General features: G+C 41.5%; 5 protein-coding genes across 13 annotated transcripts; 4 read left to right on the top strand and 1 right to left on the bottom strand.

The window, feature by feature from the left end:
- Positions 1-7,088: 7,088 nt before the first annotated feature.
- On the top strand, positions 7,089-33,532 carry LOC124139599. Of its 7 annotated transcripts, XM_048388090.1 has the most exons (17): positions 7,091-7,318; positions 9,898-10,045; positions 12,261-12,409; positions 13,242-13,397; positions 14,406-14,561; positions 15,157-15,197; positions 15,556-15,648; positions 17,338-17,442; positions 19,042-19,077; positions 21,016-21,051; positions 22,479-22,514; positions 22,640-22,684; positions 23,674-23,792; positions 26,988-27,115; positions 27,624-27,882; positions 29,490-29,736; positions 32,779-33,532. In XM_048388090.1, the coding sequence occupies exons 1-17, from the start codon at positions 7,265-7,267 to the stop codon at positions 32,897-32,899; spliced, it is 1,929 nt and encodes a 642-aa protein (XP_048244047.1). In that variant the 5' UTR covers positions 7,091-7,264; the 3' UTR covers positions 32,900-33,532. The 7 variants fall into 7 exon arrangements, with proteins under 7 accessions (XP_048244051.1, XP_048244050.1, XP_048244053.1 ...); XM_048388094.1 differs by lacking the exon at positions 22,640-22,684 and having other exon boundaries at positions 7,089-7,318; XM_048388093.1 differs by lacking the exon at positions 22,479-22,514 and having other exon boundaries at positions 7,090-7,318.
- On the top strand, positions 17,449-21,054 carry LOC125376180. Its single transcript, XM_048388101.1, has 2 exons — positions 17,449-19,013; positions 20,988-21,054. The coding sequence occupies exon 1, from the start codon at positions 17,819-17,821 to the stop codon at positions 18,821-18,823; it is 1,005 nt and encodes a 334-aa protein (XP_048244058.1). The 5' UTR covers positions 17,449-17,818; the 3' UTR covers positions 18,824-19,013; positions 20,988-21,054.
- Positions 33,533-35,618: 2,086 nt separating the features above from the next.
- Positions 35,619-99,268, bottom strand: LOC124139654. 2 transcript variants are annotated; one of them, XM_046506915.2, is made up of 16 exons: positions 98,859-99,268; positions 57,225-57,357; positions 56,205-56,338; positions 55,453-55,614; positions 54,627-54,782; positions 53,817-53,857; positions 52,585-52,647; positions 51,438-51,500; positions 50,299-50,352; positions 49,153-49,215; positions 48,019-48,069; positions 46,283-46,374; positions 45,155-45,285; positions 42,751-43,003; positions 40,804-41,050; positions 35,619-39,867 (listed from the first exon to the last, which is right to left on the bottom strand). In XM_046506915.2, exons 1-16 carry the CDS (start codon positions 98,910-98,912, stop codon positions 39,747-39,749), a joined length of 1,818 nt encoding a protein of 605 aa, XP_046362871.2. In that variant the 5' UTR covers positions 98,913-99,268; the 3' UTR covers positions 35,619-39,746. The 2 variants fall into 2 exon arrangements, with proteins under 2 accessions (XP_046362871.2, XP_048244055.1); XM_048388098.1 differs by lacking the exons at positions 51,438-51,500; positions 52,585-52,647 and having other exon boundaries at positions 98,859-99,267.
- LOC124145416 lies at positions 70,927-83,429 on the top strand. The gene is made up of 10 exons (XM_046515176.2): positions 70,927-73,438; positions 74,894-75,014; positions 75,498-75,545; positions 75,803-75,847; positions 76,362-76,534; positions 76,769-76,867; positions 77,696-77,763; positions 78,615-78,706; positions 79,018-79,127; positions 82,410-83,429. The coding sequence occupies exons 2-10, from the start codon at positions 74,990-74,992 to the stop codon at positions 82,761-82,763; spliced, it is 1,014 nt and encodes a 337-aa protein (XP_046371132.2). The 5' UTR covers positions 70,927-73,438; positions 74,894-74,989; the 3' UTR covers positions 82,764-83,429.
- A 9,141-nt stretch (positions 99,269-108,409) lies between the features above and the next one.
- On the top strand, positions 108,410-140,241 carry LOC124139601. Of its 2 annotated transcripts, XM_048388088.1 has the most exons (19): positions 108,410-108,834; positions 111,004-111,136; positions 111,891-112,039; positions 112,713-112,868; positions 113,555-113,710; positions 114,571-114,611; positions 114,973-115,065; positions 116,347-116,454; positions 118,541-118,576; positions 120,616-120,651; positions 122,234-122,269; positions 124,072-124,107; positions 125,534-125,569; positions 125,695-125,739; positions 126,729-126,847; positions 130,889-131,016; positions 131,525-131,783; positions 135,412-135,658; positions 138,723-140,241. In XM_048388088.1, exons 1-19 carry the CDS (start codon positions 108,781-108,783, stop codon positions 138,841-138,843), a joined length of 1,989 nt encoding a protein of 662 aa, XP_048244045.1. In that variant the 5' UTR covers positions 108,410-108,780; the 3' UTR covers positions 138,844-140,241. The 2 variants fall into 2 exon arrangements, with proteins under 2 accessions (XP_048244045.1, XP_048244046.1); XM_048388089.1 differs by lacking the exon at positions 108,410-108,834 and having other exon boundaries at positions 111,891-112,043.
- The last annotated feature ends 3,938 nt before the right edge of the window (positions 140,242-144,179 follow it).

Raw genomic sequence — 144,179 nt, 5'->3', positions numbered from 1 at the left:
CAATGCTAGGATCTTGCCAGCACTGGTTTAAGTAATTGAAACGGCTGAACTATTTGTTATCAAGCCTATCTTTTGGATTGTATAAAATTTGAACTGTACCATATGTTTGTATTTGAGCTACTTACATGTTTGTTGCTATCTGAGAATTTGAGACACCCTGTGATTGCCTCATCTGTACACAGTTGTGTTGTAGTGGTACCTTCCAATATAATCTGTGTCAGATAGTTATGGGTTGAATGAGACACGGATGAGTGATGGTGACTTACACTTTTCAGGAAGCTTTAATAATCAATTATGAATAAGTTTTGTACATCTCATGTCGAATTACAGTTAGTATTCGAGGAGGGCCCAATCTGGCACTGAAATGATTCTTGTACAATGTAATGTCTGTACAGCTGTCATACCAACAGAAATGGATCTTTGTCTACCTTCAACGTCTTGATGTGAAGGCAAGTAATTTTAACTCGAGCAGTGGTGCAATTTGACTACCATGTACATTCCATTCATGACAAAATGATTTTAAGAATTTTATGTACCCCTTCTAATGATTTTTGGATTGCCTGACCATTGTCATAGTTGTCATCTCTGAGAATGTTGTCTCATGTGTCCTCACTGCTCACCCATGTCGTGGACTAAGGCAGCTAACATCTCACCAGCACATTTAGACTCAGACATTTCAACCCTGCAGCATCATGTGATTTAGTCCCTCATACTACAGTAGTAGAGCAAATAGTAACACTCGAATCTACTTTTAGCATGCATTTGCAGCCATCTGATGTAGGTATTTGTCATGTGCATTCTTCTTTGAGAATACGCACAAGCAGTGGAACTTTTAATGTCGGCAGGTTATGTTCAGGCATATAAAATTTGTGTAAAAGTGATTTGAAGCATATGCTCATGTACCTTCTTCGGATGACTGTGAACCAGTCTTATTTTAACTGCGTCAATCTTGTGAAGTGCCAATATTGTTTGATTTTACCTGTCTGTCTCTGTTGATCTGCGAGAGTGCCATCTTGTATGTCAGCTCGGCGTATGTATAGGACACATAGGATCAGAACAGTCATAAGATTCTAGTTGTCTTCCAGAACGATGATATCATTTCCTTTCATGGATATTTTTACTTTTGTAAATTGCAAATTAATTTCTCCTTGAATTTCTTAAGGGATCGCACTGTCTGCTTTAAAATGGAAAGCCGATACGTCTATTGTTAAGCTCTATACAGTGATGACTGTCTTGGATCCTGTGTGACCTCTCTGGGTACCCAGACAAGCACTTCCTCAACAGTTCGAGTGTTTGTATCTGTGGCAGAGCTCATAACTTTGGGAGATGGCTGTTCTTGTCTTTTATCCTATTCTGTAAATAAAACAGACATGTCCTTTTGTTTATTTCCTATGAGCATAACAAAGTGTTTTTCTTTTCATTTTACATCATTCAACATGACTGGGTTGTTTCCTGTTCAAATGGTTATGTCGTGGGTTTGACGAAGGTGTCAGCGAATATTCCTGCAATAATACAGGTGCCTGTGAAATGTCGTGATGAATCAGGCGAACCGATGAATTAAAGTATGAGCAAAGATCCACTCCATCCGGATACAATGCCACAGAATGAGACAAATCAGAACCTGACCCCTCAATTTCCTCATGAGTCGCCTCTGAACAGGAATATGATGCTGAACACCTTTCCTAACCCAGAATCACCACACTGTTGAACACCCAAGAAGGATAGCAGGTGATGAATTAAAAATCGCTGAACGAAGCTTTTCAGAATTTTGGAGACCTGCAACTGCTTCTTGTGAGCAGTGGGGGCACGGGTGGCCCAGTGCCCCGCCGCGATTCGCTGTGCAGAGTTGCGTCCCTTGGGCACGCCAGAAACCTTTGATTGTGGGTTCGAATCCCGGTTTGCCCCAATTATATTTATAGGTTTGTCAGCCCCCATACCCGTGCTCGTGGGTTTCACCGAAGTGGTAAACCCAAATCACTCACTCTTGTGAACAGTAGTTAATGCAGTTTTGAAAAGTGTGTTCGTTTGCGGCGTGTCAGATGGATGGAGGAAGGTCCGTAATGCTGACACCTTCACTTACCCTGTTCATTGAAGATCAACATATATCATAATGGCATGGAGATACACTGGATAGTCGAGGATGATGTGCTGCATTAGTTTATCGTCACCTTTTGTATACAAATTAATTAAGGACCCTGCCCTGGTGTTGTGATCATATCTGTCCAATAATATGGTATCGTTCACGTCAAGCCTGAGCTAAAACACAGATGATTATGCAAATGTTCAATATTTTAGTTGCAGTAACAACACAGTTGCGACAGTACTGTACAAGAGCAAAATTGATAACCACGGAAACTATGGATCTGGGGAGTTTAATGATCAGGTATGAATGACCATTCCTGTCCAAAAAGTTTATTGTTACCATACAAGGATAATCACAATCCTGAAAATCAGTAGCTGTGTCTCGATGACAGATTCTGCCGTTCTCATTCCTCCAGTGAGACTCCTGATGCAATGCAGCCTCAAAAGCTGTCCCATTCTGTACTGGTGGATCCATTGCCTGCAGGCAACGTCCAAGAATGTTATCTTCCACTGGATTAAAATCTGGACTCGTGGCGGGCAAAGGCAAAGTGTCAATGAATGCACTTTCAGAAATGCAGCCACAGCACGATAACGATAAACACAGGTCGAGTGGCAAGTGCATGATTGTCAACATGTGGCACAACAACAGGATTGAGGACGTCCTTGATTTAATGATCGCCGTTGAGATTGCCTCATACTGTTGCCATGTCCAATTTACATTCATGGGGTATTGCTCCCCACAACGTGATGGGGCCTCCACCAAACGGGACTCTTGGTACAATAGTCCTGGGGCATACGCAGTGTTTCTGTGTCCCCTAACCCGCATTTGCCCATCTGTGACGTGCAACAAAAATCTGCTTTCATACACCAAGCCAATCGAAGTCTTTAATGATAAGCAGTTAACAAGGGACGTCTGATGACACTTCAGGAATTCAACCAAAATTATTTAGCTGGTTTCGGACAGATGTCTATTGAGAAGCCATTGTGCTTTCAGAGCTTTTACTCATGGCAAAGCGTTGTCGCCTCACAAGAGGTGTTAGAGTCCTTCTCCCCGCCCTGGTCGTGGACGGACCTTAACTTCGTGGTAGGTGTTCGCTGATGACAGTATGGTCATGGCCAAGTTGACTTCCAAAGGCTCTGAATGGCATACCTGCATGCCAATAATTTGCCAACGGAGTGCCTAACAGGCCCCTGCGTGTCATGGTCACATGTACTGACTAAACAATCGGATAATTGCCACTTTACATACCTTTACTTGCATCCAGATCAAGGTGTTTTCCTTAAACGCGAGGGTATCATGCTTTACGTTCATATGTCTGTGTTTGGGCTACACAGTCAGTTGTCATGACTATGCTCGCGATCGACAGCCATTCTATGTACGGGTGGCCCAGTCGTCTAAGGCGCCGCGATTCGCTGTGCAGAGTTGCGTCCCTTGGGCACGCCAGAAACCTATGATTGTGGGTTCGAATCCCGGTTCGCCCCGATTATGTTTCAAGGTTTGTCAGCACCATACCCGTGCTCCTGGGTTTCACCGAAGTGGTAAACGTCTGAGACCTGCATCACTTCGGGCTTTCCTCCAACATTAAGCTGACACGCCGCGATATAACGGGAATACTGTTAAAAGCGGCGTTAAACCCAACTCACTCACTCACTCACTCGTCGACCGGATCGGGGAAGGTCCCGTGTTGTCCCGTGTGTCTGATAACGGTTCCACAGTCGTGTAATGGTGCTTGGAGCTACGTGGAAATACCTGACTACCGACAAAGATGAATCTCCTATTAACAGTCGGCCGATGGCGTTGTTGCGTCGGGCTTCCGTCAGTCGTGGCATATTTTCGCTGTTCACTTGCTGTAAGATTGTGATGGCATGCAACGAAAACCCAACGTTAATATAGCCCAACAAGTGATGTTGCACCTGCCTGTCATGTTAGCGTGTTTTAGGCGCCAGTCTCTCACAAGGTTGTGTTTTTGCTTTTTTTCATCATTTCACAAAAATTCTGCAGTACCTTATTCTTTCCACCCAAATCAATCCCAATCCATGCAGATATGACCAATTCATGTGTGGTATTAAGTATGTGTGGATGTCCGAACACTCTGTGAGATATTCCGATTTTACTGCTTTTGCGTTTTATTTTGTTTTTGCAGAGAATATTAATTTAAAACATTAAGGCTAGAAAAATTACATTCCTTGGTTTTCAGATGTTAAAGTCACAATTGTTTTCACCATAACACGTCTCCAACGGGTAATTAATTCAGTAGCCATATATAGCTGCATTGATTGTCTGGTGTCTCCCGACCGCTCCAGCAAGACTTCTAATGAAGCGAAAGGATAGTGTTTACCCAAACACTCAACCACAAAAGGTAGTTGTGCGTAACACAAGATATAGCGCACGCAATTCAGTTATAAAATTTATTGATTTTTAGCTAGCCCGACTGAAAGAGAAGTGTGTTTACATCGTGGATAGCTGCGGCTTCGTTTACGTTCACCTTTTCGACATGTCTGAAAATACAAGGCCCATGAAGCTCAAGATCCCAGCAGGGGGCAGGGCTGGCCCAGTCGTCTAAGGCGCCGCGATTCGCTGTTCAGAGTTGCCTCCCTTGGGCACGCCAGAAACCTATGATTGTGGGTCCGAATCCCGGTTCGCTCCGATTATGTTTCAAGGTTTGTCAGCACCATACCCGTGCTCGTGGGTTTCACCGAAGTGGTAAACGTCTGAGACATGCATCACTTCGGGCTTTCCTCCCACATTAAGCTGACACGCCATGATGTAACTGGAATACTGTAAAAAGCGGCGTTAAACCCAACTCACACTCACTCATGATCCCAGCTGTGGTGTCTCTAAGAAGTGCATTCCTATCCCATTTTAACACTGCCGCCACTATAGCCATGCTGAAATGTGATCCTTTCCCTTTACTCAGGCGGGGCGGTTGGGTAGCCTAGTGGTTAAAGCGTTCGCTCGACACGCCCAAAACCCGGGTTCGATTCCCGACATGGGTACAATGTGTGAAGCCCATATCTGGTGTCCCCCGCCGTGATGTTGCTGGAATATTGCTAACAACGGCGTAAAACCATACTCACTCATTTCTGCATGTCATGTCATTTGATCTGCAGCAAGTATGCGGAATAACAATAAGAGTTTCGGCATACTTTGATTATTGTATCAAGTTACATTTAACCATCACACCACGTAATGCATAATTGATTCAGCTTTACTGCATTTTCGACATCTGAAACCTCGAGCTTTACAACTTCCACCTTGACCTCTCTGAAAACAAATACCCTGAAACTGATCGGAATCTTTCATTTGTTACGCACCTGATAATATCGATCACAGGACAAACTACGTGTTCTGGAAAACCGTGAAGATCCGGGTTAAAATAGGTCTTCAGCAACCTATATATGCTTACCGCAAAAGGCAATTATGCTTGTCGTTAGAGGCGACTAACGGGATCAGGTCGTCAGGCTCGTTGACTTGGTTGATGCATGTGGTTGTATCCCAATTACTTAGATCGATGCTCCTGATATCAATCAATGCATTGTCTAGTCCAGACTCGATCATTGACAGACCGCCGTCACAAGGCTAGAATATTGCTGAGTGCCGCTTTAAATAACAAACAAACAAACATGTTCTATGAAATTATATTGCTCCTCCTTTCAGAGAAATAAAATTGTATGCCTTCAAGCCCTGACTTAAACAACATTCTGTCTCAAACACACAGATAGTAGACCCCGTTACTTCACGTACATTACAGGCGGCGCGACGTTTATTCGCCTATGCTGAAAGAGATGAAAAAATCATGCAAAAGCTGACTACCGACTGACGACATGTTTAGACGGGTTGATTGTGTTGAAACCTGACAAGCAACTTCAGTGCAGCAGATTGTACTTGTTCAATCAATAGTGTCACATGCAATACAACGAGCTGATAACCCTTCTTCCTGCGTCTTATTGTGAATGCGTGGCCCCACATAGTCAGTTTTGTCAACAAGAAAATACAGTATTTCCTCTTAATAGACGCATGGACTTCTAATAATTTCGCGCAAGCCGTTCACCCAACGTCTTTTCTGTTTAATGCCATCTTCCCGAGGCAAGGGCATTTTTTAACTGACTATGTAAGTCCAGTTTCCACCCTTGCCGAACAAGGCTGGAATTTCGTGGCTCGATCATAGCGCCACCAGTGGCTATTATGAGTTATGTCCCTTCTATGTTCCTCCTTTTGACCAATCAGATTCCACCTCTCACATCACTTGCATTTGCTTCGAACAAAATGGCGGCGCCCAGTGAAGACGATCTGATCTTTAATCAAGATCTATATTGTAATCAAATGGGCCTTACCCCGCGAAGTGCAACAAATCACAATAGCACCTTGGTTTAAAGCATACAGAGATTTGGAAAATATCTGTCGACGCCGACTTGACTGTACAATTGGTTGAAATTAATGTGATAGGGATCATTAATTTCATCAAGATATGGTCCCGGCGTCTCACAGGGGACATGGGTGTCCCAGTCGTCGAAGGCGCCGCGATCCGCTGGGCACGCCAGAAACCTATGATTGTGGGTTCGAATCCCGCTTCGCCCCGATTATTTTTCTAGGTTTATTAGCCCCATACCCCTGCTCCTGGGTTTCACCGAAGTGGTAAACGTCTGAGACCTGCATCACTTCGGGCTTTCCTCCCACATTAAGCTGACACGCCGCGGTATAACTGGAATACTGTTAAAAGCGGCGTTAAACCCAACTCACTCACTCACTCACTCAAGTGTGATGCAGTATGTTTACTAGCCCCTATTTGTGGCTAAATACTAGTAATTTGTTCTCTCACATATCTTTGTGTTGGAAGGGTAGAGGTAGGAGAGGCGCCCCTTCACACGTGTACAGGTCTGTGTCTGGGCTGCTTCTGCTGGATCCCCCACAGTTATGTCCCTTGGTTGAGACAACACTCCACCCTGGAAGACAAACGGGAACAATAAGTCAACCTGTACCTGTTAATGTATTATTCACTCACCGGCGTCTTTCAGAGGGTCGGCTTCTATTTGTCAGACAAAGCGAATTAGAGGCCGGCGTGTATTTGAGTCTCGGCGTCTAATAGGGGAATTACTGTACGTTCAATTAAACTTGGCGGCAACACAGAGTGGATTGAGGCTTATTAACGGGGACATAAACAGATAAACAGACGACTACATCATGGTGGATGTCAGACTGTACTCCCATGCTGTATGGACGTACTCGAGAACGCCAGTGAGTATTCTTGTGGAATAGTTCCCGTGTTTTGTATCCAGAGGAGAGTATGTTGTCCATGGTCACCATCAACAAAGTAACATGGCATTTAATGCAAGGGTGAATTAGTGGGCCGACTTTAAAGCCGCTCTGAACTGTAGCGTCATATGAGGGAAGCCTAAAGTAGCGAATGTCGCAGACATTTGCCATTGTCGTGAAATTCATTAGCACCACGATTATCGTCCTGACAAACAAAGGATCATAACGGTGGCGAATAGGGTTTTCAAAACCACGGTCACGGCAAACACTGGGTCATTCGTTAATTAAGTTTGACATGATCGTCTTCTAACTGTTCGAGCTGTTAACGTGGCATTTTGGTATCGATTTCGTAGATGCACCAACCAAATTATGGTTGTGTTGTTGATGTTAAATCGATAAACATCAAAATGTCTTGCAAATTCGTTTTTGCGTCATTCCTGTTTAGGGGCGGTCGGGTAGCCTAGTGGTTAAAGCGTTCGCTCGTCACGCCGAAGACCGGGGTTCGATTCCCGACATGGGTACAATGTGTGAAGCCCATTTCTGGTGTCCCCCGCCGTGCTATTGCTGGAATATTGCTAAAAGCGGCGTAAAACCATACTCACTCACTCACTCATTCCTGTTTGCACCATACCCACGGCTCGTCGGCGTTGGTTTTCAGCAAGCCGTGGCATTGCATTAGCGTTATTTACGGTTTAAAAAAAGTGTTTTGATGAGCTGACAATCATTGTGTGCTGTTCACATTAAAAAACATGTGTTTGTGTTAGGGCTGGGACGGGTAACTCGGGTACCCGGGTCGGGTGGGTACTGGTAGGACCCGGGTACGCACAGGACTACACGGACCCGTGGTTAGTCACGTGATATATTGTTTCATGACAACAACAAAATCACTACATAACTAAATGGTCACACGACAATTTTAAGTCTCTAATGTTCGCATTTCTTCATGACTATGAACACGTTCCTTCGAACTTAAATATGTTTGAACAAAGCTAAAACTTTAGTAAACTTCAGTGTACGCATGACCACATCGTTTTATACGTGTATCTAAACAGTCTGCCAGGGCTACTGTCAAACTATTCCCAATCGGACATTTTGTATCTATCTCTTGATACCAACAGCGGGTACCCGGGTAGGGTCGGGTAATAGGGGTGTGGGTACCCGGGTAGTAAATTTGGACTCGTCCCAGCATTAGTATCGTGTTACCAACAAGCAAATATCCAAATTGTGAGCCGTGCCTGAACATTAAATTCATGCAAAACGCACTTCGTGCATGGATTAAGAGCAGTGACACCGCTTCGCTGTAGTATCTCCCCTTATACCGCGCATCGCTGTATAGAAACACTTTGAGTCACGCCTCGATAATGTGCAAGATTACGTCACAATTCTGGACTGAATTATTTTGACGGTTTATAAGACAGATAAAACACTCATCTTCGGTCTTGGACGAGATTGTAAAACCCTCGGGTTGGGACCTGGTTAGTAAAACATACCCTTTCCGTCGGACAGTTTTCTATTCTGAGTGATATATCTATCGTAGCTTGAAATGCCGCGTTCTCCTTGTCATGTGACTGTACCGGTATTTGCACGTGACCCACATCGTGCATTTACAGCAGTGACACCGCTTTCAGAAGCTCGGTCCCTTGTAAAGAGAGTGAGTGAGTGAGTGAGTGAGTTGGATTAATGCCGCTTTTAACAGTATTCCAGTTACATCACGGCGTGTCAGCTTAATGTGGGAGGAAAGCCCGAAGTGATGCAGGTCTCAGACGTTTACCACTGAGACCGCCCCCCCCCCCCCCCCACACTTGCAAAGAGACCAAAACCACAAAGTCGTGTTTTATTCCTTACATAATGCTTGGTCTTCCAGCACCGCTTCCTCGCTCGTTGGTTTTACTAAAGTATATTCATCTAAGATCCTCATCACTTGGAGCATCCCCCAACATATACATTTGTTTGTTTGATGTTTAACGCCGCACTCAGCAATATTCCAGCTATATGACGACGGTCTGTGGATTATCGAGTATGGACCAGACAATCCAGTGATTGACATCGTGAGCATCGATCCACGCAATCGATTAACCAAGTCAGCGAGCCTGACCACCCGATCCCGTTAGTCGCCTCTTACGACAAGCATAGTCGCCTTTCATGGCAAGCATGGGTTGCTGAAGACCCTTTCTACCCCGGATCTTCATGGGTCCAACATAAACATGATTACCGCCTCTAATAGAAGCCGGGTCAATTGTTCAGTGCAAAAAATAGAAGCCGGGCCTCTAATAGACGCCGGGTCGATCAATTGATACAATTAATGATCCCTTTTTGGGACCTAAATTACATAATGATAGTGAAATGGGGGTATTAATAGAAGCCGGGCCTCCAATAGACGCCGGGTCAAAGGCTTGTCCGAAATAACTAGAAGCCCGGGCGTCTAATAGAGGAAATACGGTAAGTCAACATATACCTTGATATCACTGACAAACTGTCCAAATCGACCTTAAATCGCACTGTCACCCACTCCAAGGTTGTGATTGTCACAAGGATCATGTTTTGTTGTTTTCACCGAACAGATCCACACAGACTACTATCTAGCTGACAATGACATCCGGGCCACCACAAACCGAGGGTGTCGGGGCGGACGAAGTCGTGGAGACGGGGGTCGGGTGTGGGGACTGGATGTGTGGCGTGATCTGCAGAAGAGAAGACGGTGGGTGGTCTGTAAGTATGTCAACGATGACCCATTCCGCATGGAATTAGTTCCCCCCGGAACAAATACTGCCAGTGTAAATGTATCGTGGAAAAAAGTTCCGAGTGAAATTTCCAAGAGATAAAATAATACAAATCAGCAATTTCACACCAGGAACATATACTCTTTGACAAGTACACCGACAGAACTGTGTGGGTATGATTGGCCTAGCGTGACACACTTGTTTGTAAATAACTCAAATGACTGAGTTATGATGTGTGATGACGATTGACCTATCGTGACACACTTGTTTGTAAATAACTCAAATGATTGAGTTAAGATGTGTGCATACGATTGACCTATCGTGACACACTTGTTTGTAAATAACTCAAATGACTGAGTTATGAGGTGTGATGACAATTGACCTATCGTGACACACTTGATGTAAATAACTCAAATGATTCAGTTTACATGTGTGCATACGATTGACCTATCGTGACACACTTGATGTAAATAACTCAAATGACTGAGTTAAGATGTGTGCAAACGATTGACCTAGCTTGACACACTTGTTTGTAAATAACTCAAATGACTGAGTTAAGATGTGTGCATACGATTGACCTAGCGTGACACACTTGTTTGTAAATAACTCAAATGACTGAGTTAAGATGTGTGCATACGATTGACCTAGCTTGACACACTTGTTTGTAAATAACTCAAATGACTGAGTTAAGATGTGTGCATACGATTGACCTAGCGTGACACACTTGTTTGTAAATAACTCAAATGACTGAGTTTAGATGTGTGCAAACGATTAACCTAGCGTGACACACTTGTTTGTAAATAACTCAAATGATTGAGTTAAGATGTGTGCATACGATTGACCTATCGTGACACACTTGTTTGTAAATAACTCAAATGATTGAGTTAAGATGTGTGCATACGATTAACCTAGCGTGACACACTTGTTTGTAAATAACTCAAATGACTGAGGTAAGATGTGTGCATACGATTGACCTAGCGTGACACACTTGTTTGTAAATAACTCAAATGACTGAGGTAAGATGTGTGCATACGATTGACCTATCGTGACACACATGTTTGTAAATAACTCAAATGATTGAGTTTAGATGTGTGCATACGATTGACCTATCGTGACACACTTGATGTAAATAACTCAAATGACTGAGTTGAGATGTGTGCATACGATTTACCTAGCGTGACACCCTTGTTTGTAAATAACTCAAATGATTGAGTTAAGATGTGTGCATACGATTGACCTATCGTGACACACTTGTTTGTAAATAACTCAAATGACTGAGGTTAGATGTGTGCATACGATTGACCTATCGTGACACACATGTTTGTAAATAACTCAAATGATTGAGTTAAGATGTGTGCATACGATTGACCTATCGTGACACACTTGTTTGTAAATAACTTAAATGACTGAGTTAAGATGTGTGCATACAATTGACCTATCGTGACACACTTGATGTAAATAACTCAAATGACTGAGTTGAGATGTGTGCATACGATTTACCTATCGTGACACCCTTGTTTGTAAATAACTCAAATGATTGAGTTAAGATGTGTGCATACGATTGACCTATCGTGACACACTTGTTTGTAAATAACTCAAATGACTGAGGTTAGATGTGTGCATACGATTGACCTATCGTGACACACATGTTTGTAAATAACTCAAATGATTGAGTTAAGATGTGTGCATACGATTGACCTATCGTGACACACTTGTTTGTAAATAACTTAAATGACTGAGTTAAGATGTGTGCATACAATTGACCTATCATGACACACTTGATGTAAATAACTCAAATGACTGAGTTGAGATGTGTGCATACGATTGACCTAGCGTGACACACTTGATGTAATGACTCAAATGACTGAGTTAAGATGTGTGCATACGATTGACCTATCGTGACACACTTGTTTGTAAATAACTCAAATGATTGAGTTAAGATGTGTGCATACGATTGACCTATCGTGACACACTTGTTTGTAAATAACTCAAATGATTGAGTTAGGACGTGTGCATACGATTGACCTAGCGTGACACACTTGTTTGTAAATAACTCAAATTATTGAGTTGAGATGTGTGCATACGATTGACCTAGCGTGACACACTTGATGTAAATAACTCACCAGAGTTAAGATGTCTGGTGACGAATGACCAAAGTCTCAAACACAGGTTAGTAAATAATCCCAACAATGTTATGACTTCAGCAAGCGTACCCAACTGGTTGCTGAACATAAATGTCAACACAAGCGAAGGGACAACCCGCAGCAGTGGGAACACACGGGACATTAACATCACGGACGGACTTTCTCATGGCATCTACCTCACAAACAGGATCAGACGCCCGTGCACAGTGGTGGGTACATACTGCTTAACAGGTGTTGATTTAGAAGGTTTGGGGTGAATAAATAAATGTTGGCATATTTTGGAAAATAGAGATTACTTTAAAAAACTTAATTATTTGTCATCAAAATTTTATCATCAACAACAACAACAACAAAAATTTACGCTTGGCATGCTGGAGTCCTGAAAAAAGATGTGTTCTGAACGGTAACATTTTCGTAAACAATTGCAGTGTCTCTTTAAACACTACCAACAACAACCACCACCCAGTCACAAACCCACCCCAACGACCCCATCCCCACCCCTACCCCAGAATATTAATTGGTGGGTTACCAACAGAAATACCTCGGCGTTTAGTTTAATCTGACACACATCATTCAAGATGTCCAACTTGACGAGTATATTTTTTTGCATTAAACACATGGCAGCGTGTGGTTTTGGACTTCGTCTCCGTGTGTACGTCGAATTACGTGCAACTTAAGTTGGTCCAAAAAACTACCACATGTTCGAGCTACTAGTTCTTGTGTGTGAATGCACCCTAACGCCAAATGTTCACACCCGTGAAGATCCGGGTCATTTTTGGTCTTCGGCAACCCATGCTTGCCGTAAAAGGCGACTATGCATGTCGAAAGAATCGACTAACGGGATTGGTTGGTGAATGCCATCGTATCCCAATTGCGTGGATCGATGCTCATGATGTCATCCCCGGATTGTCTGGTCCAGACTCGAATATTTACAGACCGCCGTCATATGGCTGGAATATTGCTGAGTGCGACGTTAAACAACAGACAAACAACAAAACCACGTGTTGATGGACTGAATGTCTGATTAATATTTCATTACAGGAGATTCCGAATCCTCTTGTTAACGTGAACACCCGAGACGGTGTCTTCCTTCACGAGGGGCGGGCTAGGGTGGAGCGACTCCGACGGCAGTCACCGTTCTACCCTGCTGTCATTGCAATACACCTGGATCTCCCTGACAAGGAACCTTTCACAAAGGTGTTTCTGTGTTCACTGAATTATGCAACCAGCAACAAGATCAATATTTTCATTTTTTTACTGATAAACGAAACTAACATGTCTCGAATATATACTCTTTCTGTGTGGAGGCACGGGTGGCCCAGTCGTCTAAGGCGCCGCGATTCGCTGTGCAGAGTTGCGTCCCTTGGGCACGCCAGAAACCTATGATTGTGGGTTCGAATCCCGGTTCGCCCCGATTATGTTTCTAGGTTTGTCAGCACCATGCCCGTGCTCGTGGGTTTCACCGAAGTGGTAAACATCTGAGACCTGCATCACTTCGGGGTTTCCTCCCACATTAAGCTGACACGCTGTGATATAACTGGAATAATGTTAAAAGCGGCGTTAAACCCAACTCACTCACTCACTTACTTACTCACTCACTCACTCTTTCTGTGTACTGTTTGTTTTTATTATACAACCGGTATAAATAATTCCGTTTTTGAAACAAATATAAACTCGGTGACTGATCACTGTAACAGAAACCAACCTGTCTCGTATATAGAGGTGTATGTAGAGTTGGATGGGGTTTGGTTACACAGGGGGTTCGGTTTAGCAAGGGTTTTAGCTTAGAGAGGTGCTGATGATGTAAGTGTTTTTGGATACAAGGGGTCTGTGAAGAGAGAGGGTTGGTCATAGAGGTGCTAGTGTAAGATGATTGTTCGTTTATAGGGTCTGTCTGGCAAGAGTTTTGGGATATAGTTGATGGATTTGTACAACGAAGGTGTTGGTTGACATGGAGGAATGTGTAGCAATGTTGTTGGTTACAGGGGGGAGAGTTCAGTTACTGGGGATTAAGAGGGAAGGTTTGGTTAACTAATGTGTTAGGTCACAGAGTGGTCGGTGAAGCGAGCGTATTAGGTTAGAGAGGGATCATTGGCCATGGGATGTTTGATTACCGACAGATTTGATTAAAGTTCTTAACAGATAATAACATTTTAACGTTTCAGAAAACATACACGTTTAAAAAACAAAGATTTTAACCTCTAGTTCAAGGAGTTGTCACGCCATCTTGCACGTGTGGTGGAAGAACCGGATGATAGAGGGTTCTTCTTCTGGTTCATCAAACGTCAGAAAGGACAATGGAATACACCAATTAAAGACTCCTTTGCGTATTTCATAGATTTCAAACGGGAGGACATGAAGGTATTTATACTGAATGATGATCTTGTTATTTTGCTTGATATTTATACGGGGGGAACGGGGGGCCCAGTCGTCTAAGGCGCCGCGATTCGCTGTGCAGAGTTGCGTCCCTTGGGCACGCCAGGAACCTATGATTGTGGGTTCAAATCCCGGTTCGCCCCGATTATGTTTCTAGATTTGTCAGCACCATACCCGTGCTCGTGGGTTTCACCGAAGTGGTAAACGTCTGAGACCTGCATCACTTCGGGCTTTCCTCCCACATTAAGCTGACACGCTGTGATATAACTGAAATACTGTTAAAAGCGGCGTTAAACCCAACTCACTCACTCACTCACTCTTATTTGTCCCCAAAACGATATTATCCGTGTAAACCACAATATATGTAAATTTATAACAGTAATGTCCACAGGTGTGTATATTGCACAGCTTATCTATGTATGTATGTCTGTCATGCTGTGTTAAGCAAAACAACGTAATTAATAATCAACCGCCATCATTGAATTGTAATGCATACTATAAGCCTGTGGCCTTCCAGTAAAAAAAGATACATGATTGACATTGAATCCCTGGGTGACAAATATATTTTCTATGTTTACAGTACAAGATACACGCTGGGGATTGTATCAAGTTTGTAGTAGTGTGAGTAGCAGTAGTGTGGACCATCTCTCTCGACACTATAGTGGGATGACACTATACATGCATCAGCATGGTCTATCCTGGTATTATATTCACACCTGGTTTCATTGTCATAAACTGAATCTGTTCATAAGGTACATTTAAACATTCCAATAGGGGCGGTCGGGTAGCCTAGTGGTAAAGCGTTCGCTTGTCACGCCGAAGACCCGGGTTCGATTCCCGACATGGGTACATTGTGTGAAGCCCATTTCTGGTGTCCCCCGCCGTGATATTGCTGGAATATTGCTAAAAGCGACGTAGAACCATACTCACCCACTCACTGAAACGATAATATGGACACGTGCTTCATGTTTGTTTAAAGGATCCGTGAGAGGAATCCTTCGTCTTCTCCACTGCCTTCTCAAAACTCTTCATCGAAGACTTCTCCAGCTTCTTCTCCACTTCCTTCTTCCAGGTAACCTTCATCTTGTCTTCATCATTAATGTGACGATGTGTGTGAGAAAACAAACCTATTTTACCTCATCCCAACTGAAGGTTTACGTGAGTTTATGTCAAAGCGGGTAAAACGTCATCTGATCCTGACCATTCCTTCATCCCGGTTTACTGATAAGTATGTGCGACATCTCCTTTGAAGCCATACGGCCTTTGAGGATTCCAGTTTAGAACAGGTCCCCAACAACACGTGCTGGTCGTACGAGCCGTATAAATGGATCTGAAGGTCAGATTCGGTGACTTAGTCCATTGCGTGCCATCTTTTCTCTATTGCTTGGGACTCGATTATGTTCAAGTCGCCACCATATAGTTAAGATATTGTCGAGTGTGGCGTTAAACAAAAAACAACGAAGCTGAAACTTCAGAACGATGTTCCTCTTAGTCTGATCACAGAATCCGCTACAGCAGCCAGATTAAAAATGTTATTTTGGCAAACTAATCAGCTGTTTCTGATACATATCATTTTGTGGTATTGTTGGTATTGTTAAGGATTTTGAAATTGTCCCGTTAATCTCATTATTTCACACATGTATCGTTGTGCTGATTAATTACGGTCCGCATGTTTGTAGTGTTAAAAGATGTGATATCACGTATTTGATATTTTACTCTTTTATGAACCCTTGCTATGATGCGGCCCCTCTTATCCAGTGACGATTTAGCAACCATGGCTGTCGTAAAAGGCGACTATGCTTGTCATAAGAGGCGACTAACGGGATCGAGTGGTCAGGCTCGCTGACTTGGTTGATGCATCGCATTGTATCCGAATTGCGTAGATCGATGCTGACACAGAATAAATCACTGCATATGGATAAAGAATTTTTGATTAAAATTAAATTATTTTTAACGATTGAATCTTTATGTAAATAATAGTGATTATAAGTTTCTGCTATAGTAACTATCATCTGCACTCACGATTGGTCTCTTTGATCACTATGTTGGGACAACCCATTATCTCAAATCCCGTAAACTGATCTACCAAATGGGATGATACTGAAAACTGATGTATATTATTTGTCTTCTCCTGATGGGTCGGCTCGCTTTCAATGCACTTGATGAGCAACAGTATGTACCGCGACGGCCTATTTAATACTTTCTTATTTACCATTGTATGCCCTTCATGATTTAATTTTGCAATTAGACTGGAAACACTTACATTTCTTTTATAAAGGTTGTAGCCGTTTAGGAGATGTGACGATTACCTTTTTTAATATATTTAGTTATTCTTTCCTTCGACCGCCTCCGTGGTCTAGTGGTAGAGCGTCCGCCCGGAGAGCGGAAGGTCCGGGGTTCGATCCCCGGTCGCGTCATACCAAATGACGTACAAAGATGGTACTTGTTGTTACCCTGTCTGGCGCTCGGCATTAAGGGGCTAAAACAAGGACTAGTCGGCTCGGAGTCAGTATATATCATGTTCAACTGCGGCATGGTATCTCAGTGGGCTAGCACTATAAATCGGCATCAGTCCGGACTAGTACAAGCAGCCACATACACACACGTACATGCACGTCGCTATATAAGTGCAATAATCTTGGACGCGACGTTAAACCCAATTTCACCTCACCTCACCTATAAAGGTTGTAGCCGTTTAGGAGATGTGACGATTACATTTATCAATATATTTAGTTATTCTTTCCATCATATTTGTTCACAGCATGGATAGGAGGCATTCTTCACCTTCTCCAGCACCTTCTCCAGCACCTTCAACAACACCTTCTCCGCATCCCCCGCATCCCCCTCATCCCCCTCATCCTCCAAGGTAATCATTATCTTGTCTTTATCAATACCCAGACAATGTTTATGGGACAAAACGCAGTTGAATGTTTGCAAATGCTGGAAGATGAACAGTAGCACTGCTCAACGTTGGACACAACCTTTTCGCCAGCGCCAAAAAATTAGACCAATACGTGAGTGCGGGTGGCCCAGTCGTCTAGAGCGCCACATTTCACTGTGCAGTTTTCCGTGCCTTAGACGTGCCAGCTATGATCGTGTGTTCGAATCCCAGATTTAACTTGGTGATATTTCTAGGTTTGATAGCACGGCACCCGAGATCGTCAGTTTCGCCAAAGTGGTAAACGTCTTAGACCCGTATAATTTCGGACTTTCCTTCACACTATGCTGAGAGGCTGTGGTATATGATACTGTTCAAAGCGGTGTTAATCCATACTCTCTCACTCACCCACTCAGTAAGTCAGGTCTCGTGGTATATGATACTGTTCAAAGCGGTGTTAATCCATACTCTCTCACTCACCCACTCAGTAAGTCAGGTCTCGTGGTATATGATACTGTTCAAAGCGGTGTTAATCCATACTCTCTCACTCACCCACTCAGTAAGTCAGGTCTCGTGGTATATGATACTGTTCAAAGCGGTGTTAATCCATACTCTCTCACTCACCCATTCAGTAAGTCAGGTCTCGTGGTATATCATACTGTTCAAAGCGGTGTTAATCTATACTCTCTCACTCACCCACTCAGTAAGTCAGGTCTCGTGGTATATGATACTGTTCAAAGCGGTGTTAATCCATACTTTCTCACTCACCCACTCAGTAAGTCAGGTCTCGTGGTATATGATACTGTTCAAAGCGGTGTTAATCCATACTCTCTCACTCTCCCACTCAGTAAGTCAGGTCTCGTGGTATATGATACTGTTCAAAGCGGTGTTAATCCATACTCTCTCACTCACCCACTCAGTAAGTCAGGTCTCGTGGTATATGATACTGTTCAAAGCAGTGTTAATCCATACTCTCTCACCCACCCACTCAGTAAGTCAGGTCTCGTGGTATATGATACTGTTCAAAGCCATGTTAATCCATACTCTCTCACTCACCCACTCAGTAAGTCAGGTCTCGTGGTATATGATACTGTTCAAAGCAGTGTTAATCCATACTCTCTCACCCACCCACTCAGTAAGTCAGGTCTCGTGGTATATGATACTGTTCAAAGCGGCGTTAATCCATACTCTCTCACTCACCCTCTCAGTAAGTCAGGTCTCGTGGTATATGATACTGTTCAAAGCGGTGTTAATCCATACTCTCTCACCCACCCACTCAGTAAGTCAGGTCTCGTGGTATATGATACTGTTCAAAGCGGTGTTAATCCATACTCTCTCACTCACCCACTCAGTAAGTCAGGTCTCATAAATGTTTCTAAACCTGACTAGTTTGCTGTGAAGTATCAAAGTCGTATGAAAAATGTTGTAGTGCGTCATTTGTGAAAATGAAATCAATGACATATGTAGATATGTCCAATTAGATATTTACAAATTGAAATGCGAGATATGTGAAAATGAAGAAGAGGTGATGCTTAGCTTTCATCCTTCATCCTATAGGTGTATATAATTCTATGTGTTGTGTTGCAGACCTCACACACGGGACAGAACGGTTCAAACTGACCGGTACGGTACACAGAAAATGATCGTTTGCTAACTAACCCATGATGTCGTGAACTCAACAATTCCTATTTATTTTATTCTATTACTTTCTACTGAAGACCTAATTAAGTAATCATTATGCTTTTGGTGTTTTTATTGTTGTTACCCTGTCTGGCGCTCTGCATTAAGGGGCTAAAACAAGGACTGGTCGGCTCGGAGTCAATATACTGTGTCTGAGTAGGGTATTCATGTTCAACTGCGGCATGGTATCTCAGTGGGCTAGCACTATAAATCGGCATCAGTCCGGACTAGTACAAGCAGCCACACACACACATACACACACGTACATGCACGTCGCTATATAAGTGCAATAATCTTGGACGCGACGTTAAACCCAATTTCACCTCACCTCACCTATAAAGGTTGTAGCCGTTTAGGAGATGTGACGATTACATTTAACAATATATTTAGTTATTCTTTCCATCATATTTGTTCACATCATGGATAAGAGGCATTCTTCACCTTCTCCAGCACCTTCTCCGCATCCCCCTCATCCCCCAAGGTAATCATTATCTTGTCTTTATCAATACCCGGACAATGTTTATGGGACAAAACTCAGTTGACTGTTTGCAAATGCTGGAAGATGAACAGTAGCACTGCTCAACGTTGGACACAACCTTTTCGCCAGCGGCAAAAATTTAGACCAACACGTTCAGTTTATAAGGGTACGGGTGGCCCAGTCGTCTAGAGCGCCACATTTCTCTGTGCAGTGTTAGGGGGCACGGGGGCCCAGTCGTCTAAGGCGCCGCGATTCGCTGTGCAGAGTTGCGTCCCTTGGACACTCCAGAAACCTATGGTTGTGGGTTCGAATCCCGGTTCGCCCCGATTATATTTCTAGGTTTGTCAGCCAATACCCGTGCTCGTGGGTTTCACCAATGTGGGAAACGTCTGAGACCTGCATCACATCGGGCTTTCCTCCCACATTAAGCTGACACGCCGCGATATAATTGGAATATTGTTAAAAGCGGCGTTAAACCCAACTCACTGTGCAGTGTTCCGTGCCTTAGAGGTGCCAGCTATGATCGTGTGTTCGAATCCCATATTTAACTTGGTGATATTTCTAGGTTTGATAGCACGGCACCCGAAATCGTGAGTTTCGCCAAAGTGGTAAACGTCTAAGACCCGTATAATTTCGGACTTTCCTTCACACCACGCTGAGAGGCCGTGGTATATGATACAGTTCAAAGCGGTGTTAATCCATACTCTGTCACTCACCCACTCAGTAAGTCAGGTCTCGTGGTATATGATACTGTTCAAAGCTGTGTTAATCCATACTCTCTCACTCACCCACTCAGTAAGTCAGGTCTCGTGGTATATGATACTGTTCAAAGCGGTGTTAATACATACTCTCTCACTCACCCACTCAGTAAGTCAGGTCTCGTGGTATATGATACTGTTCAAAGCGGTGTTAATCCATACTCTCTCACCCACCCACTCAGTAAGTCAGGTCTCGTGGTATATGATACTGTTCAAAGCTGTGTTAATCCATACTCTCTCACTCACCCACTCAGTAAGTCAGGTCTCGTGGTATATGATACTGTTCAAAGCGGTGTTAATCCATACTCTCTCACTCACCCACTCAGTAAGTCAGGTCTCGTGGTATATGATACTGTTCAAAGCGGTGTTAATCCATACTCTCTCACTCACCCACTCAGTAAGTCAGGTCTCATAAATGTTTCTAAACCTGACTAGTTTGCTGTGAAGTATCAAAGTCGTATGATCAATGTTGTAGTGCGTCATTTGTGAAAATGAAATCAATGACATATGTAGATATGTCCAATTAGATATTTACAAATTGAAATGCGAGATATGTGAAAATGAAGAGGGGGTGATGCTTAACTTTCATCCTCCATCCTTCATCCTTCATCCTATAGGTGTATAATTCTATGTGTTGTGTTGCAGATCTCACACACGGGACACAACGGTTCAAACTGACCGGTACGGTACACGGATAATGATCGTTTTCTAACTAACGCATGATGTCTTGAACTCAACAATTCCTATTTATTTTATTCTATTACTTTCTACTGAAGACCTATTTAAGTAATCATTATGCTTTTGGTGTTTTTATTGTTGTTACCCTGTCTGGCTCTCTGCATTAAGGGGCTAAAACAAGGACTGGTCGGCTCGGAGTCAATATACTGTGTCTGAGTGGGGTATTCATGTTCAACTGCGGCATGGTATCTCAGTGGGCTAGTACAAGCAGCCACACACACACATACACACACGTACATGCACGTCGCTATATAAGTGCAATAATCTTGGACGCGACGTTAAACCCAATTTCACCTCACCTCACCTATAAAGGTTGTAGCCGTTTAGGAGATGTGACGATTACATTTAACAATATATTTAGTTATTCTTTCCATCATATTTGTTCACATCATGGATAAGAGGCATTCTTCACCTTCTCCAGCACCTTCTCCGCATCCCCCCTCATCCCCCTCATCCTCCAAGGTAATCATTATCTTGTCTTTATCAATACCCGGACAATGTTTATGGGACAAAACTCAGTTGACTGTTTGCAAATGCTGGAAGATGAACAGTAGCACTGCTCAACGTTGGACACAACCTTTTCGCCAGCGGCAAAAATTTAGAACAACACGTTCAGTTTATAAGGGTACGGGTGGCCCAGTCGTCTAAGGCGCCGCGATTCGCTGTGCAGAGTTGCGGCCCATGGACATTCCAGAAACCTATGATTGTGGGTTCGAATCCCGGTTCGCCCCGATTATATTTCTAGGTTTGTCAGCCCCATACCCGTGCTCGTGGGTTTCACCGACGTGGTAAACGACTGAGACCTGCATCACTTCGGGCTTTCCTCCCACATTAAGCTGACACGCCGCGATATAACTGGAATACTGTTAAAAGCGGCGTTAAACCCAACTCACTCACTCACTGTGCAGTGTTCCGTGCCAGCTATGATCGTGTGTTCGAATCCCAGATTTAACTTGGTGATATTTCTAGGTTTGATAGCACGGCACCCGAGATCGTGAGTTTCGCCAAAGAGGTAAACGTCTAAGACCCGTATAATTTCGGACTTTCCTTCACACCCTGCTGAGTGGCTGTGGTATATGATACTGTTCAAAGCGGTGTTAATCCATACTCTCTCACCCACCCACTCAGTAAGTCAGGTCTCATAAATGTTTCTAAACCTGACTAGTTTGCTGTGAAGTAGCAAAGTCGTATGATCAATGTTGTAGTGCGTCATTTGTGAAAACAAATCAATGACATATGTAGATAATATGTCCAATTAGATATTTACAAATTGAAATTCGAGATATCTTAAAATGAAGAAGAGGTGATGCTTAACTTTCATCCTTCATCCTTCATCCTATAGGTGTATAATTCTATGTGTTGTGTTGCAGATCTCACACACGGGACAGAACGGTTCAAACTGACCGGTACGGTACACGGATAATGATCGTTTGCTAACTAACGCATGATGTCTTGAACTCAACAATTCCTATTTATTTTATTCTATTACTAGTAATCATTATGCTTTATGGTGTTTTTTTTCATGTTGCAGGATAATTACAAAGACCCGACAAAATCAAACAAGAGATGAAAACAGGTGTGAAATAAAATATTTATGGCACTGTTTAAAGTTATTCCTCAATCACGACTTATTCGTGATACTGAAGAAGCTATAGGTTAATTATATAATAACTAGTAGAAGGCGTCCATTTGACTGTGACATATACAGAAGACACACTATCAACGCTGTTTCGATATCTTCAAATTCAAAAGGCATCGAAGATGTACATTGCCAAATTTCTGATAATCATATATCTGTCATTTGTCATTAGAATGTAGAACTTATGAATATGGGGGTCAAGAAAATATTAGTCTTTGAGTAATTGTTTCCACGAAATTGATCTCAGTATGTTGCTCGATAGTACTGGTACATTTGATATCGAAATAATGGGTTGTCTGATTAGAAAACGAGAGAGCAGAATACCATTTCTGAACGTACATGTCGTGTAAGGTATGTCTTAAAGTATGTTTAAAACGGCCTTGTGTATCTATTGTTTTTACCATCCAGTCATACTAATACCCACATGTCTAAAGCGCTGTCTAGTAGTAAGGTACAAAAATGTTGTATTTTTTTGTTCTCGTTTGCTGTTATGTTGCAGAATACAGGACCCGTGAAGATCCGGATTTGAATCGGTCTTCAGCAACCCATGCTTGTCGTAAGAGGCGACTAACGGGATAGGGTGGTCAGGCTCGCTGACTTGGTTGATGCATGTCATCGTGTCCCAATTGCGTAGATCGATGCTCATAATGTCAATCACTTGCCCAGACTCGATTATTTACAGACCGCCGTCATATAGCTGGAATATTGCTGAGTGTGGTGCTAAACAACAAACAAACACACAAACACACAAGAAGGATACAGACCAAAATCAGAGAAATAAAAACGATGGAGGATGCGAGGTGTCACATTAATGTCAATAATTCCTTGGACATTTTCACCCATCGTGATAAGATTTAGTCGGGATATTTGGACTGATTGTCTCTTTTAAAATATTTCATGTTGTAAAAATATATCATTTGTTCCAGAATCCAAAACCACAAACAAGTACAAACCAGTGAACCGTCAATTGTCGTACTCGATCCAACCTTTTATGATGATGAGGTAGTTCTGGCCCGTTGGGAGGATGACCGATGGTACTACAAGGGTAAGAAGCATGGCTGTTAGGATTGGTTTCAGCAAACAGTTAGCCCCACTGCGGCATCAGCGTGAGATAAGCTATAACCATTATTCTATTCAGATTCAATTTCTGTAAAACATGAAATCTTAAAAATATATACATATTTTAAAGTAAAAAGTCAACTTTTAGGTTTATCGGTTTTGTCGTCAAATAGTGAAATAAAATTAACTTTTTTTATGTGTGAACTTGTGATTTATGCCATAAGCATAAAAAAAGCTGCATACTTCATCTCAATTCCATCAGATTATTAGTCCGGCTGTTTATGTTATTTTATGACATATTTTTTGAAAAGGTGAAGCAAAAACTCATCCTTTTTTTCGTTTATCATACTATTAACATAAATATATATTGATGATCACCATATACAGAAACATATACACTCCTGATTGGCTTCTTTCTATTCAGGAACAGAAAATACCTTAAATAAATTTGTTGTCATTTGTATAGTTTATTATCATTAAGGGATACTAGTTCTGATTTCAACACGTTTGGGAAACATAGTGGATGTGCCTTTTGCCCTGAAACAGAATGTCTGAGTTCAAATCCTCATCTGGGTGTATTTGTAAATATGGTGCAGCGATATTGCAAAAAGCAGCATACAATTCTCCTCTGTACTCTTAGTTAGGCGTCGTTTTGTCATTACCATATTGTTTTCATTGCAACTATCAGCATATCGGAGAACGTATTAATACAGAAAGAAAAATCAATTATTTGCAATAGTCAGGTATCATTTATAAGCTGCCGAGGGTTGGTGGGATAGCCTAGTGGTTATAGCGTTCGCTCGTCACACAGATGACCCGGGTTCGATTCCCTTAATGATTATATGTGGGACGCCCATTTCTGGTGTCCCCTGCTGTGATACTGAGGGAGTACTGCTAAGAGCGGCGTTAAACCATACCCTCTCACTCACTCACTTTTAGCCGCTGAATCTTTACATCACCTCATCACAATCGTGTTGTTACATGCTTCATCTTCAAGCTTCATCCCTTGTCGTCATTTTGCCATCCTGCTTGATGCTTTTGTAAATCTCTGTGCTTCACCCTCAAGCTTCATGCCCTGTCGTCATTTTGCCATCCTGTTTGATGCTTTTGTTAATCTCTGTGCGTCATCCTCAAGCTTCATGCCTTGTCGTCATTTTGCCATCCTGCTTGATGCTTATAATCTCTGTGCGTCATCCTCAAGCTTCATGCCTTGCCGTCATTTTGCCATCCTGCTTGATGCTTTTGTAAATCTCTGTACTTCATCTTCAAGCTCAATCCCGTGTCGTCATTTTGCCATCCTGCTTGATGCTATTGTTAATCTCTGTGCGTCATCCTCAAGCTTCATCCCTTGTCGTCATTTTGCCATCCTGCTTGATGCTTTTGTTAATCTCTGTGCGTCATCCTCAAGCTTCATGCCTTGTCGTCATTTTGCCATCCTGCTTGATGCTTATGTTTATCTCTGTGCGTCATCCTCAAGCTTCATCCCTTGTCGTCATTTTGCCATCCTGCTTGATGCTTTTGTTAATCTCTGTGCGTCATCCTCAAGCTTCATGCCTTGTCATTTTGCCATCCTTCTTGATACTATTGTTAATCTCTGTGCGTCATCCTCAAGCTTCATCCCTTGTCGTCATTTTGCCATCCTGTTTGATGCTTTTGTTAATCTCTGTGCGTCATCCTCAAGCTTCATGCCTTGTCATTTTGCCATCCTTCTTGATACTATTGTTAATCTCTGTGCGTCATCCTCAAGCTTCATCCCTTGTCGTCATTTTGCCATCCTGCTTGATGCTTTTGTTAATCTCTGTGCGTCATCCTCAAGCTTCATCCCTTGTCGTCATTTTGCCATCCTGCTTGATGCTTTTGTTAATCTCTGTGCGTCATCCTCAAGCTTCATGCCTTGACGTCATTTTGCCATCCTGCTTGATGCTTTTGTTAATCTCTGTGCGTCATCCTCAAGCTTCATGCCTTGTCATTTTGCCATCCTGCTTGATGCTATTGTTAATCTCTGTGCGTCATCCTCAAGCTTCATGCCTTGTCATTTTGCCATCCTTCTTGATGCTTTTGTTAATCTCTGTACTTCATCTTCAAGCTTCATCCCTTGTCGTCATTTTGCCATCCTGCTTGATGCTTTTGTTAATCTCTGTGCGTCATCCTCAAGCTTCATGCCTTGACGTCATTTTGCCATCCTGCTTGATGCTTTTGTTAATCTCTGTGCGTCATCCTCAAGCTTCATGCCTTGTCATTTTGCCATCCTGCTTGATGCTATTGTTAATCTCTGTGCGTCATCCTCAAGCTTCATGCCTTGTCATTTTGCCATCCTTCTTGATGCTTTTGTTAATCTCTGTACTTCATCTTCAAGCTTCATCCCTTGTCGTCATTTGGCCATCCTGTTTGATGCTTTTGTTAATCTCTGTGCGTCATCCTCAAGCTTCATCCCTTATCGTCATTTTGCCATCCTGCTTGATGCTTTTGTTAATCTCTGTACTTCATCTTCAAGCTTCATCCCTTGTCGTCATTTTGCCATCCTGCTTGATGCTTTTGTAAATCTCTGTGCGTCATCCTCAAGCTTCATCCCTTGACGTCATTTTGCCATCCTGCTTGATGCTTTTGTTAATCTCTGTGCGTCATCCTCAAGCTTCATGCCTTGTCATTTTGCCATCCTTCTTGATACTATTGTTAATCTCTGTGCGTCATCCTCAAGCTTCATCCCTTGTCGTCATTTTGCCATCCTGCTTGATGCTTTTGTTAATCTCTGTGCGTCATCCTCAAGCTTCATCCCTTGTCGTCATTTTGCCATCCTGCTTGATGCTTTTGTTAATCTCTGTGCGTCATCCTCAAGCTTCATGCCTTGTCATTTTGCCATCCTTCTTGATACTATTGTTAATCTCTGTGTATATGTAATCTTTGCTATTTAACCATTTCCTACCCACTTGATAAAGATACTGTCATCTGTACTGAAACGTCGCATAGCAGAGTTGCGTCCCTTAGGCATGCCAGAATCCTAGGATCGTGTGTTTGAATCCCAGATTCGCCCAGATGGTCGTAGGCTTCACCAAAGTGGTAAACGTCTGTGACCTGCATCACTTCGGGGTTTTCTACAACATGAAGCTGACACGCCGTGATATAACTGGAATACTGTTCAAAGCAGAGTTAAACCAAACTCACTCACTCTTCATCTAAACAGGGAAGATTGTCCAGCGCCATGATAAAAACTGTTACTCTGTGGAGGATGTCACAGGCCGACGTGACGTCATTAGTAGTAAGCACATCATCCGGACAACTGACCATTACGACGCTGGGTCTACTATCAAGGTAATACCTCGACCGGTTTAATAAGGGTTATTCCTGTGTAACATGCAAGGTGACCGTTTATATGTGTGCGTATGCCTGTATGTGATAATTCCTTTGTGCAGCGTTCGTACGTATTTGTCTGATGTGAGGTTTTGTCGTTGTACGTTGTCTTATGTCTGTCCTTCCGGTTGTGCGTATGCCTCTATGTGATATCTATTTGTCTGTTGTGAGCAAATACGTTTTTAGCTCACCTTATTGAAAGTCAAGCGAGCTTATGTCGTTGCGGTTTGTCCATTGTATGCCTTGTCGGTTGCACGTCCATCCGGCTCCTCTAAGACAGCAATGCCTATGCTGATGAGACTGCATGAATGATCCCAGTTATGGCGTCTCCTGGACCAAGGTAGCCATATTGAAAATGTCCTTTTTGCCGTTACTTAGCCATTTCAGCGCGTTTCATTTGAACCTGATATGCAGTATGCATGTGATATGCAGTATAACATAGAGTACGTAAGTTCCCTTTCTATTACAGAGGGACAGTGTCCAAGTGCTGGCCCCCCATCCTGTATATTACTGGAGCTACGCCCCTGGCAGGGTCATAGAAGCGATTGGTCAGAAACTGACTGTCCGGTTCTATGACAACAATCAGACAAACATCGAGAAATGGGACGTGTATCCTGCCAGGAACCGAGAGAAACATCTCAAGGACGTGGAGGACATTCGCCAGCGAGAGAAAGACTGGGAGGGAAAGGAGGCCGTCATCAGAGACGAGTCAGGGGTGTACAGACTGGGTAGGTCACCAGAGACGAGTCAGGGGTGTACAGACTGGGTAGGTCATCAGAGACGAGTCAGGGGTGTACAGATTAGGTAGGTCACCAGACACACGTCAGGGGTGTACTGACTGGGTAGGTCATCAGAGAAGAGTCAGGGTTGTACAGACTGGGTAGTTCACCAGAGACGAGTCAGGGGTGTACAGACTGGGTAGGTCATCAGAGACGAGTCAGGGTTGTACCGACTGGGTAGGTCACCAGACACACGTCAGGGGTGTACAGACTGGGTAGGTCATCAGAGACGAGTCAGGGGTGTACAGACTGGGTAGATCACCAGGAGAAGACTCAGGGATGTACAGACTGGGTAGGTAACCAGAGACGAATCAAGGGTGTACAGACTGGGTAGGTCACCAGGAGAAGAGTCAGGGGTGTACAGACTGGGTAGGTCACCAGGAGATGAGTCAGGGGTGTACAGACAGGGTAGGTCACCAGGAGAAGAGTCAGGTTGTACAGACTGGGTAGGTCACCAGGAGACGAGTCAGGGGTGTACAGACCGGGTAGGTCACCAGGATAGGACTCAGGGGTGTACAGACTGGATAGGTCACCAGGAGACGAGTCAGGGGTGTACAGACAGGGTAGGTCACCAGGAGAAGAGTCAGGGGTATACAGACTGGGTAGGTCACCAGGAGAAGAGTCAGGGGTGTACAGACTGGGTAGGTCACCAGGAGAAGAGTAAGGGATGTACAGACTGGGTAGGTCACCAGGAGAATAGTCAGGGGTGTACATACAGGGTAGGTCACCAGGAGAAGAGTCAGGTTGTACAGACTAGGTAGGTCACCAGGATAGGACTCAGGGGTGTACAGACTGGGTAGGTCACCAGGAGACGAGTCAGGGGTGTACAGACAGGGTAGGTCACCAGGAGAAGAGTCAGGGGTATACAGACTGGGTAGGTCACCAGGAGAAGAGTCAGGGATGTACAGACTGGGTAGGTCACCAGGACAAGAGTCAGGGGTGTACAGACTGGATAGGTCACCAGAGACGAGTCAGGGATGCTCAGAATGGGTAGGTGACCATAGACGAGTCAGGGTGTACAGACTGGGTAGGTCACCAGATACACGTAGAGACAGGGTAGGTCACCAGAGACAATCAGGAGATGTTCAACCCGTGCACGTCGTCAGGGGTGTACTGACAGGGTTGGTGACCAGAGACGAGTCAGGGGTGTACAGGCTGGGTAGGTAACCAGAGACGAGTCAGGGGTGTACAGACTGGGTAGGTCACCAGAGACGAGTTAGAATAGGTCACCAGACACATCAGGGTGGTACAGACTGGGTAGGTCATCAGAGACGAGTCAGAATAGGTCACCTGACCGAAAGGGGTGTACAGACGGGATAGGTCACCAGAGACGAGTCTGGGGTGTACAGACTGGGTAGGTCACCAGACACACGTAGAGACAGGGTATGTCACCAGAGACGATCAGGAGATATTCAACCCGTGCACGTCGTCAGACACAGAAGGGTATAAGACGTGGGTATCTGTACTGTTTTGATAATTGGGATGCTTCGTGATCCGACCCTAGGTAGAGCCACGAACGAAATGGTGGTCGATAAACAATACTATTACCTTTCTAGGTAAAGTTGAAAAACAGATAGGACGTCAGCAGAGGTACACCGTGACATGGGAGGATGGCAAGTGCGGTGAACAGATGTCCATCCACATCTATGGAACCTTCTCCAAGATGATCAAGTTCAAGGTCGGCAGCTACATCCTGGCACTTGCTGACCCTGACGACAACTATTTCCTTCCGGGTGAAGTGACAAGGGTCCACGAAGATGGAGATGTTCAAAGGCTACACGTGGTGTTTGTCAATGGGAAAAGGTATTACTAGAAGATGGATAAAGGATTCTGTTTTACTTTCATCAAGGCACGGCAAATATACTCTTCAAAAAAAGAAACTTGACATAGATGTAAAACCGCTTTTTGCCAAATATCTAAAATAATTACATTAAATGAGAACCAAATAAGTGTTAAATAAGATGATGTGTCTATAATTCGCGAAAACACATACAAAGCACATAAACGTAGCGTTTGGGGATCAATTTTACAGCTTCATCCAAACGCAACCGCCTGTAAAAAACGTGCAGCACAGGATCCTGCATTTGGGCATGCAGGTCCCCCTGCTGAATGGGTATAAAAATCCACATCAACGGCTGTTCATACAGTCCTTATAACGGCAGTAGAAGCGGTGACAGAATGCCAAGACTGAATGCAGCTCAACGGAACAACGCCATTGGGAGATTACAAGCTGGAGCAACTCAGCAAGAAGTGGCCAGGCACTTTGGCGTATCCAGACAGACTATCTCCGCACTGTGGACCCTATACAACAACACCAACAGAGTTGACGACAGACCAAGGTCGGAAGACCAAGGGTGACAACCCAAGCACAAGATCGATACATCCGGCTGCGACACCTCCGAGACCGCACTACCAGTCACGTCTACAACCACACAGATCCCTGTGGTACGCAGAATATCAGATCAAACGGTACGCAACAGACTGAGGGAGGCTGGACTTTTTGCACGAAGACCTGTTCGACGTCATGTATTGACCCCACGTCATCTGGCGGACCGTCTGCTTTGGTGCCAACAGAGGGTTAGATGGGCACGTGCAAGGTGGAGAAAAAATGTACTGTTTACTGACGAGTCCCGTTTCCTACTCACACGTGCTGATGGGCGCGCACGTGTCTACGTCGGGGTGAATGTTACGCCCCCAACTGTGTGCAGCAGGTTGTCCCATTTGGCGGGAGTGTCATGGTATGGGCCGGGATTCATCACGGTGGTAGGACGCCTCTCGTGCATGTGGCAGGTGCATTGACAGGTGTGCGTTACAGAAATTTGATCCTACAGCCTTACGTTCTTCCTCACGTCAACGTTCATGGCGGAGAGTTCCAGCAGGACAACGATCGACCGCATATTGCACGTGTTTGTCAGGACTTCTTATAGCACAACAACATCCAGACATTACCTTGGCCAGCCCGGTCACCAGATTTGTCCCCGATTGAGCATCTGTGGGACGAGTTGGATCGACGCGTTCGCAGAAGGAATCCACCGCCCCAAACACTTCCGGCGCTTCTTGATGCACTTCAGCATGAATGGCAGCACATCCAACAGCGTGTTATTGACAACTTGATTGCATCTATGGGTCGTCGGTGTCAAGCGGTGATTGATGCACGTGGTGGGCACAACCGATACTGACATTTTCTGTACCCCTGTGACATTAACTGTATCTTTTACGTGTGTCTGTCTAGGTGACACGATTAATGTTTTGAACAGTGTGTACATTGATCTTCAAACAGTGTTTCAATTATGGTTTCTGTGTCCTATTTTGAAACAATAGCATTATATTACATTTTGAAAGTCAGTGTCAAGTTTCTTTTTTTTTGAAGAGTTTAGATTTGAAAACTTGTTTTCTTATCGTGATCAGATTCAAATGTTTAGTTACGGATTACCATCATCTAATAACTTCATCACTTCATCGTCATCATCATCATCATCATCATATCCCATTAACAAGTGGATGCTAATTTCATTTCCATTCCAAAGAGGAGTATATAAGGTGTATGTAGACAATAACACGAGTTGCTGATATCGGAAAACAGCACACGATACGTTTTGTTGCTGTCTCCTATCTCGTTACAAGGACGGTTTCTAAACTTGCTTTATTGAGCGAAAATACGCCTTACACATCCATCACTATTAAGAATGACACTCAACGACAAAGAGATTATTACTCTTGTGTATCCGTATCTTAAATGTTATATATAAGAAATCATTGCTTCCCTTATACAGTAAACTACGGTTATAACGAACTTAAGGGACCACTATATTCAGTTCGTAATAACCGTGTTCGTTATAAGCACATGTACAGCATAATTACAGCAAATGGACAGGACCAAGAACAGTTCGTTATATCCGTCAGTTCGTCATAAGGGCGTTCGTTATAAACGTTACTGTATATGCAATTTTCGGTACTGCATACTACCAACAATTCGTACTCCAACTGTAAAAACAAGATATTTGATGGATGACAACATCTTTATTATATTATGATGCGACGTTTCGGTCTTGTCTTTACTGTTATTTCCCAACTCCTAAAAATGCCAATCACACAGTTCGTATTCCACCAGTTTAAAAGCTTTTGCGTCTCTCTAGGCTCTTTTTACTACTTTCGCCTCATATTTTTTAATTATGAGCCAAAAATGTATTTAATTTTGCCTTCGTTAGTCATACAATAGATTCCTGATAATAATCACAAAAGACCCATTTCAGCAGCAGATAAGACATGTATATGTTTTTTACGATTCAAGAATTGTGTTTTCGGTCCCATATGGTAGCATGTAATAGTGAATAGTGAGTGAGTATGGTTTTACTTGCTTTTAGCAATATTCCAGCAATATCACGGCGGGGGACACCAGAAATGGGCTTCACACATTGTACCCATGTCGGGAATCGAACCCGGGTCTTCGGCGTGACGAGCGAACGCTTTAACCACAAGGCTACCCGACTGCCCCTGTAATAGTGAATATGTGACAAAGGGGGACTAATCTCAGATATCTGGTGCCAAGTTACTGGTTCTAGATTCTGTAATTAATACCTGCAGACACTGCCTCTGTGTAGTTCCTGTTGTTTATTGTTCTGATCTCGGAGTCACCAGCAGTGGAGGTCGAGGGTCTTGAAATACATTGCTGGAGCTGCTAATTTGCCCTTGCCTAGTCCTCCTTTAAATGTCATCCGTGATGTAGGGTTCGGACCCCTTATATGGGTATGTATGTAAAGACAGGGAGGTTCGTCGTCGTGGACTACAGCAGTATTGTATGGAGGCGAACACACCTACTCTGTCACTCACTGATTCTGGTTTCAGGTCAAAGGATGCCCTCTCCACGGATAGTTACTGGATGAATAAGATGGCCTACACTGAGGCGGAGGAGGTGTTTCTGACGCATCACCCCGACAGTAGTGACGAGGAAGAGTTCTCTCGTTAAGAGTCGGCTGCACTCAGCTCATCTCCATCCCATGTATGTCATCTCGGATAACATCTGGAGGAATCCATATTGAAACTAGATTTACCAGTTTCACACTTCGCGTGACTATGACATAATAATATGGCACAATTTCTTTCTCAAAATCGGCCGCCATGTTGTACGAACTTTTCGCCAAGGGATCAGTCGGTGTGCGGTCTACGGTGAATTCATGCAATGTCTCTACACCATTGCTGCCCGAGGTATTATGTAGGTGACGGAGTTTCCCGAGTGGAATTGAATGGACTATACTGCTTGTTAAAACATCTTCTTCTCTGTTTCATCAACGAGTTTTTTTAAATGAAACACGATAACAAACGTTGAAGAGCAGTTACGTTTATTTACAAATAGTCAACAGTACATTTGAGAGTGTGAACATATCATTGCTACTTCAATCAAGCGGGGTGGTTTTCAAATACAGTAAACTACGGTTATAACGAACTCAAAGGGACCACTAATTTTAGTTCGTTATAGCCGTCAGTTCGTTATAAGCGTGTTCGTTATAAACGTAGTTTACTGTATACCAATTGCTGATAGTATCATAGACAGTAAAACCCCGTTAATCCCGACAGTGTGGACTCTAGTGAACTATACCGGGAAAAAAACCTACAGTAATCTACGGTTAAAACGAACTCAAAGGGACCACTGATTTTAGTTGGATATAACTGTAGTTCGGTAAAAGCATATATACAGCAAATGCCCGGGACCAACAATATGTTCGTTATATTCGTCAGTTCGTTATAAGCGTGATCGTTATAAACGTAGTTTACTGTATATACATTAGGAATCTTTGGTCCAGAGAAACATATCTATATGTTGACGTTTTTTACAGTAAAAGTCTGGAGAATAAGGAAGTCCGGTTTACGGGGGGTTCAGTTTATACAATTTATACTGCAGCGGTAGTCATTGGTACAAGGCTCTGCGATTTTAGCCAACAGACTGCGGCGACACGAATGTGGTTAAACTCTGTTATATATACGGCTATTTTATGTACGCTAGGTTTCGTTCTGTCGACTAACCTTCTGAAACCCGAAACCCTCTGCTCTGCTGGTGTTAGTTTGTATGTAACTTCATAGGTATTCTGCAACTTGTGTCATTCGATACCGAAGACCAATGAAACCCATGTTTAATGCCGACCAATCGCATTCACCAAGAAATAGGCCACGACCAGTTTTACTGGTTGAACTCGTTGGTCTACTGGTAGAGCGTCCTCCCGGAGCGGAAGGTCCGGGGTTCGAACCTCGGCCTCGTCATACCAAAAGAAGTTAAAAGATGGTACTTGTTGTTACCCTGCCTGGCGCTCGGCATTAGGGGCTAAAACAAGGACTGGTCTGCTCGGAGTCAGTGTCTGAGTGGGGTATTCATGTTAAACTGCATTATAGTATCTCAGTGGGCTAGCACTATAAAATCGGCACACACACATGGGTGTATGCACGTCGCTTTATAAGTGCGATAATCTTGAACACGACGTTAAACCCCATTTCACCTCACATCACCTACTGAGGTAGACAGAAGCCCAGTCAAACAAGCGATGACGCATTGTGTGAGAACACAATGACGTTGAAGGACTAAAACTGTAGTGATAAATATAATTTGCCAGCCGTGGTAAAACACATTCACTTATTTCAAATATTCTTTGATTCAGAGACCCGCGAAGATCTGGATTAGAATTGATCTTCAGCAACCTAGCTAGAGGCGACTAACAGAATCGGATGGTCAGGCTCGCTGACTTGGTTGATGCATGTCATCGTATCCCAATTGCCTGGATCGATGCTCATGATATCAATCACTGGATTATCTGTTCCAGACTCAATTATGTATAAACCGCCGTCATATAGCTAGAATATTGCTGAGTGTGACGTTAAACAACAAACAAACAATTCTGTGATTCAATATAATTATCTCCTTTTAACTATTTTTGTTCAGGTATTTTGATCAGGTAAATCATGATCGTGTCTAATGAAAGTTGCAGCAGTGTTAAGAAATTATCATTGGTGTTGAATATGACATGATGTTACGTTGTTTTTTTTAAAGATTTTGTAAAGAAAAATAATAAATTGGTACAATACAGTTTTAATGTTGATAAACGTCTCATGTGTATTTTCTTCTTTTTCCATCAAAGAGGTAAAAGGCGAATAACGGGATCGGGTGGTCAGGCTCGCTGACTTGGTTGATTCATGTCATTGATCCCAATTGCGTGGATGATGCCAATCACTGGATTGTCTGGTCCAGACTCGATTATTTACAGACCGCTGTCATACAGCTGGCATAGTGCTGAGTTCGGCGTTAAACAACAAACCATCCAACCAAATCTTCAAAAAGTCCCTGGATGGGAGTAGAATAACTGCGTTTAGCGCCGCTTTAACCAGTATTCCCGTCCAATCAGAACGTGTCAGATTAACGTCGAAAACCAAAGTGTCCGAGCTCTTGACATTTATAGTGAGTGAGTGAGTGAGTGAGTTTGGTTTTTACGCCGCTTTTAGCAATATTCCAGCAATATCACGGCAGGGGACACCAGAAATGGGCTTCACACATTGTACCCATGTCGGGAATCGAACCCGGGTCTTCAGCGTGACGAGCGAACGCTTTAACCACTAGGCTACCCGACCGCCCCGACATTTATAGTGAGAACACCCAGTATCATAATCGGACAGAAGCAGGTATTCACAACATGAAGCTGATCCTGACTGAAAACATTTATTGTATCAATTATTGTTATTAATACATGCACAGCTGTTAATTTTCAATAGTTATCAAGAGTGTATATTTGGAATATACAAACGAAATAACTTTGCTGTTGCTCTTACCGGTGTACTTGTTTTTCGTCGATCGTTCAGTTTTGTTCTACATAATCAACCTATATATTGAACACAATAAAGATAGAAGGAACCGCTAAAATTGCAAAAGAATTTCTGCAAGAGGTAGTTTATCTAAAACCGCCGACTGAGTAAGTGAGGGAGTTGGATTTAACGCCATTATGATCAGTGTCCAAGTAAAATCACGGCGTGTGAGTTTATTGTGTGAGTGAGGGAACTGGATTAGTGAGTGAGTGAGTTGGGGTTAACGCCACTTTTAACAGTATGCCAGTTACATGACGGCTTGTGGGAGGAAAGCCCGAAGTGATGCAGGTCTCAGACGTTTACCACTTCGGTGAAACCCACGAGCACGGGTATGGTGTTGGCAAACCTAGAAACATGACCTGGCGTGCCCAAGGGACGCAACTCTGCACAGCGAATCGCGGCGCCTCAGACGACTGGGCCACCCGTGCCCCCGGGAACTGGATTAACGATGACGCGGCATGTGTATGGTGCTGACAGATAAAGGATCCTAATTAGTGTGTATATGGGATTCAAACTCGTGAACAGAGGATCCTGGTATGCTGAGGGACGTAACTCTCCACGACACCTCTTTGAGGAATGTGTTTCTTTCAGGGTTAATTCTCAGAAATGTTAGAGTTGCAATTGTTGCGAGTTGATCCCCAAATTGACACGCGAAGGTCAACACAGACATGGGTACGCACAGAACTAGCTGGGGAAATCGGTAAAAAAGGACACAAGATGAATGAAAATTAACAAATTATTTTAAAAAAGAAGAAGATAGGGTTTACATTCATAAAAGGCAATACAATGGCACATATGCGGCAGCAGTATTATATAAAAACAGGCCCTAAGTCGGACCACTCACGAATGTTCAGTATGTGCCCCGGCCCGTGAAGATCCGGGGTAGAATAGGTCTCCAGCAACCCATGCTTGCCGTAAAAGGTGACTATGTTTGTCGTAAGAGGCGACTAACGGGATCGGGTGGTCAGGCTTGCTGATTTGGTTGATGCATGTCATCGATCCCAATTGCGTGGATCGATGCTCATGATGTCAATCAAAGGATTGTGTGGTTCAGACTCGATTATTTACAGACCGCCGTCGGGTAGCCGAATGGTCAAAGCGTTCGCCCGTCACGCCGAAGACCCGGGTTCGATTCCCGACATGGGTACAAAGTGCGAAGCCCATTTCTGGTGTCCCCCGCTGTGTTATTGCTGGAATTGCTGAAAGCGGCGTAAAACCATACTCACTCACTCAGTCTAGACGATACTGCCTGAAAAGTAGTTCCTGCCGGAAGTTGATAACTTCACGCGGGCTTTTCTTACCTGCTACCACGTGGCCGAGGATAGGCCTTGTATCAGTGTTTCTTTCCCCATGTGTATTCATACGGATTAATCACTGGTGGAGCTGATATTATTCATTATGAATTAAAGACGGATCAATAACTACTTTGAAGGATATTATTCCTATGTAGGTTCGATTCACATGGACTTTGTACTACAAGATATCAGTGAGTATCCAATTAATGTTACATTAGTAAATCAAAATTTCAACTGGTGAAGTCACACAATTGCTATTATCCGTGGGCCGAAAACTACCAGATACCTATGAAATGTTTGTTTTTACTTTGTTTTATTTCTTTCAATTTGTTGCACTACTTCATTCAAATGTACATGAACCAAGAAAAAAGTATAGTTATATTTTCCATCACTTTAGTGCTACTACAAGGATTAATGGCCCCCATTACGGTATATCATTATATCACTTTGCTGCAGTCTGCCATGTTTCATGAATCTATCAAAATCTGCAATGACGGAAAAGATCAAGATGACATCAATGAACTGTAGGGGTATTCATGACAGGGTTAAAAGACAACAGACATTTAATTTTCTTAAGCGTAAAAGGTCCACAATATACTGTTTGCAAGATGTACATTTTACTGAAGATATGAAACAGACAATATGCCAAGAATGGGGTAACAAACATTGCTTCTTTAGCTCATATAAAAGTAACGCTCGTGGTGTCGCCATACTCGTTTCAAATAATCTTGCGTTTAATCTTAACACTATCTTTTGTGATGATGAGGGCAATATGAGTACAATTGAAATCACGATAGATAAATATAAACTTGGATTGATAAATTTGTATGGACCAAATACTGATGATCCGAAGTTTTATGAAGAACTGAACCTGTTGACAAAATCTTTAAGCAGCGATCACATTGTAATTTGTGGCGATTGGAATGTAGTCCAAGATTTCTTTATGGATACATATAATTACAAGCAGATGAATAATAAAAATGCCCATGAGCGTATTGAGCAGTTCAAAGATGAACTCGACCTAATTGACCCTTGGCGATACAGTCACCATGCAGACAGAAGGTACACCTGGCGACAGCCTACTCCGCTAAAACAGGCTCGACTCGACTATTTCTTAGTTTCCCACAATATGTTATCATCTATAACTAATACATCTATTGAACCCAGTTTCAAGTCAGATTACTCCCCTGTATCGATAACATTCTCTTTGTCAGATATGCAAAGGGGGAGAGGGTATTGGAAATTCAACAATTCGCTTTTGAGAGATCCAGATTATGTGAAAAAAATAAGAAATGTCATATCTGAAACTATACAACAATACAAAAATGATAATAGTGATTCTGCAAATGAATTTTCGATCGATGAACAACTTTTCTTTGAAACTCTTTTATTAATGATAAGAGGAGAAACCATAAAGTACTCTTCTTACAAGAAAAAAGTGAGAAATAAAATAGAACAGGAACTATTGGAAACATTACAATGTAAAGAAATTAAATTGGACGAATGTGAAAAAGAAGATATGAAACAAACTTTATTGAACGAAATCAAGAAATTGCAACTAGAACTAGAAGATATTATAAGGGTAAAAACTCAAGGGCAAATGATAAGAGCAAAAGCAACCTGGATAGAAAAGGGTGAAAAACCAACCTCCTATTTTCTGAGTCTAGAGTCGAGAAATTTTCTGAATAAATCATTCACTAAAATAGAAAATTCAAATGGGCGTTTGCTCGATAATCTAACTGATATTCAAAACGAAGTCAAACTTTTCTATTAAAAAATTAAACGTACAGTCAATTGTACTAGTCTATCATAAAGACCCTGAAACAAATATACCCAATACAGCCCATGCAAGTCTATAAGTCGTATTACTGCAGTATGAGAATGAAGAAAGTCTCTAGGCTCCTTTTTATTATATTTTACAACTATAATTTAACAACTGGTTTTTTTCTCTAAGAGACTAGATGTTAGATTCAAGAGCACATGTTCATGAATGACTATCAAAAAGTGATGACACCAGGTGTTTGCGAAAAACTGAACGTATCCAGTCCCAACGGTGGAACCCGTCACAAACACATGCAAAGGCAAGTTAATCGTTCACCCGATAAAAACACGGGAACATATGGTATAAGTCAAAATAGGGAACTGCATAGAGCATCTACATGTCCTCCACGTGTCTACCATAAAACGATTGGAAAACTTTACTGGGGTTTTGAATGTTGTAATCTTGATTAAACAACTTTTGAGCAAGAGTCGTATGACGCTCGTGGAAAACACGCCTGATAAAATTGCAAAGAGGATTGTTATCCCTTTTTCTGCGAACGCTTTTACCAAAAGGTTAAACCACAGCCCCGTTCTTCCTCGTCCGTAACGTTTTACTCTACCTACTATTTTTTTGTATGTTAGGATACTATGAATGTCTGAAATATATATTTTGTGGCATGATGCTTTTGAAAAATGGTTATGATCATAGTTTTAATTAAACTACCTCGATATATACAGGTAGTTCGTATGAATTAGATATTCAATTTCATATGGAGGCATTTCTAAGGGGCACGACGCCTACAATATTATATCATAGTCACGTGTATTGTGAAACTAGTGCATCTAGTTCTAATATGGATTCCTCCAGAGATGCTTTCCGAGATGACAAAGAGATGAGCTGAGAGGAGCCTACTCTTAACGAGAGTACTCTTCCTCGTCACTACTGTCGGGGTGATGCGTCAGAAACTCATTCTCCGCCTCAATGTAGGCCATCTCATTCATCCAGTAACTATCCGTGGAGAGGGCATCCTTTGACCTGAAACCAGAATCAGTGAGTGACAGAGTAGGTGTGTACGCCTCCATACAATACCCGCTGTAGCCCACGACGACGAACCTCCCTGTCTTTACATATATATATACCCATAGAAGGGTTAGAACCCTATAGCATGGAGGACGTTTTAAAAGAGGACTAGGCAAGGGCAAATTGGCAGTTCCAGCAATGTATTTCAAGTACCTCGACCCCCACTGCTGGCGTCTCCCAGAAATCAGCAGTCAACAACAGGAACTACACAGAGACAATGTCTCACTTTCTGCAGGTATTAATTACAGAATCTAGAACTCAGCAGACAATGTCTCAGTTTCTGCAGGTAATAATTACAGTATCTGGAACCAGGCAGACAATGTCTCAGTTTCTGCAGGTATTAATTGCAGACTCTAGAACTCGGCAGACAATGTCTCAGTTTCTGCAGGTATTAATTACAGAATGTAGAACTAGGCAGACAATGTCTCAGTTTAACGTTATGTCTTATTATGATCAACGAAGGCAAATATGAATTCATTTTTGGCTCACAATTAAATTAAAAATCCTGGGCGGAAATAAAACAGCCTTGTGTTTCTGACAAGGAATGTAACTTCACATTGCAAGCGACATTGGTCATGATGAGAAGCAAACAAGCAGCATCAAGTGTTCACATAAAAAAAGAGAATCTATTTGCTGTGTCTTGATGAAGATAGAACTGAACCCGTTATACATCTTCTAGTAATACCTTTCCCCGTTGACAAACAACACGTGAAGCCTTTGACCATCTCCATCTTCGTGGACCCTTGTCACTTCAACCTGCTCGTTCTCGAGTATACGTTACATGAAGCAAATGTTTTAATCTCTGATCCATGAACTTTGACAGACAAAATAACCAAAAACATCATACATGGAAATAAAAAAAAGCAGACAAACAAATAAATAAAGCAATACCTTCGGCCGTCGATAAAGACGACATCGAGTAGGTCTGCATCTCCTAAGGTTGTGACCTTCCTAACCTGACCCGGAAGGAAATGCGCGCTGTCGCTGTCAACGAGTGCCAGGATGTAGCTGCCGACCTTGAACTTGATCGTCTTGTTGTAGGTTCCATAGATGTGGATGGACATCTGTTCCCCGCACTGACCATCCTGCCATGTTACGTTGTACATCGGCTGACATCCTATCTGTTTGTTTACTCTACCTAGAAACGCAATGGTATTTGATTATGAACCGCCGATCAGTTCGTGGCACTTATAAGGCTCCGATATATACTTATGTTCTACTCGATGTGTCTCTGGTGACCTACCCTGTCTGTACATCCCTGACTCGTCTCCTGATGACCTACCCAGTCCGTACATCCCTGACTCGTCTCCTGGTGACCTACCCAATCTGTACACCCCTGACGCGTCTCTGATGACCTACCCTGTCTGTACACCCCTGACTCGTCTCCTGGTTACCTACCCTGTCTGTACAGCCCTGACGCGTTTAGTGGTGACCTACCCAGTCAGTACACCCCTGACTCGTCTCTGGTGACCTACCCAGTCTGTACACGCCTCACTCTTCTCCTGATGACCTACCCTGTCTGCACACCCCTGACTCGTCTCTGATGACCTACCCAGTCTGTACACCCCTGACTAATCTCCTGGTGACCTACCAAGTCTGTACACCCCTGACTCGTCTCCTGGTCACCTACCAAGTTTGTACACCCCTGACCCGTCTCTGGTGACCTACCCAGTCTGTACAACCCTGACGTGTCTCTGGTGACCTACCCAGTCTGTACACCCCTGACGTGTCTCTGGTGACCTACCCATTCTGTACACCCCTAACTCTTCTCCTGGTGACCTACCAAGTCTGTACACTCTTGACGTGTCTCTGGTGACCTGGGGCGGTCGGGGAGCCTAGTGGTTAAAGCGTTCGCTCGTCACGCCGAAGACCCGGGTTCGATTCCCGACATGGGTACAATATGTGAAGCCCATTTCTGGTGTCCCCCGCCGTGATATTGCTGGTATAATGCTAAAAGCGGCGTAAAATCAAACTCACTCACTCACTCTGGTGACCTACCCAGTCTGTACACCCCTGACGTGTATCTGGTGACCTACCCAGTCTGTACATCCCTGAGTCTTCTCCTGGTAACGTACCCAGTCTGTACACCCCTGACTCGTCTCTGATGACCAACCCAGTCTGTACACCCCTGACTCGTCTCTGGTGACCAACCCTGTCTGTACACCCCTGACTCGTCTCTGGTGACCTACCCAGTCTGTACACCCCTGACATGTCTCTGATGACCAACCCAGTCTGTACACCCCAGACTCGTCTCTGATGACCTACCCAGTCTGTACACCCCTGACTCGTCTCTGATGACCTACCCAGTCTGTACACCCCTGACTCTTCTACTGGTGACCTACCCAGTCTGTACACCCCTGACATGTCTCTGATGACCTACCCAGTCTGTACACCCCTGACTCGTCTCTGATGACCAACCCAGTCTGTACACCCCTGACGTGTCTCTGGTGACCAACCCAGTCTGTACACCCCTGACGTGTGTCTGGTGACCTACCCAGTCTGTACACCCCTGACATGTCTCTGATGACCTACCCAGTCAGTACACCCCTGACTCGTCTCTGATGACCTACCCAGTCTGTACACCCCTGACGCGTTTAGTGGTGATCTACCTAGTCTGTACACCCCTGACGCGTCTCCTGGTGACCTACCCAGTCTGTACACCCCTGACGTGTGTCTGGTGACCTACCCAGTCTGTACACCCCTGACGTGTGTCTGGTGACCTACCCAGTCTGGACACCCCTGACGTGTGTCTGGTGACCTACCCAGTCTGTACACCCCTGACGTGTGTCTGGTGACCTACCCAGTCTGTACACCCCTGACGTGTGTCTGGTGACCTACCCGGTCTGTACACCCCTGACTCGTCTCTGATAACGGCCTCCTTCCCCTCCCAGTCTCGCTGTTGAATGTCCTCCACGTCCTTGAGATATTTCTCCCGGTTCCTGGCAGGATACACGTCCCATTTCTCGATGTTTATCAGCTTGTTGTCATAGAACCGGACAGTCAGTTTCTGACCAATCGCTTCTATGACCCGGCCAGGGGCGTAGCTCCAGTAATATACAGGATGGGGGGCCAGCACATGGACACGGTCTCTCTGGGATAAAAAGGGAACTGACTCACTCGTGGTTTCCACAAAGTACTGGTTACACAGAGGAAGAAAATGGTTGAACATTTTTACAAGTTCATGAAGATGTGTGTTTATCCACGCGGTCGGTAACATTCCATGCAACTATAAGTCGGCGGCCTTTAAATAATCGAGTCTGGACCAGACAAACCAGTGACTGATATTATAAGCAACGTTCCACGCCCATTTATGACCAACCCGTGTCATTGAGGGACATGCCACTTCTTTAAGGTTACGAGTGAGTGAGTGAGTTGGGTTTAACGCCGCTTTTAACATTATTCCAGTTACATCGCGGCGTGTCAGCTTAATGTGGGAGGAAAGCCCGAAGTGATGCAGGTCTCAGACGTTGACCACTTCGGTGAAACCCTCGAGCACGGGTATGGTGCTGACAAACCTTGAAATATAATCGGAGTGAACCGGGATTCGAACCCACAATCATAGGTTTCTGGCGTGCCCAAGGGACGCAACTCTGCACAGCGAATTGCGGCGCCTTAGACGACTGGGCCACCCGTGCCCCCTTAAAGTTACGAAAGGATGCCGGTGGTGACAAATGGTCCTTTGCCGCCGGGGTACGACTACACGCAATCATGCAAATCCCAGACAAACAGATCCATTAAGTCCCACCGTATGACGGGTATTTGTTCCATGGACGCTTGGTCGCTCGTCACGCAGAAGACCCGGGTTCGATTCCCGACATGGGTACAATGTGTGAAGCCCATTTCTGGTGACCTCCGCCGTGATATTGCTGATATATTGCTAAAAGCGGCGTAAAACCATACTCACTCACTCACTCATTCCATGGACCCTTTGCTAACCCGGAAGTCCCAGGGGGACGACAGAGGTTCTAACAAATTAACAAATACGCGAAACACCATTCTCAGACACAAGGATACAGAGAATAAAGAAGTTTGGGACTGTTTGGACTTCTCTGTTTTCTGGAAATACAAAATATAGGATGGTTAACCTTCGCCTGGACCATCCTCCCGACAGCCGACAGTTAAGTCTGATTTCCATGGCAACCGTGTCTGATAATGCCCAATTTGTGGATATACTTTGATGACTGGCTAGTGTGAGGTCGGGGGATACATGACCCGTGAAGATTCCGGGGTAGAATAGGTCTTCAGCAACCCATGCTTGCCGTAAAAGGTGACTACGCTTGTCGTAAGAGGCGACTAACGGGATCGGGTGGTCAGGCTCGCTGACTTGTTTGATGCATGTCATCGTATCCTAATTGCGTGAATCGATGCTCAAGATGTCGATCAATGGATTGTCTGGTCCAGACTCGATTATTTACAGACCGCAAAAATCTAAATATTGTAGACGGCACACCACATGCAGAGAACCAGTTTTAAGATGATGCATGCAGAAATGACCGGGTAATGGCCAAAAATGACATTTGCATATGATCTCTGTAGTTTCGGATTAGATGTCAAAAATACAAAAGATAACGATGTACGGACAACCGGAAGGACAGACATAAGACAACGTACAACGACAAAAGCTCACATCAGACAAATACGTACGAACGCTGCACAAAGGAATTATCACATACAGGCATACGCACACAAATAAACGGTCACCTTGCATGTTGCACAGGTATAACTCTTATTAAACCTGTGGAGGTATTACCTTGATAGTAGACACAGCGTCGTAATGGTCAGTTGTCTGGATGATATGGTTACAACAGGCAAATATGCATGAACGCGCACTCTATCTAGCCCACAACAAATTCTCACACTCACAAACACACAAGCACATGCACAATTGTTTCATTTGCAAGATACACTTAAATAACCTTCACTATGCCGTTGACCAGTATGTATGTTATACAATGGCGTGGGAGGAAAGTTGGAAATGGTACGGTTCTTAGACATAACCACTTTGGCGAAACCAGCGGGCGGTACTGTCAAACCTAGAAAAATATTCTGTTGAATCCGGAAATTTGAATCCAGGAGAATGTCTTTCTGGCACACCTAAGGGAGGCAACTCTGCACAATGAAGTGTGGCGCCTCAGACGATTGGGACATCATACCCTAGATTTTTGCCGCTGGGGAAAAGATAGTGTCTGACGTTTAACACGTTTCACATAAATGGCCCTCACTAAAGCTCTTCCGTTATTACCTTATCAGGAGACACAGCGTCGTAATGGTCAGTTGCCCGGATGATATCCTCCCAATTGATGACGTCACATTGGCTTGTGCTATCTTTCACGCAGTAGTAGTTGTTCACATCATAGCGCCGGGCGATCCTTCCTGTAAAGGTAGAATAGGTCTTCAGCAACCCATGCTTGACAGAAAAGGCCACTATGCTTGTCGTAAGAGGTGACTGACTGGATCGGGTGGTCAGACTCGCTGACTTGTTTGATGCATGTCATCGTATCCCAATTGCATGGATCGATGCTTATGATGTCAATCACTGGATTGTCTGGTCCAGACTCGATTATTTACAGACCGCCATCATATAGCTGGAATATTGCTGAGTGCGGCGTTAAACAACAAACCAACCAACCTTCCTTTAAAGACGAAGAATGAGGGTGTGAGTTAATTAACGTGCCACTTTGAAGAGTATTCCTGATGTATTACGGTGTGTCAGCTTAACGTGGGAGGAAATCCCTAATCAATGCAGATCCCTTACGTTAACTGCTCAGGTAAAACCCACGATGGATGTAATCAGTGCGAATCAGGGATTCGAACGTACGATCCTAGGATTCTGTCATACCTAAGGGACGTAACTCTGCAATGCGACGTGTCGGTACAGATAATAGTAGGTTTATCAAATGGGAAGTAAATGGTTAAATAGCAAAGATGTTTATTCTCAGAGATTGACAAAAAGCAACATAGCAGGTGAGTGAGCCAAGTTTATTTATTTTTCAGCATTATCACAACAGGGAACATCAGAAACGTGTCAGTGTGGGGAATCATACCCCTGACTTCTATGTGATGAGCGATCGCTTCAACTACTAGGATACCCTATCACCCATCAGCAGCTTATGCCACGTGACTATATTTCTCAAAGAAAATCCAACTTCGAGTCGTCTTTCAATGTTAATACGTTATCAGATAATTAATAATTGCAATGAAAACAATATCAGTCCTGAGCAAAAATATGGAAGAGAATTGTAAACAGTATTTTGCCATATCGCGGCACCATCTTCACAAATGAATAATAACTGTGGCTTCTCTCACATTTATAATGACGCAGTGAGGCTAACTGTGTGCTGAAACCAATCCTAACAGCCATGCTTCTTACCTTTGTAGTACCATTTGTCATCCTCCCATCGGGCCAGAACTTCCTCACCATCATAAAAGGTCGGACCAGGATCAATGAATGGTTCTTGGTTTCTGGAACAAATTATAAACATTAAACTACGGTTATAACGAACACGCTTATAACGAACTGACGGTTATAACGAACACGCTTATAACGAACTGATCGATATAACGAACTTACTTTTTGGTCCCGACTACTTGTTGTAGTCATGCTGCATATGTACTTATAACGAACTACGGTTATAACGAACTAAAATTAGTAGTCCCTTTGAGTTCGTTATAACCGTAGTTTACTGTATATTATTACAGACACCATTGGTTCACGTATCACTGCAAATTATCGACGTGTCATGAGGAAAATTGTCGAAATAATTATGTTAATGGCCATGCTGGTTTCCTCTACTGTCTGTCTGTTTTGAGGACTTACCCTGCAACTTAAATAACGAACGTAAATTAATTTTATGCGAAACATATGTTTTGTACATCACTACATAACTGCTTCAGACATGTCGGTCGGTGATGAAGGATGGAAGAGAGATACACTATGCCCTTTAATACATCCTTTACCAGGGTCTTCAATGACATATGGGGGCACGGGTGGCCCAGTCGTCTCAGGCGCAGCGACTCGCTGTGCAGAGTTGTGTCCCTTAGGCACGCCAGAAACCTATGATTGTGGGTTTGAATCCCGGTTCGCCCCGATTATGTTTCTAGGTTTGTCAGCACCATACCCGTGATTGTGGGTTTCACCGAAGTGGTAAACGTCTGAGACCTGCATCACTTCAGGCTTTCATCCCACATTAAGCTGACACGCCGTTTTATGACTGGAATAATGTAAAAAGCGGCGTTAACACAACTCACTCACTCACTTGTACTAGTCCGGACTGATGCCGATTTATAGTGCTAGCCCACTGAGATACCATGCCGCAGTTTAACAGGAATACCCCACTCAGACACAGTATATTGACTCCGGGCCGACAAGTCCTTGTTTTAGCCCCTTAGTGACGAGCGCAAGACAGGGTAACAACAAGTACCATCTTTTAACGTCTTTTGGTATGACGCGGCCGGGGATCGAATCCCGGACCTTCCGCTCTCCGGGCGCACGCTCTACCACTAGACCACGGAGACGGTTCACGAAGTATGAATATCCTTACAAGACAAAGATACTTTCAGTTTCTCTCGATCTTTTGCAACGATGGGTATCTGTCAAAATGATTGAACTGTTATTAAACAGTGTCATACACAATCAGTTCCTTTGCTACATTGACTAGTATAGTCGCATACCACGTTAGACTATAACTGGAGTGTGGTGCAACGGCTTACAACAGAAATATTTTCTTTGGTATTTCAGTTATACAATAGCGTAGGAGGAAAGTTGGAAATGAAACGGTTCTTAAACTACCACTTTGGCGAAACCCACGAGCTCGCGGGCGTACTGTCAAATTTAGACAAATATTCTGGTGAATCTAGGATTTGAGTCCACGAGCATGTCTTTCTGGCACACCCAAGGGACGCAACTCTGCACAAAGAAGTGTGGTGCTTCAGACAACTGGGCCACTATACTCATTATTAACTGCACGTGTTCTAGATTTTTGCAGCTGGTGAAGGGTAGTGTCTGACGTTATCAGTGCTAATGTTCATCTTCCAATATTTTCAGCCCAACTGAGTTTCGCCCCATGAACATTGCCCGGGTATTGATAAAGACAAGATAATGATTACCTTGGAGAAGGAGGAGGATAAGGAGGGCGTGGAGGATCCCTTCTGCCAATGCTGTGAACAAGTATTAAAGTAGAAAAGATTAGATAGAAATCTTAATAGATAAAATCATAACAAAACCTTATGCGACCACAAACTTTATAAAGTATACATTCAGACACAAGGGTATTCTGTTGTTCACGCTGTACTAATTGCAACATTAACATTTTAAGGTTAATAAAGGGTAAACAGGAATATCAGAATGTTGTAACAACAGGCTTAAACATTAACAACAAAACATAATGAAACGTCGCGCTCAAGATCATTACGCTTACATAGCGACGTGTGTGTGCGTGTATGGCTTCTTGTTCTAGTCAAGACCTATGCCCATTTAATAGTGCTAGCTCACTGAGATACCATGCCGCAGTTTAACATCAATACCCCACTCAGACACAGTATGCTGACTCCGAGCCGACAAGTCCTTGCTTAGCCCCTTAAATCCGAGTGCCAGGCAGAGTAACAACAAGTACCATCCGGGCGCACGCTCTACCACTAGACCACGGAGACGGTTCACGAAGTATGAATATCCTTACAAGACAAAGATACTTTCAGTTTCTATCGATCTTTTGCAACGATGGGTATCTGTCAAAATGATTGAACTGTTATTAAACAGTGTCATACACAATCAGTTCCTTTGCTACATTGACTAGTATAGTCGCATACCACGTTAGACTATAACTGGAGTGTGGTGCAACGGCTTACAACAGAAATATTTTCTTTGGTATTTCAGTTATACAATAGCGTAGGAGGAAAGTTGGAAATGAAACGGTTCTTAAACTACCACTTTGGCGAAACCCACGAGCTCGCGGGCGTACTGTCAAATTTAGACAAATATTCTGGTGAATCTAGGATTTGAGTCCACGAGCATGTCTTTCTGGCACACCCAAGGGACGCAACTCTGCACAAAGAAGTGTGGTGCTTCAGACAACTGGGCCACTATACTCCTTATTAACTGCACGTGTTCTAGATTTTTGCAGCTGGTGAAGGGTAGTGTCTGACGTTATCAGTGCTAATGTTCATCTTCCAATATTTTCAGCCCAACTGAGTTTCGCCCCATGAACTTTGCCCGGGTATTGATAAAGACAAGATAATGATTACCATGGAGAAGGAGGAGGAGGATGTGGAGAATAAGGAGGGCGTGGAGGATCCCTTCTGCCAATGCTGTGAACAAGTATTAAAGTAGGAAAGATTAGATAGAAATCTTAATAGATAAAATCATAACAAAACCTTATGCGACCACAAACTTTATAAAGTATACATTCAGACACAAGGGTATTCTGTTGTTCACGCTGTACTAATTGCAACATTAACATTTTAAGGTTAATAAAGGGTAAACAGGAATATCAGAATGTTGTAACAACAGGCTTAAACATTAACAACAAAACATAATGAAACGTCGCGCTCAAGATCATTACGCTTACATAGCGACGTGTGTGTGCGTGTATGGCTTCTTGTTCTAGTCAAGACCTATGCCCATTTAATAGTGCTAGCTCACTGAGATACCATGCCGCAGTTTAACATCAATACCCCACTCAGACACAGTATGCTGACTCCGAGCCGACAAGTCCTTGCTTAGCCCCTTAAATCCGAGTGCCAGGCAGAGTAACAACAAGTACCATCCGGGCGCACGCTCTACCACTAGACCACGGAGACGGTTCACGAAGTATGAATATCCTTACAAGACAAAGATACTTTCAGTTTCTATCGATCTTTTGCAACGATGGGTATCTGTCAAAATGATTGAACTGTTATTAAACAGTGTCATACACAATCAGTTCCTTTGCTACATTGACTAGTATAGTCGCATACCACGTTAGACTATAACTGGAGTGTGGTGCAACGGCTTACAACAGAAATATTTTCTTTGGTATTTCAGTTATACAATAGCGTGGGAGGAAAGTTGGAAATGAAACGGTTCTTAAACTACCACTTTGGCGAAACCCACGAGCTCGCGGGCGTACTGTCAAATTTAGACAAATATTCTGGTGAATCTAGGATTTGAGTCCACGAGCATGTCTTTCTGGCACACCCAAGGGACGCAACTCTGCACAAAGAAGTGTGGTGCTTCAGACAACTGGGCCACTATACTCCTTATTAACTGCACGTGTTCTAGATTTTTGCAGCTGGTGAAGGGTAGTGTCTGACGTTATCAGTGCTAATGTTCATCTTCCAATATTTTCAGCCCAACTGAGTTTCGCCCCATGAACTTTGCCCGGGTATTGATAAAGACAAGATAATGATTACCATGGAGAAGGAGGAGGAGGATAAGGAGGGCGTGGAGGATCCCTTCTGCCAATGCTGTGAACAAGTATTAAAGTAGGAAAGATTAGATAGAAATCTTAATAGATAAAATCATAACAAAACCTTATGCGACCACAAATTTTATAAAGTATACATTCAGACACAAGGGTATTCTGTTGTTCACGCTGTACTAATTGCAACATTAACATTTTAAGGTTAATAAAGGGTAAACAGGAATATCAGAATGTTGTAACAACAGGCTTAAACATTAACAACAAAACATAATGAAACGTCGCGCTCAAGATCATTACGCTTACATAGCGACGTGTGTGTGCGTGTATGGCTTCTTGTTCTAGTCAAGACCTATGCCCATTTAATAGTGCTAGCTCACTGAGATACCATGCCGCAGTTTAACATCAATACCCCACTCAGACACAGTATGCTGACTCCGAGCCGACAAGTCCTTGCTTAGCCCCTTAAATCCGAGTGCCAGGCAGAGTAACAACAAGTACCATCCGGGCGCACGCTCTACCACTAGACCACGGAGACGGTTCACGAAGTATGAATATCCTTACAAGACAAAGATACTTTCAGTTTCTATCGATCTTTTGCAACGATGGGTATCTGTCAAAATGATTGAACTGTTATTAAACAGTGTCATACACAATCAGTTCCTTTGCTACATTGACTAGTATAGTCGCATACCACGTTAGACTATAACTGGAGTGTGGTGCAACGGCTTACAACAGAAATATTTTCTTTGGTATTTCAGTTATACAATAGCGTAGGAGGAAAGTTAGAAATGAAACGGTTCTTAAACTACCACTTTGGCGAAACCCACGAGCTCGCGGGCGGTACTGTCAAATTTAGACAAATATTCTGGTGAATCTAGGATTTGAGTCCACGAGCATGTCTTTCTGGCACACCCAAGGGACGCAACTCTGCACAAAGAAGTGTGGTGCTTCAGACAACTGGGCCACTATACTCCTTATTAACTGCAACGTGTTCTAGATTTTTGCAGCTGGTGAAGGGTAGTGTCTGACGTTATCAGTGCTAATGTTCATCTTCCAATATTTTCAGCCCAACTGAGTTTCGCCCCATGAACTTTGCCCGGGTATTGATAAAGACAAGATAATGATTACCATGGAGAAGGAGGAGGAGGATGTGGAGGATAAGGAGGGCGTGGAGGATCCCTTCTGCCAATGCTGTGAACAAGTATTAAAGTAGGAAAGATTAGATAGAAATCTTAATAGATAAAATCATAACAAAACCTTATGCGACCACAAACTTTATAAAGTATACATTCAGACACAAGGGTATTCTGTTGTTCATGCTGTACTAATTGCAACATTAACATTTTAAGGTTAATAAAGGGTAAACAGGAATATCAGAATGTTGTAACAACAGGCTTAAACATTAACAACAAAACATAATGAAACGTCGCGCTCAAGATCATTACGCTTACATAGCGACGTGTGTGTGCGTGTATGGCTTCTTGTTCTAGTCAAGACCTATGCCCATTTAATAGTGCTAGCTCACTGAGATACCATGCCGCAGTTTAACATCAATACCCCACTCAGACACAGTATGCTGACTCCGAGCCGACAAGTCCTTGCTTAGCCCCTTAAATCCGAGTGCCAGGCAGAGTAACAACAAGTACCATCCGGGCGCACGCTCTACCACTAGACCACGGAGACGGTTCACGAAGTATGAATATCCTTACAAGACAAAGATACTTTCAGTTTCTCTCGATTTTTTGCAACGATGGGTATCTGTCAAAATGATTGAACTGTTATTAAACAGTGTCATACACAATCAGTTCCTTTGCTACATTGACTAGTATAGTCGCATACCACGTTAGACTATAACTGGAGTGTGGTGCAACGGCTTACAACAGAAATATTTTCTTTGGTATTTCAGTTATACAATAGCGTGGGAGGAAAGTTAGAAATGAAACGGTTCTTAAACTACCACTTTGGCGAAACCCACGAGCTCGCGGGCGGTACTGTCAAATTTAGACAAATATTCTGGTGAATCTAGGATTTGAGTCCACGAGCATGTCTTTCTGGCACACCCAAGGGACGCAACTCTGCACAAAGAAGTGTGGTGCTTCAGACAACTGGGCCACTATACTCCTTATTAACTGCACGTGTTCTAGATTTTTGCAGCTGGTGAAGGGTAGTGTCTGACGTTATCAGTGCTAATGTTCATCTTCCAATATTTTCAGCCCAACTGAGTTTCGCCCCATGAACTTTGCCCGGGTATTGATAAAGACAAGATAATGATTACCATGGAGAAGGAGGAGGAGGATGTGGAGGATAAGGAGGGCGTGGAGGATCCCTTCTGCCAATGCTGTGAACAAGTATTAAAGTAGGAAAGATTAGATAGAAATCTTAATAGATAAAATCATAACAAAACCTTATGCGACCACAAACTTTATAAAGTATACATTCAGACACAAGGGTATTCTGTTGTTCATGCTGTACTAATTGCAACATTAACATTTTAAGGTTAATAAAGGGTAAACAGGAATATCAGAATGTTGTAACAACAGGCTTAAACATTAACAACAAAACATAATGAAACGTCGCGCTCAAGATCATTACGCTTACATAGCGACGTGTGTGTGCGTGTATGGCTTCTTGTTCTAGTCAAGACCTATGCCCATTTAATAGTGCTAGCTCACTGAGATACCATGCCGCAGTTTAACATCAATACCCCACTCAGACACAGTATGCTGACTCCGAGCCGACAAGTCCTTGCTTAGCCCCTTAAATCCGAGTGCCAGGCAGAGTAACAACAAGTACCATCTTTTAACGTCTTTTAGGATCGATCCCCCGACCTTCCGCTCTCTTGGCGGACGCTCTACCAGTAGACCACGGAGGCGGTGGCAAATCTCAAAGATCTTTAGGGTGTGTTTCTCGTTTGACGCCACACTCAGCAATGGTCCAGCTGTATGATGGCAACCAAGTAACCGAATTTGAATACCCGATCCATTTAGTATTAGATCTCTTATGGCCACCGTATTGTAACCTGGAATCCCCGCGGGGTTCGCCTTTATTGTATTGTTTCAAGATGATGTTGCAGATACTGTATCAGCATACCGGGATGAAGGAAAGGTCAGATGAAGTAAAACCAGCCCTGATTTACGCTCACTTAAACCTTCAGTTGAGGTGAGGTAAAATACGGTTTGATTTATCATACACATCGTCAGATTTAGGATGAAGACAAGATGAAGATACATGGAAGGAGGTTGAGAAGGAGTTGGAGAAGGCGTCGATGAAGAGCTTTGAGAAGACAAAAGATTCCTCTCACTGATCCTTTAAAGAAACATGAAGCTCATCTATAGTATCGTTTAATGTATTTCAGAAGATTGAAGTGATTGAATGTATGTTATGAGTAGATTCAGCTCACGAGAATGAGACCATGCGTGGCTATAATACCAGGATAGATCAAGTTCATGCATTTAGAGTGTCAGCCCAATTACGTCGAGAGAGATGGTCCACACTACTGCTACTCACACTACTACGAACTTGATACAATCCCTGGCGTGGAACTTGTGCTGTAAACATAAAATAATGTATTTGTCAACAACCAGGGATTCAATATCAATCATGTATCTGCTGTTACTATAAGACAACAGCACACATTACATTTCAAAAATGGCGGTTGATTATTAACTACACGATGTCTTGTCTAACGCTGTATGACAGACATACGTAGATAAGTTGTGGTATGTTCGTGTGTGTGTTGTGTTTAACGCCGCTTTTAACAGTATTCGCGTTATATCACGGCGTGTCAGCTTAATGTGGGAGGAAAGTGATGCAGGTCTCAGACGTTTACCACTTCGGTGAAACCCAGAAGTACGGGTATGATGCTGACAAACCTAGAAACATAATCAGGGCGAACCGAGATTCGAACCCACAATCATAGGTTTCTGGCGTGCCCAAGGCACGCAACTCTGCACAGCGAATCGCGGCGCCTTAGACGACTGGGCCACCCGTGCCCCCTGTGGTATATTTAAAGTTTAATTTGGACATTACTGTTATATAAATAAATTGATATTTGTTCGGCTTTACTGAAATATTACTCGAGATATATACCACGGGTAATATTGTATTTGGGGCAAATAAAAAAATATACTCATCTTCGATAGATCTTAGCTGTACATTTTTTACATATCATTTTTTTATCCTTTAAGATCATGGCTGATAATATCAATGACTGACTTGTAGGGTCGAACACACGACTATTTACAAACCGCCATCATACAGGTGATATAGTGTCCGGTGTTAAATATCAACCGCAAGATCCTCACTAAATATAAATACCTTCATGTGTTTCACGTTGAAATCTATGAAATAAAGAGATGAGTCTTTAACTGGTGTATTCCATTGTCCTCTCTGACGTTTGATGAACCAGAAGAAGAACCCTCTATCATCCGGTACTTCCGCTACACGGGCAAGATGGTTTGACAAGTCCTTAAACTGGAGGTTAAAGACTTTGCTATTGAAACGTGTATTTTTATAAAGGCGAAAAAAGCGGTTGTATGGCTGGATATTTGTTCAGTGGTGTGTGTACCCTTTAATCCAACACACTAGTGACGACTCTCGCTAAAGAAACCCCTCAATAAACCACCACTCTTGTTAAAACGCCATCTCTATATTCAAACTCTCTCGCCACACCGACCCCAATTTAACCCAAACGCCTCGCTACATCTTCCTCTACACTTCAGTTAACAAAACATTCCTTCTCAATCCTCAAACTGAACACTCTCCCTACACAAAACACCGCGTCACCCTTAACATCGCAACACATTCCCCTTTGTATCATAACACCCTCGCTAAACAGGCCCCTCTGGGATCTGAAAACTATTGCTACACAAGAGCCCATACAAACAACCCTCTCTCTACAAAGACCCCTTGTAACTCAACACTCTGGCAACCAACAACAATGTTTACACGAGCACATCTAAACAATCCAAACATTCTCAATACACCAGGCCCTCAATAAGCCAAACTCTTTGCTACACCGACCCTCTCTGCTACCAAACCCATTCGAAGCTATATTCGAGAGGGGTAAGTTTAATTTACAGTCATCAGTAAATAAATGAAAATATCGATCTTGTGGCTGGTAATTCAGTGTAAATAGAAACACCTTTCTGAAAGGTTCCTCATCGGGGAGATCCAGGTGTATTGCAATGACAGCAGGAGAGAACGGTGACTGCCGTCCGAGACGCTCCAACTTGGCCCGCTCCTCGAGAAGGAAGACACCGTCTCGGATATTCACGTTAAGAAAGGGATACGGATCAGGAATCACCTGTAATGAAACGTAAATCGGACATTCAGTCCATCAACACGTGGAATTGGAGTGCATTGACACACTGCAACTAGTATCTCCAACATGTGGTAGTTATTTGGACCCACTGAAGTTTCATGCAACACGACATTCACACGGCGCGGCGAGTTCCAGGTCCACACGATGCCATATATTGGATGCAAAATTTGTATTCAGAAATCACAAATGTTTGGGAGATTAAGTCAGATGCTGACGTTTATTTCCGTTAGGGACCCATCATGTATTATTCTAGGTGTGGGTGCAGGTGGTTTCTGGGAGATGTGTAGAGACGGTCAACTGTTTCATGCAAGGATCTGAACATTTATGTCACAACACATGTTTTAGGGACATGCAGCCTACCACGTGTGTGTGTGTATATATATATATATATATATATATATATATATATATATATATATATAGCACATATAGAGCACAGTAAAGTATATATATATATATATATATCCTTAGAACAAATTACTTTTTGCCAGATTCTTTAAAAGATATCCTAAACATTTATTTATTCACCCCAAACCTTCTTAATCAACACCTGTTAAGCAGTATGTACCCACCACTGTGCACGGGCGTCTGATCCTGTTTTTAAAGTAGATGCCATGAGGATGTCCGTTCGGGATGTTCCCACTGCTGCGGGTTGTCCCTTCGCTTGTGTTGACATTTATGTTCAGCAACCAGTTGGGTACGCTTGCTGAAGTCATAACATTGTTGGGATTATTTACTAACCTGTGTTTGAGACTTTGGTCATTCGTCACCAGACATGTCAACTCAGTCATTTGAGTTATTTACATCAAGTGTGTCACGCTAGGTCAACCGTCACCAGCATCTCAACTCAGTCATATGAGGTATTTACAAACAAGTATGTCACGCTAGGTCAACCGTATGCACATATCTCAACTCAGTCATTTGAGTTATTTACAAACAAGTGTGTCACGCTAGGTCAATCGTCAACACACATGTCAACTGAATCATTTGAGTTATTTACATCAAGTGTGTCACGCTAGGTCAATCGTCAACACACATGTAAACTGAATCATTTGAGTAATTTACAAACAAGTGTATCACACTAGGTCAATCGTCAACACACATGTCAACTGAATCATTTGAGTTATTTACATCAAGTGTGTCACGCTAGGTCAATCGTCAACACACATGTCAACTGAATCATTTGAGTTATTTACAAACAAGTGTGTCACGCTAGGTCAATCGTCAACACACATGTCAACTGAATCATTTGAGTTATTTACAAACAAGTGTGTCACACTAGGTCAATTGTCACCAGACATCTCAACTGAATCATTTGAGTTGTTTACAAACAAGTGTGTCACGCTAGGTCAATCGTATGCACACATCTTAACTCAGTCATTTGAGCTTTTAACTTACAAGTGTATAAGACTATGGTCAATCGTTTTTTCACATCTCAACTCAGTTATTTGGGTTGTTTCCTAACAGGTGTATCACGCTAATAGTATGTTAATCATCGTCGCACATCTCAAATTTACCATTTTGAGTCATTTTCTAAAAATCAGTATCACTCAAGATCAGTCATGTCTATACATTTCTGTGGGTGTACTTACCGATTGTCCACCGTCGTCTCTCCTGCAAATCCCGCCACACATCTCGACCCCTCACCCGATTATAGCCCCAGGGACGCCCTCGGTGATAGGGGGCACGGATCTCATTGTCAGTTAGATAGTAGTCTGTATAGATCTGTTCGGTTAAAACATCAAAGCATGACAATAGGGAAAATCATGAGTGAGTTTTAAGGTCGCATACACACAAACGAAAACACATTTTCAACACGGAAAATGGCCTTGACGCTATGCTACTGATGGTAATACAAAACGCTGATGATATATCCATGGATTATCCACCAGTTACGTTAATGATACACCAGTGACGTTGATGATACGTAACTGAGGTTGATGATACACTAGTGACCTTGATACAACACCAAGTGGGTAATGATGCAACACCACTGACGTTGATGATGCAACACCACTGACTTTGATGAAACAACACCGTGGACGTTGATGATACACCACTGACGTTGAAGACATAACACCACTGACGTTGATGATACAACACCATGGACGTTGATGATACAACACCATGGACGTTGATGATACACCACTGACGTTGAAGACACAACACCACTGACGTTGATAATACATCCCTGACGTTGACGACACAACACCATGGACGTTGATGATACACCACTGACGTTGAAGACACAACACCACTGACGTTGATGATACACTACTGACGTTGACGACACAACTGACGTTGATGATACACTACTGACGTTGACGACACAACACCACTGACGTTGACGACACAACACCACTGACGTTGATGATACACCACTGACGATGACGACACAACACCACTGACGTTGATGATAGACTACTGACGTTGACGACACAACACCACTGACGTTGAAGACACAACACCACTGACGTTGATGATACACTACTGACGTTGAAGACACAGCATCACGGACGTGCTACTTAAATCAAACTTAACCTACTTTTTCCTTGGTGACATATAGCCTTACCTCATGGCCACACAGAGCCAGCCAAACAATTTGTGCATCAGCTATTCCAAACACTGATCCATCAGATATGTAGTAGTATAGGTAATGGGGGTTCTGCCGCAACTCCACTGGAGCCGGATTTATATACCTATACCGCTACTACAGGGGGAATTTTTTATGCCAAAATGATTATGTGATTCAATGATAGTCATGAGATTTAGTTAAATTGGCTCTAGCTCACCAATACCTGGGGCCAATCATTGCTTTAGATGAGCCTAAATGGTAATGGAAATATTCTTTATTATTTTTATCAATAAAGCGATATTCAACATTTTTATTAAGTTCTTCGTTCATTTTACTAGGAGACCAGACTATATAATTACACTCTTCTTGTAAATTGATAAGAAACAATTGATAACCGTATTTGGTTGATTTGACATCACTGATATAATAAAAACCTTGTGGAATTCTCTCCATTTAATAGCTTTTTCGATTGTTGTGTTGTAATTCTCCATTATTATATATTTATGTAAGCATTTGTCTAAATGTGATCTAACGATAGTAAGCAATCTATTTTTAATCTCCAACCAGTTCTTTGGTTTTGGCACGGAATAATTGACGCGCTTGTTGCCTCCCCTGTTCTATGAACTATTTTTTTCTCGTCTTCGCTAATACCACTGGTCTTATGAGATTTTGATCGAATCTCCTGCTTCATTGCGTTGTATTTGGTGAGTTCTGACAACACTAAACGAAACTCATCCTCGGATATCTTACAATCAACCATTGCTGTCAAAATATGATCCTCAATGCTGTTCAACTTTGCTTCGGCGAGTATCCGAATACTATCGTGTTTTAATGCTTTCTTTTGTAACCAACGAGAAATGAATTTTATCGCTATTCCTGCCAGTCCCGAGACTCCAGCGGCTATTTCCATGCCGAGCACGATAGGCGCGGCGATTATAGTTGATAGTAAACCGACACCAGCTACGCCGAGTCCCATGCCAGCTGTTACAAGCGTGGTGTCAACTCCGTCCAGAGAATTCACGGCTCTGTGATACTTTTTATACAATCCAAGTCTCAACTCCCTATCCTTCTCTATTCGATGTTTTATGTCGCTTATTTGATGTAATCAAAATCCATCAACAGTATCCATCTTTTCAAATGCCTCATCGAGCGCCGGATATAAACTCATAGTGTATATTACGATCATATAATAGTCTTTAATTGGTCTTGCTTAAATGTTTTGAGAGTATACATCAACCTTATCAAATGTATGTTATACGGCAAGAATATCTAAGTAAGAGAAATACTACCACACTGGACAAAATATCATCCATTCCAACATTTCCAAAACTTGGAAATACCGTCATTCCAATTGGAAATATGACCATTCCAAAATTTGGAAAGGTCATATTTCCAAGCTTGGAAATGTTTGGAAATGTTTGGAAATGTTTGGATTTGTTTGGATTTGTTTGGAAATGTTTGAATACATAGGTGATTTTATGTCTGCTTCTTCTGTCTGCTGGTTAAGCTGTTCAGATCGTTTCCAAAGTGGATTTGCTGCAATATTCTATCCCAACGCTTTAGTTGAATACATAATACTGTTTATAAATGTATTTGACGGTGCAACACATCAAGAATTTACTGCCGCTTCTTCAACTTGTGTGCACTTGAGATTATTATTACGTCGGTAATGCACTCTTTCAAGTGCATCTTTGGCTTAAAGCTTCAAACGAATGCTTTCATAAAATACCCCATTAGATACTTTTCAAATGTTAGGATGTGTTGGCAACACATCATGGTTTTATTGCCGCTTCTTTCAGTTCGTAGGCTTGTATAACGGAACATGGTGGACTTATATGTCTACATATTTGATTTTATGTCACCAAGCTCATTTGTCGATGAAAACATTTCATCTGTAATACGTTACATAAGTGTATCATACTTATGGCCATCATATATTTTGGCAATATTTAGATATCGCAACACATCATGATTTTATTTCAAAGATGCAAAATAAAGGTCACTGAGGGTAGATTTTTTATTTAATTTGTATATAGCGTAGTACAGTGAATTTCTCTTGGTTGTTTAACAAGCTCACATAAAAGATGTAAGCCTCAATAAATTAAGAATTATGTTTCTACTGGTGCTTCTTCTGGTTCTCAGTTTGTTGTTGCGCTTTGTTAAAATATTTTGTAATATGAACTTAGCACCATAAATGATTTGAAATTTATCACAGGATGTACACCACCACAAGAGAGGCATCGTGGTTTTACTAGTGCTATTTTTCAAATCGAATATACCTTTATCAGACATGGCGATGCGATTGAACACCGGATTGGTACCCTGTTATATATGGCTGTTTCCCTCTCTGTTTCTCAGAACTAATCCATAAATTGATAGCATTATAACTAAACTGCTGTCGAGGTGTTCATTCCAAATCTTACATTTCACCAAGCCATGCAGAAATAACAAAAATACAAAACACAGGATGAACGTGAATTTATATTCAGGATATCATGTCATAGTTCAAGGTATATGTACAATAAATAACACTTGGGCACATCACTGGGTAATGATCATACATGTATACAATTATATCTACAATAATACACATACAAGAACTAAAATATAGAATGTACAATTAAAATTTCTATTTAAAGCAAAACTTTACAACAACAATAAACCAATAAATTACACACACACAAATCTGTCCCTTGGTGACACAAATGTAACTGTCCTGGTACCTATTTGTCCCTCAATTTTGACGAATTTACCCTTAATTCGTTGAATGGGCATAAACGAAGATGGACCAGAGTCAACATACATGGAAGAGTGCCAGGCTTCCACTGGTCGGCCACAATGGTTTTTTAGTTTATCTTCAAGTTCCCGATACCATTGAACTTCTGCAAGGATGTGTCTCTTCTCTATGCCGTCAACTCTTGCTGAGTGCTGAAGGTATCTCAATACCTTTCCAGGTCTCGGAGAAACCCCCCAACCAATTTTCCCGTCCCCGTCTGTCCAGTAGGCAGTGATGTAAGAAGATCTCACACTTTGAGACTTGGCAGATCCAAAGACTTCTGATCCAAGGTATAGAGTTTTTATTTCCCTAACGGCCGGCAAAGTCTCGACTGTTTCGCCATAGAGGGCTCTGTACATTTCTTGAAGGGAGTGTTCATCATTTTCAGTGAGGCCACGGACTTTATATTTTGAAAAAATGAACCTGTCAATGTCAGTCCACTGAAGGTTTTCAATGTGATGAAGTCGGGATGACATCTGTCGGAGCTGCAAGCATTCACTTGAATTAATCTTGCCAAGAGTACCCACTTTAATGTTAGCTGTAACAGTGGCGATGATCGGCTCAAGGGTGTCTCCAAAGTGAAACTCGTCATCTAAGACCAATCCAAGGAGATGAGAATGGCTTACGAAACGTCTCATCAGCTGCAGTTCTACGCTTTTCTTGTTAGTTGTGTAGTCGCCCAGCATACCATTAAACCGTTCAAAACTGAACAGCCAAAACGAGTAAATGGGTCCAAAGTCCTGAACACACTCAATCAGATGACAATGCAAGTGCATGTTAGGGGTAACTCTGTCACGGCCATATAATCGCTCAAAATTCTCACAGAAGCGCATCAGTAATAAATCTGCCATTTTTATGTCATTTTCAGTTAATACTCGGCAACACAAATATCTACAGGCCAATACAAAATTTCGCCAACATTCTAAATGATCATCAGAAATAACATCCTTCAGTGCATACACAGAAAACAGTAACGTCCAGTTTTTAAACTGGTCTGCACTAAACCCTGCAAAACCGGAGGAAATCTTATGTGGGATGCGACCAATGTCACTTGGACAGTTAACTGCATCCACCTTTGCTTGGATAGTGTCTAAGTTCTTGTCAGTTAGTACACCAGTGTCTCTCCATACATGCAACATATGTTTTGATGTCCCCAGAAACAAATTGTGCATAGGATCCACAACAGACATTTTGATCAGATCAAGGTATGGCAGCTCAGACAAGACGGAGTATCTTGTTCCATACGAACTCGCAAGTGCTTCTCTATCTGTCTTGGTTCTGGCACTTGTGATGTGTCTAATTTCTCGTATATGCTTTTCATGGGTGCGAGGTATCCACTGAGTTCTGTCAAAACCACTGTAGTCTCTTTTGCCGAATTCACCAGGAAAAGACTTCTTGCACCGAGAACACCCTTTGACGGCTGCATGTCCCAGAAAGCCACATAACTTTCGGCAAGCAGGGATATCACATCCAATGCACATTAAGGCCAAGCGAAATATCTTAGAGTTGAATGAAAAACCTACTGTCCATGCTTCAAGAAGCTCATCAACTAAAGGTTGTACAAAACTGTTTGTAGGGGGTTCTTTCTTCATGTGCGGTATAATACCAACAATGATAACATTCTCACGTTTGTAACGTTCTTCTCGAGGTAGATTGAGGATGACTAAATACATTACACCTACAGAGTATTTGACGTGTTTGAATGGCTGAAACCAGTCTAAATTAAGCATAAGGCCATAGTTTCTCTTCTTCTTCAAATATGTCCCACTGAAGCTCTTCCAGATACGACCATCATACACGTCATGCAAAGTACCATCACTAACGACCCTGTCACGCCATTGTTCACATTTCTCCTCAAAACCTGGTCTTGACAAAAAGTTAAAAAGTGAATCTTTCAGAGATTTAAAATAATAGTTCTTATGTGGTACAAGCTTCTTCTTGCCAGAGGAAAGGGTCATACTTTGTAACAGTTGTGCACCACAAGGCTGGCGATAATGTCTCATTGGGTGATTAGGTTGGGAGACGTTTGAACAAGTCATACTGACTTCTTCTCCTTCGAAAACAGAAATACAGTCAGAATATCTATATATGCTACAGCATGCTGGGCATACAACATAGTGGAAAAAGTTATTGTCGTCAATTCTGAGTAATTTCTTGAGCAGGAAAATAGTACTTGGGAACATCGGTACTACAACAGCAAGGAACTTGTAATGCTGAGCGGCAACGGCGAGAAGGGCATGAAGGTATTTCAGAAGGAATGCGATGGCATTTGAGGAAATATAAAATACAGACTGCCAAATGCAGAGGAAGAAACATGTCCATAAGATGAGTGCCTTAAAAAATGGTTTCACTTCCGGTGAGGCAGGTTGAGAGGATTCAGCTTGCTGAGGTTTTCTCGGTTGAAAACTCTGAAGCAGATCGTCAATCTCATCTTCATCAAAGTATACCTCTTCATCATCGTCAGAGCTGTCTTGAGATGCAGGTTCAGGTTCTGTACTCGGACAAGTGCCTTTGTGTCGCTTGTAATTAGAAGAAGAGGAAAAAGAGTTTCCACAGTCTTCACAGCGTTTTCTCTTCATAAAGGAGGCCATGATTCCTGAAAAAGATAGTAACAAATTAGTAGTTTGTACATAAGATATGTGTGTGTGTGTGAGGTAGAAGAAGAATTGTACACCATAAAAATGGCTACGTATGTAGTTGGGGTAGATATGTTGAATGCCCGGCCAGTATGACCTTTGAGTCACTACAGTTTCAGTCATTAAAATGCGTAAAACAGTATTTGAGTGAAAGAAAACACTATAAGTGAGTGAAACGAAATACCTCAGTACAGGCACACCCAGTCCCACAACCCCAAGTCTGCATGTATCAATACTCATACCTGCCACATCCTCAATCACTTAACTTACTCACACAATCATCTGACAACATGTTCGCCAACCCTCGTATCACAACGCATGCACGCATGCACGCACGCACACTCGCACACACCCCCACCCACATCACATTCTTCTTTCCCCACCATTATGTCTACGTCAGCCAACATGGATCCATGCACATGCTTTCATACATAATCCATCCTCCCACCATTCCCCAACATCCATCGAACTATAACTATATCCGCCCTCATGTATCGGTATTCGTGCTTTCATACATACATACACCCCTCTACCATTCCCCTACATCCATCGCAGTATAACTATGACTATAACCGCCTTCGTGCATCTGCACTTATGTTCACATTGCATTGCATATGCATCGAATTACACGTTTAAAATATCGTAAATATTTTACAACATGTACATATTATATATCAGCAAACAGAGATTATAACGCAATAGATTTCATCCGTCAAAACATCACAGAAAGAGGGGCAGCCTGGAATTTTACAATGGCATCTGAATGCACTAAGACGTTCAACTGGTCAGGAGGTGAGAGTTGCGGAAGATTACGGTAAACTTCAGTTACAGATCTCCATTACGAATATCTAAAGTATGAATAAAGATCACAGCTTGCTATGACGTGTACTTCATGACTGCAGAATTTGCAATGTCCTTAGCTCTAAATTGTATGTCTAAATGCTTATGTAGACAAAGACCCAAATGTATATAGGCATGACCATATTATATTGTACGCACATATCACCACATTTAAAAACAAAGCTAGATTGAGTCTTTTAAGGGCATTAAGAACTGATACACACAAGGAAATATATTTATGGATGTCAACGGAGGAACACTGCGTTTCGGAATATATACATTCTCCTTCATCAGGTGCATATTATTAAATGCTATGAGGCAGAGAACATATATTTGTACCTGTAAGAACAACAAAAGTAAAACGATAGCAAAGAAGGGAACGCAACAAGGGAAGCCAACAGATAACTGGCATGGCGCTGATTACCCCGCCTCCCGTTTGCCCATTGTCCATTTCCCATTACCAATCATTCATAAGTTAAGTTTTGGCTTTAATTAGTCCATTGATAATCAACCATCAACGTCTATTATCTCCACCCTAAAAATATGTAGTTTACTGAGAAAGTGGTATCCAAATATAATGTGTGTTACTGTTGATCACTTTCTTAAAGGCATTTTGGTTCAAAGCTTTCGGTCATAGAAGCCGTGCCATTTTTCTCTTGTCAGAGGAGTACACAAAGTATACGTCATCTGGACTAACATTTTTGGTTCGGTGGCTGGGTTAGATCGCCAACTTTGTGTTCTGGCGATTGGGTGCCTCACTCACAGTGTGGGTTCAAATCCCGGACGGGACTCAACCCAAGAAAGTACGAGAATCTGTACTTTACTCAGAAAGTGTTATCCCAATTATAACATTTGTTGTCAAGAAAACACAATAAATGTATATTCGGCTTTGGAAGGGTAATGATATCACAGACATATACGGATATTGATGATGACTTGGAGGAGCTTCGTAACGCACGTCTTCTCAATTCAGGGATTGGTAAATCCAAATATGTGTGTGTGCGTGCGTGCGTGCGTGCGTGCGTAAATGTGGGCCTGTTGGATGTTACATAAAACATTTATCTTGAGCGGGATGGTAGTTCGAGTTGGATTAGCATGTTAACAATATGATCTTCTTTAGGCAGAGAATGCCGCGCATGAATGTATTGATGAAATTCCTAGGTACATGGGGCCTTTTCGTCCTCAGGAATACCCACAGTGGAGACTTCAATGGGGATAGGTTGTACTCAATGTGCTACCTGGTAGATTTTGTGTCATCAGACCGGACAATGTTGGTCTTTGACTGATTGTGGCGTAAAACACACTTTCCATTTACTTATATCGGAAATTGAATGTTCATCTTAATTGATATTGTTGAACATGTAATATATTTTTAAAGAAATAAAACAGTGACATAATAACTACAACTTTATGTGAGCGCGAGTAGCTTTTTTGGAATGAGATGAATAAGTCTTATAAAGTTGTAAGCTTCTTCACAACCGTGTAACTATGAATTGACTTTATTGTGTAATCAAAAAAGAGATAGGACCTAAAATAGCCAAATTTCATACGATTTCACTTGTCCACCATCTTGGATGCAAGGCGAAAACATTTCAGCGCGTTTGAAGCCACTGAGAATGCCCCCTGCAGAGTTGGACGAACATTCTGCGGTGGCGCGGCTGAGTTGACCAGAGGCTATCAGCAGTATTTCCTATCCAGGTTATTTAGGTCAGTTGTTTGTGTGTGTGTGTGTGTGTGTGTGCGTGCGTGCGTGCGTGCGTGTGTGCGTGCGTGTGGACGTGCGTGCGTGCGTGTGGGGGGTGGGGGCGGGGGCGTGGGGGGTGATATTGGGGGGATAGATGATAGATTTAGCAACAAGTAAGGTCATCTTGAGTGGGGGGGTATTCGCAGATGGATTAGCATATGAACTATGATTCTCTTTAGGCCGAAAATGAGGATCCACGATGTTCGACCTGGTAGAAGTGTTATCAAACCTCACAGCATTGGTTTTTTGACTGACTGTAGCGTCAAAACAAACTCATTCATTTACTTGAACTGAATGTTCATCTTAATTGTTATGGATAGTCACGGAGCCATGATCCAGAGAACAGGGTGTCATTAGATAGAAATAAACTAAGTAATAATAGGATTACCAGAAAAACGGGGTTTTACACACAAGCCAATAAACTGCGCTCATTAACACCAGAGTAAGTCAGTACAAGATTGAAAACTGCCCCATAATTATGTATGACATGCTTGTCGGGTATTGCTACATATATATGTGAAAACAAAGTTATTAAAATGAAGAGCAAAACTGATGAAAGTTAACAATAAACGTGTATACGTGTTATATCGTCACTGCAAAAATAATGATTGTTTTTCTTTAGTATTAACATTCAAATACGTTATATATGTATCTGTATTAGCGAGATTGTCTTTGTTCCGACGGTGAGTCAGCGTTAGCCGTACTATCTCGTAGTATAATTGAATTTCTGAAGACATTACGATACAGTTTTTCTGATGCATCACGTCTGCACTAGCGCTAGATAACAGCCTTGTGTTTGGGTGTTTCAGTGGTTTAAATCGCTGCTCTTGATATTGTTGATTAAACTTTGATACTGTGAACAATATAATGTTATGTGAGAGGTTGACTTTAGAACGGTAACATACTAATAGTATATAGGATGACATAAACAGAACAATGAGAAGTTCGTCCAGATTAGTGTATAGGCAACATTTAATAATTAAAATAATTACATTCAACAACTCCCCTTTTAAGTCCATTTTCCTGACTTATAAGTAAATGCAAGAACAATCGGCCGGAATAAAATGTATAGTTCTTGTCCACTTCCATATGACTATATAGCATACAATAAGCTATCGGGTCCCGTTTAGATCGGTTTGGGCGGCAGCCTAGATAGCCATAGAATAGTTTCATCTTGGAATCTCCCATATCACTGGGGCTCCTCTTTAATTTAAATGGAGTTACTCGTTACGATTCCGAACCTTCACGTGACTGAGTTTATGAACCATTGTCAAATAGTGGTGACATTAAATCTAGGAAACAATACGCGAAGTCGCGCATGCACAGAACGGAAAATTTGGTCAAGGCATTAAGTAATCCGCATGCGCAGAACGATTGATTTCAGTACTTCCGCTAAGCGCTTCGAGTGCAGCGTCAAACGCGGGCCTGTAATCTATCACGCGGAGACTGACCAATGAAATCTGAGAAGTAGAAATACCGGTAGACGCTGTTGCTTGATTGACAATGTCAATCAAGAAAGGGAGGAGCTTAACGCTATCGTTCTCTCCCAGTAAATTCCGATGTCAAATAAAGACGTTATTTGGACGGAAAAACGATGGTTTGAAAACGTCCAAATAACGTCGTTTTTCCGTCCAATGACCATATACGGAAAAAACCGACGTTTTCGTGTTTGCAGTGTAAGGATGCCACTGTCTTAAATATACATGTTAAAAACTAGTAAGCACTATTTCTATGGTTTACTATTTCTATAGCAGAATATGCAGGTACAATTTACTGACGAAGAACTGGACGAAAGGTTTGGTTTAAATGCAGTAAAGTCACATGCCACATCTTAATGTCATTCCATACAATAAACACTTGCGACCAAATACGTATTCATGGTGATAGTGTTTACAGAGATCGAGTTTCTGTGCCAGTTATATAATGATAAACTTATACAGCCTTTCAAAAAGCAATAATTCATTAAATAAAAATTGATGTAATGCTCAAGCCATAGCTTCGTCACGTCCTTATACGATAACAATAAAAACGTGAATCCATACACTTTTAGGTTAATCATATTGGTTCTACCATGATGTTAGCCTGTTCTGGATTCTGATGTGGTCAGTCAAACTGAATCAGAGGTATCAAAGGAGTGTAAGTTGTCTCGTACGAAAGTATCAATATAACATCAGTCGGTAAAATACTTCGAACATTTATACCATCAAATCTAAGTGGACTTAACAAATAATGAATAATTAATATTTCGGTGTGAAATGCAATTAAATTGGTTATGGACCGCGAAATAATGCTTAATTTCACATATAAATCTAGTATGAAAGGTTTTTAATGCTGCGTTTGTTGCTTTCAACTGTCGTTTGTTTCGTGGCGTTCTTGTACAAAATCCCACCCCTTTCATATTATCATCGTTGAAAGCAAAGAGTTCATACGCAATTCTCACTATGTTCACATAATTATATATTCTCTCAATTAAAAACAAAGTAGTTTTGTTTCCAAAATAACACGATCTATTGTTGAAGTTGCAAGAATACTTATAGATAAATAGTCATTGGATTTGTCATAGTGAGTCGTATATAGTGTTTCCAACATCACTCTTATTGGAACAAGAAGTATATTGACACTGTATTCATATATGAACCGTTCACATTTATTTGTAGTAAGATAACTAAAAACGAGTCAAGAGGCGTCACTCTATTATCTAACAGAACCCTAAACGAATTAACAGACATTAAAACGGTAAGTTTTCGAAATATAATCAATACCCCATTCTACAGTTCAATATTTCTCTAGTGCATGCTCGCCTCAGACTCGGGTTTAGTTATGTAACTGGTCATGTATAAGATTTATATCTGAATGCTTGATGAACACAACGGATCCAATTCTGTTTTAGTGCATGGAAATTACAGTAAAGTTAAGATCTACAATAACTGGTTGCGAACTAGTTACAGTTTTATAATTTCCCTGTATCAAGAAGAAAAGATTTGGCATAATGCTCAGGTCGGCAATTAATGGTTGGCAGTTTTATCTCTTTCTAGAGTGATAGCTTTCATTATGGAAGAATGATATTTGAATTTCACACTTTCTAAAGTGACGGTTATCTGAAGATTGTCAACATATTCATCTTTTTCCGATTACCCTCACGTGTATCTTATCATAACATTTTACGCATAAGTCTTTATTGGTTCTCGCTATTGGTGAAATTGTGCCGTCTATGTACGACTATGATATTTTTAATATATCATAGTTCAAAAGACGTTCTCGTCAACTACGGACATACCCAATGTCGTATTCTCGTTATGAAAAACCTACCTCGCAGTCGTGAAATGGTATCAAGGACACTAAACTAATTAAATATTTTATCTGGGAGTGGTATAGCAGGAGTTGTACTGAGACATTTCAGAAATTAACATACTCTCGACTCACATTCACTTTCGACAACTTAGACAGTAGTTTCGTATGGTATGAAAGCAACTTCTAAATCTGTTTGAAAAATCGCAAAGAAAAGCTGTTTACATGTAACGCATTGCCATCTAATCTACATCATATCGTCAAACAAGACATTGTTTTCAGCTTTCATTAATCAATATCTTCTACGCAACATAACATCTACATGGGAGAAGTAAAATGATTACTTACTTATTCAGTTGTTAATCCGGCCCTCTCCAGAAACTTGACCAGTTTCTTAATCTACGATGAATGGCAACTTGAGCAGGCAGCTGGGCAAACACAGGAATGTGATGATTGTTGAAGCATACCAATCAGGGTATACTCTGCCGCTGAGGAGAACGTGTCATATAGCACCAATGACCTACCACGTGACATAGCGAGCAGTCACGTGATATGTTACGCGCGAGAAGTTAATTCCATGGTGTGCAATAGTCTTCATTCCAAACTGACGCCATCTTTCAGTGCTTTTATACAAACAACATTATATTTTATTCATTTAGTTTTTACTTACCTTTTTTAAATAAAATTCACTTTCTGTGAAGCAGACGTTAAATAAACGAAAGAAACAACTCATTTTAGTATCTGAAGTAATCCTTAACTTATTATCTTAAAACTCACCTCTAGTTTTTACATAATATTCAGTTAGATTATTTACCATATCTTGTTTTGTGTTTGTACCCGTCGGGCACATCCCATTTGTGAAGCCGATGTTGAATGATGATGTGACACTCCCACTCCAAATAAAGGGGATAATAGAATATAAATATTTCAGATAACACTTACTGTTACCTTTAATAAATCTTTTCCTTGTTGTTGTTTTTAATGAATAAAAATAGCTTTTTGGGGTGATTTTTTTGTATCTAAAGATAGTAACCCGGCATGATGAAAGGACAATGTATGAAACGATGAAACAGAAGCAACATATATAACGGAATACGGTTGGTCCTTATAGCCTTCTGTTCTATTTGTAGGAACAGACTAAGCAAGAATGCTTCGCTGTGAACTTAATTTTTTCAGTGAAACCCCTATCAAAATACTACCCTTGTTTCTCTTTTCAAAGATTCTAGTTTTCACCTGTTTTGTCTGGTTTAAATTTAACAGTTTTTATTCAGAAAGGCCATACGCCTTTCATACGACAATTCACTGCAATAATGATGAGAAAAACAGATTGAGTTATATCATTGTAGATACAATTACTGGTAGCTGCATATTATATTTTGGCACTATTTACCATGAAAAGACCAAATCATGAGCAAATTTAACTGAAATGTAAAGTGGCTACTCTTTATATTTATTTTCTTATCTTCCTTGTCTATAATCATATGACATTGCCTATGAAATTTGAATAAATAAACAAATATTTTGTTTTCCCATACCGACTGACGATTGTCGTAGAACAAAGATCGTTTCTACAATAGAGGGCCTCATTAGTAATATTTGAACTAATATATTATATTTTGTAAACGCTTTTGCTGGCTGTGACCTAGGCAAACCATGATGTTTTTAGAAGAATCTGCTTTGTTTAAATCACAATCACTGATCCAAACATGTGCGCCAATATGTTAATCCTTCAATAAGATTATCTTATCGTGAGAAGAAAGGTGCCGTTTATGAACTGTGCGTTGCGACTCAACGTTCAACTGAATTGTGAAAACATTTTAGTATTGGGCAGAGACGTCCACATTATACAAATTCTCACTTCCGTTTAAAAAATCCAAAATGCATATATACTTAGACGTCTGATGGCCAGTTACGTTTGAAACGCGTTGAAAAAAGGCTGTTCATTATCTTGGATCGACTTTTTGCAATGGAAGAGGCATCACTGCATGGAATTTGGTCAGAGTCAGGAGAAAGCTCAGGTAAGACCAAATATCTACATATTTATTTATGTAAAGACATCGGTTTATTTCTGTGTAAATCACCATATAGAGGAGATACATTATCGTTCGATATTATTATATTATGCAAAACATCACACATAAGATTATGAAATGTTTTCCCTTTCTGAGATATTGCTCATATCTGACAAATATACATACATTGTAAAGGAATCGTTTAGTGCCATATACATGAATATAGAAATGTAATGACTACTCTATTAACATAAGACGTTCGATATAGAGTTGTGAACGGACCTAACAATTTACATCTACCATCTTTTATTATCTCTGTCGCAGAAAGCACACTTCGTTGTGAACTGCAGTGTTATAGTGAGAACCTTTGACACAGAAGACAATTATTTCTAAAATATGTTCTAAAATAACGTATCGCTTTACCGTATGCATGTACATAGTATAACGTTAGTTGTTATCTATTAGATTTTTGATCCCCGTACATTGCTAAAACTGCACAATGCGACACCCGGGTATACGACTATTAAAAAACCTCCAATACAACAATGTTGATAAACAAAGATTATTTGTGATATCTACAAGCAGTGTCACAATAAAACTGAAGATTTTGATTTTGTATCCCTATGAAAAGTAATTTATTCTGCAAACATGCAGTGCCACGGAAACTCTAACTATCTTTTATTAAGAAGCTGCATATGTGTTATTTCGTTTAAACAATTTGTAACTACAGTTTGAATCCCCTTTTTAACATGGACATATTATACACTTGATGAGATTGTTTGCGCGGCTCAGTTCTCAGTTCACATGTTTGACAAATGGCACTATAAAACGTTGGTAAAAATATCAAAAACAGCCTTTTTAATTTGGAATAGTATATGCCCAATGACGGTTTGGCAGAAACCACAAAAAAGTATAGATTGTCAATAACATGTCGCACATACCGGGCCCTAGTTCAAGATCAAAGATAATTGCCGCCTTGGAATGTCTAGCGGAATGATTGACACCTGTTATCACTGTAAATGTCTTGTCAAGGCTTGACTAACGATGACTCAACGCCAATTTAAAGAGGACATTACCACATGTTTATTGATAAACATTGAGAATAACCATAGACAGTATGGCGCCGCTTAATTTGACTGTCTGCCGCTTTCACACTGATTTGACAATATGCATAGGTAACACGCGTTACTGCCGCATGAGTTTGTTATTTTCTATGATGGGTAGTGATACGTGTGCGATTTATTTGCAATGAAACTTAGCCAATTCTCTATGACATCGGCATTTGTGCACGGGAACCACGGCGTGTATGTTTATTTCTCTCAAATCGTAAACGTAATTATTAATTACTACAGTCACCTACTACAATATTTTGGGTTATTTGTCATTTGGATATTTTCTTAATAACTTAAGACAAATAATTGATATATGAATTATTTATATTAATATGAATTCAGGCTCTTGAAATAGAGTTTATTAACATCATTCCTCTATTTGGCTGGCCTTTTTTAGTAGATTGTTCTGACTAAATCTAGTTCCACCATGCAAACTACATGTTTTCCTCTGAATTTATAATCAGTATCTCTTCAATTGTAATTATTCTACCTGCGTTTTATGTTATAAGAAAACCGAACAGTTATCATCATTCGATAGGACAAAGGCTTAACTATGCTTCTTACCCAAACTACCAAACTAAGTATTCAGATGTGTGACCATATCCCTACAAACACGCTAAAACCAAGCAATCCCATTTCACTTACATATTGTTTGAAACACATGCTAGTCAATCGCAAAATACTGATTCGCATTTTAGATTCAAGGTAAGCAATGCATCATATACTTACAACATATTTATCATGTTCAATTTAAGGATCCGAATACCAGATCGACGAGGAGGACAAGAGTGACACATCGTCGGAATTTGCCACCAATTACCAGGTATTAATTGAAATAGTGAATAGATTATTCACTGATTATCCGGGGAAGTTAACAATTTTTGATTTAAACAATATTTCATTCGGAAATAATATAACGATACAGAATAGGGAAAAGGTGAACCGAAAACTAAATATCTATACTAAGTCTAACATCTTTCCTCTTACAATAATGTACGCAGTAACTATATTCTAATGTAAATGAATAACATTTTGTAAAAAGGAAATACGGTGAGACAGTTAAGTAATGTTGTATCATTTATTTCGGTTTCTTCATGTCCCAGGAAACTATACGCTGACCTCTTGTAATAGAGTAACATGAATGTTTTATTAGTAGACTGAATGTGTGTCTGTATGAACTGAATTGTATCATCATAGTGTTGACCCAAAAGGAATATCGCCAAGGTGAACGAGACAAAAATATTGAAAAAAATCATAGAGTAGGTTAGGAAAAAAAGTCATGGGAAAAAAATCATAAACAATAAAATCTGTATGCATATCAGTTTTATTCAAGTAACAACAAGTGATCTGAAGACTAAATAAATAAAGTCCTGTTCTGTTCTGAAGACGCCGTCATGATTAGTTGGCGCCAGCCTAGACTGTCCAATCAACGTGAATATACAAACCGTGATGTTACTTGACCAGTTGATGGCACCTGTCAAACTCAAAGTGCCCCTGGTCCTCCACCCACCATGTGTAATACTTTAGCGCACTTGAACGTTTTATGTGCAGCTATATCACTGTTAGGCTGAGTGATGAGAGAATAAATTTGGTCGTTTTTGTTAACGATCGTTTTTATGTTCAACCTGGTAACCTTATAAGTGACTAACTGTTTTATCATGATGAAATGAAACATAAAAAAATAATCAGAGGGAATGACGGTCGCATTTTTCGCATACATGTCATGCTCGCATTAATTTCATGATTTACTCAAGATAGATTTGAGCAACGATCATGTTTGGGTAAGGGAGATAATTTTGTCTCCGCTTGCAATTGGTTTCAATCGGACGAGCAGCTCCGAGATCGCAGCTTGACTGTTCGGTACGGCCGAAACGCGGCATCCATGTTGTTCACGCTCCTTAGATCACGCGGCCTCATTGGCCTGACGAGACATAGCTCTACATGCCACTATCGCTTTGCTTCAGTTTCTGCCAGTCTATACCTTTCTTGAATCAATTAACGATTTCATTGTCAAAGTGGTCTGATTTCAGTAATGTTAATGAAATCGGTGTTGTAATATATTATAAACTTGAACATTGTGCACTATCTGTTATACATCTGTCAGTTATATATGTAATATTCATATTGTCAGGGATTGTTTTACTAAATGTGTTAACACTTATATCACCCGTTTACATCATCTGCTGCTAGTGTCGAAAACAAGTGTTTGACGAATTCAAGTTTTACCGCATAACCATATTGTGGAAACATTTTAATTTTGTATTTGGTCTCATCGTAGAGTCCAGTCAAGCGCAAGAACAAAATCTTGAGACAAAGGGAAGAAAATGGAAAAAAGAATAGATTAGGAAGCGGTCCAGTTGCCTCATCTACACCTATGACAAGAGTTTACGACTTTTCAGGTATTTCTTACCGAACTTTACAATAATGGTTCCTAATTAGTGGCCAGGTTGAACTGTTGAAATGTGTCTGTGATTGCAGAAAGTGTCTCTCATAACCTGTAATGGGTTGTTCATACATAATTGTTTTAAATAGATTTTATATTGTAAATATGAGGTGAGACTGTAATAAAATATCTGTCTGTAATTACGACAAGTAGGACTGACCGTTAGCTTTAGCAGTCCACGTGAAGCAAAAAAAGTATAACGTTTGTGACTCGCCTGCAGTCGCAGATGAATTTCTTTACCTTTTTAAATGTCCAGGGCTCAATCATCAAAGAAAAACATGAACTGTAAATTATTGTGCATGGCAAAATGTATATAAACTTTGCAAATGTATGCAGTCTAAAAACTATTATGTTCGAGCAATAAAGCACGTTCAAGATAACTGATTCATATATTTTCATCAACCCAAGCCCATTTCTTAAATTGTACTTTTCTATGCAGATGGAGAAGATGACGGTCAGGACTTACTGAGAAGAGCCTCAAGCTGTAGTATGTATTTTCATCAAACACAATTCTATGAGCAGGTTCATGAATTTTCTTGTCACATTCGTGTAGTTTAACATGTAATTTGCTTTCATTTCAATCAGAGATTATCGTAGGTATGCTTAGACACGCAGTTATTTTCAACATCTAAATGGATATTCATAAAGATAAATGAAATCCGTATCCATCGGCGATCAATGGTATGTAGTGCATCGATGTGTCTGCAATTTGCTTAGAAAATGATAAACAAATTAATGTTTCAGAGAAACAAGCTGCAATTCAAGCTGAGACTCCTCGTATGAGACAAGGTATGTCACACAACGTATGAAATGATTTTTCGCATTGTATGAATAATCATACATTTATATGATTTTGGCACATCTTTAGCTGCCACAAGATACGCGGAATGACACAGGAGGAACATCTCCATTATTGATAAGGATTGCTTAATCGACATTAAAATGCCCTAGCTAATGATATTCAAACACTCATTCGTCAACACCAATTACATTCGACCAGCAACAAGATCATTTAATGTAACTATCCTTTTTATGTTTGCCGCTGAGGCTTGTCTTATATTCCAGCGGGATTTCAAATGACTGCAACCTAGTGCTTATAACACTTCAGATTGCAGTTGATGGCAAAATTAGCTTACTCTTTTTAATAAGAATATCAAGGAGGGGTAGTTCTGTTTGGCTCGAATATATTTTGAATTTGATATTTGAGTGCATATTTTGGAGAAGGTTGCACTTGAATTTTTCCCAGAACGTAAAACGGTCATCCAGGTGCTATGTAAGTATTTAATGTTTCTCTTAATTACAGGAAAGTCAATCCCCTATGCGGAATTTCTCCAACTCATGAGGGTCATGGAAGGACGACTTCACAGGGCCATTACAGATTTGAAGGGCGAAGTCGGCGACCTTAAAAAGGAAATTGGAAACTTAAACAGCGAGGTTAGAGACCTCAAGAGCAAACTTACTGAAAAGAATACACAGGTAAGTGATGATAGTCAACACTGTATTCAGTTTAAAATGCATTCTCGATATGATTTATCGTGTTTCAAGGGGAAAATTATAGTTAAATATATATTTACGTGTCATTACAAGGAAACATTGATTTTAAAAATTGCATCCAGCCAGTGTTGGATCATGCGATATAACAGTAAGTGAACTAGTAGGGCATACCATGATACGTTTCACCGTCAATTTTCACTATATTTGTATTTCCAGGTTACCGCCCTAACTGCAAAAGTTACACGTTTGGACAACAGGGTCCAGGAACCAACACAAACTTCGACCAAATCCAGCAAAGTCAGTACAAACATAAGGGTAAGATCCCAGCAAAACATCAAAACGGCGGATATGTGGAAAACCGTGTTTAGCGACCGAGATTATACAGCTCGTTAAACGAGGGCAATCAACATAAACTATGTGTTGTTATTGGGAAGAAAAAACACCATAACGATTGTTTTCCCGATGTACTCGGCACTAATAAGCGGATTAAGGTTCAATTCAGATACTTTCGGCTTGAAAGCATTCACTTTCTTTATCTAAAATAATATTTGGCATGGGGGAGATTGCACTAGTGTAATGATAAAACACCACTTTGTTTACAATCAAGTTGTAAACAATCAAGTTGTAAACCAACGCATGGACCTGTTACTGTTGTGGTACGGTATATTGTAGACATGGAGCATAGAGTGTTTTTGTATGTTGGATGAGTGTGTTTGGATGAGAAAGTGTTTGTATGCGTGAACGTTGTGTTTGTGTCCAGAATGGTAAATGCGTATGAGTTTCGTATGTACCCCGGTATGCAAGTATGAAAGTAATTATGTCTTGAGTGTATGTGTGTGAACGTTACGTAAATTTGTGCATGGAGGTATCTGAGTGAGGTAGGTATGTTGTGGTGTGTCCACAGAGGTGGATGTGGGATGCAACTGTATTTTATTGTAATTTTTTAATTTTTTTTAAATGGCCAGGTGTATCTATTTTAAATAGCTTGGGTTCAGCAATCGCATTAATTTCACGATTTACAGTAATCGATGCGTTTCTCATAAGACAATATCAAGTTTCGATAGATTTATCTCACAGATAAAATCACCAATATTGATTCTTTCTATTGTCTGTTAACTATATTTTATCAATTTTCTTCCTTAGGCAGCATTGAAGGCAGCGATCGACCATGCTGAAACTGAGAAAGGGTGGACTATGGAGCCTATGTTCACGTAAGTATCGTAGTGTGCAGTGATCATTTTGGAAAGGACGATATGTTCATTCTGTTACAATCATTTAAATAATTCGAAAATATCATTTTTACCATACTTGACAACCATTTGTTTGGAGTCGACTTACACCAGGAAAACGCTGTGGCATTGTAAGCACTATTTCTGTTGATATGTGTATCTTTGCGTCTGTGAGACCGAGTATGTAACCTATATAATTATTTATCTCTTTTTAAACCCCTATAGGTTTGTCGCTGATAAAAGTTAATCAAAACTATCAAAAGTCATATGTAATTTATCTTTGTTTCACTTATACTTTTATTACAGTACTTTTTATTCAGATGAATAGATAGGCTTGTTTTAAAATCTTATCGCATTTTTAGTGTTCATTTTACCTCCATAATCAATGAACGAGTCGCAAAGTTTTGTGTGCCTCAAGTTTTTCTGATAAAATTGGAGGTACATCCGAAAAAGACTGTTACGCAATTTTGGCAAAAATAATATTTTCTTAATACCACCACGATTACTTCTCTTCCATGAATCCCGTTTCAGTAGAAAATAGTCATAAATAAAGTCTTAGGAATCTTTGTAATGGGAAATTATATGAGACAGTCACATAAATATATATCTTTTTGTTATTTTTGTACCAGAAAACTGTACCACCAATATATCTCAAATCTAAACGAATATGTCTTAATTATGCAGTGAAATTATACCTAATAATCTTGCTTCTTTTAGTTACTTCAAAATAAGTTAATAAGTTCATGCTGAAGTCGTTAAAGAAGATTATATGTAATAGTTATTGGCATATGTATATTTCTGGTCATATAATAAAAGTAAAACATTTGTTGCAGGTTGGAGTCCGCACAGAATCGACAAGTTGTCAAATACATCTGGGACTTTTCTAAGGTGATAGCTCCAAGCATGACAAAACAGGAATTTAAAGGTATTTTTATCATTTAAGTGTATTTCAAATGCATGTGTCCGTCATGTACATTTTTAAAACATTTCAATTCCATAAGTCAATGCAAAGGTACACATGCCTACTAGTGGAAAGATTTAAACCTTTTTTCAGTGTTTTGAAATGACTTATCTATGATGCGTAACATTCCCATTAGTCTGTCAGGAAAGAATTATATGCAGCATTCACAGGTAAACTAATGGTTAAAGACTTGCTGTACACTATTTGAAGATATGGAAAAAAGACCGGTATGTTGCAGTTCACATCCAAATAAGGAAAGAAACATTATGTTCCAGATGGTATGACCAGGATCATGTTAACGAAGAAAGAGAAGCTATCCCGAACACGTAACGGAAAAGAGAAAGAACACACGGACGCGTCCAGAAAGAATTCAAGGAAACTGACGGTAAGTTGAAAGATTTGTGTTGCTGGAGGGATTAAATACCCCCTTAGGATATAAAATTTGGATTATTGAAGATGAATTTTGAGTGAAGCTTAACTTGGGCAAAGTAAGGCCAATTGTTGGAAGTGTTTGAGGTGTGACTTTATATAGGCCTGTTGGCCATGGCCGCCGAGTTAAAAAAAAGAGAAATTTAGAATGAGGTGAGTGGCGCCTTATTAATATATAATTAAAAGGTGCCCAGTGGAGTAAGGTTATAGGGAGAGGTGGAATTTGGAATACATATGTTTTTTGCAGAATTAACAGCAGGATAGATTAGAATAGAGAATTTTATTAGGACAACCGGGGTGTATAAAAATTGGTAAATTGCCTGCTTTTAATATTTACCTATTTACCCTTATATAGTTTACACCCCGGGTAATTTTCTGTTGTTTATATTATGAGTGTATATATATACATAGTGCCCCAGGTAATTTTACAAGTATACACTACAATTCTAAGACGGAAAGGCCGTCATGTGTTGTCTAGACTGTCCAATCAACGTGAGTTAACAAACTGTGATCACTTGACTAGCATTGATTAGCTTGTCTATAATGCCCACCTTTGTAACATGTCAATATATTGCTTTGTCATTATATCATTGTAATTAGTGCTGAGAAAATGTTGTTATGAACAGTGGCACGACCATCACCCGACACCTGTATATATTCAATGTGTTACGTGACAGACTATTTCTATTATCCCCCAGTCTCTGTCTTGTTAGTTAACGCCAGAGTCGACACACGCGTAGCTCAGCTATTTTAGTCAGTCTTCTAATGACTGGGACAACACACACGACTTGTGTAACTTGTTTATAATTTCAATCACTGTTCAGAAAACATTTGTGGAGGTGTAATAAACCACAGGCGCGAAAGAGATTTTTTTTTAACCTTTAATATGAAAGTATATATTTTACAAGAGCTTTTTGCCAGTCTAGCTACCACTCGCTCGTCTTCTACATAAGAGTAAAAGTGGGGCACATCTCTGCCGGTATTCTTCCATGTATTCGCATAACAGCTTCGAAATAATATTTTGGGCGTCCATTGATGCACATATGCATCGGAGAGTCAACTAGGACATTGGCAAATGAATTCATGTAAATGCAATATCATCATACAACGTGTTTAGAAAATAATAAGAAGAAGAAGATTCCAAGCGATGCTCCCGAGTGCTTTGCCGGTACTGACGTCAGTGGTTAGGGCTTGTGGTTTTGCACATTAGTAGATAATAGAATCCAGTCAATATATATAATATCGTTTTTTAAGTCTTTCACAGTATTTTAACCTGTGAAATAAACTCATCATAATACTTATTAAGAGGTGTGTCGCTAATCACCTCGGGATATCTTTGATATTCCATGTATAACTTTGCTCTGACTTATTGAATTTCCTATTTACCTGGCTTGAATCAATTCATATACAGAAGAGTAAAACGACTGAACCTGCATACATTTTAAGCGGTCATTGATCAAAGGATATTATGAGGCGTACTACTTTTTGTTTGTCAACATCACGCCTCGAAACATTTTATAAAGTAAACCGTGACTGTTCTGTTGTTAAAATTAGGTATTACTGAAACGGATTTTTGAGCAGTTGTCAATATATGAAATAATAGGTCATGTGTATCCATTAATGCCCATCCGACGGATATGTTTCCATTACCAAGCCTAGTAAGGCAAGGTTGCCTGTTGTCGTCAATACTATTTTGTGTTGAGCAATACGATTTAGCAACAAAATTTAAAAAATCATTGGCTTGCTATTATATGCGTATGAATTTCTCTTTTAACAGCAGGGTTTTGCCCGGTCTCAGTAATATTGAATTGTATAAACGTTGTTAGGTAAGGTTTAAATCTTACCATTTCTTGGTAGTTATTATTGTCGTTGCAAGAAATTAATAGTTTCTTTTAAATGTTACTTGACGAATTTACATTGCACCCTCAATGTAAATGTGTTGTCAATATATTCAAATAGTTGAAATCATTTCCTAAATAACTAATGTTACACAAATAACACTTTCCGCCATAAAAAGGTACATAACGCCATCTTTCTACCTTTATAGAAACCCTGAGCGTCACCCAATGACCCTAATAAATCTGTCACCCGCGGCCGCATGTATATGCACATAGAAAATTGGTTAGAGGTAGATATGCCACAAATACAATTACAGAAACTCTCAGAATATGATAAATTAGGAAGCATTTGTTTTTAATGATTTAAAGAATGGTTTATCTCAAATAAAGAAGGCCAACAGACAATGCCTATATGAAGTTCCCTCCAGACAAATTCCTTCCACATAATTTACTATTGCATCTCAGAGGACTGTACCTTTGGTACTGAAACAGATAATGAACATTACCCTGATAAAAGTAACCACAACTAGAAGATAAATTATGAGGAGCAAATCTATCAAATTTGTAGCCATTTATTTCACTACGTTCTTATCTAAATGTACTATGTACTATCCAATTCTTTCCGTTACCAAATATTCTATATTGATGAGTTACATTACTATCGATCCGGACTTTCGTTGTCAAACATGTTAAATCGACACAAATTAGCCTCGAGCAGATCACCACTCAGCTGCCCAGCCATTCCACAGAGATTTTTCTTAAATTGTTCTGATAAACAAAACCAGAATATCGGAATCGTAACTGACATATCTCCCTTACTTGCGATATGTTCCAATGTTGTTAGAAATGTCGTGTCATTTTAAAACGTATATAAATCCAATCATACCTTCAGATCATTGTTGTAACATGTCTTTTGGTAGTATATTTATCTATACTACGAAATGTTTCATGTTTCATACTCTGTGGGGAGTGACTAATATTCACACCAAGTACCAGATAGATAGTTAGGAATGTAACGATGCGTATAACTATAGTTGCTGCAATTGCTTCTCTGAAATGAGAATAAAATGTTTCATGTTTGTTATTCCTGCATTAAAACGTCTTAAATAACTCCTGCTTGTACGCAGTGAGTTTTACTTTAGGAGTTCAACTGCAAATAATATGTACTATGAGTTGTAAGTTAATGTTACTGAAACTTGAAGATTATCTGTAGACTTCTTTTTATAGATTTAGATATATATTTCTTCCCATTTACAGAATTTCGATTTATAGTGACTCTAAACACAACATGCTCAGGACAAACTATTCTACTGAAGTAATGGGCACATTTCTGTTTTGTCTTCGTTTTATTTCGTGTTTAAGAAAGGTGGGTGTTATAAAGTGAACGGTTTTGCTTTCAGAAAAGCAGAAACCGTGTAACTGGCATTGAAAAATCCGAACTACCTCATCACACAAGGACCAAGTACATTCGAGTAATGAAAAAAACGCAGCTCATGTCGTCAGAAGAGAGTTCGGTCGACGAGGATGGCAACCGGGTCTTCAATGTGAGAAGGAGGGACTGGGAGAGTCATGAAATGAGGGCCGCTAAAAAAGTGGCCGACGAGACATTTAGTAAAACAACCAAGACAGCAGCGTCCATCGTACCACGGACGAGACGAATTACAGGTGTCTCGTCATTTGCACCACCTCCTGCCTGGTTGCAGAAAGAAGACAGCTGGGTCAGCTCAGCACTGACATACCATGGAGTAGTTTAGAATCATCATCATTCATATCCTCATCAGAACATGCTTACTTACTTACTAAAAGGGGTGTTTTTATAGGTTAGGAATTTTAGGGTTTATTGGCAGCTTGTTTTTTGTCCTTTTTTTTAAATGCGGCCAAGTAGGCCTGGTTTGATTAGATATATGCTTAGTGCTTCAAAGGTTTAAAGTCATGTAGGGGGTTCAGTACAGTCATGTGATTGTTGCAATTTAGTGAGGATTGGAGTGTTGTTTGGTCTGTGTTGCTGGTAATGTGTTCCATAAAGTATTGAATAGGGCGCTCTAAATGTAAATGTCACACGGGAATAATACGTGTTCGGGCGTTTCTTTTTAAGTTGCAGTGGGGGTATTTACCGGTTTGGTGGTTTTTTTAATTAGGTGTAGGTGAGAGCTTAACTTAGTGTGGCCTGTTTGTAGTTTGGTTATTACTCTGTCAATGTTTTTGGTTTTATGATGGATATGTTTTTTTGAGTGGCGTTTTAGTTTGCAATCATATTTCTGATTGTTATTTTGCCGCTATTTTCCTTTGAGATACTTTTAACTTCTTTTTTTTTATTTTGGTAGGTTGATGCTTGGGATGCTTACTTCTTCTAATTTTAGTGCTGATTTGGCTGCTTTGTCTACATGTTCGTTGCCAAACACCCCAACGTGGGCAGGGATCCAAACTATTTCTATGTCTTTACCTAGTTTACGTAGATTGTTGGCGCTTTTATCTGTTGTATTAGTTTGGGGCGTTTTTTGTGGTTTTGTTTTTATGGCCTGGAGCCCACTTAATGAGCCGGGATGCGCATGAATCACGGTCGTCAAAACGAATATATTTACCAATTATATGAAGTCAATTAGCCAGTTCAAGAGACAATACCCTGGTGTAATTACGTCGCATGCCTCTGGTTCACGGTTCGTCTGATCTCCCGTCATAAAACCACGATGTTTATTTACCTGGAGCCCCAGACAGCGCTGACTTCCCTGTGTGCAAGTACGTACATGGCAATAAATGGTTTGACAGTTGTTTGACGGAATCCCCCCCCCCCCCCCCCCCCCCTCCTTCTACCTTTTATGGCATATTTCAAAATTCCAAACTTGACCTGTTTTGTATATATGTATATATTATTATGTTAATATGGACAATGGTAAAATTCATAATCACAGTTCAAGGGCTGTTCACAAATTATGTAAATCTGCTTCATGATGAATGAAGCATGGTAATAAATGTATGCATCTGAGTCATTTGTTCTGTATTCTTTGATGAGAATGAGTTTTCTTATATTAATGATGATTACTCTCACAGAATATTTGATAAGAGGATAGGACTTTCAGTTGAGAATAGTTATGCAAAAGTATAGGCGGTCTGTGCACATGTGGTAAAACTGATATATCATTGACATGATAATCGGGACTTGGAAATCATAGTCTCTCATTATATGACATAAATACACGTCTATAAGGACGCCCGACTTGTTCACGAAGCGTAATTTCAGGTTATCTGAAATCTGTCGGTTTGGAATTATTATTTTTTGTTTGTAATAAGGATAACAAAAACATGTTTTGTATTCTATTGAAGCATTCATAAATAATTCAGTGTTCGTTTCCCACGGTTAAAGATTTTAAACTGATTGCAAACTGATTTTAAAATATATGGTTCTGTCTGTAGTACGTCCTGATGTCATAATATTATGTCGTAAACATGTTAAATAAAACAATTATTGATAACTTCCTGAATTCCAATTGTTCAATGAACAGAATTATTCACAGCTCTGGCCTGAGACAACAATCAATTAGATGTTACTAAAGATTGTCCATTCTATGATCTTAGGCACATGTCGGCGCACTTACATGTGAGCCGTCTAGACGACCGTCTGTTTTGTCATTAAATGGCAGCTGCCATCCAGCCGAATACTTAATCTTGAGACCTATTAGGGTCTTGTCGAGTCAAGTGCGGGTCTCTCTCCCACCTTAGGGACTGAGACTGTAAAAGCCCCTCGCTACACAGACAAGTAGTGAATGTTTGAGATAAATATATTATTATATAGTTTAAACTCAATAAATAACTGTTGTTATTGTCCAAATTACTGATAAAACATATTTTAACTTTTTCCTTCTAACCATATTTCCAAACCATTCCAAACCATTCCAAGCCATTCCAAACATTTCCAATTTTGGAAATATGCTTGGAAATGTTGCCATTCCAATTTTGGATTTTTTGGAAAGATCGATCTTTCCAAGCTTTGGAAATGTTGGAATGAGCGATCTTTCCAAAGAAATCCAACGATCATTCCAAATTGGAATGGACGCTATTTGGTCTTGTGCCACTTTTAATAATTTGGACCCCCTTGAGGGTTGCAATGGGCGATGCTCCGATATGAATAATACTGCAACGTTGACGCTCGTGTTTCTTGATCCATTTAATCGATAGACCTGGTAATATTTCGAAGGCATCTACCGGTACATCTCCGAACAAGACTTCAATAATAAGCATAGAAAGATTAGGTATTGCACTCAAGTTAACTTTAATTTCATTGAATTCAGTAACCAAATTTAAACTAACATTTTGGATTGCCGGACGACTATATAACATATGACCTGGGTTTTCTGGCAGGGGAGAGACTAACACACTTTTTCGTTTTGATGGGATATAAGCCGCGAGTACGATGCCACTATTTATTATCTTAGTTAAATTATGTGCCTTACCCATCATCACATACGGTGGGGTAATGACGATATTCAATAGCCACTCGATGTTTGCTTCGACCATAGTCCATTTTTTATTGTCGTTGCGAGTAAGATTGTACGAAGTGTTTTTCTTAAGGAGTCTACTAACAATGTCGACATCGCTTAAATCATCTAGATTAACCGTGAATATAACTTCTTTCCACTTGTATACATTATCGTGTAAGTGTAAAGCGTATAACTTACCATCGGTACCAGGTTTACACATCAGGTATATTAATCATTCGGGAAAACTAACTCCATCAGCTATATTTATCTTATTAATTTCTTTCCCAGCACTTGTATTGGTCCACAGCGGGTAATACGTTACATCGCATAGAGCTACTTCGAGTTGTCCATCCGAGTTATCGATAGTACGAAGCAGTTGATTAGACTGACCATTTGTTATTCCAGGGAGTGTAACATACATATTAAATATACAATGATACTATATCATAACTTAAATATGGAATCAACCATTATTTATAATATGGAGTGTTACACTTAAGTATCCTATATGTACAGGTTGGTGTTTTACATCTAATACAGAAATTTTGAGGTCTGAAATAATACCCCACTTTATTTTTTTATATTGTAATGGTGAGAAAGATTCCGTTCTACCGCTATTATATTTTTCATTTTTCACTGGAATAGATCTGATCAGAGTTGAAGGACTTTCTAGTTAAATATTATCCATCGTGCTTATTTGGTCAAGATGGATGCACAACTCTTTATAGGCAACTAAATCGGGCAATGTCTCTCCATCAAATGTTGACCTGAATATTGATAAAATTCCGCGTACAAATCCAAGCATAGCTGATAAGTTCCCTAAAATCCGTACACCTTTTTCTCTAATGTTGATGTTCACTGTCCCATTAGACTCATCTTGTGTTAGACTAATTCCATTAGGCTTAAAAATTTCATCATTGAGTGAGCATACGCTATAATACCCATCAGGTATAATAATGAATTTTTCAATAATATTTTTTTCATCTAATATCCATATCTTATTATTACCTCTCACAGCAGTTATATTGGTCCACAGCGGGTAATACGTTACATCGCATAGAGCTACTTCGAGTTGTCCATCCGAGTTATCGATAGTATGAAGCAGTTCAATAGACTGACCATTTGTTATTCCTGGGAGTGTAACATACATATTAAATATACAATGATACTATATCATATCTTAAATATGAAATCGAGATACATTACTAATCAATCGATTATAGTAACTGCCTCTGGTGCTGAATTTATCGTTAAATTCCCTGATATCTTTGAAAAGTACAGAGTCACGGCAACTAGCGATAAAATGGTGCACGATTGGTTTCACAATCCGATACAATTTTGGCAGAATCAGTAAAACTTTGCCATATGGTGTGCCACAACGTGATGTGGTGTATCTCTTTATTCCCCAGGATTTGAACTAAATAAGTCTGTTATATCATTTCACGTGTACTATCAGATTAGACGTATACTTAAAGAAATTAGTGCTCCATTACCGCAGGATCGAGCGTGGAATTCCACAAATAATAATTATGATAGGTCCGCGTATGAGCGTATTTGTAATGAGTTTAATGTTTCTACGAATAAAGATTGGCGCATTAAAGGAGCAAACCATGGTCTAGGTGTTCCGTACAGCGGACAAAGAACTGTTAAAGAAGTCAGCAATGATTTAGTTAAAAAAACTCATCAACCATTCAATCCATTTAAATTCTTACAGATAGACAATCTTTTTGTAAGATTGCATAATCTTAATCATGGCTGGGAACTTTCGAGTAACGATTGGAGAGGTTCTCTTATGAGTTTTAAGGGTGGTTTGGCTTATATTGTTACAAAATTTATACAAATGAATTATACCGCAAACGCTTGGAATGAATTTCTTAATGATAAAACGGAAAATAATTTTACTAACCCAGGAGTTGTAAGATTTAATGAATCGATAAGAACTTATGTATGGGCAATTCTCGGTGGACAATCGCAAACACGAACGTCCATTATCGGTACTGGGACGGCGTTCGATGCGCAAAAACAGTTTGTCGCAAACGTGGAGGACGCCATTAATTCACCAGTTGACATACCATCGTCTATAAAGCGTTTTCAAGATGTATTACAGTACGCTCAATCCAAAGTGGACTACGTTTATGCGCCGGGACTATACATGTCTCCGAGTAATATGGAACTTAAGATCGGTCAAGTGATAGGTTATAATAATAAAATTGTTATTGCTACCGATCAACAAAAAACAGGTATTAATTCAGATATTAACGTCGAATTAATAATGCCAACAATCACAGGCAAAAAGGGAATAGTCAAGCCGCAAACACCAACTATCGCTCAGCCATCTACTAACGCACAAACATCTACTGACGCACAAGTACCACCGCATATTGCGACTAAAAATCAACAACATATCGATGAAAAAACAGTGCTTGTATTAGGTGGAATCGCGGCTGGTTTACTCATGATTTGGTTAGCGAACTGATTTGGTTAAATAGTTCTTAGCGGATACGTACAACAGCCCTGCAATTGCTACGATCAGTGCCCACAAGTTTTGACTAAGCCAAGTGGTGGTCTTAGCTAATAAATACAATAGCCAGGAAACAACACTCCCTATTATACCGGGAAGGGCGGCCGCGGCTTTCTCAGCGAGCTTTCCCAGTGCTGAACCTGATGCTTTTAAATGCTTTTTTATCCACTCTTTTATACCATCCGACGTAGGCGGTGATCCGCCACCACCTGTCTCACCTGTGCCACCAGTTAACGCGAGAGTCAAAGTCGATATAATAAATCCCAACTCGGTTAAAATACTGGCAATTGTTATTCCCTGTTTCTGAACAATGTTTTAATTTTATCGGCCAGTGTAGTGTCATCGTTGAGGACTCGATCGATAGTTTCTCGAATTCGACTGATTTGAGAACGAAGTGCCTCTCTATTAGTGGAAGCAGCCTCGAGGTGGGCCGATCTTTCGTCTTCTAAGTTACGCAATCTTTCCGCTACGTGGCGTCTACTGAACTCATCGCCCGCCTGTTCAAGTTTTGTTTTCTCATAAACTATATGCTTGTTGATTTCGGATATCTTGGCCATATTATTGGTGAGTTCTCCTCGCATTGTTCACATTGCCTTGTCAAGACCTCGTAATTCCCTAATACTGAACTCCGAATATGGTGATACACTGACCGTGGAATTATCGTAGTAGGTACCCAAGATTTCTTCGAGTCCGTCCGAGGCCACCTTCGAGGAAGCTTCCAAATTATCTGTGTTGTTAACGAGTTTAGTACGCACAGTCCTAAGAACCTCAGTAGTCTTCGCGGAAAGTCGTGAGTAGTCTAAAAAAACTAATTTATCATGAACAGTGCTGATACCGTGTTTACTGGCTATCGTAGACAAGGCTAGGGGCTTACGAGTACGAGAATGCATAAGATCAATATCCGGAGCGCCACGCATTCGCAATATTCCTTTACTATCTATCTCAAACTTTGAATAGTCACGAACAATAGGACTATCATCTTTAAAGGTATCGTAATAATCATTGACGGCTGGTTTCAAAAGTTCATCATTTACTGTTGGGTTCAAAAGTTCATCGTTAAGATTCGTAAAGCTGGTTTCATCAGTAACCTTTTCGATTGGATTTGGGTTATCTAAATAATCTAGATCAAAATCAGTCTTTTTTATATTAAACTTATGGTTATATAATTTCAATATAACAATGTCTTCGCAATACGGACGCAAGTTAAACCCACAACGTAGACTTCGAGATCCCAAGATTACAAAAGTAGAATTGACTATCGAGGGCGTTCCTAATCAACTATATAGCCAAGGAATGCTAGCGTATCACCAGTGGGATGAGATTAAAAAACTTCCTTCTATAAAACGAAGCCCGGAAGTTATCGCGGTCGGGAAAGATTTGTCTCTCGGGAGTGTATCGATGGGTGAATACCTCACGACGAAGTACACGCTATGGCTAGACATGCGAACAATGGACGATGACCAACTACACGGCAGTGGGAGGAGAATAGAAAATGCTAGCGAGGGTGTCACTATACAGATAACGAAGCTCCAGGAAACGGCTGGTAAATTAAACATATATTTGTACGTGATTATGGATGCGCAACTTAATATACAGAATGGAAGATTCGTGCAAGAAATCTATTAATAATCTTTTACCTAAAGATCCGCACTGCGCTATCATATGCTGGCAAACGGGCTGTGGATAAACAGCTTTTATTCTAGATATTATATTAAAGTCATTATAGGGACGTTTTCGATCATATTATTATTCTGTGCCCGACTATAAGCGTTAATACAACATACCTATCGAGAGATTGGGTAGTGAATGGCGACGGGGTACACAGAGTCGATCCGGGCGATCGTTTACAAGACTGTTTACGAGTATGTCACGAAAAATACAAAGGAGAATCAACCCTTTTCGTAATAGACGACTGCAGCGCGAGTAAAGAACTCACAAAAAAGAAAGATATGCTTTCGTATTTAGCATCCTCCGGACGGCATACTCAGCATAGCGTTTGGGTACCTACTCAAAAATACAACTCTGTCCTGAAAGATCTCAGAGAGCAGACCAAATGGGTAGCACTCTTTCATTGCCACGATCGAGATTCATTCGAGGAATGTTTACGCGAAAATGATGTCATTTATACCAAGCTCGAACGAGATAAAGTCAGAAAACTGTTATCGGCAACGAAGCACTGTAAACTCGTATTAAAAACCGATCAACCAGCTGCTTATGCAATTGCTTAGCAAAATTATAGCAAAATGTAGCAAAAATGTAGCAAAATGTAGCAAAATTATAGCAAAATTATAGCAAATTGAACATTAGCGGTTAATATGACATAAAATGTGTTTCGAAATCATCATTCTTTCGCAACAGTTCATTATTACGGGATGTATTGGATATGCCATATTATATTATGTTAGACTTAAATATCTCCTTAGGTATTACATTATGGAATGCGACGATCGAACAAATGATCAAAGAATCTGATGCAGATCAAAATGTAGATAAATCTTTAGATAAACATAGAGAAAGACTCGCCGCTTCTGTAGCCGGTGGAAAATGTTCCCAATATTTGGGAGAAAATTATACCATCGAAAAAATTGATAATGTGACAGGATCAGATAATTGTATATATTTTAGTTTTATTAGTTTAGATATTTACTGAATTAAATGTTCAGTCAAGTATGTTTTAAACATTATATACTTCACACTTCAGCTCTCCTAATTCTCTGTTTCAGCTTACTGCATGAGTACTTTGCCACAGCCTCAATCACCTGGTGCACTATCACACAATAGCCTGCCCAAGCGCACCCCTCACAGCCCTTTTGTGTTTAACTTTCTAGCTTACTGTCTCCAGTTTAAAGGGTTTAGTTTTACTACAGTATAGATCACATTTGATGTTACTGTCGAACGCACGTATCACGTATATTGGACATTTTGGAATTCACAATTTGGACTAATTGTGATGTTTGATTTGTGGACTTTGGAATTCACTTCTCAAGGTTGGTCTTTTGATGATATTTTATTTTTTGTACGTATTCCTAGGATTTGTAGGTATATTGTGTTTATGCTGTTGATAATTTGGCAGTTTTTGTCATGTTGTAAATATTAGCCAGATCATAGTAATTAGTTGTATATCTGTATGCATTACAAGTGTTATTATTTACGTAAGGTAAATAATTCAGTAAGCGCTAAGATTAGGCCTAAAATACTATTTAACTAAATCTTCAATCACTGTGAAACTGATGTATGAAAGTATGAAGTATGAAAGTAAGAATGTGAAACATGTGTTGCTTGGTTACATATTGGTATATATGAATGTGTAATGTTTGAATGAAGAATGTATGAATGAATCAGGGTTTTACTATTATATTTTGACCAACGAAGAGATTAAAAAACTGTATGGGCATTACGAGTCTAGACTGGGAGCTACCATGACTAAAACGATAGGTTCGGCTATGTTCCAACTATACACAGTTGTAGCTAGTACGTTTCTCCCTATCCCGGCAGAACATCGCATGTTCTTATGCGAATCTCTCGAGAAAGACCCATTCATCGAACAAGCTATAAGCTCAGTGAGCTGTGAGTTTTATCATAGATACGGAATGTTCTTAGGTCCGTTCACCACAGCTTTAATAACGGCTAGGTATTGTCAATTTAAACATATGTGCCCACTTAATAATAATGGAGACTCAACAGGTGACACCACAACAGAGATGTGAATAAGAAACCAGCGATTGCACAACAAACACAAAAACAACCCAGAGTGACAAAGAATCCTTTGAAAATAGCCGCAGGAAGAAAGGGTGGGCTGGCGAGGAAAGCGAAATTAATAAATAATTCAAATATTAATCCGATTAAAACATGGGCACTAGTAGGAGTTGCTGGTATAGCAGCTGTATGGTTGTTTTATAAGACCGGAGAAGAGAAAACGTCACCCCCAATGCAACAACAAGTTCAATTAGAGGTTAGCCCCCATATAATGCTATAAGAAGCATGACTACTCCAGTTACAGACGGTAAAATGTTGGTAAACGCAACGTATCATTCAGCGGTGGTCACCGGCTTGGCCATAAGCTATGCTCATATAGCTAAAATGATTACTAAAGCCACACCTCCAAAGCTAGATTTTAATGGATATGATATCGGAATGATGGTTCTGAATATTGGATTATCTATGGCAACGAAGGATATACTCATCAAACAAGGGCTTATCCCGGAAGACATAATGAAGTAATTAATTAAACATTTGAATATTTTATATTCATATACTATGGCATCAATTGCAATGATGGTCGGTTGAGCTATTGTTAATGCTCTAGCTTTTTCGGGGAGTAATTTTTTATTTTCTAGTATGAGAGGTTCGGAGCAGAAAAGACATAATAAAGCTTTAGAACAACTAGAAAAAGCTCAGTCATAATGGGCCAGAAATAGGACATTAAGATTAGATTTTATTCATGAAGAACTGCGTAAGGAAGGACATTCAATTCAAACGTTTAAGGATGACGAATCTGCCATGCATGAATACTTCCTCGTTAATGGGAAAAATCTTGACCCAATACCGAGACCAACAATGAGTCAGTTTTATACACCGTCAGAGGCTCAGAAAAACCGCGAGGTCGCATTTGTGATAATGGGGTTGTAAGCTGTATTGATTTTCAGCTATACCATGACTAATCTATGAATAGAGTTGGCTGACTGCCTAATCAATATCTCACCAGGGTAGATGTGATTTGCATTTAGACAAATAATATGATAGATGTATAAACTATGAATCATTGAGGATTTACACTCATGGGTAAAAAAACTCTATGTAACCGACGCTGTGTTGATATTTACTGCGGCATACACAATTATTACATCAGGCGTGGAAACATAAACTATATGTGTTCTGTATGCGGGATAGAGGTCAAAGGTCGTTATTGTTTATGTAAGGAACACGGTGCTGATAGGGTCAGGAACCAGATTATTTATGCTAGGAAGAGAGATTACATCAATGAGAGGAATAGGTTGGGGAGAATACGTATTTAGATATATGAAAAACAACAAATTAGACATTTGACTCATTTTGCATATACCATTCAACCACAATGGGTTTTTTCAGAGAGTTGAAGGCTATGGCAAAGCAAAGTGGTCTAAGTGGATATTCTCGAATGAGAAAAGCTGAATTGATTACCTTACTCGGTTTGGAATACAACAAACCCCAGACTGTTAGAGAACTCAAAGTTCAAGCGAGAAACTGGGCTGAGAGGTTATTCTCGAATGAGAAGAGATGAATTGATCGCTTTCCTAGATAATAATGTGTTGAACATAATGATAATAATGTTGATATTGATAATGATGTTGAGAATAAACAACAAGAATTAATATTTGTACCCACATCCACCGTCGTTGGTAAATATCTAAGAGGTTGGAAGATGGATATTAATTCCAACATGGATGTTAACGATATTAAGCCCATCATATCGAGTAAAATTAATGAGGAGTTAGATGATTTACATAGTATAAAATACCAGCTGACGATTAAAATGTTATTGAGTAACAGTAACACAGACGATAGCACCGAATATACCGAACCATATTTCCGTAGCAATCAAGAAGTTATAACCGAATCCGATACTATAAACGCATCATTAGATACATCAATTCAGAGAATACAGGAAACTTTAGAACGTTGGACTAATAGAGGTTCGGGTTGGGGTGTGGATAAAATCGATAGTTTATATTTAGATATAGCAAATTATATGCCCTTCAAAGGTGGATCTTATATAGATCTACCCCCATATGATAAGAAGAAAAAAGCCATAATTAACGTAAAAAATAAATCTGATGACTGTTTAAGAATGATGATAAGATCTGCATTGTTCCCCGTAGATTCTTAAATTGCAAATAGACCTTCTAGCTATCCCCAAAACGATGGACTCAACTTCGATGGTATAGACGAACCTACACTAATATCACAAATTGATAAGGTGGAAAAGCAAAATAATTTAGCTATAAATGTTTTCGGACATTTTAAAGGAATTGTTGTACACAGGATAAGCTCCACTCCGGAACAAATCCCAAGAATCAATTCATTTCTGATCGAAAAAGATGGAAAATATCATTACCTACATGGATAAAGAGTTTAAACAGGCTATTATACGATCAAACGAAACATAAAGAAAAGAAATATTTCTGCGAAAGATGCCTACATGGGTACAGCAGACAAGATCTATTAGAAGCACATAAAGAAGACTGTAGAGGTGTTGGACAGACCGCTATCAGGATCGATATGCCTAAAGAGGGGAAAAATATATTAAAATTTGAACATTATTGTAATCAAATGCCAGTACCGTACGTAATTTACGCCGACTTCGAAGCTCTTATCAAACCCATAGAAAATACTGAACGCAATACTGATAGTAGTTTTACGTACAAAACTCAAGAACATATTCCTTCTGGGTTTGGATATATAGTTGTAAGGTATGATGGGAAAACAAACACTCCCGTGATTTACAGAGGTCCCGATGCAGCGGGAAAGTTCCTAGAATATCTACAAAATGAAGAGAGAATAATCAGGGAAAAATTATCGTGTAAAAAACCCATGTGTATGACGAGGGATGATTGGAGGGCCCATAAGAAGTCAACGAGTTGTCATGTTTGTAATAAACCCCTGGATGGAGATTCAGTAAGAGATCATTGTCACGTCACGGGTAATTATCGGGGAGCCGCGCATAACGATTGTAACTTGAAACTAAAAATAATTCTCAAACAATACCCATCCCCGTTGTGTTTCATAACCTTAGGGGATACGATTCACATCTCATTATGCAAGCTATCTCAAAGACCGACGGCGGTTTAACGTGCATTCCTAATAATATGGAAAAATACATATCGTTCTCGTTGACTAAACCTATACATTATAGGGACAAGGATGGGAAATCTAGAATAAAGCAAAGTAATGGGCTTAGATTCATAGACTCCGTAAAGTTTCTGTTATCTTCCCTGGACAATTTAGCTAATGCGAACAATCCAGATGACTTTGCGATAACAAATCAATATACCGATAAGATAACTCGTCATTTGTTGCTGAGAAAAGGTGTATATCCTTACGAATATATGGATGATTGGTCTAGATTCGAAGAAACTGAATTACCACCCCTCGAATCATTCTATAGTAACTTAACAGAATCTAAAATAACAGAAACCGATTATGAACACGCTCTGACGGTCTGGGATAAATTAGGTTGTAAGAATTTAGGTGATTATCACAATCTGTACTTAAAAACCGATGTACTGTTACTCGCCGATATATTCGAGATATTTAGAAAGACATTTTTAAAACAATATGGCTTGGACCCGGCATGGTACTAATCCAGTCCCGGACTATCGTGGGATGCATTGTTGAAGAAGACCGGCGTAGAACTAAAACTACTCACTTTCGATATGCACTTGTTTATTGAGAAAGGATTAAAAGGGGGTATATCGATGGCAGCAAAAAGGTATTCTAAGGCTAATAATAAATTAGTGGAAGGATATGATCCAAGTAAACCTGACACACACATATTATATCTCGACGCTAACAATTTGTACGGATGGGCTATGAGTCAACCTTTACCCACGGGTGGTTTTGAGTGGGTCGATGATATCAATGTGAATGATGTGAATAAAGGGTACATACTAGAAGTTGACTTGGAATATCCAAGTTTGTTACATAAAGATCATAACAGTTATGCACTAGCTCCCGAAAGATTAATGGTTAATAAGGATTGGATGTCGGAATATCAACGCTCCTTAATGGGTAATACTAGGTTAGCTAACGTAGAAAAACTCATACCAAATTTGATGGATAAGACAAAATATATAGTTCACTACAGAAATCTCCAGTTATATCTATCGTTAGGTATGAAACTAAAGAAAATACACAGAGTTCTAAAGTTTGATCAAAGCCCTTGGATGGAGCCCTATATAAGGCTGAACACAGATTTAAGAAAGATAGCTACCAGCGATTTCATAAAGAATCTGTATAAGCTCATGAATAACTCAGTATTTGGTAAAACTATGGAGAATCTAAGGAAGCGTGTTGATGTTAAATTAGTCAGATCTAATGAGGAAGAAAGACTTAGGAAACTTATAGCCAGTCCGGCTTTTAACAGAAGCAAGTTATTCGATAACGACTTAGCCGCGTTGCATATGCAGAAGAGTAATATAAAATTCAACAGACCGGTGTACGTCGGTATGAGTATTCTCGACTTGTCAAAACACTTAATGTATGACTTTTATTACAACGAACTTAAGAAGCAATACAGCGATAGATGTGAGGTGTTATATACCGACACAGATTCTTTGTTGATGGAAATACAAACCGAGGATGTGTATAAAGATATGGCAGAAATAATAGATATGTACTACAGGAGCGATTACCCAAAAGATAATCCACTGCACAGCGTAGTAAATAAAAAGGTGTTAGGTAAGATGAAGGATGAATGTGCTGGGACCCCTATAGCGGAGTATGTCGGATTAAGACCTAAGATGTATTCTATAAAGAAGTCCGATTATGGGGAGATAAGAAAAGCTAAGGGCGTTAAGAAGTATGTTGTAAAAAAGCATATCAAACACGAACAGTATAAAGAATCATTATTCAACGGTAGAACGTTCAAACACGAGATGAACTCTTTAAGAAGTTACAATGATAGGATATATGGATTAAGAATGAACAAGACATCATTATCCCCCTTAGATACAAAGAGATGGATTGATAAGGATGGTGTAACTACCTATGCTTATGGTTATGGTGGTAATATCGTACCGTCGGGAACTATGAACAACTCTTCTCGTACAAATGCCCTACCCGGTCCATCTTGAAGATAATAAAGAATAGGCTCTCCTTCTTTCATAACCAATCTACTAATGTTATATGTCTTAAGGGACCATATGGGATCGGTTGCGCGACGTAGGCCTCCTTCGAGTTCACCGGGCTGGTATAAATATCTTACCCTTACTCTATCCGGAAGTTTTCGTTCTTTGCCTCTTCTCGGTGCTGAAGATTCGGAAGTCACGGATTTCATTTTAATAGCATCGGATGGTTTCTTCCCTATTAATCTCGTTACTTCATTATTCAGCGCTGATACAATGGCTGATAAACGTGTCACCCATTCGGTTGATCTCAATCGTTCGGATTTCATTTCGATCCCATACTGATAGCCAAACAAATGTTCCGCTAATGTCCTGTTAAATCTTTCGACGATAGCTTGACTGCAGTGGGCCTCTCTTTCACCATGCCTGATTTTGACATCGTGCTTTGTTAACAGTTTAGTTATCAATCCCATAAACTCGCGACCGGGATCTACTTGAAATAGCTTAGGCCATTTTAGCGGTCCGCGTTTATATATGCGACTCAGTGCATTAGCTACTTCTGTTGAATCTTTCGAGGTTAATGGCTCAGCCTCTTTGTATCGACTAGCCACATCCACTACCATTAGAGCGTATTTATACGTTTTGCGTCTTACCTTATCGTGGGGAAGAAACAAGAGGTCAGCCTGATGAACTTCATTCGTTGTAAAAATATCAAACTTCTTCCTCGGTATATAACGCGGTGCCGGTAAATATATTTGCCACATCGTTTGTTTCTTTAACCAACCCTTGGCCACATCTTTAGATACCTTAGCCACAGTGGCTAATTTTTTTATTGCTCCTACACCTTTCCAATATCCTCGTGGGCTATAGTAAATTTTATTCATTATTAATTAATATTGATGTTTCTTTTAATACGACTTATGACTATCATTGAATCACATAATCATTTTGGCATAAAAAATTCCCCCTGTAGTAGCGGTATAGGTATATAAATCCGGCTCCAGTGGAGTTGCGGCAGAACCCCCATTACCTATACTACTTATGGGAATACAGTTTCACACACACACAAAACCGCTGTAAAACGTGCAGGTATTATACGTGGTTGGAAAAATGCATCGAAGGAAAAAAATGTTTCTGAAATGACTGCAGAATAACAGATACCCAAAGGGTGGCAAAGTATAGTTTACACAATGCTGTGGCGCGCTATGATAATCAGTGTATCGATATAGCTTCATAGCAACAATTCTCACATCGTAAACAAACCTTTCAGCTCAAACAAACTTCAGCAGTGCGTGTTCTAGAGCCGGCTCGAAAAGCTGAGTAAACATAAACATCCCATAAGAGCAAAGCTGAGCGATTTCATCAATGGGCGTTTGTGATCTGGGTTGCACGCCCACAAATACGTTTAACAAAACAGTTCAGTTCATTGTCGTACGTTCCTCGAGATTTTCACGCCTCTGGTTTCGTGGGTTTGTAAAGTGGAACACTACAATGCGAACGCTATTCACTATATACACTGATATGAAATTCGCGGAACTCGAGTATCTGGTATTGCTCTAAGACAGCTAAAGGACTCGTGACAAAACGGTTACGAAACATTCGGACTCGGTTCGCCCCGTCGTTTGTTTTCGCAACTGTACCTTATATATCGTTAGAATCACTCGTCCTCTATCTTCTACATGAATCTTATTTTAACAAGCACATGAATCAGTATTCTACAGCTCCCAAATTCGCTTTGCGGAGTTACGTCCCTTGGGCATGCCAGGATTAACTGACCGTGGTTATTCATCACAATTATAATTCTTGGTTGGTCAGGGCCATAACCATGGTGCAAATGGGTTTCACAACAATGGCGAATGTCTCGTTAGGTTTTCCGCCTTTATAAACATACTTTTCAAAGCGGCTAAAAACTCGACTCACTTACATACTCATCATTGTATTAAATGCCATGCTACATTGTTGATGATGACCACGGACAACATACTCTCCTCTGGATACAAAACATGGGAACTATTCCACAAGAATACTCACTGGCGTTCTCGAGTGCGTCCATATAGAATGGGAGTACAGTCTGATATCCACCATGATGTAGTCGTCTGTGAACAGTTAATGTCCCCCTTGTCTCCTTCGTACAATGAAGCAACCATACACCGTTTCTAAATGTCTGACATCTGTCAGCACCCACAGTACGTTGTCCTCTACAATGACAGAGGAAGGTGACGCCACCCGGGATCTCCCTTCTGATACGTATGAGCCCCGTTAAGAAGCCTCAATCCACTCTCTGCTGCCGCCAAGTTTAATTGAACATACAGTATTTCCTCTATTAGACGCCGAGACTCAAATACACGCCGAAATATTCCGAAACGCCCACCCTGTTCTGATAGGCTTCAGTTCCGTGAAGAAGGCTCATTCGACTGTGTTGCTGCCAGGCTTAATAGAAAAAAATACAATATAGATTCCTACGTTCATAATTGAAGGTGGAACCATGCATTCATAATAAGAGGTATTGAGCAAGGTCGCACAACGTAAAATATATTATTGATCAGCTCGTTGCGTTGCATGTGACACTGTTGATTGAGCAAGTACAAGCCGATGCGCGGGAGTTGCTATGACAGGTTTTAACACTATCACCCCGTCTAAACAAATACATGTCCCCAGTCGAAAGTCGGGTTTTTGCATGCTTCGACGGTTTAAAGCCTGATTGAGAAAGTACAAGCCGATGCGCGGGAGTTGCTATGACAGGTTTTAACACAATCACCCCGTCTAAACAAATACATGTCCCCGGTCGAAAGTCGGGTTTTGCATGCTTCGACGGTTTAAAGACTTCCAGACCGCCCCGTGGTCTAGTGGCAGAGCGTTCGCCAAGAGAGCCTTGCATCTAAAACAAGGGGCTAAAACAAGGACTGGTCAGCTCGGAGTCCGTATGCTGTGTCTGAGTAGGGTATTCATGTTAAACATATGTTACATTAATTCAATTATTTAACGGTGGCAATATATATGTGTATGTCTTGTTGTATTTAGACAGCACCCAAGTGTCGAAAGTGCTTGGTGCAAAGATTCTTAACCGACACCCAACTGTCGAAAGTACTTGGTGCAAAGATTCTTAACCGACACCCAACTGTCGAAAGTACTTGGTGCAAAGATTCTTAACCGACACCCAACTGTCGAAAGTACTTTGTGCAAAGGCACCGAAAAGAATGGGGAGTCGGACAACTTGGTACTTGGGATACAAGCGTGACATTTCGAAAGCGATGTTTTGCATATTTGCCATGTTTTTCCTCAATCTTGTCAATCACATTAGTGTCAAAAGGGACAGAAAATTCAGTTCAGTGACATATAATATTATTTCATTGGACTAATGTAAAAGGATAAGATCAGGTTTGTTGGCCTAGAGAGGTCTGAGGGCTGTATACGCGCCTATTCCAAAGAAGTTTATGTTTAACATTTTTCATGACGCCCTCTACATATTCTGGGTCGTACCATGGATGGACCTCTGTATCAAAACCACAAGCATGGATAAGACGGTAATAAAAAGATCAAGCTTCGCCATCATATCGCTTAAGATACCTTGTTTGTGCCAAAGCTGGGTATCCACTGACAATGTGTTGGAAAGTCTCATTAAATTCATTGCATAATCTTCATTTCATATTACATTTTGATGCAAAATCACACATTGACGGTTAAAAGTGGGAAGTGACTGGTCCCGAGCAGCAAACAGAGTGTTCCACTGTTCAGGCCAGCCGACTTCATCCCAGCGAAGGACTCTGCAGGGTTGCTTTTCTTCTCAACGCACTGAACATAACTCGATTCAGTGGTCGTTAAGAATGCCTCTCCCTGAAAACTGCGTCTGGGCCGATTTGATATTGCACTCCGCTTAGTTGACACACATTTCTCTACTGTCCAGCACTACAGAAGCATCAACAATATTAACATCGACATTTACCATTAATAAGTGTATCATCAGCAGTAGTAGTGTTGTAGCACCAACGTCAGTGGCGTTGTCACATCAACGTATGGAGTATCATCAACGCAACTGGTATGCCGTCAATGTCAGTAGTGTGCCATCCACGTCATTAGTGTGTCATCAACGTCAGTAGTGTGCCATCCACGTCATTAGTGTGTCATCAACGTCAGTAGTGTGCCATCAACGTCGGTTTTGTAGCATCCACGTCATTAATGTGTCATCAACGTCAGTAGTGTGCCATCCACGTCATTAGTGTGTCATCAACGTCAGTAGTGTGCCATCAACGTCGGATTTGTAGCATCCACGTCATTAATGTGTCATCAACGTCAGTAGTGTGTCATCCACGTCAGTAGTGTGCCATCAAAGTCGGTTTTATAGCATCCACATCATTAATGTGTCATCAACGTCAGTAGTGTGTCATCTACGTCATTAGTGTGTCATCTACGTCAGTAGTGTGTCAGCTACATTTGTGATGTGTCATCTACGTCAGTAGTGTGTCATCTACGTCAGTAGTGTGTCATCCACGTCAGTAGTGTGTCATCCACGTCAGTAGTGTGTCATCCACGTCAGTAGTGTGTCATCCACGTCAGTAGTGTGCTATTAACGTCAGTAGTGTGTCATCCACGTCAGTAGTGTGTCATCCACGTCACCAGTGTGTCATCCACGTCAGTAGTGTGTCATCTACGTCAGTAGTGTGTCATCCACGTCAGTAGTGTGTCATCCACGTCAGTAGTGTGTCATTAACGTCAGTAGTGTGTCATCCACGTCAGTAGTGTGTCATCCACGTCAGTAGTGTGTCATCCACGTCACTTTTGTATCATCCACGTCACTTTTGTATTATCCACGTCAGTAGTGTGTCATCAACGTTAGTAGTGTGTCATCCACGTCAGTAGTGTGTCATCCACGTCAGAAGTGTGTCATTAACGTCAGTAGTGTGTCGTCCACGTCAGTAGTGTGTCATCCACGTCACTTTTGTATCATCCACGTTAGTAGTATGTCATCCACGTTAGAAGTGTGTCATCCACGGCAGTAGTGTGTCATCTACGTCAGTAGTGTGTCATGAACGTCAGTAGTGTGTCATCCACGTCAGTAGTGTGTCATCCACGTCAGTAGTGTGTCATCCACGTCACTTTTGTATCATCCACGTCAGTAGTGTGTCATCAACGTCAGTAGTGTGTCGTCCACGTCAGTCGTGTGTCATTAACGTCAGTATATTCATCCACGTCAGAAGTGTGTCATTAACGTCAGTAGTGTGTCGTTAACGTCAGTAGTGTGTCATCCACGTCACTTTTGTATCATCCACGTCTGTTATGTGTCATCAACGTCAGCAGTGTGTCATCCGGGTCATATATGTTGTATTATCAACGAAAGTGTTGTATCTTCATCGTTAGGGATGTCATAATCATCATTGGTGTATCACCAACGTCAGTGTCGCTGTATCATCTGAGCCATTGATGTATAATAACGTCATTAATGTATCATCAAAGATAGTGGTGTATCATATCGTCAGTGATTTTGTGTAACCAATTTTATTTGTGTATTATCAAGGCATGTTATTATTGACCTCAACGGTGTTGTAACTTTGATGGAATGTGTATCATCAACGTCAGCGGTGTTTTGTCATTATTGTCATAGGTGTATAATCAACTTCACTACTGTAAAATCAACGTCAGTGCTGTATATTAAACTTCAGTACTGTATATTCAACGTCAGCACTGTATAATCAACGTCATAGCTGTATAATCAACGTCAGCACTGTATAATCAACGTCAGTATTGTATAATCAACGTCATAGATATATAATCAACGTCATAGCTGTATAATCAACGTCAGCGCTATATAATCAACGTCAGTATTGTATAATCAACGTCATAGCTGTATAATCAACGTCATAGCTGTATAATCAATGTCAGCGCTGTATAATCAACGTCATAGCTGTATAATCAACGTCATAGCTGTATAATCAACGTCATAGCTGTATAATCAACGTCAGCGCTATATAATCAACGTCAGTATTGTATAATCAACGTCATTGCTGTATAATCAACGTCATAGCTGTATAATCAACGTCCGCACTGTATAATCAACGTCATAGCTGTATAATCAACGTCAGCACTGTATAATCAACGTCAGTATTGTATAATCAACGTCATAGCTGTATAATCAACGTCATAGCTGTATAATCAACGTCCGCACTGTATAATCAACGTCATAGCTGTATAATCAACGTCAGCACTGTATAATCAACGTCAGTATTGTATAATCAACGTCATAGCTGTATAATCAACGTCATAGCTGTATAATCAACGTCAGCGCTATATAATCATCGTCAGTATTGTATAATCAACGTAATAGCTATATAATCAACGTCATAGCTGAATACTCAACGTCAGGGCTGTATAATCAACGTCAGTGTTGTACAATCAACGTCTGCGTTGTCTACACAATTGGTGAATCGACGTCATTATAAATCATCTACGTCAATGGTCAATGTTGAACTCTGTGGAATAAGTGTAATATCATCAATTAAAACAACACTCTCCAGCCCCCCCCCCCCCCCCCCCCCCCAGCCCCCATTCCTAAAAATAACTCAGCTGTAATCACCATAATAGATTTTCATACTGACGGTTGTCCTCGTCGACCTCGTTGTAATCAAGTACCTCATCTAGAAAAGTGACGCTTGAAATAGGATATTCTTATTTCGAACAGCGACCCTACGTCTTTTTCGATATCTGTAAACTAATGTATATAACAAGCCTTTGTAGCCGGAACGCCATGTACATGCATGGACATGAGGGGGGTGGGGGGTGGGGTTGTGGCGGGGGTGATGGTGGTGTTGGCGGTGGGGTGGGTGGGTTTTAACATTAAATCACTTGTGTTATCTACATTATATATTCGGCTATCATTATTTTGTTTGAATCTAAATACATGCCTCAGTACCCGTGAATTAACTTGACATTATAATACATTAATTCTTTCAAACGGATACACACAACACACCACACCACGGCCCGACACAAACAATGCAGCTGTTACCAGTCACCATGTACGTCTATGTTTGGATTTCTCGAGGAATTGACAAGGCTGGCAGCCTCTATATACACTGGTAGCACATTTCTCGGAAATCCCACACCACAACAGAGAACATATTTCTGTTGTAAGCCGTTGCACCACACTCCAGTTATAGTCTAACGTGGTATGCGACTATACTAGTCAATGTAGCAAAGGAACTGATTGTGTATGACACTGTTTAATAACAGTTCAATCATTTTGACAGATACCCATCGTTGCAAAAGATCGAGAGAAACTGAAAGTCTCTTTGTCTTGTAAGGATATGCATACACGTGCATGCACACGTCGCTATATAAGTGCAATAATCTTGGACGCGACGTTAACCCAATTTCACCTCACCTCATACTTCGTGAGTCATGTTGTTTCTTCGAGAATTGTGTGTTACAAATTCGAAACGACATGGTTACCTATCGCATAACGTTTCCTTTTCAGTGTTATTGGCTTATAGTATTGGTCATATATACACTTCAAAAATAGTACGGGATCATGAAATACAAATGTTATGGTCGGTCGTGAGAAGAAAGATCAGAAACACAGAAACGCTTTCCGACTGTAGCGTATTTCGCACACGGGCCTGGCCGGGCCATTTAGTGTATTCCGAAAAGGCTGAAAGTGGTGTGTGCAACCCAAGAGGGGGCTTTTAGGGGTTGCTTATATTGAATTTTTGGAATTTATAAATTTGGAATAAATGCCGTTGTGGGTGGAGGAGGGAACTAAGGGAGCCGGGTGAGGTGGGTGTTTGTATGTTTATTGGATTTTGGATTGGTAGATTAATGAGTTTTTAGATGCGCTTAATTAGATCTGTTTTGATTAGGAATACGCCTAGGGCCTTGAAGTTTTCTAGTTTTGTTTAGGGTTTAGTATTTGATCTAGAGTAGGAACCTTATTTAGATTGAGGTCGGTTTGTAGTGTGGTGCTATGTGTTTGGTAGTGGGTGCAGTGGATGAGTGCGTGTTCTGTGGTTTCGGGTTGTTTGCAGTGGGGGCAGTTGCCTGTGATGTGTCTTTTAAGTTTTTTTAGGTGGTTATTTAGGTTCGTGTGTCCTGTTTGGAGTTTTGTAATTAATCTGTCAATTTTTTAGAGGGATGTAGGATTTTAGGTTTGGCTAGTGGTTTTCTGAGCACTTTTTTGACACACTACTGACGTTAATGAAACACTACTGACGTGGATGACACACTACTGACGTTGATGACACATTAATGACGTGGATGCTACAAAACCGACCTTGATGGCACACTACTGACGTTGATGACACACTAATGACGTAGATGGCACACTACTGACGTTGATGACACACTAATGATGTGGATGGCACACTACTGACATTGACGGTATACCAGTTGCGTTGATGATTATTAATGGTAAATGTCGATGTTAATATTGTTGATGCTTCTGTAGTGCTGGACAGTAGAGAAATGTGTGTCAACCAAGCGAAGTGCAATATCAAATCGGCCCAGACGCAGTTTTCAGGGAGAGGCATTCTGAACGACCACTGCATCGAGTTATGTACAGTGCGTTGAGAAGAAAAGCAACCCTGCAGAGTCCTTCGGCTGGCCTGAACAGTGAAACACTCTGTTTGTTGCTCGGGACCAGTCACTTCCCACTTTAAACCGTCAATGTGTGATTTTGCATCAAAATCTAATATGAAATGAAGATTATGCAATGAATTTAATGAGACTTTCCAACACATCGTCAGTAGATACCCAGCTTTGGCACAAACAAGGTATCTTAAGCGATATGATGACGAAGCTCGATCTTTTTATTACCGTCTTCTCCATGCTTGTGGTTTTGACACAGAGGTCCATCCATGGTACGACCCAGAATATGTAGAGGGCGTCGTGAAAAATGATAAACATAAACTTCTTTGGAATAGGCCCGTATACAGCCTCAGACCTCTCCAGGCCAACAAACCTGATCTTGTCCTTTTTTTCCAATTAAATAATAATATATGTCACTGAATTTTCGGTCCCTTTTGACACTAATTTGATTGACAAGATTGAGGAAAAACATGGCAAATATGCAGACATCGCTTTCGAAATGTCACGCTTGTATCCCAAGTACCAAGTTGTCCGACTCCCCATTCTTCTCGGTGCCTTAGGTTTGGACCTCCCAATCTGTTGACTGACATTGGGAGAGTGCCCGGGTTTACTGCCAGGAATACAGCCTGACAGACAATCTGTGTATTGCAGAAGGCTAGACTGAGTGAGTGAGTTGGGCTTAACGCCGCTTTTAACAGTATTCCAGTTATATCACGGCCTGTCAGCTTAATGTGGGAGGAAACCCCGAAGTGATGCAGGTCTCAGACGTTTACCACTTCGGTGAAACCCTCGAGCACGGGTATGGTGCTGACAAACCTAGAAACATAATCGGGGCGAACCAGGATTCGAACCCACAATTATGGGTTCCTGGCGTGCCCAAGGGTGGCAACTCTGCACAGCGAATCGCGGCGCCTTAGACGACTGGGCCACCCATGCCCCCGCAGAAGGCTAGAGTGTTGGTGAAAAATTTCTCGGTGGGTTCGACCAGGCAGCACTTCCTGGCAGAAGTCCCATTCGCTGTCAGGGCTGCGTGTAGAGGGGGCAATAAGCCTTACCAGCCTGGCTCTGCCAGGATCACCCGAATCCTCTTTGCTGCATTTATTTACTCTAATCTCTAAAATAAAAAGAATAAGTTGTGATTTGTGACCTGTATCTTAATATTGTGCAATGAAATCAGACAAAATGATTGAATCATTTGAACACCTTGATAAACATTTACATACATATAAAGTAAACTTTTCTATAATATTGTAACAAAAATTCCTGATCTAGCAAGGTTAACAGGTACTTCAAAGATCACACTGACAGCCTTTTATGACAGTGGAACAACTCCCAGCCTTCACACTAATTTGAACTATTGTACCAGCATCATGTTGTTTGTTATAAGGTCGACATACCTTTAAGCAGTGTTTTTTCCAAGTAACAGAATCAAGTATAACAGTAAATTCCAACTCGAGTCACGTCAGTCATGTTTACAGTCGCCATCTTGTATTTTCTGACGTCACGTATGCGTATCATGTGACCTTACGTCACCTATTAATAGACTTGTCAAGGTGAACTTCGGGGCGGTAATTTTGACTTTGACAAGCAAGGTAGGGTTCCAGGGTTACGTCACAGCTAAATTATATTTTTCGCATCCTCAGAGATTTTTATTGTATAGTTTTTAATCTAAATGGCTAATATTAATACTTGGTCTGCTCTCTAAGTATTTGATCGTGGATTAGTGATTATTTACCTTTGTGGACATCCGGATGACGTTTTGTTGACGTCCGGATGACGTCTGACTGTTCCGAGATTCCGACAGCCATTCCGGATTCATTCCGACGGAATATTCCAAGATCGTAATTATTCAAGCATACAAGTTACAGTTACAGTTACAGTTATCACAAGTTGCAAGTGATTTGTCGTCCGTATAAAATATTACAGTTTACAGACTATGTTTAGATGTTTTGACAGTCGTCGATTGTCATCGCGATCCGGGGGGGCCGAGGTCATTCCGACCGGATTGTTTACATTATCAAGTCGCGTGATGATGCCATCACAGTCAATGGTTTTTATCTACAGATGTTTACAGGGATCGTTCTAGAATCAATCCTAAATATTTAATTCCAAGCGTTAATTAGGATTTGGCTTCATGCTGACTTAAATTGCAGTTTGACAGCTCGCTCTCGGAGGTGTGGCCTCATTGTCATTCATTCTGGGTCACATGACTTCCGGAATGTATTGTTTACATTACATGGATCCAGTTCCGGTTACAGCTAATTTCGTACATTTTCAAGTTTCAAAGTTTAATTGTTTTAACAGTTCAGATATATCAATCGTGGGAGGGATACAGACAAGTACCGGATTCTAGAGCCACGATGTGACAGACAATGCCGAGCGACTGATGTTACCAGTACAGTTCAAAGCCGGTATCGCGTCTCGCGATCTCGAGACCATGTACAAGATTTTTCAGTTCATTGAATAATTAATAAACTCGTTATTGAACTTTACCTACTCCTTGTGTGATCCTCCTGCATTTCGCTAGTTTCGACATTCGTAACTTTGTAGATCCTTGTGATATATTTTCGCTAAACCTCGTCTCCAAGCTCTGGTATTTATTTTGTCACATTTTGTGACTGGTGGCAGCATCCATTTATTTTAGTAATTTGTCCACAAGTAATTATCGACCAGTCTTTGGCCGTTCTGTTACAATATAATAGCCCAATAGCTTCAACAAAATAACTATTTCGATACTTAGGAAATGACAGAAGTGGCCACAGCCTGATAACAAATGTGTCATCGTTAATCAATATGTTATCGGTTCCAGGGAAACTTGTTTTCCAAGAAATGGTGTTGTTAGCTTTCGTTGTTGATCAATACATTGCGCAAGTCTGCTCGTACGGCTCTGAATGCTGCCTTCCGGACAGTTTGTATACATGAATATCTGTCAGTGTGACAAGCATTGTACTTGCTCAATCAACAGTGTCCGTGTAATGCAACGAGCTGATCAATAATATATTTTACGTTGTGCAACCTTCCTCCCTACCTCTTATTATGAATGCATGGTTCCATCTTCAATTATGAACGTAGAAATCAATATTGTGTTTTTTTTCTATTAAGCCTGGCAGCAACACACTTATCGGCAACACAGGGTGGAATGAGGCTTCTTAACGGGTCTCATTCGTATCAGAAGGGAGATCCCGGGTGGCGTTTCGGAATATTGCATCCAATCACTTGAGCACCTTGGTCTGTCTGCTTCATCTGTCAGTGTAGAGGACAACGTACTGTGGGTGCTGACAGATGTCAGACATGTAGAAACGGTGTATGGCTGCTTCATTGTACGAAGGAGATGCGTTGAAGAAAAGGGGGACATTTACTGTTCACAGACGACTACATCATGGTGGATGTCAGACTGTACTCCCATGCTATATGGACGCACTCGAGAACGCCAGTGAGTATTCTTGTGGAATAGTTCCCATGTTTTGTATCCAGAGGAGAGTATGTTGTCCGTGGTCAACATCAACAATCCTACATGGTATTTAATGCAATGATGAGTATGTGAGTGAGTCGAGTTTTTAGCCGCTTTGAAAAGTATCGTTATAAAGGCGGAAAACCTAACGAGACATTCGCCATTGTTGTGAAACCCATTTGTACCATCGTTATGGTCCGGACCAACCAAGAATTATAATTTTGGCGAAAAACCACGGTCAGTGAATCCTGGCATGCCCAAGGGACGTAACTCCACAAAACGAATTTGGGAGCTGTAGAATACTGATTCGTGTGCTTGTTAAAATAAGATTCATGTAGAAGATAGAGGACGAGTGATTCTAACGGTATATAAGGTACAGTTGCGAAAACAAACGACGGGGCGAACCGAATCCGAATGTTTCGTAACCGTTTTGCCACGAGTCCTGTAGCTGTCTTAGAGCAATACCAGATACTCGAGTTCCGCGAATTTCATATCAGTGTATATGGTGAATAGCGTTCGCATTGTAGTGTTCCACTTTCCAAGCCCACGAAACCAGAGGCGTGTAACTCGCGAGGAACGTACAACAAGAACTGAACTGTTTTGTTAAACGTATTTAAGGGCGTACAACCCAGATCACAAACGTCCATTCATGAAATCGCTCAGCTTTGCTCTTATGGGGTGTTTATGTTCATTCAGCTTTTCGAGCCGTCTCTAGAACACGCACTGCTGAAGTTTGTTTGAGCTGAAAGGTTTGTTTACGATGTGAGAGTTGTTGCTATGAAGCTAAATCGATACACTGATTATCAGAGCGCGCCACAGCATTGTGTAAACTATACTTTGCCATCCTTTGGGTATCTGTTATTCTGCAGTCATTTCAGAAACATTTTTTTCCTTCGATGCATTTTTCCAACCACGTATAATACCTGCACGTTTTACAGCGTTTTTTTGTGTGTGAAACTGTATTCCCATATCTGATGGATCAGTGTTTCGAATAGCTGATGCACAAATTGTTTGGCTGGCTCTGTGTGGCCATGAGGTAAGGCTATATGTCACCAAGGAAAAAGTAGGTTAAGTTTGATTTAAGTAGCACGTCCGTGATGCTGTGTCTTCAACGTCAGTAGTGTATCATCAACGTCAGTGGTGTTGTGTCGTCAACGTCAGTGGTGTTGTGTCGTCAACGTCAGTAGTGTATCATCAACGTCAGTGGTGTTGTGTCGTCATCGTCAGTGGTGTATCATCAACGTCAGTGGTGTTGTGTCGTCAACGTCAGTGGTGTTGTGTCGTGAACGTCAGTAGTCTATCATCAACGTCAGTGGTGTTGTGTCGTCATCGTCAGTGGTGTATCATCAACGTCAGTGGTGTTGTGTCGTCAACGTCAGTGGTGTTGTGTCTTCAACGTCAGTGGTGTATCATCAACGTCAGTAGTGTATCATCAACGTCCGTGGTGTTGTGTCTTCAACGTCAGTAGTGTATCATCAACGTCAGTGGTGTTGTGTCGACAACGTCAGTGGTGTTGTGTCGTCAACGTCAGTAGTGTATCATCAACGTCAGTGGTGTTGTGTCGTCAACGTCAGTGGTGTATCATCAACGTCAGTGGTGTTGTGTCTTCAACGTCAGTGGTGTATCATCAACGTCCATGGTGTTGTTTCGTCAACGTCAGGGATGTATTATCAACGTCAGTGGTGTTGTGTCTTCAACGTCAGTGGTGTATCATCAACGTCCATGGTGTTGTATCATCAACGTCCATGGTGTTGTATCATCAACGTCAGTGGTGTTATGTCTTCAACGTCAGTGGTGTATCATCAACGGCCATGGTGTTGTATCATCAACGTCAGTGGTGTTGTATCATCAACGTCAGTGGTGTTGCATCATCACCAACTTGGTGTTGTATCAAGGTCACTAGTGTATCATCAACCTCAGTTACGTATCATAAACGTCACTTGTCTATCATCAACGTAACTGGTGGATAATCAATGGATATATCATCAGCGTTTTGTATTAACATCATTGGTGTACGCATAGCGTCAAGGCCATTTTCCGTGTGGAAAATGTGTTTTCGTTTGTGTGTATGCGACCTTAAAACTCACTCATTCACTCACTCCCAGCCAATTATTTTCCCTATTGTCATGCTTTGATGTTTTAACCGAACAGATCTATACAGACTACTATCTGACTGACAATGAGATCCGTGCCTTCAATCACCGAGGGCGTCCCTGGGGCTATAATCGGGTGAGGGGTCTAGATGTGTGGCGGGATTTGCAGGGGAGACGACGGTGGACAATCGGTAAGTACACCCACAGAAATGTATAGACATGACTGATCTTGAGTGATACTGATTTTTAGAAAATGACTCAAAATGGTAAATTTGAGATGTGCGACGATGATTAACATACTATTAGCGTGATACACCTGTTAGGAAACAACCCAAATAACTGAGTTGAGACATGAAAAAACGATTGACCAAAGTCTTATACACTTGTAAGTTAAAAGCTCAAATGACTGAGTTAAGATGTGTGCATACGATTGACCTAGCGTGACACACTTGTTTGTAAACAACTCAAATGACTGAGTTGAGATGTCTGGTGACGATTGACCTAGCGTGACACACTTGATGTAAATAACTCAAATGATTCAGTTGACATGTGTGTTGACGATTGACCTAGCGTGACACACTTGATGTAAATAACTCAAATGATTCAGTTGACATGTGTGTTGACGATTGACCTAATGTGACACACTTGTTTGTAAATAACTCAAATGACTGAGTTGAGATATGTGCATACGGTTGACCTAGCGTGACACACTTGTTTGTAAATACCTCATATGACTGAGTTGAGATGCTGGTGACGATTGACCTAGCGTGACACACTTGTTTGTAAATACCTCATATGACTGAGTTGAGATGCTGGTGACGGTTGACCTAGCGTGACACACTTGTTTGTAAATAACTCAAATGACTGAGTTAAGATGTCTGGTGACGAATGACCAAAGTCTCAAACACAGGTTAGTAAATAATCCCAACAATGTTATGACTTCAGCAAGCGTACCCAACTGGTTGCTGAACATAAATGTCAACACAAGCGAAGGGACAACCCGCAGCAGTTGGAACACACGGGACATTAACATCACGAGCGGACATTCTCATGGCATCTACCTCACAAACAGGATCAGACGCCCGTGCACAGTGGTGGGTACATACTGCTTAACAGGTGTTGATTTAGAAGGTTTGAGGTGAATAAATAAATGTTTAGGATATTTTTTAAAGAAACTGGCAAAAAGTAATTTGTTCTAAGGATATATATATATACTTTACTGTGCTTTATATGTGCTTTATATATATATATATATATATATATATATATATATATATATATATATAAAGCGTAAAGTTCTAACTCTCAGGCACAATATAGTAATAAATATAATAATTATTACTTTATATATATATATATATATATATATATATATATATATATATATATATATATATATACACACACACGTGGTAGGCTGCATGTCCTGAAAACATGTATTGTGACATAAATGTTCAGATCCTTGCATGAAACAGTTGACCGTCTCTATACATCTCCCAGAATAATACATGATGGGTCCCTAACGGAAATAAACGTCAGCATCTGACTTAATCTCCCAAACATTTGTGATTTCTGAATACAAATTTTGCATCCAATATATGGCATCGTGTGGACCTGGAACTTGCCGCGCCGTGTGAATGTCGTGTTGCATGAAACTTCAGTGGGTCCAAATATCTACCACATGTTGGAGATACTAGTTGCAGTGTGTCAATGCACTCTAATTCCACGTGTTGATGGACTGAATGTCTGATTTACGTTTCATTACAGGAGATTCCGCAGCCGCTTGTTAACGTGAATATCCGAGACGGTGTCTTCCTTCTCGAGGGGCGGGCCAAGTTGGAGCGTCTCGGACGGCAGTCACCGTTCTCTCCTGCTGTCATTGCAATACACCTGAATCTCCCCGATGAGGAACCTTTCAGAAAGGTGTTTCTATTTATACTGAATTACCAGCCACAAGATCGATATTTTCATTTATTTACTGATGACTGTAAATTAAACTTACCCCTCTCGAATATAGCTTCGAATGGGTTTGGTAGCAGACCGGGTCGGTGTAGCAAAGAGTTTGGCTTATTGAGGGCCTGGTGTATTGAGAATGTTTGGATTGTTTAGATGTGCTCGTGTAAACATTGTTGTTGGTTGCCAGAGTGTTGAGTTACAAGGGGTCTTTGTAGAGAGAGGGTTGTTTGTATGGGCTCTTGTGTAGCAATAGTTTTCAGATCCCAGAGGGGCCTGTTTAGCGAGGGTGTTATAATACAAAGGGGAATGTGTAGCGATGTTATGGGTGACGCGGTGTTTTGTGTAGGGAGAGTGTTCAGTTTGAGGATTGAGAAGGAATGTTTTGTTAACTGAAGTGTAGAGGAAGATGTAGCGAGGCGTTTGGGTTACATTTGGGTCCATGTGGCGAGAGAGTTTGAATATAGAGATGACGTTTTAACAAGAGTGGTGGTTTATTGAGGGGTTTCTGTAGCAAGAGTCGTCACTAGTGTGTTGGATTACTCAGAGGTTGGATTAAAGGGTACACACACCACTGAACAAATATCCAGCCATACAACCGCTTTTTTCGCCTTTATAAAAATACACGTTTCAATAGCAAAGTCTTTAACCTCCAGTTTAAGGACTTGTCAAACCATCTTGCCCGTGTGGTGGAAGAACCGGATGATAGAGGGTTCTTCTTCTGGTTCATCAAACGTCAGAGAGGACAATGGAATACACCAGTTAAAGACTCATCTCTGTATTTCATAGATCTCAACGTGACACACTTGAAGGTATTTATATTTAGTGAGGACCGTACTGTTGATATTTAACACCGGACACTATTTCACCTGTATGATGGCGGTTTGTAAATAGTCGTGTGTTCGACCCTACAAGTCAGTCATTGATATTACCAGCCATGATCTTAAAGGATAAAAAAATGATATGTAAAAAATGTACAGCTAAGATCTATCGAAGATGAGTATATTTTTTTATTTACCCCAAATACAATATTACCCGTGGTATATATCTCGAGTAATATTTCAGTAAAGCCCAACATATATCAATTTATTTATATAACAGTAATGTCCACATTAAACTTAAAATATACCACAGGGGGCACGGGTGGCCCAGTCGTCTAAGGCGGCGCGATTCGCTGTGCAGAGTTGCGTCCCTTGGGCACGCCAGAAACCTATGATTGTGGGTTCGAATCTCGGTTCGCCCTGATTATGTTTCTAGATTTGTCAGCACCATACCCGTACTTGTGGGTTTCACGGAAGTGGTAAACGTCTGAGACCTGCATCACTTCGGGGTTTCCTCCCACATTAAGGTGACACGCCGTGATATAACCGGAAAACTGTTAAAAGCGGCGTTAAACCAAACTCACTCACTCACTCTTATTTGCCCCCAAAACGATATTATCCGTGTAAACCACAATATATGTAAATTTATAACAGTAATGTCCACAGGTGTGTATATTGCACAGCTTATCTATGTATGTCTGTCATGCTGTGTTAAGCAAAACAACGTAATTAATAATCAACCGCCACCAGTGAAGTGTAATGTATACTATAAGCCTGTGGCCTTCCAGTAAAAGAAGATACATGATTGACATAGAATCCCTGGGTGAGAAATATATTTTCTATGTTTACAGTACAAGATACACGCTGGGGATTGTATCAAGTTTGTAGTAGTGTGAGTAGCAGTAGTGTGGACCATCTCTCTCGACACTATAGTGGGATGACACTATACATGCATCAGCATGGTCTATCCTGGTATTATATTCACACCTGGTTTCATTGTCATAAACTGAATCTGTTCATAAGGTACATTTAAACATTCCAATAATAGGGGCGATCGGGTAGCCTAGTGGTAAAGCGTTCGCTTGTCACGCCGAAGACCCGGGTTCAATTCCCGACATGGGTACATTGTGTGAAGCCCATTTCTGGTGTCCCCCGCCGTGATATTGCTGGAATATTGCTAAAAGCGGCGTAAAACCATACTCACCCACTCACTGAAACGATAATATGGACACGTGCTTCATGTTTGTTTAAAGGACCCGTGAGAGGAATCCTTCGTCTTCTCCACTGCCTTCTCAAAACTCTTCATCGAAGCCTTCTCCAGCTTCTTCTCCACTTCGTCCTTCCAGGTAACCATCATCTTGTCTTCATCATAAATGTGACGATGTGTGTGAGAAAACAAACCTATTTTACCTCATCCCAACTGAAGGTTTACGTGAGTTTATGTCAAAGCGGGTAAAACGTCATCTGATCATGACCATTCCTTCATCCCGGTTTACTGTTAAGTATGTGCGACATCTCCTTTGAAGCCATACGGCCTTTGAGGATTCCAGTTTAGAACAGGTTCCAACAACACGTGCTGGTCGTACGAGCCGTTTAAATGGATCTGAAGGTCAGATTCGGTGACTTAGTCCATTGCGTGCCATCTTTTCTCTATTGCTTGGGACTCGATTATGTTCAAGTCGCCACCATACAGTTAAGATATTGTCGAGTGTGGCGTTACACAAAAAACAACGAAGCTGAAACTTCAGAATGATGATCCTCTTAGTCTGATCACAGAATCCGCTACAGCAGCCAGATTAAAAATGTTATTTTGGCAAACTAATCAGCTGTTTCTGATACATACCATTTTGTGGTATTGTTGGTATTGTTAAGGATTTTGAAATTGTCCCGTTAATCTTATTATTTCACACATGTATCGTTGTGCTGATTGATTACGGTCCGCATGTATGTAGTGTTAAAAGATGTGATATCACGTATTTGATATATTACTCTTTTATGACCCCTTGCTGTGATGCGGCCCCTCTTATCCAGTGACGATTTAGCAACCATGTTTGTCGTAATAGGCGACTATGCTTGTCATAAGAGGCGACTAACGGGATCGAGTGGTCAGGCTCGCTGACTTGGTTGATGCATCGCATCGTATCCCAGTTGCGTAGATCGATGCTGACACAGAATAAATCACTGCATCTGGATAAAGAATTTTTGATTAAAATGAAATTAATTTTAAGGATTGAATCTTTATGTAAATAATAGTCATTATAAGTTTCTGCTAAAGTAACTATCATCTGTACTCACGATTGGTCTCTTTGTTCACTATGTTGGGACAACACATTATCTCAAATCCCGAAAACTGATCTACCAAATGGGATGATACTGAGAACTGATGTATATTATTTGTCTTCTCCTGATGGGTCGGCTCGCTTTCAATGCACTTGATGAGCAACAGTATGTGCCACGACGGCCTATTTAATACTTTCTTATTTACCATTGTATGCCCTTCATGATTAATTTTGCAATTAGACTGGAAACACTTACATTTCTTTTATAAAGGTTGTAGCCGTTTAGGAGATGTGACGATTACATTTATCAATATATTTAATTATTCTTTCCATCATATTTGTTCACAGCATGGATAAGAGGCATTCTTCACCTTCTCCAGCACCTTCTCCAGCACCTTCTCCAGCACCTTCTCCAGCACCTTCTCCGCATCCCCCTCATCCCCCTCATCCTCCAAGGTAATCATTATCTTGTCTTTATCAATACCCGGACAATGTTTATGGGACAAAACTCAGTTGAATGTTTGCAAATGCTGGAAGATGAACAGTAGCACTGCTCAACGTTGGACACAACCTTTTCGCCAGCGCCAAAAGTTAGACCAACACGTTCAGTTTATAAGGGTACGGGTGGCTCAGTCGTCTAGAGCGCCACATTTCTCTGTGCAGTGTTCCGTGCCTTAGACGTGCCAGCTATGATCGTTGTTCGAATCCCATATTTAACTTGGTGATATTTCTAGGTTTGATAGCACGGCACCCAAGATCGTGTGTTTCGCCAAAGCGGTAAACGTCTAAGACCCGTAAAATTTCGGACTTTCCTTCACACTATGCTGAGAGGCTGTGGTATATGATACTGTTCAAAGCGGTGTTAATCCATACTCTCTCACTCACCCACTCAGTAAGTCAGGTCTCGTGGTATATGATACTGTTCAAAGCGGTGTTAATCCATACTCTCTCACCCACCCACTCAGTAAGTCAGGTCTCATAAATGTTTCTAAACCTGACTAGTTTGCTGTGAAGTAGCAAAGTCGTATGAAAAATGTTGTAGTGCGTCATTTGTGAAAATGAAATCAATGACATATGTAGATATGTCCAATTAGATATTTACAAATTGAAATTCGAGATATCTGAAAATGAAGAAGAGGTGATGCTTTACTTTCATCCTTCATCCTTCATCCTATAGGTGTATAATTCTATGTGTTGTGTTGCAGATCTCACACACGGGACAGAACGGTTCAAACATGCACGTCGCTATATAAGTGCACTAATCTTGGACGCGACGTTAAACCCAATTTCACCTCACCTCACCTATAAAGGTTGTAGCCGTTTAGGAGATGTGACGATTACATTTATCAATATATTTAGTTATTCTTTCCATCATATTTGTTCACATCATGGATAAGAGGCATTCTTCACCTTCTCCAGCACCTTCTCCAGTACCTTCTCCAGCACCTTCTCCAGCACCTTCTCCAGCACCTTCTCCGCATCCCCCTCATCCCCCTCATCCTCCAAGGTAATCATTATCTTGTCTTTATCAATACCCGGACAATGTTTATGGGACAAAACTCAGTTGAGTGTTTGCAAATGCTGGAAGATGAACAGTAGCACTGCTCAACGTTGGACACAACCTTTTCGCCAGCGGCAAAAATTTAGAACAACACGTTCAGTTTATAAGGGTACGGGTGGCCCAGTCGTCTAGAGCGCCACATTTCTCTGTGCAGTGTTAGGGGGCACGGGGGCCCAGTCATCTAAGGCGCCGCGATTCGCTGTGCAGAGTTGCCTCCCTTGGATACTCCAGAAACCTATGATTAGGGGTTCGAATCCCGGTTCGCCCCGATTATATTTCTAGGTTTGTCAGCCCCATAACCGTGCTTGTGGGTTTCACCGAAGTGGTAAACGTCTGAGACCTGCATCACTTCGGGCTTTCCTCCCACATTAAGCTGACACGCCGCGATATAACTGGAATATTGTTAAAAGCGGCGTTAAACCCAACTCACTCACTCACTGCATTGTTCCGTGCCTTAGACGTGCCAGCTATGATCGTGTGTTCGAATCCCAGATTTAACTTGGTGATATTTCTAGGTTTGATAGCACGGCACCCGAGATCGTGAGTTTCGCCAAAGTGGTAAACGTCTAAGACCCGTATAATTTCGGACTTTCCTTCACACCATGCTGAGAGGCCGTGGTATATGATACTGTTCAAAGCGGTGTTAATCCATACTCTCTCACTCACCCACTCAGTAAGTCAGGTCTCGTGGTATATGATACTGTTCAAAGCGGTGTTAATCCATACTCTCTCACCCACCCACTCAGTAAATCAGGTCTCATAAATGTTTCTAAACCTGACTAGTTTGCTGTGATATAGCAAAGTCGTATGAAAAATGTTGTAGTGCGTCATTTGTGAAAATGAAATCAATGACATATGTAGATATGTCCAATTAGATATTTACAAATTGAAATTCGAGATATGTGAAAATGAAGAAGAGGTGATGCTTAGCTTTAATCCTTCATCCTATAGGTGTATATAATTCTATGTGTTGTGTTGCAGATCTCACACACGGGACAGAACGGTTCAAACTGACCGGTACGGTACACGGATAATGATCGTTTGCTAACTAACGCATGATGTCTTGAACTCAACAATTCCTATTTATTTTATTCTATTACTTTCTACTGAAGACCTAATTAAGTAATCATTATGCTTTTGGTGTTTTTATTGTTGTTACCCTGTCTGGCGCTCTGCATTAAGGGGCTAAAACAAGGACTGGTCGGCTCGGAGTCAATATACTGTGTCTGAGTGGGGTATTCATGTTCAACTGCGGCATGGTATCTCAGTGGGCTAGCACTATAAATCGGCATCAGTCCGGACTAGTACAAGCAGCCACACACTACATACATAGACGTACATGCACGTCGCTATATAAGTGCACTAATCTTGGACGCGACGTTAAACCCAATTTCACCTCACCTCACCTATAAAGGTTGTAGCCGTTTAGGAGAAGTGACGATTACATTTATCAATATATTTAGTTATTCTTTCCATCATATTTGTTCACATCATGGATAAGAGGCATTCTTCACCTTCTCCAGCACCTTCTCCAGCACCTTCTCCAGCACCTTCTCCGCATCCCCCTCATCCCCCTCATCCTACAAGGTAATCATTATCTTGTCTTTATCAATACCCGGACAATATTTATGGGACAAAACTCAGTTGGATGTTTGCAAATGCTGGAAGATGAACAGTAGCACTGCTCAACGTTGGACACAACCTTTTCGCCAGCGGCAAAAATTTAGAACAACACGTTCAGTTTATAAGGGTGCGGTTGGCCCAGTCGTCTAGAGCGCCACATTTCTCTGTGCAGTGTTAGGGGGCACGGGGGCCCAGTCGTCTAAGGCGCCGCGATTCGCTGTGCAGAGTTGCGTCCCTTGGACACTCCAGAAACCTATGATTGTGGGTTCGAATCCCGGTTCGCCCCGATTATATTTCTAGGTTTGTCAGCCCCATCCCCGCGCTCGTGGGTTTCACCGAAGTGGTAAACGTCTGAGACCTGCATCACTTCGGGCTTTCCTCCAACATTAAGCTGACACGCTGTGATATAACTGGAATATTGTTAAAAGCGGCGTTAAACCCAACTCACTGTGCAGTGTTCCGTGCCTTAGAGGTGCCAGCTATGATCGTGTGTTCGAATCCCATATTTAACTTGGTGATATTTCTAGGTTTGATAGCACGGCACCCGAGATCGTGAGTTTCGACAAAGCGGTAAACGTCTAAGACCCGTATAATTTCGGACTTTCCTTCACACCATGCTGAGAGGCCGTGGTATACGATACTGTTCAAAGCGGTGTTAATCCATACTCTCTCACTCACCCACTCAGTAAGCCAGGTCTTGTGGTATATGATACTGTTCAAAGCGGTGTTATTCCATACTCTCTCACTCACCCACTCAGTAAGTCAGGTCTCGTGGTATATGATACTGTTCAAAGCGGTGTTAATCCATACTCTCTCACCCACCCACTCAGTAAGTCAGGTCTCGTGGTATATGATACTGTTCAAAGCGGTGTTAATCCATACTCTCTCACCCACCCACTCAGTAAGTCAGGTCTCGTGGTATATGATACTGTTCAAAGCGGTGTTAATCCATACTCTCTCACTCACCCACTCAGTAAGTCAGGTCTCGTGGTATATGATACTGTTCAAAGCGGTGTTAATCCATACTCTCTCACCCACCCACTCAGTAAGTCAGGTCTCGTGGTATATGATACTGTTCAAAGCGGTGTTAATCCATACTCTCCCACTCACCCACTCAGTAAGTCAGGTCTCGTGGTATATGATACTGTTCAAAGCGGTGTTAATCCATACTCCCTCACCCACCCACTCAGTAAGTCAGGTCTCATAAATGTTTCTAAACCTGACTAGTTTGCTGTGAAGTAGCAAAGTCGTATGATCAATGTTGTAGTGCGTCATTTGTGAAAATGAAATCAATGACATATGTAGATAATATGTCCAATTAGATATTTACAAATTGAAATGCGAGATATCTGAAAATGAAGAAGAGGTGATGCTTAACTTTCCTCCTTCATCCTTCATCCTATAGGTGTATAATTCTATGTGTTGTGTTGCAGATCTCACACACGGGACAGAACGGTTCAAACTGACCGGTACGGTACACGGATAATGATCGTTTGCTAACTAACGCATGATGTCTTGAACTCAACAATTCCTATTTATTTTATTCTATTACTTTCTACTGAAGACCTAATTAAGTAATCATTATGCTTTTGGTGTTTTTATTGTTGTTACCCTGTCTGGCGCTCTGCATTAAGGGGCTAAAACAAGGACTGGTCGGCTCGGAGTCAATATACTGTGTCTGAGTGGGGTATTCATGTTCAACTGCGGCATGGTATCTCAGTGGGCTAGCACTATAAATCGGCATCAGTCCGGACTAGTACAAGCAGCCACACACACACATACACACACGTACATGCACGTCGCTATATAAGTGCAATAATCTTGGACGCGACGTTAAACCCAATTTCACCTCACCTCACCTATAAAGGTTGTAGCCGTTTAGGAGAAGTGACGATTACATTTATCAATATATTTAGTTATTCTTTCCATCATATTTGTTCACATCATGGATAAGAGGCATTCTTCACCTTCTCCAGCACCTTCTCCGCATCCCCCTCATCCCCCTCCTCCTCCAAGGTAATCATTATCTTGTCTTTATCAATACCCGGACAATGTTTATGGGACAAAACTCAGTTGAGTGTTTGCAAATGCTGGAAGATGAACAGTAGCACTGCTCAACGTTGGACACAACCTTTTCGCCAGCGGCAAAAATTTAGAACAACACGTTCAGTTTATAAGGGTACGGGTGGCCCAGTCGTCTAGAGCGCCACATTTCTCTGTGCAGTGTTAGGGGGCACGGGGGCCCAGTCGTCTAAGGCGCCGCGATTCGCTGTGCAGAGTTGCCTCCCTTGGATACTCCAGAAACCTATGATTAGGGGTTCGAATCCCGGTTCGCCCCGATTATATTTCTAGGTTTGTCAGCCCCATAACCGTGCTCGTGGGTTTCACCGAAGTGGTAAACGTCTGAGACCTGCATCACTTCGGGCTTTCCTCCCACATTAAGCTGACACGCCGCGATATAACTGGAATATTGTTAAAAGCGGCGTTAAACCCAACTCACTCACTCACTGCATTGTTCCGTGCCTTAGACGTGCCAGCTATGATCGTGTGTTCGAATCCCAGATTTAACTTGGTGATATTTCTAGGCTTGATAGCACGGCACCCGAGATCGTGAGTTTCGCCAAAGTAGTAAACGTCTAAGACCCGTATAATTTCGGACTTTCCTTCACACCATGCTGAGAGGCCGTGGTATATGATACTGTTCAAAGCGGTGTTAATCCATACTCTCTCACTCACCCACTCAGTAAGTCAGGTCTCGTGGTATATGATACTGTTCAAAGCGGTGTTAATCCATACTCTCTCACCCACCCACTCAGTAAGTCAGGTCTCATAAATGTTTCTAAACCTGACTAGTTTGCTGTGATATAGCAAAGTCGTATGAAAAATGTTGTAGTGCGTCATTTGTGAAAATGAAATCAATGACATATGTAGATATGTCCAATTAGATATTTACAAATTGAAATTCGAGATATGTGAAAATGAAGAAGAGGTGATGCTTAGCTTTCATCCTTCATCCTATAGGTGTATATAATTCTATGTGTTGTGTTGCAGATCTCACACACGGGACAGAACGGTTCAAACTGACCGGTACGGTACACGGATAATGATCGTTTGCTAACTAACGCATGATGTCTTGAACTCAACAATTCCTATTTATTTTATTCTATTACTTTCTCCTTAAGACCTAATTAAGTAATCATTATGCTTTTGGTGTTTTTATTGTTGTTACCCTGTCTGGCGCTCTGCATTAAGGGGCTAAAACAAGGACTGGTCGGCTCGGAGTCAATATACTGTGTCTGAGTGGGGTATTCATGTTCAACTGCGGCATGGTATCTCAGTGGGCTAGCACTTTAAATCGGCATCAGTCCGGACTAGTACAAGCAGCCACACACTACATACATAGACGTACATGCACGTCGCTATATAAGTGCAGTAATCTTGGACGCGACGTTAAACCCAATTTCAAATCACCTCACCTATAAAGGTTGTAGCCGTTTAGGAGAAGTGACGATTACATTTATCAATATATTTAGTTATTCTTTCCATCATATTTGTTCACATCATGGATAAGAGGCATTCTTCACCTTCTCCAGCACCTTCTCCGCATCCCCCTCATCCCCCTCATCCTCCAAGGTAATCATTATCTTGTCTTTATCAATACCCGGACAATGTTTATGGGACAAAACTCAGTTGAGTGTTTGCAAATGCTGGAAGATGAACAGTAGCACTGCTCAACGTTGGACACAACCTTTTCGCCAGCGGCAAAAAATAGAACAACACGTTCAGTTTATAAGGGTACGGGTGGCCCAGTCGTCTAGAGCGCCACATTTCTCTATGCAGTGTTAGGGGGCACGGGGGCCCAGTCGTCTAAGGCGCCGCGATTCGCTGTGCAGAGTTGCGTCCCTTGGATACTTCAGAAACCTATGATTGTGGGTTCGAATCCCGGTTCGCCCCGATTATATTTCTAGGTTTGTCAGCCCCATACCCGTGCTCGTGGGTTTCACCGAAGTGGTAAACGTCTGAGACCTGCATCACTTCGGGCTTTCCTCCCACATTAAGCTGACACGCCGCGATATAATTGGAATATTGTTAAAAGCGGCGTTAAACCCAACTCACTGTGCAGTGTTCCGTGCCTTAGAGGTGCCAGCTATGATCGTGTGTTCGAATCCCATATTTAACTTGGTGATATTTCTAGGTTTGATAGCACGGCACCCGAGATCGTGAGTTTCGCCAAAGTGGTAAACGTCTAAGACCCGTATGATTTCGGACTTTCCTTCACACCACGCTGAGAGGCCGTGGTATATGATACAGTTCAAAGCGGTGTTAATCCATACTCTCTCACTCACCCACTCAGTAAGTCAGGTCTTGTGGTATATGATACTGTTCAAAGCGGTGTTAATCCATACTCTCTCACCCACCCACTCAGTAAGTCAGGTCTCGTGGTATATGATACTGTTCAAAGCTGTGTTAATCCATACTCTCTCACTCACCCACTCAGTAAGTCAGGTCTCGTGGTATATGATACTGTTCAAAGCGGTGTTAATCCATACTCTCTCACTCACCCACTCAGTAAGTCAGGTCTCGTGGTATATGATACTGTTCAAAGCGGTGTTAATCCATACTCTCTCACTCACCCACTCAGTAAGTCAGGTCTCATAAATGTTTCTAAACCTGACTAGTTTGCTGTGAAGTATCAAAGTCGTATGATCAATGTTGTAGTGCGTCATTTGTGAAAATGAAATCAATGACATACGTAGATATGTCCAATTAGATATTTACAAATTGAAATGCGAGATATGTGAAAATGAAGAGGGGGTGATGCTTAACTTTCATCCTCCATCCTTCATCCTTCATCCTATAGGTGTATAATTCTATGTGTTGTGTTGCAGATCTCACACACGGGACAGAACGGTTCAAACTGACCGGTACGGTACACGGATAATGATCGTTTGCTAACTAACGCATGATGTCTTGAACTCAACAATTCCTATTTATTTTATTCTATTACTTTCTACTGAAGACCTATTTAAGTAATCATTATGCTTTTGGTGTTTTTATTGTTGTTACCCTGTCTGGCGCTCTGCATTAAGGGGCTAAAACAAGGACTGGTCGGCTCGGAGTCAATATACTGTGTCTGAGTGGGGTATTCATGTTCAACTGCGGCATGGTATCTCAGTGGGCTAGTACAAGCAGCCACACACACACATACACACACGTACATGCACGTCGCTATATAAGTGCAATAATCTTGGACGCGACGTTAAACCCAATTTCACCTCACCTCACCTATAAAGGTTGTAGCCGTTTAGGAGATGTGACGATTACATTTAACAATATATTTAGTTATTCTTTCCATCATATTTGTTCACATCATGGATAAGAGGCATTCTTCACCTTCTCCAGCACCTTCTCCGCATCCCCCTCATCCCCCTCCTCCTCCAAGGTAATCATTATCTTGTCTTTATCAATACCCGGACAATGTTTATGGGACAAAACTCAGTTGAGTGTTTGCAAATGCTGGAAGATGAACAGTAGCACTGCTCAACGTTGGACACAACCTTTTCGCCAGCGGCAAAAATTTAGAACAACACGTTCAGTTTATAAGGGTACGGGTGGCCCAGTCGTCTAAGGCGCCGCGATTCGCTGTGCAGAGTTGCGGCCCATGGACATTCCAGAAACCTATGATTGTGGGTTCGAATCCCGGTTCGCCCCGATTATATTTCTAGGTTTGTCAGCCCCATACCCGTGCTCGTGGGTTTCACCGACGTGGTAAACGACTGAGACCTGCATCACTTCGGGCTTTCCTCCCACATTAAGCTGACACGCCGCGATATAACTGGAATACTGTTAAAAGCGGCGTTAAACCCAACTCACTCACTCACTGTGCAGTGTTCCGTGCCAGCTATGATCGTGTGTTCGAATCCCAGATTTAACTTGGTGATATTTCTAGGTTTGATAGCACGGCACCCGAGATCGTGAGTTTCGCCAAAGAGGTAAACGTCTAAGACCCGTATAATTTCGGACTTTCCTTCACACCCTGCTGAGTGGCTGTGGTATATGATACTGTTCAAAGCGGTGTTAATCCATACTCTCTCACCCACCCACTCAGTAAGTCAGGTCTCATAAATGTTTCTAAACCTGACTAGTTTGCTGTGAAGTAGCAAAGTCGTATGATCAATGTTGTAGTGCGTCATTTGTGAAAACAAATCAATGACATATGTAGATAATATGTCCAATTAGATATTTACAAATTGAAATTCGAGATATCTTAAAATGAAGAAGAGGTGATGCTTAACTTTCATCCTTCATCCTTCATCCTATAGGTGTATAATTCTATGTGTTGTGTTGCAGATCTCACACACGGGACAGAACGGTTCAAACTGACCGGTACGGTACACGGATAATGATCGTTTGCTAACTAACGCATGATGTCTTGAACTCAACAATTCCTATTTATTTTATTCTATTACTAGTAATCATTATGCTTTATGGTGTTTTTTTTCATGTTGCAGGATAATTACAAATACCCGACAAAATCAAACAAGAGATGAAAACAGGTGTGAAATAAAATATTTATGGCACTGTTTAAAGTTATTCCTCAATCACGACTTATTCGTGATACTGAAGAAGCTATAGGTTAATTATATAATAACTAGTAGAAGGCGTCCATTTGACTGTGACATATACAGAAGACACACTATCAACGTTGTTTCGATATCTTCAAATTCAAAAGGCATCGAAGATGTACATTGCCAAATTTCTGATAATCATATATCTGTCATTTGTCATTAGAATGTAGAACTTATGAATATGGGGGTCAAGGAAATATTAGTCTTTGAGTAATTGTTTACACGAAATTGATCTCAGTCTGTTGCTCGATAGTACTGGTACATTTGATATCGAAATAATGGGTTGTCTGATTAGAAAACGAGAGAGCAGAATACCATTTCTGAACGTACATGTCGTGTAAGGTATGTCTTAAAGCATGTTTAAAACGAGATTGTGTATCTATTGTTTTTTCCATCCAGCCATACCAATACCCACATGTCTAAAGCGCTGTCTAGTAGTAAGGTACAAAAATGTTGTATTTTTTTGTTCTCGTTTGCTGTTATGTTGCAGAATACAGGACCCGTGAAGATCCGGATTTGAATCGGTCTTCAGCAACCCATGCTTGTCGTAAGAGGCGACTAACGGGATAGGGTGGTCAGGCTCGCTGACTTGGTTGATGCATGTCATCGTATCCCAATTGCGTAGATCGATGCTCATAATGTGAATCACTTGTCCAGACTCGATTATTTACAGACCGCCGTCATATAGCTGGAATATTGCTGAGTGTGGTGCTAAACAACAAACAAACAAACAAACAAACAAGAAGGATACAGACCAAAATCAGAGAAATAAAAACGATGGAGGATGCGAGGTGTCACATTAATGTCAATAATTCCTTGGACATTTACACCCATCGTGATAAGATTTAGTGGGGATATTTGGACTGAATGTCTCTTTAAAAATATTTCATGTTGTAAAAATATATCATTTGTTCCAGAATCCAAAACCACAAACAAGTACAAACCAGTGAACCGTCAATTGTCGTACTTGATCCAACCTTTTATGATGATGAGGTAGTTCTGGCCCGTTGGGAGGATGACCGATGGTACTACAAAGGTAAGAAGCATGGCTGTTAGGATTGGTTTCAGCAAACAGTTAGCCCCATTGCGGCATCAGCGTGAGATAAGCTATAACCATTATTCTATTCATATTCAATTTCTGTAAAACATGAAATCTTAAAAATATATACATATTTTAAAGTAAAAAGTCAACTTTTAGGTTTATCGGTTTTGTCGTCAAATAGTGAAATAAAATAAACTTTTTTGTGTGTGAACTTGTGATTTATGCCATAAGCATAACAAATGCTGCATGCTTCATCTCAATTCCATCAGATTATTAGTCCGGCTGTTTATGTTATTTTATGACATATTTTTTGAAAAGGTGAAGCAAAAACTCATCCTTTTTTTCGTTTATCATACTATTAACATAAATATATATTGATGATCACCATATACAGAAACATATACACTCCTGATTGGCTTCTTTCTATTCAGGAACAGAAAATACCTTAAATAAATTTGTTGTCATTTGTATAATTATATTATCATTAAGGGATACTAGTTCTGATTTCAACACGTTTGGGAAACATAGTGGATGTGCCTTTTGCCCTGAAACAGAATGCCTGAGTTCGAATCCTCATCTGGGTGTATTTGTAAATATGGTGCAGCGATTTTGCAGAAAGCAGCATACAATTCTCCTCTGTACTTTTAGTTAGGCGTCGTTTTGTCATTACCATATTGTTTTCATTGCAACTATCAGCATATCGGAGAACGTATGAATACAGAAAGAAAAATCAATTATTTGCAATAGTCAGGTATCATTTATAAGCTGCCGAGGGTTGGTGGGATAGCCTAGTGGTTATAGCGTTCGCTCGTCACACAGATGACCCGGGTTCGATTCCCTTAATGATTATATGTGGGACGCCCATTGCTGGTGACCCCTGCTGTGATACTGGGGGAGTACTGCTAAGAGTGGCGTTAAACCATACACACTCACTCACTCACTTTTAGCCGCTGAATCTTTACATCACCTCATCACAATCGTGTTGTTACATGCTTCATCCTCAAGCTTCATGCCTTGTCGTCATTTTCCCATCTGCTTGATGCTATTGTTTATCTCTGTGCTTCATCTTCAAGCTTCATGCCTTGTCTTCATTTTCCCATCTGCTTGATGCTATTGTTTATCTCTGTGCTTCATCTTCAAGCTTCATGCCTTGTCGTCATTTTGCCATCCTGCTTGATGCTTTTGTTAATCTCTGTGCTTCATACTCAAGCTTCATGCCTTGTCGTCATTTTGCCATCCTGCTTGATGCTTTTGTTAATCTCTGTGCTTCATCCTCAAGCTTCATGCCTTGTCGTCATTTTCCCATCCTGCTTGATGCTATTGTTTATCTCTGTGCTTCATCCTCAAGCTTCATGCCTTGTCTTCATTTTCCCATCTGCTTGATGCTTTTGTTAATCTCTGTGCTTCATCCTCAAGCGTCATGCCTTGTCGTCATTTTGCCATCCTGCTTGATGCTTTTGTTTATCTCTGTGCTTCATCCTCAAGCTTCATGCCTTGTCGTCATTTTGCCATCCTGCTTGATGCTTTTGTTAATCTCTGTGCTTCATCCTCAAGCTTCATACCTTGTCTTCATTTTTCCATCCTGCTTGATGCTATTGTTAATCTCTGTGCTTCATCTTCAAGCTTCATGCCTTGTCGTCATTCTGCCCTCCTGCTTGATGCTATTGTTAATCTCTGTGCTTCATCTTCAAGCTTCATGCCTTGTCTTCATTTTTCCATCCTGCTTGATGCTATTGTTAATATCTGTACTTCATCCTCAAGCTTCATGCCTTGTCTTCATTTTGCCATCCTGCTTGATGCTATTGTTTATCTCTGTGCTTCATCCTCAAGCTTCATCCCTTGTCGTCATTTTGCCATCCTGCTTGATGCTTTTGTTAATCTCTGTGCTTCATCCTCAAGCTTCATACCTTGTCTTCATTTTTCCATCCTGCTTGATGCTATTGTTAATCTCTGTGCTTCATCTTCAAGCTTCATGCCTTGTCGTCATTCTGCCCTCCTGCTTGATGCTATTGTTAATCTCTGTGCTTCATCTTCAAGCTTCATGCCTTGTCTTCATTTTTCCATCCTGCTTGATGCTATTGTTAATATCTGTACTTCATCCTCAAGCTTCATGCCTTGTCTTCATTTTGCCATCCTGCTTGATGCTATTGTTAATCTCTGTGCTTCATCTTCAAGCTTCATGCCTTGTCGTCATTCTGCCATCCTGCTTGATGCTTTTGTTTATCTCTGTGCTTCATCCTCAAGCTTCATGCCTTGTCGTCATTTTGCCATCCTGCTTGATGCTTTTGTTTATGTCTGTGCGTCATCCTCAAGCTTCATCCCTTGTCGTCATTTTGCCATCCTGCTTGATGCTTTTGTTAATCTTTGTGCGTCATCCTCAAGCTTCATGCCTTGTCGTCATTTTTCCATCCTGCTTGATGCTTTTGTTAATCTCTGTGCGTCATCCTCAAGCTTCATGCCTTGTCGTCATTTTGCCATCCTGCTTGATGCTTTTGTTAATCTCTGTACTTCATCCTCAAGCTTCATGCCTTGTCGACATTTTGCCATCCTGCTTGATGCTTTTGTTAATCTCTGTGCGTCATCCTCAAGCTTCATCCCTTGTCGTCATTTTGCCATCCTGCTTGATGCTTTTGTTAATCTCTGTGCGTCATCCTCAAGCTTCATGCCTTTTCGTCATTTTGCCATCCTGCTTGATGCTTTTGTTAATCTCTGTACTTCATCCTCAAGTTTCATCCCTTGTCGTCATTTTGCCATCCTGCTTGATGCTTTTGTTAATCTCTGTACTTCATCCTCAAGCTTCATCCCTTGTCGTCATTTTTCCATCCTGCTTGATGCTTTTGTTAATCTCTGTGCGTCATCCTCAAGCTTCATGCCTTGTCGTCATTTTGCCATCCTGCTTGATGCTTTTGTTAATCTCTGTGCGTCATCCTCAAGCTTCACCCCTTGTCGTCATTTTGCCATCCTGCTTGATGCTTTTGTTAATCTCTGTGCGTCATCCTCAAGCTTCATGCCTTGTCGACATTTTGCCATCCTGCTTGATGCTTTTGTTAATCTCTGTGCGTCATCCTCAGGCTTCATCCCTTGTCATTTTGCCATCCTGCTTGATGCTTTTGTTAATCTCTGTGCGTCATCCTCAAGCTTCATCCCTTGTCGTCATTTTGCCATCCTGCTTGATGCTTTTGTTAATCTCTGTGCGTCATCCTCAAGCTTCATCCTTTGTCGTCATTTTGCCATCCTGCTTGATGCTTTTGTTAATCTCTGTGCTTCATCCTCAAGCTTCATGCCTTTTCGTCATTTTGCCATCCTGCTTGATGCTTTTGTTAATCTCTGTACTTCATCCTCAAGCTTCATGCCTTGTCGTCATTTTGCCATTCTGCTTGATGCTTTTGTTAATCTCTGTACTTCATCCTCAAGCTTCATCCCTTGTCGTCATTTTGCCATCCTGCTTGATGCTTTTGTTAATCTCTGTGCGTCATCCTCAAGCTTCATGCCTTGTCGTCATTTTGCCATCCTGCTTGATGCTTTTGTTAATCTCTGTACTTCATCCTCAAGCTTCATGCCTTGTCGTCATTTTGCCATCCTGCTTGATGCTTTTGTTAATCTCTGTGCGTCATCCTCAAGCTTCATGCCTTGTCGTCATTTTGCCATCCTGCTTGATGCTTTTGTTAATCTCTGTGCGTCATCCTCAAGCTTCATCCCTTGTCATTTTGCCATCCTTCTTGATACTATTGTTAATCTCTGTGTATATGTAATCTTTGCTATTTAACCATTTCCTACCATCTTGATAAAGATACTGTCATCTGTACTGAAACGTCGCATAGCAGAGTTGCGTCCCTTAGGCATGCCAGAATCCTAGGATCGTGTGTTTGAATCCCAGATTCGCCCAGATGGTCGTAGGCTTCACCAAAGTGGTAAACGTCTGTGACCTGCATCACTTCGGGGTTTTCTACCACATGAAGCTGACACGCCGTGATATAACTGGAATACTGTTCAAAGCAGAGTTAAACCCAGCTCACTCACTCTTCATCTAAACAGGGAAGATTGTCCAGCGCCATGATAAAGACTGTTACTCTGTGGAGGATGTCACAGGCCGATGTGACGTCATTAGTAGTAAGCACATCATCCGGACAACTGACCATTACGACGCTGGGTCTACTATCAAGGTAATACCTCGACCGGTTTAATAAGGGTTATTCCTGTGTAACATGCAAGGTGACCGTTTATATGTGTGCGTATGCCTGTATGTGATAATTCCTTTGTGCAGCGTTCGTACGTATTTGTCTGATGTGAGGTTTTGTCGTTGTACGTTGTCTTATGTCTGTCCTTCCGGTTGTGCGTATGCCTCTATGTGATATCTATTTGTCTGTTGTGAGCAAATACGTGTTTAGCTCACCTTATTGAAAGTCAAGCGAGCTTATGTCGTTGCGGTTTGTCCGTTGTCTGCCTTGTCGGTTGCACGTCCATCCGGCTCCTCTAAGACAACAATGCCTGTGCTGATGAGACTGCATGAATGATCCCAGTTATGGCGTCTCCTGGACCACGGTTGCCATATTGAAAATGTCCTTTTTGCCGTTACTTAGCCATTTCTGCGTGTTTCATTTGAACCTGATATGCAGCATGCATGTGATATGCAGTATAACATAGAGTACGTAAGTTCCCTTTCTATTACAGAGGGACAGTGTCCATGTGCTGGCCCCCCATCCAGTATATTACTGGAGCTACGCCCCTGGCAGGGTCATAGAAGCGATTGGTCAGAAACTGACTGTCCGGTTCTATGACAACAATCAGACAAACATCGAGAAATGGGACGTGTATCCTGCCAGGAACCGAGAGAAACATCTCAAGGACGTGGAGGACATTCGCCAGCGAGAGAAAGACTGGGAGGGGAAGGAGGCCGTCATCAGAGACGAGTCAGGGGTGTACAGACTGGGTAGGTCACCAGACACACGTCAGGGGTGTACAGACTGGGTAGTTCACCAGAGACGAGTCAGGGGTGTACAAACTGGGTAGGTCATCAGAGACGAGTCAGGGTTGTACCGACTGGGTAGGTCACCAGACACACGTCAGGGGTGTACAGACTGGGTAGGTCATCAGAGACGAGTCAGGGTGTACAGACTGGGTAGATCACCAGGAGAAGACTCAGGGATGTACAGACTGGGTAGGTCACCAGAGACGAATCAAGGGTGTACAGACTGGGTAGGTCACCAGGAGAAGAGTCAGGGGTGTACAGACTGGGTAGGTCACCAGGAAATGAGTCAGGGGTGTACAGACTGGGTACGTAACCAGGAGAAGACTCAGGGATGTACAGACTGGGTAGGTCACCAGGAGAAGAGTCAGGTTGTACAGACTGGGTAGGTCACCAGGAGACGAGTCAGGAGTGTACAGACCGGGTAGGTCACCAGGATAGGACTCAGGGGTGTACAGACTGGGTAGGTCACCAGGAGACGAGTCAGGGGTGTACAGACAGGGTAGGTCACCAGGAGAAGAGTCAGGGGTGTACAGACAGGGTAGGTCACCAGGAGAAGAGTCAGGGGTGTACAGACAGGGTAGGTCACCAGGAGAAGAGTCAGGTTGTACAGACTGGGTAGGTCACCAGGAGACGAGTCAGGAGTGTACAGACCGGGTAGGTCACCAGGATAGGACTCAGGGGTGTACAGACTGGGTAGGTCACCAGGAGACGAGTCAGGGGTGTACAGACTGGGTAGGTCACCAGGAGAAGAGTAAGGGATGTACAGACTGGGTAGGTCACCAGGAGAAGAGTCAGGTTGTACAGACTAGGTAGGTCACCAGGAGACGAGTCAGGGGTGTACAGACTGGGTAGGTCACCAGGATAGGACTCAGGGGTGTACAGACTGGGTAGGTCACCAGGAGAAGAGTCAGGGTTGTACCGACTGGGTAGGTCACCAGACACACGTCAGGGGTGTACAGACTGGGTAGGTCATCAGAGACGAGTCAGGGTGTACAGACTGGGTAGATCACCAGGAGAAGACTCAGGGATGTACAGACTGGGTAGGTCACCAGAGACGAATCAAGGGTGTACAGACTGGGTAGGTCACCAGGAGAAGAGTCAGGGGTGTACAGACTGGGTAGGTCATCAGAGAAGAGTCAGGGTTGTACAGACTGGGTAGATCACCAGGAGAATAGTAAGGGATGTACAGACAGGGTAGGTCACCAGGAGAATAGTAAGGGATGTACAGACTGGGTAGATCACCAGGAGAAGACTCAGGGATGTACAGACTGGGTAGGTCACCAGGAAATGAGTCAGGGGTGTACAGACTGGGTACGTAACCAGGAGAAGACTCAGGGATGTACAGACTGGGTACGTAACCAGGAGAAGACTCAGGGGTGTACAGACTGGGTACGTAACCAGGAGAAGAGTAAGGGATGTACGGACTGGGTAGGTCACCAGGAGAAGAGTAAGGGGTGTACAGACAGGGTAGGTCACCAGGAGAATAGTCAGGGGTGTACAGACAGGGTAGGTCACCAGGAGACGAGTCAGGGGTGTACAGACCGGGTAGGTCACCAGGATAGGACTCAGGGGTGTACAGACTTGGTAGGTCACCAGGAGACGAGTCAGGGGTGTACAGACAGGGTAGGTCACCAGGAGAAAAGTCAGGGGTATACAGACTGGGTAGGTCACCAGGAGAAGAGTCAGGGATGTACGGACTGGGTAGGTCACCAGGAGAAGAATCAGGTTGTACAGACTGGGTAGGTCACCAGGAGACGAGTCAGGGGTGTACAGACAGGGTAGGTCACCAGGAGAAGAGTAAGGGGTGTACAGACAGGGTAGGTCACCAGGAGAATAGTCAGGGGTGTACAGACTGGGTAGGTCACCAGGAGAAGAGTAAGGGGTGTACAGACAGGGTAGGTCACCAGGAGAATAGTCAGGGGTGTACAGACAGGGTAGGTCACCAGGAGACGAGTCAGGGGTGTACAGACCGGGTAGGTCACCAGGATAGGACTCAGGGGTGTACAGACTTGGTAGGTCACCAGGAGACGAGTCAGGGGTGTACAGACAGGGTAGGTCACCAGGAGAAAAGTCAGGGGTATACAGACTGGGTAGGTCACCAGGAGAAGAGTCAGGGATGTACGGACTGGGTAGGTCACCAGGAGAAGAATCAGGTTGTACAGACTGGGTAGGTCACCAGGAGACGAGTCAGGGGTGTACAGACAGGGTAGGTCACCAGGAGAAGAGTAAGGGGTGTACAGACAGGGTAGGTCACCAGGAGAATAGTCAGGGGTGTACAGACTGGGTAGGTCACCAGGAGAAGAGTAAGGGGTGTACAGACAGGGTAGGTCACCAGGAGAATAGTCAGGGGTGTACAGACAGGGTAGGTCACCAGGAGACGAGTCAGGGGTGTACAGACCGGGTAGGTCACCAGGATAGGACTCAGGGGTGTACAGACTTGGTAGGTCACCAGGAGACGAGTCAGGGGTGTACAGACAGGGTAGGTCACCAGGAGAAAAGTCAGGGGTATACAGACTGGGTAGGTCACCAGGAGAAGAGTCAGGGATGTACGGACTGGGTAGGTCACCAGGAGAAGAATCAGGTTGTACAGACTGGGTAGGTCACCAGGAGACGAGTCAGGGGTGTACAGACAGGGTAGGTCACCAGGAGAAGAGTCAGGGGTATACAGACTGGGTAGGTCACCAGGAGAAGAGTCAGGGATGTACAGACTGGGTAGATCACCAGGACAAGAGTCAGGGGTGTACAGACTGGATAGGTCACCAGAGACGAGTCAGGGATATTCAGAATGGGTAGGTGACCATAGACGAGTCAGGGTTGTTCAGACTGGGTAGGTCACCAGAGACGAGTTAGAATAGGTCACCAGACACATGAGGGTGGTACAGACTGGGTAAGTCATCAGAGACGAGTCAGAATAGGTCACCTGACACATTAGGGGTGTACAGACGGGATAGGTCACCAGAGACGAGTCTGGGGTGTACAGACTGGGTAGGTCACCAGAAACGAGCCAGGGTGTACAGACTGGGTAGGTCACCAGACACACGTAGAGACAGGGTAGGTCACCAGAGACAATCAGGAGATGTTCAACTCGTGCACGTCGTCAGGGGTGTACTGACAGGGTTGGTGACCAGAGACGAGTCAGGGGTGTACAGGCTGGGTAGTTCACCAGACACACGTCAGGGGTGTACAGACTGGGTAGGTAACCAGAGACGAGTCAGGGGTGTACAGACTGGGTAGGTCACCAGAGACGAGTTAGAATAGGTCACCAGACACATCAGGGTGGTACAGACTGGGTAAGTCATCAGAGACGAGTCAGAATAGGTCACCTGACCGAAAGGGGTGAACAGACGGGATAGGTCACCAGAGACGAGTCTGGGGTGTACAGACTGGGTAGGTCACCAGACACACGTAGAGACAGGGAAGGTCACCAGAGACGATCAGGAGATGTTCAACCCGTGCACGTCGTCAGACACAGAAGGGTATAAGACGTGGGTATCTGTACTGTTTTGATAATTGGGATGCTTCGTGATCCGACCCTAGGTAGTGCCACGAACGAAATCGTGGTCGATAAACAATACTATTACCTTTCTAGGTAAAGTTGAAAAACAGATAGGACGTCAGCAGAGGTACACCGTGACATGGGAGGATGGCAAGTGCGGTGATCAGATGTCCATCCACATCTATGGAACCTTCTCCAAGATGATCAAGTTCAAGGTCGGCAGCTACATCCTGGCACTTGCTGACCCTGACGACAACTATTTCCTTCCGGGTGAAGTGACAAGGGTCCACGAAGATGGAGATGTTCAAAGGCTACACGTGGTGTTTGTCAATGGGAAAAGGTATTACTAGAAGATGGATAAAGGATTCTGTTTTACTTTCATCAAGGCACGGCAAATATACTTTCAAAAAAAGAAACTTGACATAGATGTAAAACCGCTTTTTGCCAAATATCTAAAATAATTACATTAAATGAGAACCAAATAAGTGTTAAATAAGATGATGTGTCTATAATTCGCGAAAACACATGCAAAGCACATAAACGTAGCGTTTGGGGATCAATTTTACAGCTTCATCCAAACACAACCGCCTGTAAAAAGCGTGCAGCACAGGATCCTGCATTTGGGCATGCAGGTCCCCCTGCTGAATGGGTATAAAAATCCACATCAACGGCTGTTCATACAGTCCTTATAACGGCAGTAGAAGCGGTGACAGAATGCCAAGACTGAATGCAGCTCAACGGAACAACGCCATTGGGAGATTACAAGCTGGAGCAACTCAGCAAGAAGTGGCCAGGCACTTTGGCGTATCCAGACAGACTATCTCCGCACTGTGGACCCTATACAACAACACCAACAGAGTTGACGACAGACCAAGGTCAGGAAGACCAAGGGTGACAACCCAAGCACAAGATCGATACATCCGGCTGCGACACCTCCGAGACCGCACTACCAGTCACGTCTACAACCACACAGATCCCTGTGGTACGCAGAATATCAGATCAAACGGTACGCAACAGACTGAGGGAGGCTGGACTTTTTGCACGAAGACCTGTTCGACGTCATGTATTGACCCCAGGTCATCTGGCGGACCGTCTGCGTTGGTGCCAACAGAGGGTTAGATGGGCACGTGCAAGGTGGAGAAAAAATGTACTGTTTACTGACGAGTCCCGTTTCCTACTCACACGTGCTGATGGGCGCGCACATGTCTACGTCGGGATGAATGTTACGCCCCCAACTGTGTGCAGCAGGTTGTCCCATTTGGCGGGAGTGTCATGGTATGGGCCGGAATTCATCACGGTGGTAGGACGCCTCTCGTGCATGTGGCAGGTGCATTGACAGGTGTGCGTTACAGAAATTTGATCCTACAGCCTTACGTTCTTCCTCACGTCAACGTTCATGGCGGAGAGTTCCAGCAGGACAACGATCGACCGCATATTGCACGTGTTTGTCAGGACTTCTTATAGCACAACAACATACAGACATTACCTTGGCCAGCCCGGTCACCAGATTTGTCCCCGATTGAGCATCTGTGGGACGAGTTGGATCGACGCGTTCGCAGAAGGAATCCACCGCCCCAAACACTTCCGGCGCTTCTTGATGCACTTCAGCATGAATGGCAGCACATCCAACAGCGTGTTATTGACAACTTGATTGCATCTATGGGTCGTCGGTGTCAAGCGGTGATTGATGCACGTGGTGGGCACAACCGATACTGACATTTTCTGTACCCCTGTTACATTAACTGTATCGTGTACGTGTGTCACAATTAATGTTTTGAACATTGTGTACATTGATCTTCAAACAGTTTCAATTATGGTTTCTGTGTCCTATTTTGAAACAATAGCATTATATTACATTTTGAAAGTCAGTGTCAAGTTTCTTTTTTTGAAGAGTATAGATTTGAAAACTTGTTTTCTTATCGTGATCCTATTCAAATGTTTAGTTACGGATTACCATCATCTAATAACTTCATCACTTCATCGTCATCATCATCGTCGTCATCATCATCATCATCATCATCATCATCATCATCATATCATCACAAGTGGATGCTAATTTCATTTCCATCCCAAAGAGGAGTATGTAAGGTGTATGTAGACAATAACACACGAGTTGCTGATATCGGAAAACAGCACACGATACGTTTTGTTGCTGTCTCCTATCTCGTTACAAGGACGGTTTCTAAACTTGCTTTATTGAGCGAAAATACGCCTTACACATCCATCACTATTAAGAATGACACTCAACGACAAAGAGATTATTACTCGTGTGTATCCGTATCTTAAATGTTATATATTAGATATCATTGCTTCCCTTATACAGTAAACTACGGTTATAACGAACTTAAGGGACCACTATATTCAGTTCGTAAGAACCGTGTTCGTTATAAGCACATATACAGCATAATTACAGCAAATGGACAGGACCAAGAACAGTTCGTTATATCCGTCAGTTCGTTATAAGCGTGTTCGTTATAAACGTTACTGTATATGCAATTTTCGGTACTGCATACTACCAACAATTCGTACTCCAACTGTAAAAACAAGATATTTGATGGATGACAACATCTTTATTATATTATGATGCGACGTTTCGGTTTTGTCTTTACTGTTATTTCCCAACTCCTAAAAATGCCAATCACACAGTTCGTATTCCACCAGTTTCAAAGCTTTTGCGTCTCTCTAGGCTCTTTTTACTACTTTCGCCTCATATTTTTTAATTATGAGCCAAAAATGTATTTATTTTTGCCTTCGTTAGTCATACAATAGATGCCTGATAATAATCACAAAATACCCATTTCAGCAGCAGATAAGACATATATATGTTTTTACGATTCAGCAATTGTGCCAGACCTGTTTTCGGTCCCATATGGTAGCATGTAATAGTGAATAGTGAGTGAGTATGGTTTTACGCCGCTTTTAGCAATATTCCAGCAATATCACGGCGGGGGACACCAGAAATGGGCTTCACACATTGTTACCATGTCGGGAATCGAACCCAGGTCTTCGGCGTGACGAGCGAACGCTTTAACCACTAGGCTACCCGACTGCCCCTGTAATAGTGAATATGTGACAAAGGGGGACTAATCTCAGATATCGGGTGCCAAGTTACTGGTTCTAGATTCTGTAATTAATACCTGCAGACACTGCCATTGTGTAGTTCCTGTTGTTTATTGTTCTGATCTCGGAGTCACCAGCAGTGGAGGTCGGGGGACTTGAAATACATTGCTGGAGCTGCCAATTTGCCCTTGCCTAGTCCTCCTTTAAATGTCATCCGTGATGTAGGGTTCGGACATCTTATATGGGTATATATGTAAAGACAGGGAGGTTCGTCGTCGTGGGCTACAGCAGTATTGTATGGAGGCGAACACACCTACTCTGTCACTCACTGATTCTGGTTTCAGGTCAAAGGATGCCCTCTCCACGGATAGTTACTGGATGAATAAGATGGCCTACACTGAGGCGGAGGAGGTGTTTCTGACGCATCACCCCGACAGTAGTGACGAGGAAGAGTTCTCTCGTTAAGAGTCGGCTGCACTCAGCTCATCTCCATCCCATGTATGTCATCTCGGATAACATCTGGAGGAATCCATTTTGAAACTAGATTTACCAGTTTCACACTTCGCGTGACTATGACATAATAATATGGCACAATTTCTTTCTCAAAATCGGCCGCCATGTTGTACGAGCTTTTCGCCAAGGGATCAATCGGTGTGCGGTCTACGGTGAATTCATGCAATGTCTCTACACCATTGCTGCCCGAGGTATTATGTAGGTGGCGGAGTTTCCCGAGTGGAAATGAATGGACTATGCAGCTTGTTAAAACATCTTCTTCTCTGTTTCATCAACGAGTTTTTTAAATGAAACACGATAACAAACGTTGAAGAGCAGTTACGTTTATTTACAAATAGTCAACAGTACATTTGAGAGTGTGAACATATCATTGCTACTTCAATCAAGCGGGGTGGTTTTCAAATACAGTAAACTACGGTTATAACGAACTCAAAGGGACCACTAATTTTAGTTCGCTATAGCCGTAGTTCGTTATATGCATATATACAGCATAACGACAGCAAATAGTCGGGGCAAAAAAAGTAAGTTCGTTATATCCGTCAGTTCGTTATAAGCGTGTTCGTTATAAACGTAGTTTACTGTATACCAATTGCTGATAGTATCATAGACAGTAAAACCCCGTTAATCCCGACAGTGTGGACTATACCGGAAAAAACAACTACAGTAATCTACGGTTATAACGAACTCAAAGGGACCACTGATTTTAGTTGGATATAACCGTAGTCCGGTAAAAACATATATACAGCAAATGCCCGGGACCAACAATATGTTCGTTATATCCGTCAGTTCGTTATAAGCGTGTTCGTTATATACGTAGTTTACTGTATATACACTAGGAATCTTTGGTACAAAGAAACATATCTATATGTTGACGTTTTTTACAGTTAAAGTCTGGAGAATAAGAAAGTCCGGTTTACGGGGGGTTCAGTTTATACAATTTATACTGCAGCGGTAGTCATTGGTACAAGGCTCTGCGATTTTAGCCAACAGACTGCGGCGACACGAATGTGGTTAAACTCTGTTATATATACGGCTATTTTATATACGCTAGGTTTTGTTCTATCGACTAACCTTCTGAAACCCGAAACCCTCTGCTCTGCTGGTGTTAGTTTGTATGTAACTTCATAGGTAGTCTGCAACTTGTGTCATTCGATACCGAAGACCAATGAAACCCATGTTAATGCCGACCAATCGCATTCTCCAAGAATTAGGCCACGACCAGTTTTACTGGTTGAACTCGTTGGTCTACTGGTAGAGCGTCCGCCCGGAGCGGAAGGTCCGGGTTCGAACCTCGGCCTCGTCATACCAAAAGAAGTTAAAAGATGGTACGTGTTGTTACCCTGCCTTGGGGCTAAAACAAGGACTGGTCTGCTCGGAGTCAGTGTCTAAGCCGGGTATTCATGTTAAACTGCATTATAATATCTCAGTGGGCTAGCACTATAAAATCGGCACACACACATGGGTGTATGCACGTCGCTTTATAAGTGCGATAATCTTAAACACGACGTTAAACCCCATTTCACCTCACGTCACCTACTGAGGTAGACAGGAGCCCAGTCAAACAAGCGATGACGCATTGTGTGAGAACACAATGACGTTGAAGAACTAAAACTGTAGTGATAAATATAATTTGCCAGCCGTGGTAAAACACATTCACTTATTTCAAATATTCTATGATTCAGAGACCCGCGAAGATCTGGATTAGAATTGATCTTCAGCAACCTAGCTTGTCGTAAGAGGCGACTAACGGAATCGGATGGTCAGGCTCGCTGACTTGGTTGATGCATGTCATCGTATCCCAATTGCCTGGATCGATGCTCATGATATCAATCACTGGATTATCTGTTCCATACTCAATTATGTATAAACCGCCGTCATATAGCTAGAATATTGCTGAGTGTGGCGTTAAACAACAAACAAACAATTCTGTGATTCAATATAATTATCTCCTTTTAACTATTTTTGTTCAGGTATTTTGATCAGGTAAATCATGATCGTGTCTAATGAAAGTTGCAGCAGTGTTAAGAAATTATCATTGGTGTTGAATAAGACATGATGTTACGTTGTTTTTTTTAAGATTTTGTAAAGAAAAATAATAAATTGGTACAATACAGTTTTATTGTTGAGAAACGTGTCTCGTGTGTTTTCTTCTTTTTCCATCAAAGGGGTAAGAGGCGACTAACGGGATCGGGTGGTCAGGCTCGCTGACTTGGTTGATTCATGTCATCGATCCCAATTGCGTGGATGATGCCAATCACTGGATTGTCTGGTCCAGACTCGATTATTTACAGACCGCTGTCATACAGCTGGCATATTGCTGAGTTCGGCGTTAAACAACAAACCATCCAACCAAATCTTCAAAGAGCCCTGGATGGGAGTAGAATAACTGCGTGTAGCGCCGCTTTGACCAGTACTTCCGTCCAATCAGAACGTGTCAGATTAACGTCGAAAACCAAAGTGTCGGAGCCCTTTGACATTTATAGTGAGTGAGTGAGTGAGTGAGTTTGGTTTTTACGCCGCTTTCAGCAATATTCCAGCAATATCACGGCGGGGGACACCAGAAATGGGCTTCACACATTGTACCCATGTCGGGAATCGAACCCGGGTCTTCAGCGTGACGAGCGAACGCTTTAACCACTAGGCTACCCGACCGCCCCGACATTTATAGTGAGAACACCCAGTATCATAATCGGACAGAAGCAGGTATTCACAACATGAAGCTGATCCTGACTGAAAACATTTATTGTATCAATTATTGTTATTAATACATGCACAGCTGTTAATTTTCAATAGTTATCAAGAGTGTATATTTGGAATATACAAACGAAATAACTTTGCTGTTGCTCTTACCGGTGTACTTGTTTTTCGTCGATCGTTCAGTTTTGTTCTACATAATCAACCTATATATTGAACACAATAAAGATAGAAGGAACCGCTAAAATTGCAAAAGAATTTCTGCAAGAGGTAGTTTATCTAAAACCGCCGACTGAGTAAGTGAGGGAGTTGGATTTAACGCCATTATGATCAGTGTCCAAGTAAAATCACGGCGTGTGAGTTTATTGTGTGAGTGAGGGAACTGGATTAGTGAGTGAGTGAGTTGGGGTTAACGCCACTTTTAACAGTATGCCAGTTACATGACGGCTTGTGGGAGGAAAGCCCGAAGTGATGCAGGTCTCAGACGTTTACCACTTCGGTGAAACCCACGAGCACGGGTATGGTGTTGGCAAACCTAGAAACATGACCTGGCGTGCCCAAGGGACGCAACTCTGCACAGCGAATCGCGGCGCCTCAGACGACTGGGCCACCCGTGCCCCCGGGAACTGGATTAACGATGACGCGGCATGTGTATGGTGCTGACAGATAAAGGATCCTAATTAGTGTGTATATGGGATTCAAACTCGTGAACAGAGGATCCTGGTATGCTGAGGGACGTAACTCTCCACGACACCTCTTTGAGGAATGTGTTTCTTTCAGGGTTAATTCTCAGAAATGTTAGAGTTGCAATTGTTGCGAGTTGATCCCCAAATTGACACGCGAAGGTCAACACAGACATGGGTACGCACTGAACTAGCTGGGGAAATCGGTAAAAAAGGACACAAGATGAATGAAAAATTAACAAATTATTTTAAAAAAGAAGAAGATAGGGTTTACATTCATAAAAGGCAATACAATGGCACATACGCGGCAGCAGTATTATATAAAAACAGGCCCTAAGTCGGACCAGTCACGAATGATCAGTATGTGCCCCGGCCCGCGAAGATCCGGGGTAGAATAGGTCTCCAGCAACCCATGCTTGCCGTTAAAGGCGACTATGTTTGTCGTAAGAGGCGACTAACGGGATCGGGTGGTCAGGCTTGCTGATTTGGTTGATGCATGTCATCGATCCCAATTGCGTGGATCGATGCTCATGATGTCAATCACTGGATTGTGTGGTTCAGACTCGATTACTTACAGACCGCCGTCGGGTAGCCGAATGGTCAAAGTGTTCGCCCGTCACGCCGAAGACCCGGGTTCGATTCCCGACATGGGTACAATGTGTGAAGCCCATTTCTGGTGTCCCCCGCCGTGTTGTTGCTGGAATTGCTGAAAGCGGCGTAAAACCATACTCACTCACTCACTCTAGACGATACTGCCTGAAAAGTAGTTCCTGCCGGAAGTTGATAACTTCACGCGGGCTTTACTTACCTGCTAACACGTGGCCGAGGATAGGCCTTGTGTCAGTGTTTCTTTCCCGATGTGTATTCCTACGGATTAATCACTGGTGGAGCTGATATTATTCATTATGAATTAAAGACGGATCAATAACTACTTTGAAGGATATTATTCCTATGTAGGTTCGATTCACATGGACTTTGTACTACAAGATATCAGTGAGTATCCAATTAATGTTACATTAGTAAATCAAAATTTCAACTGGTGAAGTCACACAATTGCTATTATCCGTGGGCTGAAAACTACCAGATACCTATGAAATGTTTGTTTTTACTTTGTTTTATTTCTTTCATTTTGTTGCACTACTTCATTCAAATGTACATGAACCAAGAAAAAAGTATAGTTATATTTTCCATCACTTTATTGATACTACAAGGATTAATGGCCCCCATTACGGTATATCATTATATCACTTTGCTGCAGTCTGCCATGTTTCATGAATCTATCAAAATCTGCAATAACTGAAAAGATCAAGATGACATCAATGAACTGTAGGGGTATTCATGACAGGGTTAAAAGACAACAGACATTTCATTTTCTTAAGCGTAAAAGGTCCACAATATACTGTTTGCAAGATGTACATTTTACTGAAGATATGAAACAGACAATATGCCAAGAATGGGGTAACAAACATTGCTTCTTTAGCTCATATAAAAGTAACGCTCGTGGTGTCGACATACTCTTTTCAAATAATCTTGCGTTTAATCTTGACACTATCTTTTGTGATGATAAGGGCAATATGAGTACAATTGAAATCACGATAGATAAATATAAACTTGGATTGATAAATTTGTATGGACCAAATACTGATGATCCGAAGTTTTATGAAGAATTGAACCTGTTGACAAAATCTTTAGGCAGCGATCACATTGTAATTTGTGGCGATTGGAATGTAGTCCAAGATTTCTTTATGGATACATATAATTACAAGCAGATGAATAATAAAAATGCCCATGAGCGTATTGAGCAGTTCAAAGATGAACTCGACCTAATTGAGCCTTGGCGATACAGTCACCATGCAGACAGAAGGTACACCTGGCGACAACCTACTCCGCTAAAACAGGCTCGACTCGACT

This window comes from Haliotis rufescens, unplaced genomic scaffold, assembly GCF_023055435.1.
Source record: "Haliotis rufescens isolate VD_foot unplaced genomic scaffold, xgHalRufe1.0.p SCAF_7, whole genome shotgun sequence".
In the NCBI taxonomy this organism is placed as follows: domain Eukaryota; kingdom Metazoa; phylum Mollusca; class Gastropoda; order Lepetellida; family Haliotidae; genus Haliotis; species Haliotis rufescens.
The sequence above is the reverse complement of the archived record's forward strand: the minus strand, read 5'-3'. Positions and strand labels throughout refer to the sequence as shown.

Bases quoted from the DNA above. Each gene is read 5' to 3' on its own strand.
- LOC124139654 (XM_046506915.2), bottom strand. From the start codon at position 98,912: ATGGTGGATATCAGACTGTACTCCCATTCTATATGGACGCACTCGAGA. The intron at 55,615-56,204 runs GTGGGTACATAC...GTTTCATTACAG, and splicing joins TCAGACGCCCGTGCACAGTG to GTGATTCCTGATCCGTATCC. The intron at 53,858-54,626 runs GTATTTATATTT...TTATGTTTACAG, and splicing joins TCAACGTGAAACACATGAAG to CACAAGTTCCACGCCAGGGA.
- LOC124139599 (XM_048388090.1), top strand. From the start codon at position 7,265: ATGGTGGATGTCAGACTGTACTCCCATGCTGTATGGACGTACTCGAGA. The intron at 19,078-21,015 runs GTACGGTACACA...GTTGTGTTGCAG, and splicing joins AGAACGGTTCAAACTGACCG to ATCTCACACACGGGACACAA. The intron at 22,515-22,639 runs GTACGGTACACG...TTCATGTTGCAG, and splicing joins AGAACGGTTCAAACTGACCG to GATAATTACAAAGACCCGAC.
- LOC125376180 (XM_048388101.1), top strand. From the start codon at position 17,819: ATGATACTGTTCAAAGCGGTGTTAATCCATACTCTCTCACTCACCCAC.
- LOC124145416 (XM_046515176.2), top strand. From the start codon at position 74,990: ATGACAAGAGTTTACGACTTTTCAG. The intron at 75,015-75,497 runs GTATTTCTTACC...TTTTCTATGCAG, and splicing joins AAGAGTTTACGACTTTTCAG to ATGGAGAAGATGACGGTCAG. The intron at 76,868-77,695 runs GTAAGATCCCAG...TTTCTTCCTTAG, and splicing joins AAGTCAGTACAAACATAAGG to GCAGCATTGAAGGCAGCGAT.
- LOC124139601 (XM_048388088.1), top strand. From the start codon at position 108,781: ATGGTGGATGTCAGACTGTACTCCCATGCTATATGGACGCACTCGAGA. The intron at 113,711-114,570 runs GTATTTATATTT...CTATGTTTACAG, and splicing joins TCAACGTGACACACTTGAAG to TACAAGATACACGCTGGGGA. The intron at 114,612-114,972 runs GTGAGTAGCAGT...GTTTGTTTAAAG, and splicing joins TGTATCAAGTTTGTAGTAGT to GACCCGTGAGAGGAATCCTT.